We start from the raw sequence: 121,896 nt of genomic DNA on the forward strand, positions 1-121,896 counted from the left end.
ACTCAATTTTATTCAACATATATCTATTGTGGGCCTAATAAAGACAAAACCACACTTTTGAACTACCTAAATACATACCCGTCCTTAAAGAGCTTCTAATCCATAGCATCCTGACTTCAGTCCTTTTTGTTTTCCTGTCTTTGGATTATTTAATTATAATTAGCTACTGTTCAATTTGCACCAATTGATACTTCTTCACAATGTTTCTGACGATTGGTTCCATAAGTGGAACTCATGCCATCTCATAGTGCACACTCTTCCCTCAGTCTACCTGCCCCCGCAGAAAGCTCTGCCACACCCTTCTCTGCTGAGCCTCCACTGCAGCCTTCTGCAGAACTTGCCCTGCAAACAATCCCTCTCAATGCTTGTGACTAAAGGTTCCTCCTGAGACACTTTGGGAAAGCCCTAGGTGCTGAGGCCAGCGGTTCAACACGTATTCAACTGCAGACCTCTGCTTATGCTAACACCTCTTCCACTGGAAAACAAAGGTTCCAAGATCCTATGAACAGGAAGCGGAGGAGGAAGCTGTCTTCACACAGTTTCTGTCCTCTGGCCTCTTGAAGCCTTGATTCTTTAAATATAGTCTTCTGGAAGTTTCTCTCCCCAATCCCATGAAGTGAACTCTAGGCACCCTGCTCTGGGAAGGTTCAAACTTCTCAATGTCCCTCTTAGGGCCTGTGCCTGCAAACTAAACAGTGCTCCTCGTGTGAGCTGGTGAGGACCAAGAACACCAGGCCCCGATAAGATTCTAGACTTTCTATAATGGGGCTTGACTCTGGGGTAGCTTTGGAGCAGGCAGATCACACTGTCAATTACACGACTCTAGAGTCTGTTAAAACCCATCCCCCACTACCTGTCACCAATTGCTCTTCTTTTGCCCTCACCCCTTCTGTATTTTGCTGCTCATTTTTCTGAGTCCAACCTTAAGACCTTTCATTTAAGTCTATATTGTATCTCCTATAGTGAGGCTGGGCTTGTGATATTTTTCTTAAACCTCCTCCCCTTAGCCTGATTTAACCCTTTTCAGCTTTGTGTCCTCCCAGAATGGACAGGTTATCTTCACCTGCAAGTTCACTGGTAATAAACAGTAAATGGGACATGGCAGCCATTCCATATGACCATCCACTTTCCAAGCTGATGTTCACCCCTGGGTTACCTCTAGAGAGCTCTCTAGGAAGTATCAGCATCAAAATGGTGCTGAACATCTGCATCTGGCAGCAGCCGGGCTTCCCCAGACTGTGAGGCTGAAAACTTATGTTGGGTTTCTCAGTGACCCCAAACCAGGAGCCATGTGTCTCAAAGGAATAACGCCACCTGCATGCACTCTCTTCCTTTAACCCAGACATGGTTATTTCCAGAGCTGGTGCTGAGTACTTATGACCCATTTTTTCCACTGCACCCATAACACAGCTGGGTAAGTGCTAGATCTTGTTTTAATACAACCATGAAACTCTACTCAACAACAAAGACCAGGGGCTGGGTTATAGCTCAGACATAGAGCGCTTGCCTCAAGCATGTGAGGCACTAGGTTGGATTCTCAGCACCACATAAATATATTGTGTCCATCTTTAAAACAACAACAACAACAACAAAGACAAGACACCTAGGGCACAGGATTCCATGCCCTCCTCTGACATCTCCATCTCACTGAGATGGCTCTCTGGATCTTGTTCAGTCTAGAGATTCACCTTAGCATCAAGTGGCTTCTCCATTTAGCTCTGGGAAAATAAGAACAGCACCCCAAGACCTGCCTTATGGTTCCACTAATGGGCAAAAATCCCTCACAAGCCTCTGGTTGCTGCCGGCTGTTTCCACTGCTGCAGGCCAGACTGGCCAGGCCTGGGGGCCCAGTTGATGTGGTTCATTATAATTTAATGCAGGGGCTGATATTTAACTGGCTTCTCATTTTCTCTACTTCCCTGGCTCAAGAATATCAGACACATACTCCTGCCAGAAGCGTGATGATGTTTTTTTGGATGTGTCAAGCGTTTGTGAAAAGGACAGGGTTTGTTGCTCAGACCCCTGTATGGTGTTTGAAGGGAGACCTTGCAGCGGCATGGAAGTCTGTCTCCACTGGCTGTCGGGCAAACACCAGGAAACAGGGCAAGCTCCTGGAACTCTTGTGCCTCTAAACCAAAAAGCATGTGTCTGTCCCCTGTGGTACCTGGGGGTCCAGTGGGGAGACTTCCCTGCCTGGAGGACACAGTGCCTGGAGGGGAAGAGGATTCGCAAGACCAGGGAGAGAGAGGGATGCCCACATTTGTGAACAATCTGAAAAGCCAATTGGAGAAAGAGAAAAGAACAATTAGGGAGCTTACGTGATGTGCCAAGCCCGGGACTAGGCACTTCACAAACGTGATCACCCTGTTCATTAGAACTACCTCATGAGGTAGGTGATGTAGCAGTCTGTGTCCACCGCAGCACAGACAAGAGACCTGGATCCCATTGTATGAGGAGCCTCCTGGGAAGGGACCCATCATGAAGGAAGAATGAGGACCTCCAAGTCAGTTCAAGAACAGTAGGACTTGCCTGGCACAGTGGTGCACACCGGTAATCCCAGCAGCTCTGGAGGCTGAGGCAGGAGGATCATGAGTTCAAAGCCAGCCTCAGCAAAAATGAGGAGCTAAGCAACTCAGTGAGACCCTGTCTCTAAATAAAATACAAACTAGGGCTGGGGATGTGGCTCAGTGGTCAAGTGCTCTTGAGTTCAATCCCTGGTACCCCTGCCCCCCAAAAAAGAACAGTGGGACTAGGGTTCAGTATCAAAGTATTTTCATGCTTAGCAGAGTATGTTGCACTGATCCTACCTGCAACCCTAAACCCTCACATCCCACTGTGCAGAAAAATTAAAGGCTCTTTCTCTGCTATGGTTTGGATCTCCAATGTCCCCCAAAGGTCCACATGTCAACAGCTTCGTCCTTATGGTGACACTGTTGGGAAGAGGTGGGAACTTTAAGAGGTGAGGCTTAATGAGGTTGTGCCCATGAAGGGAACTGTGGGACCCCATTCTCTTCTTCTCTTTCTTTTTCACTTCCTGGCCATGAGATGATGCACTCCCACAGGCCCAAAGCAATAGGGTTAACTGATCATGGACTGAAAAATTTAAAACTATGAACCCAAACAAATCTTTTCTCTTTATAAGTTGATTATGTAAAGTATTCATTATAGTAATAGGCAGCTGACTGATACCTATCATCTCTATGGAACAAAAGTGGCAGACCACTGGTTTACTGCTGGGGTGGGTGGCAGATCTGGTCATGAAGGCAGCAGCTCTTGGTGCCCATGTCCTCAGACCCAGCAGTCACTGCTATGGCATCAGGGGTAGGGATGCTGCCCTTGGTGGTCCTAGCTGCCCAGTGCCACTCTGGTCACTGGATCCTCTGAGGCAGTCATGCAATGTGCCAGAGCTAGGGACAGTGTATACTAGTTAATGTTTCGCACATAGGGAAAGGAAGGGAGGGAGGGAGGAAGAACATGGGGCCTAACCTGAAGCATTTACCAATTTCTGTGGTATAAACACGACCATCATGGCCAAGTTCAAACTACTATTGGAACATCACTGAACTTGAAGGTGAGAAGAGATCACAGATACAACAGCATAGAGAGCATAGCTAATATCAAACTATATTAAAATGATGAAAAAGTAATGGTTTTGACTGTATATCACCTCTTCTTTTCATACAATGTATTCAGATTTTACATAATTTGTTTTTGTTTTTGTTTTGGTCATTTGATGATGCTAAGGATTGGACCCTGGCCCTCATGCATGCTAGGCAAGCACTCTAACACTGAGCCACATCACCAGCCTTTCATTTTTATTTCAATAATGGCTGTATTTAACTAGTGTTGAACAAAATCCCTAAAAAATTGAACAGTCAGATCTCTTAAGACTGTACAAACCAGTTCTAGCACATACCTAACTGAAAAGGAAGAAAATGTGGGCCCAGGTAGTAGCCAAGAGTCCAAGTTCACAGTACAGGAAGGTATTCCTGGGGCCACTGGAGATGTCTGGCAGAATTGAATGAGGGAAGAAAATGCCAGAGAGCCGGAGGGTCCAAGCCCAGAAGATGTTATTTTGTTGTGGCTGTTTTGACCTGTTTCTATTTCTGGATTATGGGTAGCAATTGAAATCTAACCCGAGGTGTCAACACCGAGATCTTCTCCCTCTTCAAACGCACCTGTGCAAAATATTTCCAGGTGCAGAAAAGGAAAGAGGGCCCCCTGGCCTTACCCTGTGACCAAACTAATCCTTGGCCCCACCTTTATCTAGCAATGCCTGTCATGTCCTGCAGAATCAGTCCCTGGTTTGCTCCTTTCTCCTCCGCCCCGGATGAACCAGGTCATGGGGCATGTTCCAGGATGCCACCCTCCTCAAACAGCCGCAGTGACTACCGCCTTCTGCCCAAGCCTGGGAGGAGAAGCAGCCCTGAGGCATCCAGTGTGGACCAGCAGCTCTGAGGGCTGGAGGAGGTTCTGCCCAAAGAGTCATTTAACCAGAGCACAGTGAAACCAGCAGCCCAAGTCCAAAAAAAGAAAGGGTTATGAACTAGATCTGTGTAATGACACAGCATGGGTGCGATTAATTGTTGTCAAAGCATTTTGCTGGCTGCATTCATCTCTTCTGTAGGAGAACAAAACTGTCATAACGATGACAACTTTATTCAACATTGGTGCAATTACCAAGCCTAAAAATAGGAAGCTAAGGGGAGACTTTTCTTAAGAAGGGGGAGCTGAGCTCTGTTCCCCATGTCGCAAACCGAGGACAGTACGCCCCCAGGACAGAGGGAGGAAAGGAAGAAAGCTGGATTCATTGAGGGTTGCTATGTGTTACTATGAGAAGCATCTTACCCGCTTCATCTGCATAATCCTCCAACGCTGTGAAGAGAGGGGCAGCAGAATAGGGCGTTGAAGAGCAGAATTTGTTGGTTCAATATTTGTGGAGACAGGTTCTCTGCTCCAAGTCCTCTGTGCACGCACGATTCATTTCATTGTCACAACATTCAAGGAAGGTACTATTACCCCATTTTACAGATGAGAAAGTTGAGTCTCAAAAAGGTTAAGAAGCTGGTACATGGGGCTGGAGATGTGGCTCAAGCGGTAGCACGCTCGCCTGGCATGCGTGCGGCCCGGGTTCGATCCTCAGCACCACATACAATCAAAGATGTTGTGTCAGCCAAAAGCTAAAAAAATAAAATATTAAAAAAAAATATTCTATCTCTCTCTCTCCCTCTCTCTCTCTCTCACACTCCCTCTTTAAAAAAAAAAAAAAAGCTGGTACATGAGCCAGCAACCCAAATGCTTATGATTATAATGTCGTTCATGCTGACTTGCTTGCTGTGAAACACAGGAGGTGAGCAGAGCCACAGTCCTGCAATGGCCCTCCTCCTGTTTCATCTCTATTTCCCTTCTCTTGTCTTTATCACCTCCCATCCTCCATCTCTGGGGATGTGCATCACCCTTTCAGGAATACAAGTATGTTCAAGGTCCTAAAGTCAAAAAGACCTGGATTGGAATCTGCACTACTTATTAGCAATTGTGAATTTAGCTCATGTGCTTGCCCCCATAAGCCTTAGGAATTCCAAGCACCCACTGAAGACAGTCCTACTTTGAATTAGTACCATGAGGATTTAATCAAATGCTTTGCAGAGAACCCAGTGCATGGTCAACTGCAGTTGCTATCATTACTGGCTAGAGGACATGGCATTGAAACAGGGAGTTGGTCCTAGCCTGACCCCTCGACTCGGGATATTATCGGGGGTCAGGAGAGCAGCCAGGTCCAGGGATCTTCCCTCCATTCCCATATGGCCAGTGGTCTCCATGATCCCCCAAAGGGTAGAATTTGCCTGGGCATGGGCACAGGGCAGAGTGTGGATGGCAGGGAAGACTTGCCCTCTATGGAGTTAGGGAGCACTTGCCATGTGCCAGGCCCTGTTCTAAGTATTTGCAGATGTCAATTCATGTACTCTTTATAACAAACCAGTGTGGTGGGTGCTATTGTTTTCCCACCTAGCAAAGTGAACATGAGCTTAAATGACTCCCCTCCCCTGGGCCTCTGGATCCAGCCATACAATGTCTATGGTTCTGCCTGTCTATAGGAACAGAATCAATTCACCAACCGTGTCCCCCGGAGAAGCTCTCTCCTGAACTCATTCTTGGGAATGGTGAGCTCTCCCTTGCTCAAGTAAAATATTCACTTTCTGATTATTAAGATTATGGAAAACTCTGATGAGTTTCTCTTGCTTTATGTGGGTCTGATTTTGGGTCAATTCTGTGGAATACACTGAGAGACAGACACCCAAGCAAGCAGAATTATGAGGGAAGAGGCTGACGTGGCCTGAGATCCCAGCTGTAACCACTCACTGGGGATCTACAGGTGATTCACCTGCTCAGAGTTCCCTCTTCCACAAAACAGGTGATATCTATCTCATGGGGTGTGATGAGGCCCCCCAAAAAGGGTATGAAGTATCTAGAACAATGCCTGACCCCTCAGTCTGTCACTCTTGTGATCGTTTGGCCTCTTATTGAGCTCTTGCCCTGGGCTAGTTCACCTTAAAGGATTCACCTCCTGAAGACTGACTGTTGTCCTCACCAGTAAAATAGGGATAATATTTTCCATCTGCCCTAGACATGCAGATGTAATTCCAGCGGCTGTAATCACAGCAGCTCGGGAAGTTGAGGCAGGAAAATCACGAGTTCAAAGCCAGCCTCAGCAACAGGGAGGCACTAAGCAACTCAGTGAGACCCTGTCTCTAAATAAAATACAAAATAGGGCTGGGGATGTGGCTGAGTGATTGAGTACCCCTGAGTTCAATCCCCAGCACCCAAAAGAATAAAAATAAAATTAAAAAGATTATTCATCTGTTTCATAGGAACGTTTTGAGAGTCTGGTGAGATCATGATATAAGCATTTGACTTTCAGGGGTGATGGGTTCAAAGGCAGATCTGCAACTGCTGTGCGACTATAGGCAAGTCACTGACCCTCCCTGAACCTAAGTTCCTCACTTACAAAATGGGAAAAAGAATAGTAATGACCTCACAGGATTGTGAGGAGGATCCAATGAGATGTGAAAGCGATCTATAAAACGTAAAGTACTATCTAAGGGTGAATTGTTATCATTTACTACTGAGAGAGATGGCTTCAAATTTAATGCTCAATAAATAGAGAGCTTTTGGAAGTTGGAATCATGAATTTCCTAATTCTATTTTAATGGTCTTTGTGGGTTTGTGTTGTATCTGTGAAGGTGTGCTACTGTGCATCTCTTCTCACCTTCAAGTTCAGTGATGTTCCAATAATAGCTTGAACTTGGCCATGATGGTAGTGTTTATACCATAGAAATTGGTAAATGCTCCAGATTAGGCCCCATGTTCTTCCTCACTCCCCACCCTCTTCCCTTCCCCACATGCCAAACATTAACTAGTATACACTGTCCCTAGCTCTGGCACATTGCATGACTGCCTCAGAGGATCCAGTGACCAGAGTGGCACTGGGCATCCAGGACCACCAAGGGCAGCATCCCTACCCCTGATGCCATAGCAGTGGTTGCTGGGTCTGAGGACATGGGCACCAAGAGCTGCTGCCTTCATGGCCAGACCTGCCACCCACCCCCAACAGGGATTTCAAATTATTTTGGAAGGAGATAAGAAACAAAAATGAAACAGTTTTATGATGAGAATTAGCATGGGCCCTTTACCCTCAGCAATTCACTTGCATTTATGAAACAGCTGTGGGCGAGATTTGCTGTCTACGGCCTGGAATGCAGGGCTTGTTTATGTTGGGTGTTTTTGTTTGTTTGTTTGTACCAGGGATCTCACCCAGGGGGCCTTAACCACTGAGCCACGTCCCAGCCCTTTTTATATTTTATTTAGAAACAGAGTCTCGCTAAGTTGCTGAGGCTGACTTTGAACTAGTGATCCTCATGCCTCCCAAAATGCTGGGATCACAGGCATGTGTCACCACACCCAGCTGAGGCTTGTTTCTCTGGATGAGGATAATTCATCTTCTCAGGAACACAGCCATGCTGAGACCAAGCAGTCCTGAAGGTAATTGTTCCCTCCAATGGTTACCCAGCCAGGAGGAAGAGTATTGGCCAAGGGAAGTCTTCTTAAAAACTCCACCTCCGATTCTCCGGATTTTAGCCATTAGCCTCCCAGCAGAAGCCTGAATTTTGTTTTCTGTAGAATTTTTAGAAGCACAATGTCTGTTTGAAAATGTGCTTTTTCAACCTACCACTTTGCCAACCATATGGAGATAAGCCCCGCCCATGATGGGGTTGAAATGAATGAGTCAGTGAGGTGAGACACCCAAGTCGTGGCTGCATTTTAAACATAGCACACAACGCATTACACAAACACCATTCATAAACCTGACTCACAGGTTTCAGGCGGGAGCTGGGTACATGTATAAATAGCCTGTGTATGTTAAACAGTAGAAAAGCAAGGAAATTTGGGGAAGAGGGTCAAAATCACTGTGCCCAATTTAAACATCATAAAAATCTCAGCCTTGTCATTATTTACAACCCCCGCACACCTCCCACCAGGAAAAAAAAATGGAGAAAAAGCCAAGTGGAAAATTCTAAATAAGCTGATGTCCTCACGTTGAACTAAACAGTACAAATGATGCAGCATCATAAAATGAAGTTATAATTATGTTGTTTCACTTCCTGGCTGCCGGATGCCCACGGTACAGAGCAGCCACTCGACAGAATTTTCTGGGCTTGGAATTACTTTGGGATTTTTTTTTTTTTTTTTTTTTTTTTTTTTACAAAAAGGTAGCTTTGACTATTGTTGACCAATTGATTCGCATTAAATGACTCCAATGGTTTTTGGTGGCAGCGGAAGAATCCACCCTGGGATGGTGAAGGACTAACACCTTGAACGTGTGACAAATGTTTTAAAAATCCACTTCTCCCATATTCCCCCTCCATAGCTCACCCAGTGACACTGGACATAACTTATTGCCAATAGACTGCCCCAAGCCCCATTCATAAAGTTACTGCTCAGACTCTCACTAAGCGTGGTATGAAAATGGCATGTTGGCAGGCTCATGGCTGGTTACTGGCCAAGGCCAACCCTGCAGTCTTCCAGCCCCTGCCATTGAGGTGTGGCAACAATTAAGAAGATGTACAACAAGAGTCTTGGGCATGGCAAGGACATCCTGGAGACTTCCCATCGTCCCCCTGTCCTCGTAGACTCGGCCTTGACTCTGGGTCACTTTGTTCCTTAGTAGGCAGCCTCCAGCCTTCTGGCCTCATTCCCACCATCCGGGAACTCCATGTGAACTTGCAAGGTGCCATTCGATGAAGTAGATTCAGGAAGCAGCCAGCATCTCTCAGGAGAGGTTTAGTTTTTCATCACCTACTTCCAGGTACCCTGCTGCTCAACCTGGGCGGGGGATTTGAACGCCAAAGACGGAGATGCCCAGGACAATGACAGACACGCACAGTTAGCTCAGGCCCCCGCCGTTGTGTGGTTTCAGTTCCTTCCTGTTCAATCACTGCCTGCCAGGTCTCTTTCTCACATGTCCCCACTCTGGTTTCTCCTCCAGTCACCAGCAGAAGTGGACTTCTCAGCCTTGACCTCTCCCATCTCGGTCTCTGATGATGTGCATGGCCTTTAGGTTAAGAGCTCACTAAAGTGTAGATCATGCTGGATGCAAAAAGAAAAGGGCAAGCGGGTGTTAGCAGGAGCTTCCAAAAGACTGGTCCCCTCGGCTTCTCCATCCTTCCCGTCACTAGAGCATCTGGTCTACCCCCTACTGTGCCCCTTGGACTTCCCATAATGCTGAAATGAGCATTTGTTAGGACAACATACTGTGTCCCTTGGATAAAAGATGTGATTGCAATAAGTACCTATTATTATTCTCATGGGGGGGACTATTATGGTTCTTATTTCTTTTCCTGCAATTGCAGGGCAGGTCGCTGGGGGAGGCAGGGGGTACAGCAGATACTTTATGCCACCAGCTGCTGTCACATGTTTACATGATGGCTGTGTCCAGGGGCTCCCAGATGGTGATGCAAAATATGTTAGCACCACAGATCTCAAGTAAAGATCACCATCGCTACTATCAGCACCAGTGTGTGAACACAGCTCCCCGCCACCGCCACTGGGCATATGAACTATATGAATTCAACACTGGGTAACTCCCCGTCCCTCCTGTGTTAATGAACTCCAAACATTATGAGCATGGTTCCTAAGGTGGTGCTCCAACAGTACCAAGAGTGGAGGGGCATGCATCTTGTGCTCTTAGAAGAAACTTCAAGTTAATTCTGCAAGGCTACTGAATGATCCACACCAAAATAAAACACTTTTTGAATATTTACCAAAAAAGAAAATCACCGTTTCACATTACAGAAAGCAAACAGGATAGTCTAAGAAGCAAAACCCAGGCAAAGAAATGAAAAGGTTTCTTTCTAAACCTTTGCAGCTGTGAGGACAACGAGCTCTTCTGAGCAGCCCACGCTCCATCTTCCACGACATGATGGGCCTGCTGTTCACAGAGCACTGCTGGCCAGGGCTAGAGCAAGAGGGACTCACTCAAACCATATGGCTAGTGACACTAACTCCAAGTCTAGTCCTTTTTCCCTTATGACATTCCCTTGTGGATGTCTTTAATTCACTTCTACTCATCCTTTTATTCAATAGTGATTGAGCGCCTACTGCATGCCAGGCTTCATTCTCAGTGCAACCCTCGTCCCTGCCTCAAATAAACATGTAGCCAAGTTGCAATAACAAACAACAAGGTTTTAGTGAGCACCAACTATGTGCTGGACACTGATCAGGGCACTGCAGATTCAGAGGTGAACAAAACAGAAAAGTTCACTGCTATCAAGGGACAAGTTAGCCAGAAATAATGTAATTAGAGAGTGAGAGAAATAAACCTGAAAAGAGGCAGCCACCATCCAGAATAACTGGGCAGGAGGATGGTGCAGCTTAGGAAGATAATAGGGCCCTGTTATATTCTGGATTTCAAAAGCTCTTTCTATTGAGTGGGTTGACTATTTCTATGGAGTGACACTGAACTCACCAGCCACTATTAGCATCAGCCTCGTCTCTATCTCACACACCCACAAACATCTCCTGGCCCACAAGATAAACCGAGAAGGGATTGCCATATAGTTATATGCCATATAGCCATATTGTTAGCACTGTGGAGTGGAACAAGCTTGGGCCCTGGAGCCAGATGAACTGGTAACTATGAGCAGCCTCTTTGGACATGTTTCTTAACTTCTCTGGGGGCTCTCAGGAACCTCAAACTGTAAAATGCCAACCCCACCTTCACATGGTCCTCAGGGGCATTCACATGAGTCTCTAACCCAGTGCTGAGCTCAGAGGCAGCTCTGCACACATGTGCCCTTTCGTCCCTCTGACAGCAGCCCAGGCTGACAGTTCTGTGTCTTCTACCAGCTCTGGATTTAGGTTGGGAGCTCCTGAGGTGGGAGAAACAGGGTCTTCCAAGAGGCCCGAAGAGCTCCAAGAGGTCAGATTTCACAAAGAACATGGGCACACTCAGCCCACCACCCATGGGCCTGGTGGGGCAAGGTGGCATTATTTACAAGTTTGTTTGGAAACCAAGTAGTTAACATGAAGGCAGCTGGAGTGATGGACTCGAGGGCGGATCGTTAAGCAGAATGTCAGGAACATACTCAGTTACAGAATGATCACATCTACTGAAAGGCCCGGAAGCCACCAACAGCATCCTGCGCCACCCGCTCCCACCCCCACAGCCCAGCAGACACAGAGCAGCATTGCTTTCTGTCTGGGGATTCAGATGCTTCAGACTCCAGCCTTTACTGCGACAAAACAGAAATGAGGGCACTTGGCCTGACTCAGTCTCCTGGACTAGGGTGGATCCCAGGCTCAGGGGCAGGAGTCAGGGGAAGTACTAGCTTTGTTCTGCCGGTTTAAAAGAGGGACAAGGCCGTCTCTGGGGTCAGGCCACTCAGCCTATGACTCTGCAGAAGAGTGGTCTGCAGCCCCATGAATAAAGTAAGATTGGGTACATTCCAGAGAAAAGACCTAAGAAGGAGGTCACCTAAGAAACCACTAAGGTATGAAGTCCCTCAGGCCATGAGAGCTTTGTCCCCATGACAGGAACCAGCCTGAGTTGCTAAAAAGCTCAAACTTGAAGCCAGAAAGACTTGGGTGAATTGCCGGGCATCTCAGAAATCACCAGAGGCATTAAAAACCCCTAGGTTCCCTGCAAGTTGAAGCAGGAAACTGCATTGGGGTGAAACTCTGAGCCTGAAGCAACTCTTGACTCCAAGAAGAAAGTGCTAGAGGAACCCTGAATCCTGGAAGAAGCTGAGCCTGCAGACACGGGGGGTTGAGGGGGGGAGAAGGCCAACAAAGCAGACGCCCCAGGGGCAGTGCTCACCCTGAGGTATGCATTTGACCCCCACCACCTCCAGGGGCGCATTTAAAGTGCAGACACCTAGGCCTCTGAAAGTCTGACTTGTAAAACTAGGTCCAGAAATTTGCATTTTTAAGAAGGATGTTCTCTGTACTTCCCATCCATCATTGATAAAGACTTGTCTAGTGTTTCTCTAAAATAGGCAGTAAGTTAAGAGTTGAGGTTTGGCATCAGCCTGGGAATAGACTTCCCACTGTGACGCTATTAGCTGTAACCTTGGGGAATTATCTACCTTCTCAGAGCCAATGTCCCCCCCTTTTTTTTTTAATACAAGGATAGTATTTATCTCGTACAAAGCTCTTAGCTCAGAGCCCGGCTCATTTTTAAATGCTGGACAACACAGTCACTTCCCAGCCTACCACAGTCCAATCCAAACCCAGAGGTGTCTAAAGAGTCTAACAACCCCACTTCTCCTCTAATCAACTATCACCCTGTCTGGAAACGACACTGGGATGTTGGGGGATATCCATGGGTCCACAAGAGGTGGCAAGGTAACAGGAGAGAGGCCCCAAGATAACCACAAAGAGAAACAGGAAGGAGATGTTTCCAAAAAAGATACTCTGGGGTATCAAACCATAAGACAGTCTGTTTATAGCTACCTGCTTAGCTAGGACATTCTGAGTAAAGAGGTGAAAAGGTGAGATTCCCAACAGGGAGTTGCAAAGTCAGCAGAGTGGTGTTATATAATGTGGGAAAATTGTGAGCATAAGTATTTAATGACCCAATGTGCCACATTGCAGAGCATGACTGCCTCTGGGGGTTGCTCTTATGGTGCCCAAGAATCTTTAGAAACAGGCTGGGGGGAAAGGGTCTTGGGATGAGGCTATGCTCCTAGGGCCGCAGGTAACTTGATGGGTGGAGCGACAGTGTTCTGGGAAGGAGTGGCCAATGGCAATTCACCAACTATCTCCTGAAAGATGGTGGTAAAATGTGTTTAACTGTGGCCATAGGGGTGTGCACAGGACCTTCTGCCTCTTACTCCTTTATACAGAAGTCCTCGATCCTGAACTGGAGGCAGACACAACTGACCGTTACTCCCACCCTCATCAGCCAAGCCCCTGGAGGCAGCCTCCCAAAGGAGGTAGAAATTCCCTTGGGAAAATTCCCTTCCATTTTCTGCAAGAGTCAAATCCACCTGGAGGGGCAGAAACTCACCAGTAAAGGTAGTAGAAGAAGGAGAGGAGGTAGAAGGCCAGCTTACACCAGGCCTCCTTCTGACAGTAACTCAAGGTGTCTGCGTTCATGACCACCGGTGGGTCGTAGGCCAGCTCTGAACTATCTGCCGGACAGTGGAAATACCTGCAGGGGAAGAGGACATGGCATCATTGGCTCAGAGGCTCTGGGACTTCCAACATCACCTGGGTCAAGCCCTCCTGATCCAGGACTTCCCTCCCGTCATCCCTACCAGTCTTCTTCCTTCTGCCGGGCACCACTCAAGTGTGGCTCTGCCACCACCTTCCAGCAGGTGGTAAGTCCTTCAGTACTCGGATCCACTAGGATCCAAGTGACTTTCCCATGTACAATGACGCTCTGACGGAAAGAAAAAAAATATGTCACCTGGTGTCCTCTGGAAGTACTAAGAAGAGCTTCCTTTCAGTACAGACACAACTGTGGTAGAGGTAGGCCTCTGTGCCACTGTACCTACATTCTGCCTTAAAGTTCATTACTTTGGAACTGGTGATGTAGCTCTGTGGCAGAGAGCTTGCCTGGCATGCACAAGGTCCTGAATTTGATCCTCAGCACAGCAAATGATAATAACTAGTTTGAATTAAGTATTTCCCTCTATGCAAACCCTCAGAGGTAGAACTCTAAGAGGGACATCATATTCCCATTTGGATATAGAGTAACTTTTAGGTACTTCTTTTCTTGATAGAAAGACCCAAAGAGCAGAAAGAACATTCTACATCCATGGGGAAGCTGGAAGAGTAAAAGAGCTATGGGTGGAGGAGAAAGATCCCAGCAGGCTGTCTGCTTCATAAGCCCCAAATCCACACAAGCGTCACACCAGTGGCCAAGGCCAGGGAGGAGAGCACCCCCTGGATTAGCTGCCCTCAGGACCTGACCTTTAGCCCCTACCAGGACACTGGCTGCACCACCTCAGCCCAAGAACACAGGGCAGCTGAATTCACCCAGCAGGCTGCTTTTCATTCCTCTGGAAAAGGAATCCTGGGAGGAGGCAGGAATGAGAATTCATGGCTCCTTCTAGGTTCTGGGACAGGCCAGTGGTTCTCGATCCTGAGGAAGGACCAGGTGACCCATCCTAGTGGTTCTGAAGACCATCCCTATAACACAGCAACTTGCAGACCTGGCGTCTCAGTTCCCTTTTCCTTCCCCTTCAAAGAATTGCACTGACGGGATCTGTCACCGACATTATGCAGAGAGGACATCACAAGCCAGATTCAATGATACCTGCCAGATTATAGCCCTCTTTCCGGGAGGAAATTTCAAAACCTATTTGCTTTCACTGTGGCTTTGTTCCCAGGTGACCTCATTAAGTGGAGGCAGAGGGACAGGGTGACCAAATGTTTTGGTGGAAAGAACCAGGGTTCTGTTTCCTGGTCACCAGAATTATCTTCCTTAGGTCAGTCATTAACCTGTCTTGGCCTTAACTTCTCATCTATAAAACGGGGATGAAATTGCCCACCTCAAAGGACAGTTGTGATGATTGTGTGAAGTGATGTATGCAAATAACCTGCAAAAAGAATGGGCACTGAATCAGTGGCAGACAGCTCTACTTTTACTGAAACAAATTGAGAGTGAGAGCAGAGGGACTTTTAATGGCATGAGAAACATCCCTGACGTGGGTCTGTTGGAAAAGGAAAATCAGGTGTTCAAGGACTCTGATGTTTTGCTCGTTTGTTTTTGGTACTGAGGATTGATCCCAGGGGTGCTTTACCCCTGAGCCACATCCCTAGCCCTTTTCATTTTTTATTTTGAGACAGGGTCTCACTAAGTCACTTAGGGCCTCACTAAGTTCCTGAGGATGTCCTCAAACTTACAATCCTCCTGCTTCAGCCTCCCAAGTGGCTGGGATTACAAGTGTGCACCACCATACATGGCAAAGTCTCTGGTTTTTAAGGAATTCTTTATTCTCATTCTTTTTTTATTTTTTTCTTTCATGTTTGGGCACTTACTAATTGTGTTAGTAACAGTGTATAGTATATAGGATCTTATAGCTAGATCCTATCAGGGATCCAATAAAGTAAGTCAAGGTCCCTACTGGCAAGACTACATACTCTTCCTCTATGGATGCACAGATTCTGAGCCTAGGGGCACTGGTACTTTCCATTTTCTTCCATTTAGAGCAGTCCCAGCCCTAAGAACAGTACAACAATCAAATTCTCACACATTGATCACATTTTTTTTTCTCTTTGGTGGTGCTGGGGACCAAACCCAGGGCCTCAAGCATGGTAAGCACGTGCAGTATGAGCTACATCCCCACCCCATGACCACACTTTTGATACCCTCCATTGACAGCTCCCAACTTAAAGGACCTCAGGATAAACTTCCTTTAGGGGGAGAAGAGACAGCCCCTTGGGCCACAAGTGAGGTAGCAAGGAAGTGGACTGAGATTCACACCATGGAGAGATGGAACCATGGTCCTGCCAGGCACAGGGTAAGTGACCCTGGGCAGCTGACTCACCCTGATGAGTCTCTGTGTTCCCACATATGATGCAGGGAGAACTACACCCACCTCAGTCAGCTGTTGCAGATATTGATCCAGGTAAAAGGTGGTAAAAGGTGTAATTACATTACAACACTGTAATTATTCTATTTGGCTACTCTCTGTGTTCTGTGTTCTCTCTTTAACAAATTGCTTTTACTTAACCCCAAAGAGTCATGTATTGAAGGCTTGGCCCCCAACTTGGTATTATTGGAGGTGGTAGAACCATTAAGAAGTTGGGGCTGAGTGGGAGGTCTTAGGTCACTGGGGTTGTGCTCTCAAGGAGAATTATGGGACACCAGTCTCCTTCTCTGTCTGTCTGTCTGTCTGTCTGTCTGTCTCTGTGTGTGTGTGTGTGTGTGTCTGTGTGTGTGTGTGTGTGTATCTCTATGTCCCTCCTCCTCCTCTCTCTTTCTCTCTTTTCCCAGTTGCCAAAAGGTGAGCAGCTTCCTCTGCTAAGTGTTCCTGCCCTGATGTATTGTCTCACCACAACCCAAAGGCAATGGGACCAATCAAGTACAAACTGAAACCCCCAAAACTATGAGCCAAAATAAGCCTTTTTTCCTTTCTAAGGTGATAAATACAGGTATTTTGTTACAGTAACAGAAAGCTGACTGACACAATGTACAACTTCTCTATGTAACCAAGTCACTTTCCTTTCCTCCCTAAACCTTTGATTTCTTATTCTTTGTGTTTGATCAATGGCATCATCATCCTCCCAGCCTCCCAGCCTCCCAGCTTAGAAGGTCCCTCTCACCCCACTCCTTTACTCAGTTACTGGCCAAGTCCTGCCCAGTTTACCCACAGGTATTCTCCTGTTCTCTCATTATTTCAACTTCTACTCCAAGGGTCAGATCTTCTTCATCTGGAATTTCACTATGACCCTGAAATTAATTTTCATCCTCAATATTTCACTTTCTAGCTCATTACTTCTTTGCACTTCTTACCAGGGCTACCCTCCTAAAACTCAGATCAGGAAATACCATTTTCCTCCACCAAAGCCTCTTTTAGCTTTCCCTTTCTTAGAAAATAAATTACCTCCAACTTTTTCATCAAATCTTCTCAGGCACCCCACATAAGATTCCCAGCCTGTTTGTCAATTGCATCTCTTCTTTTTTTTTTTTTTTTTTAAAGAGAGAGTGGGGGACAGAGAGAGAGAGAGAGAGAGAGAGAATTTTTAATATTTATTTATTTTTTCTTAGTTCTCGGTGGACACATCTTTGTTGGTATGTGGTGCTGAGGATCGAACCCAGGCCGCACGCACGCCAGGCGAGCGCGCTACCACTTGAGCCACATCCCCAGCCCAATTGCATCTCTTCTTACCCCCTCCAAGAACCCTACATCCAACCACACCAAGCAAATGCTGGTCCCCAAACACACAAGTGCTCTCTTACTTCTGGGCCTTTGCAAATGCTTTCCAGATTTTCCAGTGTCACTCTTCAGTCTAATTTAAGTGTTTCTTTCTCTACTCTCCTATAGATATTCATCATATGTCTGTTAAGAGTATATTTTCAGGCTAGGGATGTAGCTCAGTGGTAGAGTCTTGCCTAGCACACAAGAGGCATTGAGTTCTATCCTCAGCATCAAAATAAATACAAATACAAATAAATAAAATAAGACAAATCATGTCCATCTACATCTTAAAAAGAAAGAAAGTCAGAAAGAGAAAGAAAAGAATGTACTTTCCTCTGCCCTAGGATATATACCTTGAGAGTAGGGGTTATATTTTAAACTCATCTTGGAATCCTCCACAATGCCTAACAAGTAGTATGTGTCCTGGACATTTACTAAATGAAAGAGTGAAATGCTCCTGATGTGACAAAATAAAAACTAAATGAAGATTAAGTATTTCATGGTCAACTAATGATGGTTTGGGCGTCCAGAGCTCTGGGAGCAAGAAGTCCAGAGGGCAATTTATCTGCACAATTACCTTCTCTTCCATTTTTTAAATTCTCTCGTCCATGCTTCCTATATCCATATGGTAGCTATATTTTACAAAAAGCCCAAATCACATGATTTGACACATGGCTTTAGTAAGGAAAAGAATATGTGAGATCAGAACTGTCCCAGAAAATTTGGCCCATCTGGTAGGTGCTTTTTTTAATTAAGATATGACTTACATACCATAAAATTCACCCTTTTAAAGTGCACAAGTCAGTGGGTTACAGTGTGTTAGAGAGTTGTGTACCATTACCACTAATTTCAGAGCATTTTCATCATCCTAAAAAGAAAATTCTAAACCCATTAGTGGTCACTTCCCATTCCTGCTCCCATCCAGCCCTGGGAAGCCACTAATTTGCTTTCTGTCTCCATAGATTTGAGTATTCTGGACCTTTCAAATAAATGGAATCATAATGTGTGCCCATTTGTATCTGGCTTCTTTCCATTTATATTTTCTTTAAGATTCATCCATGTTGTAGCATTTATCAATATTTCATTTCTTTCTACTGTCAAATTATATTCCATCGCATGGATATATCACAGTTTGTTTATCCATTTACCAGCCAATGAGCACGTGGGTTGTTTCCTTTTTTTTTTTTTTTTTTTTTTTTTGGCTATTGTGAAGAACACTGAAGCCATTTTTAATACTGACCTATAAGAGCTGGGGTTGTGATCAATGGAGCCAATAAAAAGGACCTTCCCTTATATGGTCTTGCGGCCTAAGAGCAGTTTGGGAAAGGGAAATTGGAGAGGGAGTCCCCCAAAGGAAGGGATGAAGGGATGGCACTAAGTGGCTGATCTATTCGTGGGACACTGTCATTTGAGAGCAGGCTATTTGGGCAGAAAAGAGGAGGATGGGCCAGCCTCTGACAGACTTACCTCCAGAAGTGATAGAACAGTAGAGGGACATTCAGCCCCAGGGTGAGCCACTCCTGGGCACACAGGAACATGATGCAGAAGAGGCTGTGGATGGAGTACTCTGGCAGCACCAGCTGAAGAGGAAGCAGAGACACAGGCCTGGGTCAGAGAGAGGAAAAGCGGATCCAATTCCCCCAGCAAGTGATTCTGCCTGGACACTGCCCACTTACACCCTGGTAACACCACACCCTCCCTGCAGCAGCCTGGAGTCACGGCCCCAGGATGGTCACCATTTATGGGAAGTTCTCCATGTTTTACATTCAATTGCAAATGGACTCAGGCCCTCTACACTTGCTCCTGCGAGTCACTGACCCCTTTGAAGAATGGAGCAGGCGATCCAGCAGTGTGATATCTGAAGCAAGGCAGGACCAAGGACAAAAGTCCTAGGGCTCCTACTGATCCTCTAACTGCCTTGTTCTTGTTTTTCTAGCCTCTGTGCATCCTTTTCTAGTATCTTTTTCAAATACAGGAAGGCCCAGAAAAAAAAATTGAGAAATAGCATTTGGCTTGATGATAAATAAGAATCCAAGAGAAAAATCAAGGAACAGTGATAAAGAGGGATAGTGCAACCTTGGGATCAAGGGACAAGGGAAAAGAAACCAGCCCAGACCAAGAAGAGCCAGATGGAGGGAGCCATCAGCAGGAAGATGAAGCTCCCCCACTCCCAATCCAGCCACACAGGGTAAAAAGAGCTTAAAATAATTATGAACCCTCTGAAGAGTGCTCACATTTTACCAGAAATGAAAGCTGTAAGCTAAAGGGTGATTGCAAGGGAGAAATTTGGTGTCTAAGACAGTATTAAGGGGAAGTCTACAACTATGCAAAAATACATCATCTTACCCAGACATGTGGGGAGAATTTATATATATGTATGTATGTGTGTGTGTCTATATATATGTGAATATAATATAAACATACATTTTATATAAAAATATATACACTTTATATAAATAATTTTATATTTTATAAAATATAAAATGTTATATTTATAAAATTTTTAATAAAAATTTTTATTAAAAAATTTATATATTACAATTTGTTTTGTTTACATATATAATTTATTTATATAATATAAATTATGTTTATGGTATATAATACAGAGACTATAAATTACATGATATTATATCTAATATATAAATTGTTATTTATATTATATATTACACAGTTGGTCCTCCATATCCATGGATTCAGCCAACCAAGACTGAAAATATTTGAAAAAAAATGTTGCCTCTGTATTAAACATGTACGTTTTTCTTGTCACTATTCCCTAAACAATACCACCTAATAACTATTTACTTAGCGTTTACATTATATTCAATATTACAAATATCTAATACAAACAAATCTAGAGATGATTTAAAGTCTATGGGAGGATGTCATAGGTTATGTGCAAATACTATGCCATTTTCTATAAGGGACTTGAGCATCTGTGGATTTTGGTCTTCACAGGGGATCATATATCCAACCCCCCACAGATATCAAGGAACAACTGTATCATATTATGTGTGTTGGGGGGTCCTCAGCATCTTATATTTAGTTCATTATGAATGTTTTGGTCTTCCTATCAATATCTTTCTGTCCTTCAAGGCCCAACTCAAATTCCACTTTCAAAATAAAGTTCTGCTCACCCTATCCTGTACCTCTTAGCCCCTCCACATGCTTTCTGACCCTCTCTTAGGGCAACTTTCCACTATCTATCCATACTGAGCCATTATCCTCCTCTTTCTAATGCGCATAGATATACTACAGTTCTCTGTAAGCTGACTGGGTCAAAGTCTATACTTTTCTTATCTCCTTTTGCAAAGTGCTTTGCACAATGCCTGACACTTAGAGACTTTACAAATATTTGATAAAATGAACAGAACTAACTAAATGTGTGCATTTGCCAAAGGTTAGCTGGCAGTGGAAATACGGCTTGTGTTCACAAACCAAGACTTCTGGGGTCAGGGGACTGTCCATTGTAGGTACAGAACATGGCTTTGGTCTTTCATTTTAGGCAGATGAGCTAACTGCACCATATGGCAGATACAGAGGGAGAAACACATATGCACACATTAAAAATAAATACATGTACGGGTACACGTGTAAGAAATGCATTTTGTAACTAAAGGGCATCTTCTTTATTTTCAAAGTCTGATATAGAATGAATTGCATTTGCTTAGATTTGCATCTGCCTTAGATTTGCCAGACAGTAATCTTGGAATCAAAGCATAAGAGCCATCATTCAAGAGGTTGTTGACCCTTGATGGGTAAACCAGGCATAGTCTGCCCCTATGAGTCTCAGCCACCTAGTGGGAGGTCTCTGTCATTTCTCTTGGAGGACCTCAAAGCTGCACTTACCAACTCCATCTGCACTGGGCCAGGGCACCACCCTGCCGCTGGCTTTCTCTTTTGAATGTATCAGCACAGGGCAGGAGGGGTGGGTAATGGCCGTCAGTTCTGCTATGCCTACCTCTACATTTTTTAATCATCACTTTCAACCACTTATACCAAGGTAATTAACACATTTAGAGACAGCCACCCTGGGTCCAAATCATCCATTATAGCTCCATCCCCAACTCTAATGCCAATGACAAATCTCTGTCTGATTACAGTTTGGATTTCAGGCTCCACTATTAATCACCGCCGTTGCTTCTCTCTCCAGGGCTTGATTTATAGTGGAAGTAGCAACCTTCAAAGCAGGGAGGATTCGTCACTGTCCCTATGGAGAGGAAAACTACTTAATAGAGGCCAGCTGGTCTCAGAGGTCTCCAGTCTTTTGAGGGCTGAGGGGGGAAATGCTTAAAAATTATCCTATTCTGATGGCTTCTCCCAATTGCCTTCCACTATCTGGAACTCTGTACAGGATCCTCACAAGTGGGACAGGTGCCTCTCATTAATCTAGGGACACTTCTAGGAGTGACTATGTCCTTAACATACACATACTTTGTCTTTCCTATGTCCCTAGGCATTCCTTGTCACAATGGAGTGAACAATGTAGGGAAGTTATTCCTTCTAGACCAAATGGAAATCAGCCAGGCCACTCGCACAAGACTTGAATCATGGCTGTCGCTGTACCTGCCACTCACTCCCAGCATTCGGAGCATAGGAAGAAGGCAATTCCAGCCCCTGGATGTTAGGTGGGGCCTCTAGACTTTGAGCAGAAGAGATGAGAAGGCTAGAGGATTTAAAGACCCCTACAAAATGCTCCAGAGCCTCTTTCTTTCCACTCAGACAAGTCAAAAGCATTTAGCATGGTGGGCACTTCATCATCTTGAAACCCTAAGTAGGAGAAAGGCCCCCAGGCAACTTGTGATAGACTTGGAACATGAGAGAGGAACTTGTTGTTTTAAGCTATTGAGTTGAGTGTTGTTTCTTACCATGGCATAATTGAATCTATCTTGTCTGATACGCTCAGTAAGCTCCAGAAGGAGGAATCAATGGGAAAAGCAGTTGTGTTCTTCCTTCTTTGTCCTCCTCCTGACCGTCCATCCAGCCTTTTCTTTAACAAGCATCAAGGCTGGTGTGACACACTTCCCTGTCACTGCCACCAGGCAGACACAATGCTTATTCATTTGTGTGGGAAGTTAGACTGGGAAGCCCCTCCCAAGTCTAAGAGTGCCTACCTAAATCTACCAGGCCACAGAGAGAGGTTGATTGAATCACTGACCACAGCCCCATGACCCTGCATCGTTCCTCAGCACTGGAATACATTGTTTTTTTCATAAGAGAAATGGTTGAATGGTGCCAATCTCTCTCTTTCATTTACCAAATGGTAAAGGAGAAAACATTTCATGCAGGCCATGGAATCCCTGTGTCGTGCTATGCCCTGCTTTCTATAGTCAAAATAACTAAATAAGTGGCCTCCATGTAGGTATTGTGGGATTGCTGAAAAGGCTACGATTCATTCCAGCCAAGGGGATCATGGAAGATGTTTTATAATCAAGGCAGAATCAAGGGACGTTGGAAAGGATGAGTAGAACCTAATTGTGTGTGAAAACTGGAGGTCAGCTGTCTAGAAGAGAAACAATGGGAATGAGAAACAGACAGAAGTCACTGGCCCGGGGATGCCACCTAAAGGGACACTTATTTAATGGCATGTAGGCCAGGCCTGATACCAGGTAAGAAGTGGATCAATGCAAATTCTGTTCCACTGCTCCTGGCCACCGGCCCGGATTCTAGTAGTCAATTTCCATTTGCCGGCCAACATTTCCACAGGGAAACTCCCCACCAGCTTTGTGCTGGATTCTCGAGCTCCTCCCAGGAGCTGCAAACGTCATGGCATAAATTTTCAATTTCATTAAAAACCATCTTTCCTATTAGTCTCCACCTGAGTCCATTTTCAAATCTTGTCATTGCTTCTTCACAGCCATAGGCATTTTTCCTCCTTTTTTCTTTCTTTCTTTTTTTTTTTAAATATATGACAGCGGAATGCGTTACAATTCTTATTACACTTTTTCATATCTCTGGTTGTATACAAAGTATATTCACACAATTTGTGTCTTCATACATGTATTTTGGATAATAATGATCATCACATTCCACCATCATTAATCACCCCCTGCCCCCTGCTTTCCCCTCCAACCCCTCTGCCCTATCTAAAGTTCATCTATTCCTCCCATGCTCCCGCTCCCTATCCCATTATGAATCAGCCTCCTTATATCAAAGAAAATATTCAACATTTGGTTATTTGGGATGGCTAACTTCATTTAGCATTATCTTCTCTAACTCCATCTATTTACCTGCAAATGCCATGATTTTATTCTCTTTTATTGCTGAATAATGTTCCATTGTGTATATATGCCACATTATTTTCATCTGTTCACCTACTGAAGGGCATCTAGGTTGGTTCCACAGTTTAGCTATCGTGAATTGTGCTGCTATAAACATTGATGTGGCTGTGTCTCTGTAGCATGCTGTTTTTAATCTGTGAGGTAAATAGAGAGCCTATGTCTTGGGAGCAAATTTTTACCCCTCACACATCAGATAGAGCACTAATCTCTAGGGTATATAAAGAACTCAAAAAGTTAAACATCAAAAAAAAAAAAAAACACACACAAATAACCCAATCAATAAATGGGCCAAGGACCTGAACAGACACTTTTCAGTTGATAATATACAATCAATCAACAAATATATGAAAAAATGTTCATCATCGCTAGCAATTAGAGAAATGCAGATCAAAATCACTCTAAGATTTCATCTCACTCCAGTTAGAATGGCAGCTATTATGAAGACAAACAACAATAAGTGTTAGTGAGGATGTGGGAGAAAAGGTACACTCATACACTGCTGGTGGGACTGCAAATTGGTGTAGCCAATATGGAGAAGCAGTGTGGAGATTTCTTGGAAAATTGAAAATGAAACCACCATTTGACCCAGCTCTCCTCCCTTTTTATTTCTACTGCCCCCTGCTGCCCTCTTCTAGCAGGTGCCTACCCCTGTTCCCCTGCTCCCTCTGTTCAACTCGGCAGCCACCTCCTTTCCCTTGTATCTGCCATGCTAGCTCAGCTCTGAGCCTTCATCCACAACTTTGATTTTCCAAGAACTTTTAAAATTCATTTTTAACAAGGAATTCAAACTTATTTTATTTATGTTCAAAATATTTTTATTTCTGGTTATGAACTTCTCATTCATTCATGTATCTGTTACCAAGGAAAAACCTAAATAAACCTTCTAGCTTAGCTTGCTCTTAATTGACTTTTTCATAAGACTTTTTCATAATTAGCGATTTTTCAAAATCACTAATTTTGGAGGTCACACAGCTGAATGATACATTATTAGTTTCTCACTAGCGTTGCTGTAGATAAGACCTCTGATGTGTAGGATATGATAACGGTTGCCTAGGTTACTCTTCGGGGACCTGAAGGCCGCTTCTGCTGAAATACTGACTCTTAGGCCTACAGATGTCCAATGGGTACAGATGGAAAACACTTAGCATCTCTGTCTTTATCTTGTGTCTGTCCTTTGTTGCCTTGACCTTAAGGTCATATTCTACTAAGTTCTGCCTATAGACCTGTCCAACACTTGAGAAATGTTTTGTCTAAAACTATAATATAAGGTTAACTTGCTCTAGACTTGCCTAATCTCTTTCTCCCTCTGCCTTTTCAAGACTAACAACACCTATCAGCTTCCATGACCAGAAACACTAGGACCACAAAAGGAGTGAAAAGAGATGGCACCAAGTTCCTGGAAGATACACACCTATTTCTAAAATGAACACAAATATTCCTCACCTTTATTAAGCTGCTTCTCTCCCCCATTATTCCCATCCTATACCAGAGTTAAGAAGTTGATTGTGAGTGAAGCTAATTCTCCTGCATTCTTTGGCCACAGAATAAGGCCTTTCTTTCTCCCCAGCACTTGTCTCTGGGACATTGGTTTTCCAATGGAATGAGACCCCAGACCTGGGTCTGGTAACATATCCAATCATTTACTCCCCGCCCCACCTTCAATACTGGGGATGGAACCCAGGGGTGCTTAACCACTGCTTCACACCCTGAGCCCTTTTTAAAATATTTTACTTAGAGATGGGGTCTCCATAAGTTGCTTAGGGCCTTGCTAAGTTGCTGAGGCTGGCTTTGAACTTGTGAACCTTCCTGCCTCAGCCTCCTGAGCTGCTGGGATTACAGGCATGCACCACTGCGCCCGGCTCCTTCTTTATCCCACAAATAATTTGCAACTGATGGGCAACCTTTATATTCCGTGGGAGAATAATATAATGATATGATAACTTCAGTCTTATTTTCAGTGCTATGGAACAGAGGGGCATCAGGAATAGGAAGAGATTCTTCTTAGTGAAATTGAAGCAAAGGAATGATGCATCCTGGGAGAGAAAGGGGACTCCTTAGGGAGGAGGCCAGCATCCCGGAAGACAGGATTTCTGAGGACCTGAGCATATCTGGGACCAAACACAATAAGCACCACAGCCACCCGCGGCACAGGGAAGATCCCGGGGCTGAGGTTAGCTTGGAGAGAGTGGAAGCTCTGAGGCTGGGTCTCCGCCCATCTCTGAATCGACCCTTTCAACTCAGACAACAAGCTTTTCAGCCGTAATCACACTGGGCTGAAATGATGAGCACAATTTCTCAAAGCACTATGTAAATCCCTGCCAGTTACATAAGGAGGGACTATGTGATACTGAGATCAGTTATCCACGCTGAGCCATATTGTCCTCATCTGTAAAATGCCACACCTACCAGTGAGGGACCCAGGCTCTACTATGAATGACATTGTTCTCAAAGGTGAGAGCATGGAGCACAGAAGAAACCACTCCTGTGACAAGTGTTACTATTGTGAATAATCATATGCCAGTGAATTGTCATTCCCAGGGAGATAGACAGCTCGTCCTTCTTAGCCTGAAAGTCAGTGGAATGGCCCTGAGCCAAACTTGCCTGCCCAGTTCTTTTTTCTTTTTTTTTCTTCCAATATCTTTATTTTATTTTTATGTGGTGCTGAGGATCAAACCCGGTGCCTCACGCATGGTAGACGAGCGCTCTACCTCTGAGCCTCAACCCCAGCCCCTGGCTTCCTAGTTCTTGATCTAGTCTCCTCTGTTCCTCTTGGACTGACACAGCTTTCAGCATCCCCAACTGGAAAGAGAAACCAGGGCTGCTCAGCAGACTTTCCTGCCAGCCCACAACACCCTACTTTCAACAACAGTAATCCAGTCCCCTGTGTATCACCTAAGGTTTCCCAGCCTCCATGCCAGTGAGCATGAAGAAAAAGGAAAGGATAATGTTTCTTTTATTGGACTCCCAAGCCCACACTAAGCTGACCTTAAAACAGAGAATCCCTCCTGGGACCAGCAAGATGAAGGAGATGAAGACAATTTTCTCATAAATGTGCAGCCAGCAGATGTATTATTTGTTCTCCAATGCACAATAATGTCCACCAACATACAGTCAGCCCCTGGTCAATTTGCCTCAGAATGAGGGGACAGCAGGAAGAAGGGTACTGTAGTTTGGATCTTGAATGTCCCCTAGAGGCCCATGTCTTAAAAGGCTTGGTTCCCCAGGTGCTATACTGGGAGGGAGTGGGACCTTTAAGAGGTGGGGCCTAGTGGGAGGTCTTTAGGTCACTGAGGGTGAGCCTTTGAAGGGAAATGTGGGACTTCTGGCCACTTCTTCAATCTTGTTTTTGCTTCCTGGAGATGAGGTGAACCGCTTTTCTCTGCCACATACTTCTGTTGTGATGTCCTGCCTTGCCACAGGTACAAAGCAATAGGGCCAATCAAGCATGGACTGGAACCTCCAAAACTGTGGGCCAAAATAAACCTTTCCTCCCTATCTGTTGATTATCTCAGGTGTTGTATTATAGCGACAGAAAGCTGACTAACACAGAGAGGCAAAGGAAGACTTGGGAAACTATGATTTTACTAAACAATAAGACCACAAAAAAGTATATCTGAGCACTGTCAGGAAACCTCAGCTTGAGGCCTTCTGAGTTACTCCAAGGAGGCTACTTTCTATTGAATTACTCCAGGTGAAGACTGCCACAGGATGCTTCACTATGGGCTTCTGGACCTTCAGGAAGGACAGCCCAGCCCCTTAGGCCCTACCTCATTAGAGATCAGCATGCCAATCTCGGGGGCATAAAGGGCACAAAGCAGGAAAACCTCAGCCAGAACCCAGGCTTGGAGTGACTTGAATGTTCCCTATTTCAAGGTGCTGGCATGCTAAATTTTTTGACCTCCTGGAATTTTGCACCAACATTTATCAAATATTGTAAGTGGTAAGCCAATGACTCTGATACAAAAGCAATTTAGCACAGAATCACCTAATCTAGAATTATCATTTTTAAGGTCTCCATAAAACTAATATGACACCTGCCAATTTTATGTAAAACCAAAACTTAAATGTGGCTCAGAGTCAGCAGCTCTCTTAAATGTCTGAAACAAGTATTGCTTTGATCTTGACCACCCATGGTCATAAGGACACCATCGTAGCTGACTCTAGGGGATCAGGCCAGTCTTCAAGAGAAGCCGATAATCTTCCAGTGATTTGGTTAAAAAATAAAATTGAAACAGAGATTACAGACCAAAGGTTGGAGAAATAAACCAAGCAAACACATCCTTTTTGAAGACGTTGGATCCCAGGTCTCATCCCCAACTGTCCAGCAGGGTTATGTGGCATCTCCCTCATTGTGACAGACCTGTGTACTTGGAGCCCTGCATATTACTGCTTGGGGGGACTTGAGTCTAGGTGGAGAGCATTTACAATCAATGATCATTGAAGCTGGCTCCCTGTTCTCCCCACCGTCATTGTGTGGGAGGACACTCAGGAGGCTCCTTGGGGCCAGTGGTCTTTAGTCTTGGAAGGTTAGCTTTGGCATCTTCCGGGATTAGAGGCAAAGCTCTGGGGCATCTTCTACCTCCAGAATTCCCTCTTCAGTTTATTCTGCCAATTCGCCACAAGCTACCTCTCCCTTCACCCTCCTCAAGTTCCTTCCACTGACTCTGGCCTTCCTGGTGTCTCAATGAACATTGTCTAGATCTGACAGGTGACTGGTTCCTTTTAGGACCAAACCTTCGGGTGCTGGCCTCACCCTGCCTACTCCTCTCAGCCTGCCTTTTATAATTATTTTCATGCACCAACAAGAGTCACTTGAATTTCAAAAGCCTCTCTGCCAGTTTCCTCACATACTTGTTAAATTACTGAACTACCTAAAAGCCCACTCAGGGAGGAGAAGGGAATTAAAGCACTCTCTCAAATAATGCCATATTTTTAAAGGGACAAAATTCTCCTACAACTTGCTGGCAATTGAGAGACAGCTGAAGTTAACACTTGTAGCTACCCACTCCTTTTCTTCTTTTCTTTAAGCCAGGGATAATGGGAGTAGGAATCATGTTCAGAATAGAGGGGTTCATGAGGCAAGGGTTCAGACTATTGGAGAGACACTAACCAGAGAAGAAATGTTCCAGAACGCAGAGGGCAACAGGGTTAAGGGCTTAACAAGCCTCGTTCCAGTGGTAAAGAGCCCCACTTATGAACCCCTTCAGGAAATATTTATGATAAGCACTTACCAGGTAGTGAATTCAAAGAAGTCCAGCTAGGGAGGATTGCAGTGTGGATAAAGCATGTGCCAACAGGGTCTATAAACAACAACAGAGAGCCAAGGACTAACAGGAGGCCCTTCAGCAACACTGTGCAGGAGGAAAGGGGAGTAGAAACCACTGACCGGGACTGAGGCAAGGGAGGAGGGCTCCTTGGAGGAGCAGGCCTCTGAGTGAGGCTCCCAGGACGAGTTGTCTTACGGAAGGCAGGATGTGGACACAAAGGGGCACTCCCAATGGCCACTCGGTGTTGTCCTTTCATTGAGGGTATGAGACAGTCACTTCTTTCTTAATGTCCTGGAAAGAAACTCGTCTTCCCATCACTTGGGCTGTTCCTTACTAATCTTCCACAGAAATGACATGGAGACTGGAAACCCCTCACCCCAGGCTCTTTTAAAACCAGGGTGACTTCCAGAGAACATCTTGATGATGTCACCTAACCAGGATGACCCTGGTGACAGGACGGAAGCCAAGGGCAGAAACAAGTCCTCCTCTGCCTTTGGTTACTTAGCATGGAGTCGATGACTATGTCTAGACATTGGGCTCCCCCCACCCACAGATTACTAGTGAATTGAGGAACAGCTGCTAGTGCTACCCTCCCCCAAATGACCCACCCATGGTGGCCCGAGGCCACACCTTCTTAATTTGCTGCCCTCCTAGTCTTGTGTTTTCCATGTGAGGCTTCTGTTGCCAGCCTCTTATGTAAGAAAAACCTGCTGTTTACCCCTTCTTTCCTTCCTTCCTTCCTTCCTTTTATTGGTACTGGAGATGGAACCCAGGGGCACTTTACCACTGAACGATGTGAGAACTAGAAAGTTCAGTGGTCCATTTTCAGAATATAGTATTTAGCCTTCATTGGGACATTAGATCCAATTGTAGCCATTTTAACTAAAATTAGCTAATTGCATAGATTGTAAGCCTGAGCTCCTCCTATCAGGGCCAGGGGAGCACTGCATTCAGGATAAAAGTAGGACAACTGCCCACCCAGGCACCCTTGCTGGGCAGGTTCTAGAGCACGCCCTTCTAGCAGAAATCAAGTCTGCCTTGCCCACCCACTTCTGAGCACATTGTTCAATTTCTTGCAGCACCCCGGGATTTCCAACAACTACATCCTCGGCATTTTTTATTTTTTATTTTGAGACAGGGTCTCCTTAGGTTGCTGAGGGTCTCACTGCATTGCTGAGGTTGACCTTGAACTTGGGATCCTCTTGCTTCAGCTTCCAGAGTGCTGCTGGGATTACAGGCCTGCACCATCACCCTTACTGAACTGCTGTTTTCTGAGAATCGATTTTATCTCACTGCTCCACACAATACTCCTTAATAGAGGGAGCCAAGTATCAGCCTGGGTCTTCAGCAGCACTATTAGCTTCCAAAGGAGAGCCTTTTCCAGGAAAAAAACAGATGATCATCCCACTTAACAGCTATTAAGTGGTGTTAATTACCTGTTACATTCAACAGGTTGGGAAAAAAAATTTGTTCAAAACAAATAAAAGAGGGTGAACTGAATGAGCCAAGGAGTGCAAACCGTCACCATCATCATCAATTAGTACTTATTGCATACCCACTGGTGCATAAACAGGGAAGTGGACTATTTGTTGACCTCCCTGATCCACAGCCCTAAATGCAGAAACAAGACAAATAAGTATGGCCCTCTCCTATGGCCCAGGTAGAGCAAGTTCTCTGAATCCAAGCATACGCGATATGTTTGTCCAAAGTCCATCTAAGGTTTGTATTAGCTGGTGCACCCCAAGCTTTACCAGGAGTTGATTGAGCAAATTAACATTTTGAGGAAACCACAAAATAGTATTATATTTTTTTCTGCTGCCAGCAAGGGCTTGAATGGCAGTATCTTAGTGAAGAAAGTAGTTAAGGAACAAGAGATTTGGGCTCTATCCCTGGCTCCTAAAAAGATACAGAACCCTGAGTAAATTATTTAATGTCAGTGGGCTCAGTTTCTCCAACTATAAAATGGGAACAATAGTATCTATTTCATAGGAGTGTTTGGAGTATTGGATCCCTTAGCCTGTGTGAAGCACTTAAAATAGTATCTGACACATAGCAATACTTCATGAATAATGACTGTTATCTGTAAGAAGAGGTATTTAACCCACACATATCCACAACGTTTTTCAGCTCAAAGATTCCACACACTATGCAAAATGTAGCAATTGAGCTCCTTGAAAATCAAACCAATGTATCTTCCCTTTCCTTCTCCAATCTCTTTCCAGTTCTTGCAAATTTTTAAAATCCTCCCTTTTCCCCTCCCACTCCAGACTAAATTCTATTCCCAGAAATGCCACATGTTTAGGGGAACTTAGTCATTTTGAGTATCAATAATAACTACCCCTGTTATGGTTTGAAGATGATTTGTCCTCCTGAGCTCATGCAAGAGTTTAGTCCCCCAAAATCTTATGCTCATGGTATTAAGAGGGTAGAAACTTAATCCGACTATCGTGGTTAGAGATGGAATATTTGGAAGTGATTAGATTACATCATTATGTGGCTTCCCCATGTTTGAACCCTGGTGGCTTTAGAAGGAGAGAGACCACACTAACAGAGACACCTGCTCCCTTCCACCATGATGTAACTTAGGTGAGGGGCGCTCACCAGAACCTTGCATCATGCTATTTAGAACTTGTGCCTCCAGAAACAATCTGTAGCAAAAATAAACCTGTTCTCTTTATAAAGTAGCTTGCCTCAGATATTTTGTTAAAGTAATGAAAAGTGAACTAATCCAACTCCTAACTTACAAAGCTCTTGGATCACTACTATGTACCAGCGTGTGCCTGCTCCATTTGTCTATTGTGTCTTTATGGGTGGGCCTCTTCCATAAAATTGTCCTGTCTACATAGGGACTGACATCATGTTAATTTATTCATTCAACAAAATGTGTTAAATGCCTTCAATGAAGTGTGAAACACCATGGCAGGCACTAGAGGTGCCAGGGTGAATTAGGTGATCACCATGATGTGTTCCATGCATTCCCAGGCTGGTGGGGGGACTGACCACTGAACAATGGAACATGCTGCAGGCTACACTTATACAATGTCAAGCAAGGGGTCAAAAGCAATAGCTAAACTGTGGGTAGGAAAAAAAACAGAGGCAAGCACACAGCTGTTAGGCAGCCACGGGGAAATTTATCTCCCCCAGTAGAATCGCAGAAGTCTCTGAGTCTGGAGAATCACTATGGCAAATCACTAGAGGCTTAACAAAACCCTCTGCCCCCAAATTTAAGAACAGGTTTTCCATGTGAGGAGGGAACTGTCACTTAGTCATGAAGTGTCACCTCTTTCTCCTTCTCCTGTACCCAGTTCCAGATTCCATCACTTCTCGGTGGAACCAGCACAATCCCCTTCTATTTCTGTATGCACCCCTGATCTATTTTCACCCAGTAACCAAAGTGATCTTTTTGAAAGATAAATAGATCATGTCACCTTTCTGTTCAACCCTGCAATGTCTTCCCATTGCTCCTAGAATAAAAGCCAACTCCTTTTAATGACCTATCAGGATATTCATGATGTGGCCTCTGGGCCATTCTGACCCCACACTTCACTCCACTCCAGCCACACTTGTCATTCGCTCCTCAAATCGAGTAGGTTTGTTCCCACCTCAGGGCCTTAGCTCATGCTAGTGCCTCTGACTAAGAACCCATCTCCATACATTCACATGGCCAGTACCTCTACATTCAAAAATCCACTCAAGGTCACCTCCTCAGATGAGCCTTCTCTGTCCATCTAATAGTGTCTCCCTCCTTACTTGCTTTAATGACTTGAAGGTCGAGTACTTGTCATTATCTGAAGTATATAAGCATGTACTTATTTACTTATTTATTGCCTATTTTCCACACCAGAATGTTCCACAAGGGCAGCCTTTCTGTTCATGACTTTACCCTCAATGCCTAGAACAGCATCTGACATACAGTGCATGCTTTTTGTTGAGTCAGCAAATAAACGGGTCATTTCCCCACTCAAAAATAGCTATCAATATCTCAAGAATCATTCTGACTACGAAAAACCATAATAGCCATCTCAGTAGACTGAAAAATGGTGCTAATTCAACATGAAGTTAGCAAGGTTTGGGTTCAGAGGGTCCAACCCCACTTTAGAATCAATATGTCCCACATACACAAACAGTAGCCCCAGTCCTGGTTGATCCCTTACAGGTGTGTACCATTGGTCATGAAGGGCTTGGGCAAAGAACAATCAGTGCAATTCAGTTGAATTTGACTCAGTTCTCCAAGCTCTGAGCACTCAACTCACTAGCTTAAATACGGCAGGAGGCCCAGCAATGAGAATGACCCAAAGACATAAGGGAAGGTAGGTTGAACACCTAAGTGACTATATACCAAGGTAGAATGCGGGCAGGTGTGAAATAAAAGTATACGCATTGTAGGTTCAAAGGAAGTAGATTTGCCAGTCCAGGCTCTTACAAGGGTACAGAGTGCAGTGGAATAAATGTCTCCCTCAAAATTCACATGTTAACTTCCTAATTCCAAGGTGAGGGTGTTAGGAAGTGGGGCCTTCCAGAGGTAACTAGATCCTGAGAGTGGAGCCCTCATGAATGGGATTAGTGCCATAGAAGTCTCCCATCACGTGGTAAATGAAAACCCTGGGCTTTACTCAGATTTCCTGAGTAAAGGAGAGTGGAGAGTGAGACAAGATGAAGAACAAGTCCAGGGTTGAGCCTTTGGTTTCACCAACAGCCAAGCAATAAGTAGAGAAAGAAATGCAGACTGTGATTCTGTGATTCTCAGTGAGTTTAAGGGGTGCGTATGGTAGAGCGGGGATGTACAAAAGTACATGTTTTTGTGACACCGTTCTGATAGAAAATTCCAGAAACATTAGAATCAAAAATAGGAACTACTGGTACCATCTTGTATGTGACTTCTAAGTTTCTAGAGACTGCTTTAATTTCAGATTAATTTCAGAGAGGCCAGACCTTATGGAGACTTCTTAGAAGATATATAACATATTCTGCGTATTATAGGTCAATTAAAAATTGCATTTATACTAGAAGAACAAAACTCAGGGAGGGCAAAGTACTAAAATATATTTCATTCTGGTTAAAAAATAGCTCATGTTTTTTTCCTCCTTTCTTTCAATAAAAGTGGACTATGTGCATATAAGCTGGTTGATAATTAAAAATAATGGCTAATGTTTATTCAGCCCCAACCTTAAGTGCTTTACTGCCTTATCTCATTTATTCCTTGAAACAGTATAGAAAGTACATGCTTTTATGATCCCCACTTTATGATGTATGAAACTGAAAAGTCAAAGTAAGTTTCCCAAGGTCCATTAGTGACTAACCAGGACTGAAGCTCTGACCACTCTGACCACTGGTACCCATGCCTGGACCGGCACATACCACATACACACGGGAGAAACTCAAGGAGCAAATCGAGAGATGTGGGGTCAGCAATAATCCTAGCAACTGTGCAACTGTGGCTGTGACAATCAAAACACACTTCTCAGCAGATAAATGTTGTTTTCCCTGTTTAGCTTTCCAATAAAACCAGAGATACTTCCTGGAAGTTGTAGGAGCAGTGATTATGGTTTAAACGATCTGCGGGGGGGGGGGGGGGTCTCCCAGGCAGTGTGTCATTTGATAACATGCTGCAGAAGATCATATTTCCCTGAATCTAGAGTGTAAAAACAGTAGAGTCAAGAAATACATATGCACCAGGGTACTAAACATGCTGGGATTTTTTTAAAAAATAGTTTTAGGTGATTTGGCTGACTAATTAAGATTATTTAATGGCAACCTTTCAATCAAGGCACTGTAGAAAATGCTATGCCAGCCAGAAGACCTGAGAAGTTTGGAAACTTAGGATAAAGCTCTCCAGAGTTTTCAAGGTGGTTGCCAGAGCAACCTCAGGGACCAGTTTCTGCAAGAGCTGAAATGTTCTATTTTAAAAACACCCAGTTGATCATCAGAGAGCCAGAATGAAACAACCAAATAATAAGGTACATATTGAAAATTCTTATAAAGATGAGCATTTTCCCAAACTGGAAATAATTCAATCTGGGAGGAATATTTTGACCCTGAAAGTAAAAACTCTCAAAGTGACTCCCCAGAGGTCTGATTATCACCTGCATTTTGCACAAAATATTGAAATTAAAAGCTTTGCTTCCTATGTGCATTTACTCTCAACTCCTAGCTTCATTATAAGTTCCTTCTACCATTCATTCATTCATTCATTCTACAAGCACCTACTCACTAACTTATCATATTACCATGAGTGAGATATCCTGCCAGGTAATCCAAAAGAGAGATGAGTTAATGACACAGTCCTGCTTTTAGGAAGAATACAGCTCAGAAGGAGAGATGGGGAAGATATACACACACAGCATCATGAGACCACATCTTGTGATTATAGGGTCCCAAGATTCACTGGTTCCCCAAACTCTTTCACATCAGAATTCTTTGGTAGATCATCATAAAATGCAGTCTTCCAAGTTTCACTAGATCTCAAGAGGGTGGGGTGTGGGGATCTGTATTTTATTATTATTATTTTTTTGGTACTGGGATTGAACCCAGGGGTGCTTCATCACTGAGCTATATCTCCAGCCCATTTTATTTTTTATTTTGAGACAGGGTCTCACTCCTTTGCTTAGGGTCTTATTGCCAAGACTGGCCTCGAACTTATGATCCTCCTGCTTTTGCCTCCCAAGTCGCTGGGATTACAGGTATGCACCACCACAGATAGCAAGGATCTGTATTTTAAATGTTGTACACAGGCATCCAGGTTTTTTAAATGAAGGACTTACTCCTCCCTGAAATGGTCATTGAAGATGTTGTGCAAGTTGGGGCGAAGCTTTAGCAAGACTTTATCATCTAGAGAAAGTAGAGCCCCCAAATGGAGGGGCTGTTGCCTGGCTGGCCCAGTTTCTAGCAGGTGAGGAGCAGGACTGCAGCCTGGGAGAGGTCCCAGGGGAGGGTCATGAAGATCAACTGGGAGAATTGAGGCAGGGAGGAGTCGTCACAGGCCTCTATGCATGGGAGAAACACACACACCACAGTCTTAGCAGAAATAATTCAGTAGAAGTGTGATAAATGGGTTAACCAAGGTTGGCATCTGGTTTTAGAGAAACCAATAAGGAAACCTCTGGATCTTAAGAGTACAAAGATTAAAAAAACTTATGCGGGCTGTAGCAGGAATGAAAAAGGAAGAGATGAAGAAACATTATTTAAAATTTTCAAATACTGCTGTGTTTCAGAATGGATTGTGGGTGGCTCACAAATGTGTTGCTAATTAATCATGACATATTTGTCTCTGTACAGCTATATTTAGTAATACCTAGGATCGTGCTTAATTTATTTGTGTTCTAAAGCATTTTTTCCCTGGGTTGGTTCCATTTTCTACTTCAGAGAAGATGCAGATTCATAGACACTCACCTCTAGAGTGCCTCATGTGTGCAAGGTTTGCACAAGTGCTCAGGGGTGAAGGAGACGTAGCCAGATAAGGCAGATCAGTTGGGAAAAACAAGGCATTGTCACACAAGGAGGTGGAGGGGAAAGGGAAGGCAGAGGTTATATCTTGTTTAGTGGAATAGAGAAGGTTTTGTGAAGAGAAGGCAACTGGGTTAAACTGAAAGATAGCATTTTAGCCAAGAGAACACATTCCAGGTGATAAAATAGAACAAGAAATCACAAAGCAGAGTCTGTGTCTTATGTATCTCTATGGTGCTCTTGGCACAATCTGTGACATAGTAGGTACTCAGTAAATGTTGGGTAAGCAGATGAGTGTTCAAAAGGAAGCAGATGTCAGTAAGGCTAAAAGATAGATTCAGAGGACACCACAGAAGGCCTTAGAAGCAATGCTTTAGCCTTTATTGGTCATTCATTCTCTAAAACTGGGATCCAGAGACTTCAGGGTAAGGAAATCATAATTCCAACAGCAATGGGCAGGGTGAATGGGAAAGAGGACTAAGGAATCGACCCAAGACCCCCCCCCAAAAAAAAAAACCCAAAAACAAAAACAAACCAACAAACACAAAGAGACAAAGAAAGAGAGGGAAAGAGAAACTAGGAATTCATTGTGATAGTCCCAGCAAAAAAAATGAGAGTTAAAGCTATTCCATCAGTGGCCTTGAGGAGAAGGATTGATTCATGGAGAACTAGGAAGATGAAATCCACCCAGCAGCAACACATGTGGTGTTGGGAAGGTGGTGTCTCAATTCACCACACTGCGTGAAAAAGCAGCTTTAAAGCAATGATGGGTTTATGGCAGATTGAATTCGGGAGAACCCAGGACCCTCTATTCCTCTCTCATTATCCCTACTTCAACCCACAATACAGGAATATCCTCTGACGTGTTGGGGGAGTAATAGGGAGGAACCCTGTTGCCTGGGATCTGAATGCCCAAGGCTGCATGGATTCTCTTTCTGATTCCTACAAGCAGGCAACAGACTCCTGTGCCCAGGGTGCAGAGCCTGCCTCCTCGGCAACACCAGCTCGGAGCCCATGCCTTTCTGATATTCACTCTTTCTCTTTCCCGTACCTGAAGGTGCAGGGTGCCACCATCCCTTTCATGTAGCAGGCTGGATGTGACATTGTATTTTAAAACCTCATCTGGACTCTACTGTCTATCCTATATTGGTTTAAAACTCAGACTGATGGAGAAGTGTGATTCATGAGCCCTCCTTACCCCCAATAGTGAGTTTGAGGCATAAGGAGTAGACAGAGGAAGATTCCCAATCAATGGTTAAAAACCTTCTATCTCTTTACAATTCCAAAGTCATTTTAAAATGACATTGAACTTTTTGAGGAGTCCCTGACTGTGGATAGATTTCAAAAGTTCCCCCCCCCCGATATTTCCAGTGTGCAATAGGGTTGATTCTGTTGCCTGGAATTATAAAGAGATCGAAAGATATGAAGAATGGGTCTGGGGGCTACAGAAAAGGAATGATGACTCAATCTCCTGTGTTGGAGGAGACACACTCTGGAGAGAGCAGAGTCTTACTTACAAACCCACATGGCGCTAGACAGACCAAGAGTGGAAGGAGAGGAGGTGATCTGAAGGACAAACGTCCCATCCAATGGATCATCAACTACCCAGCTTCAGCTAATTGCTGTCTTGAAGAAGATGAATTCACTATTGCCAGATCCTGTGCATTTTTTTCTCAAAAGAAGCTTGAAATCCAGATTTGTGTGTGTGTGTGTGTGTGTGTGTAGGTTTTTCAGATTCTTAAAATACTAAATAGGTCAAACAAAACAAATTTGAAGACTGTATCTGACCCGCAGGCCATCACTTGAAACTCTTAGTATGAAACAAGAAGAAAACAAGGTCAAGGGTAAAACTGATGCCTACACCTACCTGCATTTGGGGTGTAAAGGAAGAGAAGGAGATGAAAAAGTGACAGAGATGAATGTGCACAAATCACAGGAAAACTATGATACTGTCACACCCAGGAAACCAAAAAGAAGTAGGTGCTAGTGTCATATTACAGAGAGGTCAGAGAGGAATCCAACAAAGAAGTCGGTCTATTGGATATGGTAATTGGGACGTCACTGGTGACCTTCAAAATATCAGTTTCACCAGAATGAAAGGAACATCTGCTAGATTGCAAGAGATTCTGAGATGAGTAGGAGTGAGGAAGAACAGGCAAGAAGTGCAAATGACTCTTTCCAGAATTTGGCAATCTATGAAAGAAGTGTGTGGGTTGGTAGCGTGAAGGGTTACCAAGGTCAATGAAATGTTTTTAGAACAAGGAAAATAAGATGTATTTGAAGATGGGAGAAAAAGAGCTGAGAGAGAAAAGGTCCTCGGAAGAGAGGGCGTGGGTTTAGATATGCTCCAGTGTGAGTTAGAAGGACACTGAATCACGGATTAGCATAAGAATGTATGTTAGTATTGGATGGATATTAAGTCATAGTAATAATTATCATTTAATAACCCCAAGACTGATGTGGAGAGCAGAGGTCTCAGTATGTTTTGTACGGGGATTATTATTTTTTATTATTAAGCTTTTGTACCTGAGACATCAAAAACAAGAAAGACCATCAATAATGCTGTCAGATAAAGCTAGGCATTAACTTAGATGGCGAAATATAACCTTCTGTTACAGATTTTTCACTTGGAAAAACTGTAAATAAAATTCATTTTAAAATTTAAAAAAAAAAGAATGGGCTCAGAAGTGCCCTGAGAAAGGAAAGAAGGTTTAGAGAGATGCGGGTGTAAGTGGATGAGAAAGAAGGGATTAGAGGGAAATAGAATTGTTGGGAAATTTAAGGAAGGTAAAGGAAGTTAGGGGTAGCTCATGGAGGCAGGATGATCCGGAATAGGTAAGTCAGGGGACAGTTGAATGGGGAAGGATCCTGTAGTTAGAGGATGGGAACTCTTGAGGACTCGGATGGTCTCTGGCAGTGCCTGGGGTTCCACAGCAGAGAGGAAAAACAGGTCAATAAAGACAGGATAACAATAAGGGCAGAACATTCCCTTCTGTGCCTTCCTACACTGCTGTATACAATAGGTGGTCCTGATGAGCAGGTACAGTTCACCAGCTCTGTATTTGGCAGCCAGGGTTCTTGCTGGCCATGACGCTCAAAATAATGGGCATATAAAGATCGTGTTAAAATGCAGATGTATGACCCCATAGATTTGGGTGGTACAGGAGATTCTGCATTTATAACAGCTCTCGGGTGATGCCAAAGTTGCTGGCCCATAGATCACTGGAACAGCAATATTCTAGGGGATGTCCAGGACCCCTGTTACTCATTGGCCATGATGTTCAAAATAATGTGCATCTGAAGATCTTGTTAAAATGCAGATGATGCTACGGGAACTGCCATGGTTTGAATATGGATAGTGTCCCCAAAGGTCCATATGGTAAAGGCTTACTTGTCAGGGTGGTGCTTCTGGGAGGTGGGGGAACCTTTAGGAGGCGGGGCTTAGGCCATTGTGGGAAGGCCCTCAAAGGGGATTTTGGGGCCCTGGTCTCTTCTTCTTCCTTTTTTTTGCTTCCTGGGTCATGAGGTAAAAGGTTTGCTCCACCACATGCTGCCTTGTCAGAGACCTAAGGGAATGGACTTACTAGGAAAAGCAGGGATCAGAGTGGCTTGTGACTGTGAATAATTAATAACAAATATGATGGGGGCCAGGGCCATGCATGGAAGTCACATGCAAACTGGGGCTCTTCCAAAGAGTGGAAGCATCAGGGGAAGCTGGGAGAGGCAGCCCCCAGGCCAGCATCCTGTATGCTTATTTTTACATATAAATATTTATATGGGGTAAACAAAATACACAGTCCTCTATTGAAGTGCTTCTCAACCCTACTGCACCCTGGAAATATCTGGGGAACTTTTGAAATCTGTCCACATTCAGGGACTCTTCAAAAAGGTCAATGTCATTTTAAAAGATTGGACAGACTGTTCTAGATTAAAGGAGACTCTGGGAAACATGACATCTACATGTAATGTATGATCCTTGATTAGGCCCTGAATTTTTAAAAAAAAACTATAAGAAATATTATTGGAAAAATAAGAAAAATGTGAATATGAAGTACAATAAGTTATCATCATTATAACCAGTTCTTGGGTGTAATAATGGTATTGTGGTTGAGTGAGTATGTATTTAAGGATGAAGATCCATGACGTGTACAATTATATATGGTCCAACATACATTGGTCTGGGAAGCTGATAAAGCAAACAGCGTGCTGATAAAAGTGAAGAATTTTAGTAAAGCTCTATCGGTGTTCATTATTCTATTCTTTCAACATTCCCTTGCACTTGATATTTTTCAAAAGAAAAAGTTGAGAGAGACTCTGTGGGAGTGGGACCTTGCTTCTGGATCCCTGAGTTATAAAGCATCCCCAGGGGATACAAATGTGAATAATCCTGCATCATATTATCTACTGCTGACTTTAACCCTTGCAGAAAGTCCCCTGCTAGCTGTGAGAGCCTTTAGGATCCTGCAGAGCCACACGCCCTTGATAAACACCTTCTGACCCAGCTGCTGCTTTTAAGAGAGAAGGGACAGGTATGCACTCTTCTTTGAAGACCAGGACTCTCTTGCAAGTCTCAGCAGTGTCCTGCTGTGTAGGGGATACCAGTTTCCTCACCTCATAAGGACACACACCAGCCACTCTTTCACCTGCCACCCTGCCCCTTGGCACCCACAGTGGGCACTGTAGGTGTAACCCATGTGGCTGCCTTCTGAGTAGCCATCTAAGCCCTCATTTTACTTCAGGTTCACCCTGAGAGGCATACAGACGGTGGACACAGTGCAGCTCATTAAGCTGGCCTCATCGATGGCCTGGGCAGCACTGGTTTCACTGCCATCCTTCACTCACCCTGACTTAGACTGCACCAGAGACCAATGAGGAAAGCCTACTGGGCAGCAGCGACTCGGTGCACTGAGGGGAAGGGAGGGGAAGGGCATTCAGGAGCTTGCCTCGTTCTGCCTAAATATCCACCCTCTGCTGATCCAGCTGGTGGTGGCTGGTGGTAGGACTACTAGACCCCTACAGAACCCGGAAATAGTCCCTCTGCTTAAAAATACTAGGAATATTTTTGCCTTGTGAAAAAGGATGAACTTTCATCTTTTAGGAAACAAATTGTTTCAGAAACTCTTAGTTCAAGAACCAGGTGGGGATACTTAAAAGAGTCAACCACGCAGGTCAAGGAACTTGTGCTAATAGGAAATCAGTAACTGGCCATTATCATTGCCGGTCCACAGAACGATTAAAAGTGCAGTTCTAACATTTGTAAAGTGCTCTTTGGGGCACTGTCTTTCCAATTTGGCTGCACACTGTGATTGCTTGGGGAGTTTTAAAAAATACTAATGCTGAGTCCCATGCCCAGATATTCTGACTTAATCTGTTAGGGATAAATTCTAGGCATCAGGATTTTTAAAACTTCCTCTAGATGAGTCTTATGTACAGCAAGGCTTGAGGCTGTCTGCAAAGCTAGCTTCATCGTTCACATTCCTTAGCACGTACAAGCCGCCCTTGGTGACTTGGTGGCTGATCTGGAGGTTGGCTTTCACCTCTCCTCTTCAGTGCACAGAGCCATATGGGATGCAAAGACACCAGATCATTGGCTTCTCGAAAGTCTCCTGACCTTCCCACGATGGAAATAGGCTTTGACCAGTTGTAATCAGGGGGCCTTAAGAAGTCAGAGGAGTCTCCAGCTGTGGAAAGAAACAGGGCAGTGCTCTGCCCCTGCCTGCTCTTGGTGGCATGCATAAAATGCTGAGGCCCAGGCCTGACCTCCTGAGTTTCCAATTAGGTAATGAGGTTTGGGCATGGAAATTAAAAGTAAACCCTTACAACCGGTGGGTTTCTGTAGGCCCAGAAGGAGAAGGAGGGGCTGTTGGCTGAAGGAGAATTCCTGAAGCTTCCAATTGAGGAAAGTTTCCACTGACCCATAGGAGATGCTCAAGGATGGAGGGGGCAGGACAGCGAGGGAAGGGAAAGGAGTGGGAAGTCAGGCCCTGGTGTCTGCATGGGCTCCAGCAGAAGTCTCCACCTCAGCAGGCCATTCAAAATCCACCCCTAGGGAGCTTTTGAAAACACATGCTTCTTTGACTAACTAGGTGAGACTGGGGATGGGATCCCTGGGTTTTAGAAGCCACCCTCCTTAGCCCCCAAAGATTTGAATGTGGTGCTGAGATTTGAGGAATGCCAATCTGTGAGGACAAATTTCTGACAGCTCAATTCTGTGTCTAGCTGGGGAGCCTAGGGTGCCTCCCTCTGCAACGAACCAGGCTGCAGGGGCCCCCAAGACCATCTAGTCATTGATGATGCTGTATAGGGAAATAGACACCCTTTTACAGTGCTGATTGGAATACAAATTGCTTCAAACTTATTGGGAAAGTAATTGGCAATTTTTTAAAAAGTACAAATTCTAGCCTTACAATCTTACTTCTTGGGATAGGAGGACACACACAAAAAAAATGGTTTTGCAAGTTTGCTGGTAGGGGCCAACTAAACAAAACTGAAAACACATAATGTCTATAAATATGTAAATTACTGAAAATTTTGTGTGTACTATGGAATACTATGTAAGTTTGTGCAATCATTTTTAAGAGACATCTATAGCTTTTGACCTATTGGAGTATCCATGATGTAATGGCACAGGGAGAAAGAAACCAGTTACAGCATTCCCCCACCCTTATTCTCAGGAGATATGTTCCAAGACCCTCTATGGATGCCTGAAACCTCCCATGGTATCCAGCCCTATTATTTCGTGCCTTTTCCATCTTAACTAAGCACTGATTATGTACTGTGGCTATAAGTTTTATAGCTTACGGTACATCCACAAAACTAGCAGGAGTTTATTTTCCTTTCTTCACAATTTCACTCAACTACTTTTATAAATTTTAAAAATTAATAAAGGAAAGCCAAAGAGCAAGCTCTGGGATAAGACCTGGATTCAAATTCTGGCTTTGAGTGTACTCGCTTATATTACTTAATCTCTCTGCCACTCCTTTTCCCCGTACACTGCAACTAGCAAGGCCAAAGTCAAAGGACTGCCCAATCCCTTTAGAGAACTCATCTCACCTCCATGTATTCTAGATGTTATAAATTTATGATACCTGTTTGCCCAGTGAGGTTTTGATCTTGTTTTGTTTCCATCCCTTCTTTCTATGACCCTATTTCTCCCTTTTGAAAAGGGAATGCTTGCTCTGCAACACTGTATATTGTACATATGTATCTAGTTTTTTTATTTTTGCAGGATCATAGTCAAGAGTTGGCTGTGAGTCTCAGATGAGACTTAGGACTTGATTTTGAGGCCATGCTGGACTGTGATGACTGTAAAGGCTCTTGACTATAAACTAAATGCATTTTACATTGTGAGATGCTTTGAGGGGTCAAGGATGAAATACCATGGCTTGAATATGAGATATCCCCCAAAAGTTTCTATACTAAGGTGGATAAGTTAAGAGGTGAACTGATAGACTATGAGACTGTAACCTAATCAGTGCATCCTAGTTTGAATGGACTGAGTGATAATCATAGAAAGGTGGGATGGCTAAAGGGGGTCGTTTGCTGGGACATGCTCTTGGGGATTGCGTCTTGTCCCCTCGCTCCTCTCTCCCTGTATTTCTGTTTCCCGGCCACCATGAAGTATGCTGCCTTCCTTCACCCTATCCTTTAGCTATGACTTTCTGTCTCACCTCAGGCTCAGAGCAATGGAGTTGGCTGACCATAGACTGAACCTGAGAAGCCATGAGGAACAATGAACATTTCTCTTCTAGGTGTTTCTTTTTGGGTATTTTAATCACAGTGATGAAAAACTGATATATATGTGTGTGTATATATATATATATATATATATATATATATATACACACACACACACATATGTGTATCACATATGTTATATGAAAGTATATGTATATATGCATACACACATCACATATACTTTCATGCTGAAAGCTAAATGGGACCCTAATGATAATTTTTCCATCTATCAATATGTTTAAGAGTATGGAAAAGATATTCCTTATTTCCTGTGTTTACTCAGATTATATAAAAAGACACAGAGTAAATTTCCATATTAAAAACTATCTGTAAGTACTATGTATTCTGAGAATTATGGAATAAATTGTTTATGAAAAAAATAGGTGGTGGTGGGGGAATCCCAATGATGTCCACATCAGTAAGCTGAAATCTTACCCCTGAATCAGCAGGGGGAGGGTCACAGCATTGAACACATGAGAATGGCTAAAATTTTTCCATAACATCTCTTATTGAATTACTTTATAAGGCATATAATATGTCAGATGCTACACAAAGTGCTTGACTAGACTGTCTCACTTAATAGAGCCCCTTCTGGTGTCCTGTTCTCGGACTTCCACCTCCAGAACGGTGAGAACTAAATGTTTGTTATTTAAGCCACCCAGTGTTTTGTTACAGCAGCACAGATGGGTTAAGACTGCATTGACGACCTATCTTCCAGGTCTAGGTAACTTTGCTTCCTCCAGCAAAGGAAAAGAATCTAAGTCCCCTTTTCACCTTCTATATACAATAGTGACCCCCTCACTGGCCTCCCAGAAGCTTCTGCAGGAATGACTTCTTTGGCACATCCTGCAGAATATTCTGAGTGGTCAGTGTTCTTTATGATTTCCTTCAGCTCCAGAATGGGTCATGCATTCCTGCTACCAAGTGACAACTTCTGGGCAGCATCATGCCTGGGATCTCCTGGGAAGGGATGTCCTATAAACAAAAATAGTTACAATAATTATATAACTTCAGCCCCACTCAGCAATTGGCACTTCTGTGGAAGCTCATATCTGTGTACGTGGGTTTGGTCCTGACCCTGTGCCTCCTGGGGAGACAGGAACTGGAGCTAATTAAGATGATGAATGACCCATGCTTTGTCAAATGTGCTAAGTTAACCATCTAGGCGTGGGTGACTGGCTCTGCGTGCTGCTCCCTGAAAGGAGTGTGATTGCAAGAAGCATAGCCCAGTTCCTTTTGTTTGTGCTGCCTCCTCTAGACAATGATGGGGGAAATTCTTCACAGACTTTGCTCACAATAAGTTTGCTTTTTATTCTGACAAACAGCTCCCTCTTTTCTGAATGACACCTGTGATGATGGGGAAATGCAAGAAATCCAAACCCAGGAGTTCACTATTGACCCTATTTGCCAAGGAGCAGAATTAGCATTCAAGGATAGACCAATGCGTCTCCTTTCATCCAAGCATTGCCTTTTTATTTTTTTCCTTTAGTACCAGGGGTTGAACCCAGGGCCTCACACATGCTAGGCAATGCTACATCCCCAGTCCTTTTTATTGATCCTCCTGCCTTAGCCTCTCCAGTAGCTGGGATTTCAGGCATGCACCACTGAGTCCACCTCCCTTTATCCAAGGGGGTGTTGTTTCCAAAAAAAGTCTTTCCTGGCGCATGCATCCTCCCATGGGTTGTCTCATGCCCCCTCCCCCCAAATTCATCTTGAGGTATTAGGAGTCAAGGTCTTTTATTCATGTATTTAACAGAAGAAGGAAAATCTTCTGATTACACATACTTTTATTCTTTCCATTATTTGCTCTTCCTTCCTGATATCTATATGAGATAGGAATTTGAGATACTAGGCTCAAAGGAAGTGCCCCGGGAACCATTGAAATACAGGAAACATCAATGAACAATTGCAACTCCTCAGCGACTGGCCCTCGGCTGGTGTCCTTGACCTATGCCCTTGTAACATGCAGGCAATGTGCAGAGGCAGGGAAAACCAGTACAAAACTGTGAGGTTCCACCCTGGCTCCATCTCTAGTCCAGACCCCAGTAGCTGACCCCCTATAATACATCCCACACCAATGGGTGGCTCTCTCTCCTTCTGGAGGTAGCCCGCATTCTCTCTGAATATGTATCTACAAAATAAACCTCTGTCTATACCTTTGGAGCATGCTGAAATTCGTTTCCATCATGTAGCCAAGAACTCTGCTGATGCTGAGTCAAATTTCCCCTTGTCCCCAGGAGCTCCTTCTCTAGAGACATGTCTTCCTCCATGACACTATTATCCCATCTTTTGTCATTTACCTCCTGTTTTGAGGACCTCCTTTTGATTCCTTTGCTAATCATGGATTCTCTTGGTTTTCCTTCATCTGGGAATAACTTTGAGCCAAGTATTAAAAGTTAATTAAGGTTAAGTGAAGTCATTATGGAGGATCTTAATCCAATATGACTGGTGTCCTTATAAGAAGAGGAAATGATGACACAAAAGAAAGACAAGTCATGAAAAGCTACAAGGAAAAGACACCATCCGAAATCCAATGAGGGGAGCCTCAGAAGGGACCAACCCTGCAGATACCTGGGTCTGGTACTTCCAGCCTCCCAAACTGAGAGACAATAAATGTCTGATGTCTAAGAGTCCTCCCCACCCTGCAGTCTAGGGAATGGAATCAGGGTGGCCATGCGTGACTAAAACAGCTCCCCAGAGGGGCAGCCTAAGGGGCATCGTGTCCTCACAGGCTCTTTCTCCCAAGACAGTTTCCCCAGTCTCTTAAAATTGAGAAGATGCTTTTGTTCAAAACCTTTTATCTCATTTCTGACTTGGAGGGTGAAACTCCATTAACTAAGGGATGGTAGGTAGTCTGATTAGAGAAGGGACTTCTCTCTGTGTGCCTGGCAGAAGACTGTGGGACTGGATAAAAACTGCTATGTCCAGGGTGGCACTGAGTGTCTTCTGAAAACCCTGAAGATGTTGAAATGTCTGGAGAAAGTAGGGGATTATGTCTTTACCCCTTGCATGGAGGCTCAGAGACTACTAGAAAGGGCAGGCATTTGGGGAGCAGAAGCCAAATTGAATCCAGAATCAGTAAACTGTAATGAATAACTGTTGTTAGGGACCAAGGCGAGAGTGTAACCCCTCAGAGCCCCAGCTCCCCCATCTCAAAGGGCATTATAAGAATATTTGGGAAAAGTGCCCGGTGCAGCCACTATGGAGTTTGTTCTACTCACTCACTCCCTCGTTCACTCTCTCTGTCCACAAAGCCTTAACCAGCCACGTGCTGCTTTCTCGGCAAAGCACTGAGCAGTGAACAAGACTCACAGTCAATGCCCCCACTGACTCTGCAGTCTGCTGAGGAAAGCAAACATTTCACAAAGTAGTCTACCTTCTGACTTTTCCCTTCCACACCTGCCTTCCTTTTAGAGTTGGGAATATTTGTGCACTGAATTACTTTATCAGTAACCAGAACAACCCAACATCCACCATTCTTGGTTTCTATCACCAGGTGACATCATCCCTATCAAAAACACTGGAAGTGGTACCTATTCAAGTCTAGTACATGCAGAGGCTTTTACTGGCCCTCTCAGAAGATGTATCATTGATCACATCCTTAACGCCTCCTGCTCATGTAATCTGGACCACATCTTCCCCGCTCCAACAAATTCCTATGTTGAAGTCCTAAGCCCCAGAGTGTGATGGTACGCAGAGACAGTCTTTAAAAAAGTAATGAGGTTAAATGAGGTCAGGAACTTGCCCAAGTGGCTTCTTGATTTGGTTCCCACCAGGACACCAGCAACATTGGCACTACCTTTTGCTGATGTGCTGAGTGGTAACAGCAGTGATGTCACCACCAAAGGGCTACAATGGCAGAGCTGTTCTGGTGAGGCGTGTTCCCCGCCCACCTCCCTGTGCTATAACCGATGATCATTGTCCAGGATTTCATCACTGCTCTGACCATTTGGCAGACACAGAAAGGGAACAGTATGGTTTTTCTGTCCCCTTATAATAATGGCACTTTGCATTTGTATAGCACATTTAAGTTATTCAGTGCGTTTTCTTGTCTATTGCTGGGTCTTACCCTAATGAAACAAAACTCCATGTGTTGTATAATTGTCTGTGCCACAGAGACAGTTTAGGAATCGGAGCCAATGGAAGCTGGTGCTGGAAGAGGACCAATGCCCTAAATTGCTTAAAGAATAACAAGTCCCATACAAGTTGCAAATAGAGCCAGCATGATAACTTGGAGATGCAGCTTTTCCTTGGGGAGAAGATACATCTGGAGCAAGCAAATCAATTTAGCACAAGTTGGGGCCCAAAGGAATTCTCATCCACGTTCCAGGGCTCTCTCTGCAGCCTCTTTCTCACTACAGGCTGATGCCTGGGTTTAGCTTTAGGGAGGGGCAGAGGAGTTGGAGATGGTGAGAGGCAAAGACTGGGTAAAGCAGCCAAGAATAAGAGGGTATTAGGATTTGGTAAGATGGGCTCATTTTGTGGCCCAGAAACATAACTTACAAATGTTTCCTGCTTCTTCAGCAATTTGAAAAAAGGGCAAGAATGAGGATCTGGAAGGGTAAACATCTGGGGGTTTGAAAAACAGAATTTGGGGGCTCATCTGGAAGCAAAGTTTGCTCCAAGAAAAACAAGCTGTCCCTGTGTTGTCTGAGACGAGTCATCCTGCTGGGCCGACCATCCCCCCGGAAGTGAGGCTCTGACTTCTGCAGTCCACTCTGGCCCCCGTGGGCAAATTATTGCTTTTACTCCAGTGCCATTTAGAAAATGATGGCTCTCTAAATCATACCCTGGGGACAGAGAGAGTGAAAATGCCTCCCCACCTGTGTGGCTGAAGCCTGCCTACCCTTCAACTCCGTGATTCGCAGTCTGGCTGCACATTAGAATCACCCAGGGAGTTGTTAAAATCCCAGGACCCGGGCTGGGCTCCAGACCAATTAAATCAGAAACCACAGGGGTGGGACCCAGGCAACCATATTTTTTAAGCTCTCCAGGTATTTTTAATGTACAGCCAAGGATGGAAACCAGAACTCTAACTACATCCATTACAATGCTCACCCATGGGGATTGAGGGATGCTCTGTGGGACAAAGTATATCACACCTGCCATTGACCTTTCTTCGGTCTCTTCCACGTGTCTTAATTGCATGCTCAGCAGTGAAAATTCTGCCTCATGCATTATGGAAATGATAGTTAGTGGGATTATGTGGTTGCTGGTCTCATGTTCATTAATCCGTTTATCGAATTAACATACATCAGAATCTGCTAGGTAATGCAGCAGGTACAGAAACAAAGAGGACACGATTCCTGCCTTTGAGATTACAAATGTGTGATGCATGGGTACAGGCAACCACCATGTACGGCTTCATGTGATCAGGGCTTTGAGGGACTCTCAGGCAGGCATGCTGAGAAAAAGCAAACTCTCTTTTAACTGGCCTGAGCATGCCTTCACAACCAACCTATCTCACACACACACACACACACACACACACACACACACACACACACACCCCACAGCACATAATACAGGACTGTGTAGATGTAAGAGCTAAATGGATTCCAGTTGAATGAATGAACGGATTCAGATGGGTACTCAGTGTGTCCCATCAAGGCTGACCCCAGGACTTCTTATCTCCCTCCTTCCCTCACCATGTCCAGCTTCCTCTAGGTTCCATCTAATAGAACTCAACTTGTGTTTTCTCCTCTAACTGCCCTTGAAGTTCCAGGGACTACATCAGTACCTGTGTGCCCTGCACTGGCTGCTCTGCTGGCTGAATTCTTCCCTAAGAAAGAAAGACAGAGTGAGAGGTTGATTGTAAGGAATTAGATCACACGATTGTAATTGGTAAGTCCAGAATCTGCATGGTGGCAGGCTGGAAACCTCAGCAAGAACTGGTGTTACAGTTGATATCTGCTGCAGAATTCCCTCTTGCTCAGGAGAAGTCAGTCTTTTTGTTCTATTAAGGCCTTCAACAGATTGGATGAGGCCCACCCACACTACAGAGGGTGTTGTCAATCAGATGTGGTCATCCCTGCTGAAATTTAATTGCCCAAGCTGAAATTTAATTGCCCAAGGTAATGGTACTAACAGGTGGTGGGGCCTTTCAGAGGTGTTTAGATCAAGAAGGAATTAATGTAGTTCACCCAGAAGAACAGGAATCGTTACTACATGAGTGGGCTATTATATGGCAAAGTTACCCTTTATGTTTTCTGTATTCTGCATATACTCACCTGACCTTCTTCTTTCTATCGTGAGTTGAAACAGCATGAGACCCTTACCAGAAAGCTGAATGTATGCCGATGCATGCTCTTGGTATTTCTAGCCTCCAAGACCATGAGCCAAAAGAAACCTATTTTCTTTACCAATTATCCAGCCTCAAGTGTTCTGTTATATCAACAGAAAATGAGCTGAACAGGATGATCTGCTTTATTCAAAATCCACCCATTTAATTGTCAATCTCATCCAAACACCACCACAAAAACATCCAGAATAATGTTTGACCATGGCCTGGCCAACTTGACACATAGAATTAACCATCATGGGTGGAGAGGAATCTATATTTCAGGATCTGTGGATTTAATAATCTACCCAAATGTGTATAGACCACTCTCAATACTCCATCCTACATTCATGGATAGTTTCAGGGTTTCTCCTCCCACTACCTCCAAGGTTGATGGACTTCTTCCCTTTCTGAGGCTGGGGGGTCCCAGTTGCACGTTGATCTATCTCAAAGCCAACTTTCTGTCAATCTTGGGGTGAGAAGTTGTTCTCTCCACACAGGGCCACAGCACAGCAGGATGTGGAGATGCCCCATGGAGCCCAGGGCTCTGCTTCTCCTGGGCCGCCTCCAAAGGAGTTAGCAGCTGGCCACAGTGCCTACTTACTGTCAGCTTCTCTTGGTTGAAGCTCTTCTTTTCCTTTCTCCCTCAACAGATCTAACTCTCCAGACCACAGGGAGCTTTTCTGGGAGCTGCTTATGAATCACCAGTACATCCACCAAACATTCCAATCATCCATCATGGTCTCCCTACCCTGGCTACCCATGGGACTTTTTCAAAATACAGATACCTAGATCTTTCCAAGACTTCCTGGAACAGAACTTGCTGGATGTGGGTCTTCAGCAGATGTGTGTTAAAAATGCTCCACAAGGGACTCTAATATACAAAAGACTAGAAACCACCAGGTCCACTAAGGACACATAGAAAAGAATGGCAGGCTCTGTTGGCTGCCTCCTGGTGCTATGCTAGCAGGTGAATTTCCACAATAAGGAAACCAACGTTTCCCTGAAGACTATCTATATACTTTGCCCTGTAACTGTGTAGTCCCTCCCACTCAGACCCTGGGTATGGCCTCATGACTTGCTTCAGCCAACAGAACACTAGTAGATTTGATGCAGACTGAAGCTTGAAAAAAAAATCTCTTGTGCTTTTCCACTTCTCCTCTATGAAGTAGAAACAAGCCTGGGGTGGCCACAGGAGGATGAGATGTGGAGCAGAGGCCAATATCCCAGCAGAGGTCAACCTCCCAGCAGAGGCCAAACTAGATTAGCTAGTTTATATATGTGACCACCAAATATGCAAATGAGCCCCAGCAGAGACCAGAAGAATGTTCCTCTACCCCTGGCCCAAGCCAAGGCCCACAGAACCAACCAGATGACCCTGGACTCATGAGAAACACAACATGGCATTTGTGGTAAGCTGATTTGATGCCTTACAGTGGTAGCAACAGAAGGAGAGGACCCAGCAGCTATCTAGATAGCAGTGAAAAGCCAGTGCCCTCTTACTTGTTAGGGACTGGTTCGACAAGCCCTTCATGTCCCCTGCTGCAGCCCTGGGAGAGAAGTGAAGTGAGGACAGGCCCAGTCTCTGGCCCCCGCCAGCTTCCGGTTCAGCAACCCCATGACAGCACTGCTATTTACTCAGAGAGGAAAATGTTCCACCTTTCCCTCTGACTAACAAAGAGTCTGCCTCAGAAAGCATCTGAAAATAAATTATACATGAGACATGGTGTCTGAACCAGTTGTAAGTTTTGTTCCAGGATATTTTTACTTTTCTTAAACATTCCCTTCAGGGGTGAACTATCCTACCAAGAAGTTAAAGAGAATTAGAAAGGAGGCTTAAGGGAATCCACTTGGTCCCATCTGTGGTGAGTAAAGAATAAGATATGGTCCCTGAGGCCATAGGTGGCTTTCAGGATTTGTATCTTCCCTTTAAAATAGCTGCGCCGTATTCCTATAGTGGTGGTCCTTAGGGAGTGTGTTTCAAAGAGAACTAATAATTTCCTCCATAATGTGGAGATTTAAAATGTAGGCTCTTGGGGGGGCTGGGATTATGGCTCAGTGGTAGAACCCTTGTCTAAAACATGTATACATTGGTTAGATCCTCAGCACCACATAAAAATAAATAAAATAAAGTTATGTCCATCCACAATTAAAAAATAATAATAAAAAATGTGGAGTCTTATCAGATCATCTCTCCTTCAGATCCCACATCTATCACTTATGAACTGTGAGACCCTGGGATATATACTAACCTCTATGCCTCAATTTCCTTAACTGTTCAGTGGGACCATTAATAGAGACTACTTTTAGGATTGTTCTGGGGATTAAAAGAGTTACTACTTTTTTAAAGATTACAGTAGTCACTCAAGAAATGTAAACAGCTATTATTATTGTCACGGTGTAGAAATACCCCAAGGAAAGAGAATTCTAATCTGGAAGACTTCTCTGCATCAGGGATGGTCTCTCTAGGCATTCCACACAACTGCCTCTGAATTTATGTGTCCCTTTTTACTGCATTATGTCTTGCCTTTAAAATACTCCTTTCCCTCCAGAGCCCTGCAGGAAGACTGTACTAACAGCTTTGAAACCAAGACAATCGCAATCACTTTTGTGGCAAGGAATGCTGTAGCTAGAGAGAAGGTACCATCTTCCCCATTCTTACATAGTTAATGCATGACAAATATTATGCACCAAAGCAACATGGTTCGTTTGTTCTTTCTTTTCTTCTTTCTTTATTTTTCTCAATGAATGCCTACTATCATTCAAGCAGTCTGTTAACTAGGCATTAATTAATTGCATGCTCAAAATGTTACTTTTATTGAAGCAAAATTCACATAATATAAAACTATCCATTTTTTGCTTATAGATTTTTACTTTATAGCACTTTCTTTTTTATTTGTTCTAATTAATTACACATGACAGTAAAATGCACTTTGACACATCATACCTAAATGGAGTATAGTTTCTCATTCTTCTGCTTGAAATTATGGCATTTGCCGGTAAATGGATGGAGCTGGAAAATATCCCGTGCTAAGTGAAATAAGCCAATCCAAAAAAACCAAAGTCCAGATATTTTCTCTGTTATGCAGATACTAATTCACAATAAAGGGGGATGGGGCTAGGGAAGAATACAGTTACTTTGCATTAGGTAGAGAGAAGTAAAGGCAGGGGAGGGTATGGGAATAGGAAGGATAGTAGAATGAATCAGACATTATTACCCCATGTACATATATGACTACACGACTGGTGTGATTGTATATCATGTACAACCAGAAGAACATGGATCTTTCTTGAGGTTCTGGTTCTGGTATAGAAATGCATTTAGTAGCTCCCACTTAGGTCAAATAAATTGGGATGGAATTTAAACCCATCTATTTATAAATTTATAGAATCAACAAATGACTGAACTTTGGCATAACATAACATAACATTGCTTTAAAAAGAAAGATGTTCCCCCTTATAAAAGTGGCACATGCTAATGATATCAAGTTTACCATTGCTATAGTTTGGACCTTGACAGTTCCCTGAAGGCCCAAGTGTTAAAGGTTTGGTCCCAGGGTGGTGCTATTCGGAGGTGGTGGAACATTTAGAATATGGGGCCTAACGGGAGGTCCTCAGGTCATGGGGGTGTGCCCTTGAAGGGAATTTCAGGACCCTGTCTCTTCTCTGTCTCTTGTTTCCTGGCTCATGAGGTGAGTGGTTCGCCCCACCATGAGCTCCTGCCAGGACATGCTGCCCTTGCTGGAAGTCCAAAGATATGAAGCCACTCAATCTTGAACTCCAGAACCATGAGTCAAAATAACCCTTTTCTCTCTAGATGTTAATTACCTCAGGTATTCTCCAGTGACAGAAAGCTGACTAATATAGCTATTGCCACAATAATGTTATAAAATAACTCACTCCAAAATTCAGTGCCTTAAAACACCAGTCCCTTATACTTGCGCATGTCTAAAGGATCCATGGGCTCGCCAGAGCTAGTGGGCATGGCTCTGAGCCCTGGATCTGCTCAGGGGGGCTCCCCATGCCTCTTATCCTCCTCACATCAATGGGTTAGCCATGCGATCATCTCACTGAACAGAACTGACTTTTCACTGTGAAAGTGTCATATCTCTTTCCCGTTGTCCCCTCTGACCCCTGCTTTTAGAACCACATTATGGAATTTTTGCAATGGATGCAGGCAGCTCCTCACAGCTTCACTATATGACCTCTTTCTACCACAGGGGCATGGCTTAAAAGGGCGACAGGCATAGGTGGCCATTAGTGGGAGCACCTGAGGACTTATCACCACTGTGTCCTTTCCAGCATCAAACCTGGAGCACCTGCGCCCCCCCGTGCCTCCATCCTCCCCAGTGAACTCAACCCCTAATTCTCACCAGCTCCTCCTCCTCTACCCCCTCCACGTCTCTATGAGAATGCTTAATGGAGAATGAAAAATATCCTCCACGAGACCCTTTTCCACCCATGAATGCCAGAAAATCTGCAGTGAAACCAGATACATTCTAGGAGAAATTGGGACATGGAATAGAGAACCCCAGAATTGTCAAGCAAAAAGGGACATCCCCAACTAGACAATAAGGTTGTCCCCCACTTGGGCATGCTCAGTCTAGCTCAAATCATCTCAGAGCCATGAGCTCGTCTGACTTGGTCTAAGGAGTGTGCGCATTTCCTAGCCACCCCCCTTCCCCCAGGGCAACCAATGCCAAGGTTTGATCATCACAGCTTAAAGCAAGTTTCTCCTGCCCCTCATTTGGACTTGCACTTCAACTCCTTCCCTGGAACCATTCCCTCAACTTGCAAATGCAACAGGAGGCCCCTTGGCAGTCTTCGCCCCGCAAGAACCCCTTATGTGCCTAAAAACATCCATCAAACCTTCCATGATGTGTCCCTCTCCCAAACCCTTACGACAGGCCCTGGTGGGGACAGCCTTGCACGAAGCAAGTGGCTCTTGCTACAGAAAAATGAATCATAAGCACAAGTCGACACCAGCATCCTGCAGTTCAGACAATTACCCAAGGAACACATTTTCTGATAATTATAGAGCTAAAAATGGATCCACTTTGAAAATCCCTTCCTTTCTCCAGAGAAAGCTGAGGAGGTGGTTTAACAACAATCAGCTGCTAAGATGCTTCACATTCTGGGGTGTTTGGGAGACTAGTTCCAAGAAATTTCTTGGAAGGTACAGTTCCCAGAAGGTGTTGATGATAACTAGACCCATGAAACCTCCCCACCATCCCCAACTCATGCTCTTAGCTTGGGATTCTCAATTCAGGAGAGACAGGAGGAGACATTGAAAACAAGAGAGACAGGAGGAGGAGGCCCAGGCCATCCTACCCTTGTGATGCTGCTGGAACATCACATGACACTCATCTAAGAAAATGAGTGGTGCTGCGGGTAACACCACCAGCCACAGATGATCTCAACCCCCTTCAGCAACAAATGTGGGCACAGGAATATTATAAAGGATTTAAGGCAAGAATGAAGGATCAGGACATTAACATTAATATTTAGCATGTATTGAGCACCTATGTGCTGTGCATATATTTTATCTCATTTAGTTTTCACAACTCCTTAAGGGGGTACTGGGATTGCTATCCCCATGGAGAGTCACACTGAGGCACACGCCAAATAATAAGGGCACAGATAGGATGTGTAAGCAGCCAAAGTTTGCTGGCTTTACCCCCACCCTTTGGGTCTGAAGGCTGAGAGAAGATACTAGGAAGATTAAACACAGACTAAAGAAAGGGTTCAGGGCGTACACATCAAGGAAAGGAAAGGGCCAGGAGGATCTGTAGGTTGGAGCTCTTCCGTGTCAAAACTGAACACAATCTTGAGTTAAATTTGATTTTAAAATTCAGACTGTATGTAGCTAGTAAACATAGTAAACATATGTAAATTTTACTATGTCATGGACACCCCGGAAATGAAGAATGAAAAGATTACTGACTATCCCAGTGTTCCCAAGAAGAAGGATTTATTTAGACTGCACAAGTGCTTGAAGCAGCACTGATTTGATTCACTTAATAAATATTTATTGGGCATCTTCAACAGGCTACATACTGTTCTACATTCTATGTCACTAGATGTGACAGTGAGCTAAACAAAATCACTGACCTTCCAGAATTGGCATTCTGGTGGAAGGAGACAGAGGACGGGCCCCGTACCTAAATGCATTTGTGAGAACACAGTACAAGAAGTTACCAAATTAAGCAAAAGAATATGTGAGATATAGCAAGATGCCAATGGCCAGATGATCAGTAGCACCAACAAGTTGAAATTACATTTAGAGGGGCTGGGGATGTGGCTCAAGCGGTAGCGCGCTTGCCTGGCATGCGTGCAGCCCGGGTTCAATCCTCAGCACCACATACCAACAAAGATGTTGTGTCCACCGAGAACTAAAAAATAAATATTAAAATTCTCTCTCTCTCTCTCTATCTCTATCTTTAAAAAAAAGAAAGAAATTACATTTAGAAAGGAAAATGGTCAGTGAAAATAGTCTCAGGTATCCAGGGCACAGAGACAGAGGTGAAGAACAAACAATCGAATTGTAAGAAAGTAGACATGCTTCTGACAAGAAGATAAGTAGGGAAAAGATTCCTTGAAGGAATAAAGCTGTAGGCATGTGGCTTATTTTTGCTTCAAGTTAGAAAACCATGAAGCACTAGAAGGAGTGATCACCACCTGAACTCCTGAAGTCAGGGCTTCATGCCCTCTGATGTTCACCCTGAACTACTCTCCCTGGTATGATCCACTATGATGAGCAGCGATTGTGTTAAATCTCACAGAACCAGTGGTAGTAGCATAGGAGAGGAAGGGCAAAAAAAAAAAAAAAAGGGAAAAGGTTCTTGGAGTACCATGTTTCCTGGAGTAAAATGCCTAGAAACTTATGCAAACTGTATGCAAACGAGCAAAAGGCAATGCTAATTCTTGCATAATTTGCTTGCTTTTGTATTCTTGGCACTGACCTTAGAGAAGTCCAGGACTCTAAGGCTGTGGACAACAGAACCTTGGCAGAGATACCACAGGCCACTGTCTGCTGTCTGGCCAGAGCCCAAGACCAGCAATATAGAAGTATGAACAAGGCTACTTAGCATGGATACAGATCATCACTCTGCCAGAAAATACAGGGAAGAAAAAAAAGGAAGCATGGGAGTCTAAGAGGCAAACCTTTGATTTTATCTTGATCCAGTCCATGCCACTTACATGTCAGTCTTAAAGAGCAAACTAGAGACGATGGAAGTGATGGCTGGAACAGGTTATAAGTTGACTACAACATTATCTAGGAAAGTGATTTACATATTCATGATTCAAATTATATGTTATTTTCTTAATCATTCTTTTTTCCTTGGATCACTAGTATTTTCAAATGCATGTCTTATCTGAGCACACTTTCCCACTGTGACATACAAGATGTGGAATTCTAACATGCTGAGCTTCTTAGAAAACATTAAAGGACAAGTAATTAGCTAGAAAAAATAATTGGCTTCTTGATTATGTTCTCTCTCCCAATGAAAGGTATCATTACTGAAATCCAAAAAAAAAAAAAAAAAAAAAAACCTTCAATACCTTGCAAAAAAAAATTTCCCTTCTGTCAGTGTTGGCCTAGCACTTGGTTTTTTTTCTTCTATTCACATAAGTCTCAAAAAACCCCATTGGGGTAGACAGGTGGTTTTCCTAGGGCCTGTAGTTGTCCACTCAGTACAGAGGTCAGGGAGGTCCTTTGGCTCAAGGACATGGACACTGCTTATTTCACCTGCAAGTTCCTGTTCTCTAAATTTTGCTGACACACTTCCCTAACTAGAGAATGATAGGGTCTGCAGATGGAGTGTGCTAAACACCCAGCTTGAGCTGTGCATACACATGCACACTTGCAGAATGAGTTTAGGGCAGCTGAGGTCTACTGCCCATCCATTCAGAGCAACTCTTTGAATGGCGTGGTTTCCCCTTTAATAATACCTCCCTACCCCACCCCTCCAACACTCCCAATGATCCTGTCAATCAAATTGCAAAGCTGAATGACAAGCTGAAACCTCAAAAGCAACCCAACATCCAGTTAAAGACATCCCTAAGTCAGGAGGGAGTGTTCGTGAGCCCAGCACCAGACTGGAACAAAGGCTAGGAGGCAACAGCTGCTGTAAATGCCATCCATCATCATGCAAAAATAAAGACCCTCTAAATCCAACCAGAGGGCACTTGCAAATATCCAGTGTCTTCCTGACACTTTGATTGATGGCCACCCCTTTTAATTAGCTCCTCTTGGTTCTGGTGGTTTTCAAGAACTGATGGCTAGCTCCCACCTCCTCCTCCCAGGCTGCCATTGGCCTTCCCAGGTAGACAGCACAGGGGCAGACACTGAGCCTCACCAGCCTCTTTCACTGGGGATCCCACCCACCACTCTGTAATCCTCCATCCTCCCACGTGGAGCACCACACTGACCTTTCGCAGAAGGAAGCAGATGCGCTCGATGTTCCTCAGCCGTTCCCTCTATCAGGATGCACAGGAGAGAAAGGAGATAGGAGGTTAGAGGTCCTGCTGAAAACCCTTGAGAAGCCCACACAATCCAACCCAGTAGAGGAAGCAGAACCCACCAGAGATCCTTCCTGGGCACACGGTCCACGGGTTTCCACCCAGTGGCTTTTTCTAACAGAATTTCCATCTTTCTTCCATCTACCTTGTCATAGTCATTTGCTCTAACAGCAAATGTCATGGGCTCAGCATCCCTCCCAGCCCAGCATACTTTTTCCTGCATGTACTCATCAGATGGTCCAACTGCAGCGTGGACATCACATGCTCACTGAGCATCCTAAGGCCCAGGAAGGATGCCCCGCTTAGGTCACCAAGAGCATAAGTACACCCAATAATGTTTAAGGCAAATAAGTTCCCCACCCGTTGCTTTTCTTTTTCTAAAGTGAATGTACTTGGAGGGAGCAACCTGCCACTGATTAGACATCGACAGTGCCCCCAGACTAAGACTTTTCCAGAAGTCAAGTCCATATTGGAAGCCTGGCTCACAACCAAGAGAAGATGTCCTGAGGCTGGGCAGGTGATGCTAAGTGCTGTTGCTTCCTTTTCCTGCAGTGACTTTCCTGTTTCTGAAACCCCACTGAACACAGCTGCAGCATCTCCCAGCGCTTCATTACCAAGGCAATTTGGTTGCTGTAGATGTAACGGTAATGAGAGCCTCGTGGATCTGCAGAGGACAGGTGGCTGGGACGCTTCAATTTCCCTAATTGAATCATAAATATAGTGATTCCTGTGCAGCCTGTACGCCCAGAGGAAGGAGCCCACATCAGGACAGATTAGTGTCCACGCGGCTAGGAAGATAGGTCACATCCTCCTCAACACACACGTGGGCAAGAGAGAACACACGTGCCCCAAAGAGGCTGCTACAGGGGACACACTAGCTCCTGGATGCACTCTCAAGTCGGAGACCCTGAAGGATGACATTTCTCATTACTTCAAAATGACAGTGAATGCCCACCTGGTGAAAGGAAACCTTGAAAAACAAGGAGCCAAACAGAACACACCTCTTCTGTTCCACCCCCTCTAAGAGGGGGCAGATCCAACAGAGGCCCAACAATATTTGGATCTTTTGGGCATCTAAAATCCAAATGGGAGTTGGGGTATGTCTCAGTGGTAGTGTCCTTGCTCAGCATGAGCAAGGCCCTGGGTTCCAGCCCCAGGACTGCAAAAAAGAAAAAGAAAGAGAAGGAGGAGGAGTAAACATCAAATGGGCTGCTTGTCCTCATTGAGAAATGAGATTATCATACAGATCAGAAAGTATTTGCCACTCAAGTCCTTCCAGGGCCAGAGTCACCAACCAGTGAAGTGCTTTTTCAAACTCTGAGACAGAAAGGCTTCTATGAGGGTTCTTTAGTGTGCGATGAGTTCAATGAGATCTACCAAGCATTTCATTTCCTGCCAGGGAGTAACATTGCAAGAACTGGGAAACATGTCTAATGCTTTTCCATTTAGCATTTTTATGTTATTGTGTTGTTTTTAATCCTAGATAAGAGTATCTTCCCCCGTGAGATGTTTGGGCTTTGAAAAGCCCAGGCGCCTTAATTAATTTGTTAACCAACTTTAAGTATAGCTAGACTAGGAATTTAAAAATTAAAACTAATTAACTAATTTTCAAATTAAAAAAAATAGGGCTGGGGGTGGAACCCAGCGGCAGAGCATTTGCCTAACATGCAACAGGCTCAGTGCTATTCCTAGAACCACACACAAAAAAGAAAGAAAGAAAGAAAGAAAGAAAGAAAGAAAGAAAGAAAGAAAGAAAGAAAGAAAGAAAGAAAGAAAGAGCAGATCAAATAAATAATGAGCTGAGATCCAGCTATTATGCCACGCAACTTCATCTTTCAATATTCATCCCTTTTATCAACAAATAGTTACTGAAGCCTACTGTGTGCAATTTCTATTCTCACATTGGCCTTTCATGGAAGCCCCTGGTGCTTAGATCAGTCTTGATTTTCTTTCTTCTGTCTAAACTATGGAACTTGCCATGGTGGACTGGAAAAGGGCTCTGCAGAAACACCTCAAGGTTTCACCAACGACCTGAAACCCAGCATGGAATCTACATGATGGAACAGAGTGGAAAGGTCAGGTTTCTTCTTGAAGTCAGCATTGACTCATTCATACAATAAAGCTGTAAGTAAGCTTTGCTTGCTGTGTGTGTGTGTGTGTGTGTGTATGTGTGAGGGATAAAACAACCCGGGGCTTCACAGATGCTAGGCAAGCGTCTACCACTGATTTCAAGCCCCCATAAGCTCCTTTTTGAGTCCAAAAAGGTAGGAAAGAGGTAGGAAAGCAAACACTCCACTCCCTTGGCATCGCGACATGGAGGTGCCCTCTCTATTAAATTAGAGCTGCTCTGTGCGCCTGGTAGATATTGACAAGCCAGGTGTGTGATGTTGGTGCCAAACCCACAACATCCAAAAAAGACATGAGACCCCGGGTGAAACAGTTCCAGGCCCGACCGATCCAAGTTCTCATGGGTGGATGGAGTGTAAGGCCAGCAGATGAAAACAAAATGGATTTTAATGATTATAACTCTTATGAAAGGCACTACATTTTCAAGTGAATCTTAAAGATACTATCAATTTGCAACCAGGTTTGCTTTACACAGTGGACTTCGAAAGGGTTTGGCTCTATTTCATAGAATCAAAGACTGTGGTACCAAAGGAGGCCTCAGAGTCGACAAAACCAAGCCTCTTAAAGGGACAGCATGGAGTAGTGGTCAGAACACCTAGGGTCGAGACCTGGCTCCTCCACCCAGGAGCTGAGTCCTTGGACAAGAAACTCAGCCTTACGAACTAGAGATTGGGGAAATTGGACCTGTCTGGCAGAGCTGCTGCCAGGATTACAGTGATGTATATAAAGCTCCTGGCACAGCAAAGACTCAAAGCAAAATTACAATTCCAGAAGTGACCCTTAACTTGACAGGGGGAGATGCTGAAGCTGAGTCCCACCACATGTCATTTGGGACCTTCTCAAGAGCAAATCCTTCTTTGGGGGTCCTACAGCTGAGAAGAGACTTTTTTGCCCTGTTACTAAAGAATGACACCCTAACCTTCCCAGGTTAAAATGGAATCACGCTGGTAGAGACCCGGGTTCTCTCTACAGTTTCTGACTGAAAACTCAGCAGAGCTACTCAGACACATGAAAACTCATCCTCACACTGGAAACCATGGCTGGAAGGATCTTCAACACAGAGCCAGTGAATCTGGATTAAGAGACACAGTGCATGCTCCCTTCTTTGAAGGCAGCAATCTGGTCTGGAATACGTTTGGAAAAGGTTCTGACCACATGCTCTTGGTCCTTGGCTCTGGAACATGGGCTTCACTGACCAGAGAAGCAAAGAGCCAAGACCCATTGCCACCTGACAGAAATGACATCTCCCCTTCTCCCTGCACCCAGGCCTCTTTTTCCACATTCATGCAGATGCTCCCAATTGAAGGCGTAGCCGGGGCAAAGGGAGGGGAGGCATGCAGGGCCTTCCAAGCAAATCAAGCAGGAAGACTCTGGAAGCTCTCTGTGCTTTGGCAGGGTGTCTTCCCAGCCCTGAAGGGAACCAGACTGCATCTGATTCCCCAGTGGGAGGTGAGCTGACCTCAGGCTACAGAATCACCTGATGTGAATTCACTCCAGGTGATAGGGGTGGGGCTAGGAACTCCACGTATCACCCTCCATAAGAAACTGGCACCCACATCCAGCAGGGGACACCCATTCATGGCGTCACATAAACTGCAGAGATGCTGGCCGACATGGAGCCTCTTTCTTGGGTCAAAGATGAGGAACCAAAAAAGACTAATGCCAGCAGCCACAACACAGCAGACCCTCCCCCTGGGTTATGGGGACAGTCACGCTCAGTTAACATGATATCTCAGCAACCTCAAGAGCAAGAAGGCTCCTCAACAGCCTGAAGCCAGGCACAGAGGCAGAGTCAGGGCAAGTGGGCTCTTTACTTATCCTACCCTCAAAACCCTCGGCCTCCTGCACAAGTCCTGGGTGGCCTATGGTGACACCACCTTCTGGTCACCAGAACCCGCTACTTACCGCATGAACAGGGTTGCACTGATCGATGGGGCTTTTAAAGTCCGTCCTTAACTCATCAAAGGCAATGATCTGGAACAGAACAGAGAACCAAGATGTTAGCACGCAGGGAAGTCGATGCACCACCCCAAAAGCTTCCTGGAGTTTTGCTTCCAAATAATACCGAAGGCAGGAAGTGGGCCCAGGCAACCAACTCAAGACTGGCCAGGAGTTGGTCACTGCTGAAGCTGGGAATGTGCATGTGAGGGTGATTATCTTCTTCCATCTACTGTATATGTTTTAAAAATTCCCAAATAACCTTTTTTTTTTTTTTTTTGGTTTCCTGTTCTTTGCAAAGATGTAGAGCAACTCTACCCTGGTGGGGTCACCTTAGGATTTTAATAAAGGCACAAAAATTCAAGACTTCAAACCAGTACTTTTAGCTCTTCCCAGGAAAGGATGTTTATTTTATTTTATTTTATTTTATTTTATTTTGTGTGTGTGTATTTAGCCAGAGATGCTAATTAGAAGTAAAAGGGAAAGAGGGGGCACAATGGAGCAGAGATGATAAGAAGAAAAAGGACCCTGTCTCCAGATAACCGTCCACAGAGGGACAGTCAGCTGTTGGGTAGTCCATGCTTCACAGCTTAGTCCTTCAGACTTTGACCCTGAAGTTCGTTCTGAACAAAAACCTCAGAACTCCCCCAAGAGAGCAATGGTTTCTCCATGTGTCTGGAGGGGAAATGATGGAGGGAAACTTCTCCAGTCATAGAATAAGGCATGACCCATCCAGGTACTAGGCTCTCAAACCCACAACCTCACCCCACCCTCATTGTCTGCAGCACAAATGACAGAAAAAAGTGGTACTTGGTCAGGGCAGTGTCCTCTCAGAGTGTAGAGGACTTAACTATGCTCAGCAAAGTCTCTCCACTGCTATCGTTTGGATCTGAAGTGTCCCCCGAAGGCCTACACCATAAAGGCTTGGTCTCCAGCTTGTGGTGCTATTGGGAGGTGGTAGGACCTCCTGGGAGAAGTCAGATCCTTGAGGGAATATTAGACCCCAGACCCTTCTGGTCTGGGTTTTGTTTTTGTTTGTTTGTTGCTTTCTTTCTTCCTGGCCACCATGAAATAAACAAGCCTCCTCCACCCCCTGCTGCTACCATGATATACTGTGTTGCTACAGGCCCCAAAGCAATAGACCAACCAACCACGAACTGAAATTTCTGAAATCATAAGCTCAAATAAACCTTTCCTCCTTAGAAGTTGTTTATCTTAGATATTTTGTCACAATGACAGAAAGCTAACTAACAAGCCAGGTTCGGTGGCACATGCCTGAAATCCCAGCAGCTCAGGAGTCTGAGACAGGAGGATTGCAGGTTTAAAGCCAGCCTTAGCAAGGCCCTGTCTCTAAATAAAAGATTAAAAGAGATGGGGAAGGGGCTCAGTGGTGAAGCGCCATTGGGTTCAATCCCTGGTATGGGGGTGGAAAAAAAGCAAGCTGACTAACATACCTACTGAACATAAATGGGCAAAACCAACTAAGGCACATCCTGAGGGGATTTCTGAACACATGGCGGTGCTCCTGAAGCCAGGAAGCTGGCTGGGCACTCCTGAGTGTCACCAACCCAGCCACATGAGGCTGAGAGTAGCAAGTAAGGGAAAGCAATTTCCCTCTTCAAAGCATAATTTCAAAGTATAATTTTAAAGCAGTCATAGGTCATCCTGATTTCAATGTGTCCACAGAAAGAGGAAAATGCCAGTGCGAACTGTATTCAAGACCCATTTCTATATCATCCCTTGTCAGGTAGTTAATTGCCCATCCTAGACTTCGGCTCTTTGGTAACAAGAAACTCACCTCTTCCTGAGGATGCTCATTTTGTGTCTTGCTCCCTCAACTTAATCATTGCCGGGACATAGGACCCCCTAATACTTCCATCCACAGTCAGAGCCAGGGGTCAGCCAATTACAGCCTGCAGGCCAAACCCAGCTCACCACTTGCTTCTGTATGAATCTGAGCTAAGAATGGTTTCACATTTTTAAGAGTCGAAAAAAGAAATCAAAAGAAGATTTTGTGGTGTGAAAATTACATTAAATTCAATCCTCAGAGTCCGTAGAAAGTTTGATTGGAACTCAGCCACATTTATTCTTTAATCTCTAATTGCTTTGGCACTGCGGTGACAGAGTTCAGACTCTATGGCCTATCTTGCTTTTTATAGGAAAACACTTGCTGGCCCCTGGTCTATTCTTTCATTTGCCCTCTAAAGTTTTTGCCCAGTCTAATACAGTAGCCACAAGCCACATTTTTACTAATTAAAATTAAATTAAAAATTCAGTTTGTCATTATGTTTTAGGTATAATAGCTATTCAGTGTCACAGGTATAAGACATTTCTGTCCCTGCAGAAAACGCCATTGGACAGTGCCGCTTCAGAGGCACACAGAATGGGTCAAATGCTCTTTCACATAGAACCCCTTCAAGTATTGTCAGCTAACTGTGGTCCAAGCACAATTTTCTTTCCCAAGATAAATCTCTCTAACCATTATTTACACAAACTAGTGCTAAATTGCCTTCCATTGACATGACAGGTTTCAAATGTCCCTACTAAAACGTGACTATCAGAACCATATCCAAGGTGAGGTTGGCTGGCACAGAAGAGTAACAGCATCACTCACCTCCTCTGCTTTGAATCCTAGGTCTGTGTTAATGGAGCCTCACCATATTAGCTGTGTGTGTGTGTGTGTGTGTGTGTGTATGTTTATATCCCATCCCTGGCTTTATACTAAATTTTCATTACCTAAAAACCCTGAGTCTTTTTCATGTGCATCAGTTAAACACGGTTTCCCTTGTTTTGTAGGATTCAGATTCAGAAGCCTAAGAAAAGGAACTGATCTGTATCCAGACTCACCCCTCCCTACTCAGTTCGGTCCAGAAGACCAATCTTTTGAGACACAATCTATCTCCCAACCACCATCCTAATAGCCATGATGTCCTCACTATCCACATCCTCATTCCCCCTGGTGTCAATGTAAACCAAGAAGGACCAAGGACAGGGCCCCAAGCGTGTCATCCCACTTCCTGCAAGACTGCCATCCGCACTCCTTGGGCTATTGCTCATCCAGTTATAAGACAATCCACCATATTTTCATCCAGTCACTGAAAGCAAGTCTCTGAACAGCTGTCGAACCCTGTAACTGTTATTGTTCCATAGGTAAGCTCCCCCAGAGAGGCTGGGGGCCGCACGGTGGCTGTGACTGAAACACACCCACCTGTGCCTGTGCCCGGGTCCCTGTGTGAGTGCATACAGGTGGGTCTGGACTAAATAGAGAAAGGTAGCTGGTGCTTAAAGCAGAGAGAGAGGAGCTACTGAGGATTCTGAGCCACTCGTACATGCTGGAAGCAAACAACCACTCGATTCCTTACCTGACCAAGAGGAGCAGAGAAAGAAAGGCCAGAAATGTCTCTCTCCCTATGGGCTCCAATCGGTTAAGGGCCCTTCCTAGGTGCTTTCTGGTTTGTTTTTTGTTTGTTTTTTTTTTTTTTTTTTGCTTTCTTTCTTCTTGGCCACATGGTGGTGGTGAGGACAATGGCAGGACACAGTCTCAGCATCGAATCCCAGCATCTATCCCTAACGCACCCCCTGTCACTTGATGAGCATCGTCTATACCCAATCCCTAGGCTGGTGAGTCACTGGAGACATGAAAATCCACAAGACACAGCTCCAATTCTCATCGAGTTCCTGATACAGAGGGGGAGAGGAGCGTGTCAACAGGTAGTCCTATGACAATGTGATTAGGGATAGAATCAAGATGACTATAATCACAGCTGCCATTTATCACATGCTTACCACGTCAGACGTGGGACTACACTCGATTTATATCATTTAATCCTTTGGCTGGGTACAACTATTGTCCCCATCTTAGAAATGAAGAAACGGAGGAGGCTGAACGTAGTTAAATGATTTGACCACGATCACAGCTCTGGTGCCAGGATTCAAAGCAAGGCCTCATTGAAACGAAAGCCCAAGCAGTTTCCTTTACCTTGTCCTGCCTCCCAGTGCATACAGCAAGGAGAAGAGAAGCCCTCTAAGCACACAGAGAATGAGCAACAGACCCCTTGTTATGGTTTGGATGGGGTGAGGTGCCTCCCAAAAGCTCACATGTGAGACAATGCAAGGAGGGTCAGAGGAGAAAGGATTGGGTTGTCAGAGTCTCAATCTAATCAATGAATTGATCCCTGATGGTATTAATTGGGTGGTGGCTGGAGGCAGGTGGGTGTGGCTGGAGGAAGCTGTTCATTAGGGGGATGGCTGAGGGTGGATATTCTGAATCTGGAGAGTGGAGTCTCTCTCTCTGCTCTCTGATCACCATGTGAGCTGCTTCCCTCCACCACACTCTTCCTCCATGATATTCTGCCTCACCTTGAGCCCCAAGAAATGGAGCTGGCCTTCTATGGAGTAAGACCTCTGAAACTGGGAGCCCCCAAATAAACATTTCCTCCTCTACAATTGTTCTGGTGGGTCTTTTAGTCACGCCGGTGAGAAAGCTGATGAAAACACCCCATAATACGAGAGCAAGCTGAAGAAGTAAGATGGAAGGTACCCTCTGCTTGGTCCTTGTTCATAGTAGATTCTGTATCCCAACCTCCTGACCTGCGTCTGAGAATAGCAGCCACAGGCAGCATGAGCCACAGGCTGCACACTTCTACCTAGAGCCAAGCCGCCTGCATCAGGGACAGACTGTAAGCGAGATCCAAGTGTGGGCAAGGATTGGTCTGCATGGTTTAATCCAGCTGCACACAAAGTTTCTCTGTGTGTCGTCCTCTGAGACTCCACTGCACAGTGTAGCCCAGTGATTTTTCGCTGACAGTCGTAGGTGAATTCTAACTGCTGATGATCAGACCACTTCAAATCTCACTTTTGTTTTTTAATTTATTTTAAATTTTATTACAGTAAAATTTACTCTTTTTGGTGGAAATTCCCACAAATCCTAACAAATACATAAAACAAATCATATGAACATCTGCATAATCAAGATATAGAGTGGTTCTATCACCCCCCAAAAAAATGCCCTCCTGTTGCCCCTTGGAATCAACTCCTCTCCTGTCCCTAACCCCCAAACCCTTTCAAGGGAACTGCTAATCTGTTCTCTATCTCTATAGTTTTATCTTTTCCAGAAAGTCACATAAATGGAATCATGTAGTGTGTAGGCTTTTGAGGTTGCTCTCTTTCACTTAATGTATTCAAGATTCTGCCACATTGTTGTTTATATCAATAGTAATATTCACTGCTGAGTAATTCCATTCTATAGATGAACTACAGGTTGACTATTCATTCACCTGTTAGAGGATGTTTGCATTGTTTCTAGATTTTGTCAATTATAAATAAAGCTGCTGGAGACACGTGTAAAAAGATTTTTGTCTAAATGTCAGGGTTTTTTGTGTTTTTTTTTTTTTAATTTCCTTGGGTAAATCGGAAGGGAATTACCAGCTCATGAAGTAAGGGGCTGTTCAAGATTCTAAGAAACTAACAAGCTGTCTTGTAAAGTGGCTGTACCATTTTGCATTTCCACAAGCAAGAGATGAGAGTTTCAGTTCCCCGGCATCCTAGCCAAAAATTTTTATCATCAGTGTTTTTTGTTTGGTTGGTTTTTGGTTTTTTTTGTTTTTTTAACATTCCACTAGGTATTTAGAGGTATCTCTTTGAAGTTTTCATTTGCATTTCTCTGGTGAAAAATGATGTTGAGGATCTTTTCATGGGTTTAGTTGCCATCTGGGTATCTTCTTTGATGAAGTGTATTCAAATCATTTGACCTTTCTTAAAAAAATTTATCAGTGTTCTCATTAATAATTTTTGAGAGTCCTTCATATATTTTAGATACAAGTTCCTTGTAAGATATTTAATTTTCAAATATTTTCTTCTCCTCTATGGCGTGTCTTTCATTCTAAACAATACATTTCTCAGAATAAAAGATTTTCATTTTGGCAATCATTGGTTTTATCAGTTTTTCTTTTATGAACCATACTTTTGGTACTGGACCTAAGAATTCATTTAGATCTAAGAACTCCAAAGACCACAAGATTTTCTTCTGTGCTTTTTCTAAAAGAGTTTTCTCTGTGAGAAGATTTAAACTACTAGTTTAATTTCTTGAATAGATTTAGGACTGTCCTGGTTGTATGTTTTCTATGACATGAGCTTTGATTCTTTGTGGCTTCAAGGAACCAGCCATCACATCCAAGTTGTCCAATTTATGTGTTGCTCTCATAGTTTTCCTCTCTGTTTATCTCACTCTCCCTCCGAGGACATCTTTCCTCCTTTATTTTCTCACCAAACTCTTGAGATGGAGGTTTGGGTGAGCTCAGGGAGGGCTGGAAACACCAGCAGCAGAGAAGTAGAAACAAAGCAAGAGACAGGTCTTCCTAGTCAGGTCACCTAGGACCCGCCTGGGGCTCAGCCCAGCCTGAGAAAATGGGACCAAAGTGAGGTTCTGGGTGGGAATTCAGGAGCCACAGTAAGATGGAGGGAGGAGAAGGGTAGACACCAGGACCTGGTGGAGGACCACACAGGACCCTCTAGAAGAGGCACAGCTGGGAGTCCAGGGAAAACCATAGAGAAGTCTAGAGAGGCAGGGAGCCACCGCAGGAACACACTAGAAACTGTTCCTCCAATTCTGGGCTTCGGCTAGGCTCAGACCAACTCCACCCCAAAGAACCTGCGCCAACCTTTCAGCCTGTTCTACACACACACACACACACACAGGGTCATGAAGCATGATTCCCCTCTAGCCCAATCAAGGACTAGAGGGATGCCAGTCACTGCTTGAGCCTGCCCTCAATCCAGACTACCTCCAGCCCAAACACCAGCTGGGGAGGCAGCCTGGACCCACCTCAAGAGGCAGGGAATTTTAGAAACCCTCTAGAAAGCACCCCAGGATGCTTAGTTCTCTACGCCCAAATCATTTATAATTAGGAGATGCAAAGTCACCTCGCTTGTCTGAACTAGTTAATTTGCTATAAACAGGCATGCTATACTATGGCAAAAGCCCTCCTGGAAGATGAGGAAATGAAGTTGCAACTCCATTAGCTAATGAGTCCCCAGGGATACCACAGCAGAGAGTGTAGCATTAGGAGAACTGGTTTTCCCTGGTACCTTCTCCTCCTGTGTTTCCTCCACAGCATCCCCCTACTTTGGAAAGATCTTATGTGGTTGAAATACCACTATCTTGCATTCATGTTGCATTACCTTACTGAAGTAGTTTGAGCTACATAAGAACTCTGTGGACTGAATGGGGATTTCCCTCAGCGTACAATTCAAGAAACACCGAGACACAGCATTTGAATGACACTCTCCACATTGCCTGATAAGTGAAGTACAACCCACACAGACCCTGATCTCTGAGTCCTGAATCAGTTACTGCTCCATCCAGCTCACGGTGCCACCACTCTGTGACCTACAGAGGCAAGAAAGGAAGTACTGAGTCACTAAAGATGCCCCCAAAAATGTTGACTAGATGCCCATAATGTATCTGGCACTGTTCTTGGCTCTAGAATACAGCAATGAGGAAGATAAGGTCCCTATTATCATAGTGGTTGTAATCAGGGGCAAGGATGGAGGAGCTAATTAACAAACAAATGAGAAAAGTATCAGGAAAGGGTAACATATGTGACAAAAATAAAATAGGTGATATGAAGACGTTAGAATGGGGTAGGTGATTGTATTAGCTGTGACAAAATATCTGAGAAAACCAACTTAAAGAAGAGAATATTTCTTTTGGCTCATAGTTTCAGTGGGTTCAGTCCTTGTTCAGATGGTTCCATTGCTATGGACTGTGGTAAGACAGAACATCATGGCTGAAAGGCATGGAAGAGGAAAACCATTCACTTCATGGTGGCCAAAAGCAAAAGAGAAAGAGGAAGGACTAGGAACAAAATATACCCTTCCAGGTCATGCCTCCAGTGACCTACTTCTCCCGGCTAGGCTCCACCTCCTACAGTTCCTACCACTTCCCAACAGGTCATTCAATCATAAACCCATCAACAGACGAGCCAGAGCCCCTCGGATCCAGTCACTACCCAAAAGCCCCACCTCTGAACACTGATGCATTGGGAACCAAGCCTTCAACCCATGAGCCTCTGGGGGACAGTCAAGATCCAAATCATAACAGGGATCAAGAACGGCCACTCTGGGGAGGTGTCATTTAAGCTAAGAGACCTGAACATGGAAGTCAGATGTGGAAAGGTTGGGGTAAGAAAGCTCCTGGTCAGGAAGTTCTCCTGCAGAAGCTCCCGGTGGGGAACAAGCTTGGAAGACGTAAAGCCCAGAAAAGCCAGTTCACTGATAGCAGCAAGGGTGGGCCAGACAGTCAGGGGTGAGAGATCAGGGCAAGGGCGAGGACTGGCTTGGAATCCCCCTCTAGGATGGGATGTATCCCACTGCAGCTCTTAAAACTGGGCCAGTGTGGCAAGAAGCTATTAAGTCCCCTCTCTTCCACTGGGAATGTGGCCTTTACCTGACTTGTGGGACTAAGTACAGTTGCAGCTTGAGGTCCCTCCTTCGAATAAAAAGAGATGCACGGTCATGACCAAGGGGGACATTGATGACACAGGTCAGGAAGCATGAAACCAGTACTGATTGTGCAGACTTAGAAACAGATGGTGAGTGACAGCTTTCAGGTCCTTGCACCTAAATGAAAACTCAGTGTTCAGAGGCCACGTGAAAAGAGGTCACGAATCCCGGCAAGTCAGACTCAGGAAGCCAGAGCATGAACTTGGGCTGATCTATCTCAGAGAACTGTTGGGCCTTGAGAAAAGCAACCAAAGTTTTCTAATAGGTGGGATCGTGCCCCAAGTCCCCTGGAAACTCTGCCTGGAGGACTTCGCTCTACCAATAAGGATTTAGCTCTGTGTTCAGACTCAAGCCAGTTCTGCGTTCAACTCCAAGCCTCCTAGAGCAGACCCTTTTCTTGGTTTCTCCATGCCATGGACTCAAGATTCACATCACCTGGCACCTGAGACTGTGACCTGACTGAGCCATAGAGTCTTTGCAGATGTAATTCAGAAAGATGAAGTCATACTACAGTGGGGCCCTAAATCCAATGACAGTGTCCTCATAAAAGTCAGAAAAAGACACACACAGAGGAGAGCCATGTGACCAGGGACATGGCCAGGGAGTGGTGCAGCTCTAAGCCAAGAAACAGCAGGATGGTCAGGAGTCGTTAGGCAGGAAGAGGCTGGGGAAGGACTCCCCTGTGGCTGTGGCCCTGCCACCAGGCAGATTTCAGACATCCAGGTCCAGAACTCTGAGGGCAAAAAAAATTCCCATTGCCATAGCCACCTAGTTCATGGTACTGGGTTACGTCAGCCCAAAGCAAACAGATGAGCTCATTTTGCAAAATATCTGAAACTGTTGCTGCCATAATCTAAGATGTTCTCTAGAGGGAATAGCTTCCAGTGCCCCCCTGAGAATGTCTAAGTGTGAAAGGAGAGAACGAAGCAACCAAGCTGTCCCCTCCCCAGGGAATCAGCTTCTATATTCACCCTGAGCCTCCCTGGGAGTCCCACATCCCACACTCAGAAAGGTCTGCTTTTCACTTGTGCTCCATGTCTCATCCCACTAGGAGCTGTGCCTTCAAACCACAGCCCACGCTGGAGTTCCCACAGACAGGGAGAAAATGGGGGACGGGAACCATTGTGTGGCTTATGTTCAGTCCTAGTTTTCATCGGAAACCAGTGCAGACATGAGACCCACAACCCCCTTGTTCACTAATTCTAACCTGACACAGGCAGGTGCTTTGTCGCTTCCACATCCCCAGAAGGAGCTCAGCATTACTTTCAAACTCCAAAGGCCCCTCTGGGGCTCTACATAGTTACCAAACACTTCTCCAGGTCTTTGCTCGGCCACCAAGGATTTTCGTGGTATATAAAAATGTTCATGATTAATTTCTATCCCTTCACCCACTGCCTACCCCCTTTCCTAAAAAGTACAATACTGGAAGTCATAGGTGGTTGAAACTCTCCCGGGTGTCTCCATGTGGTAGATTTTATATTCATTTTACACATATGACACCCACTTTCTAAATGAAACATCAAGGAGAAGGAGAGGCCATTATGAATGTCCAAGGCCACCTAGCTGATGGGGGCAGAGCTGGAACCAGAACTTACCTCTCCTCCTCTCTATCTTGACAATCTTTTGTTTGGGGAGGGCGTATAGTTTCACCGTCTTTGTAAGGTGGAGTGAGGAGCATTTATTAGTATACCTGTTAGTTTGAGTGACAGGCTGGACATGATACAGCAGGTCTACCACCAGAGCCTGCTTTATAAGGGTTCCCAATAAAATACATTTTCTGCTTAACCCTGTATGCTCAAGAGCCTAGAAAAGGAAAGAAAACTTCCAACCAGCAAAAGAGATCTGAGTCTTGTCCTAACCACATCCCATTTTGCCTCTGTGTTAATCAGGTGCTCCAGAGAAACAGAATCAATAGGATATATCTATCTAGCTACCTTCTGTAGATAGATAGATACATAGATATAGACATAGACATAGATATATAAAGAGATTTGTTTCAAGGAATTGCCTCCAGTGATTATGAAGGCTGAGAATTCCAAAATCTGTAGTTCACCTGCAAAGGCCATCTGCTGGTAGAGTTCTTTCTTGCTCAAGGGAGATTGGTCTTTTCTTCTATTCAGGCCTTCAACTGAGTGGACGAGGCCTACCTCCACTGGGGAGGGTGATTTGCTTTACTCAAAGTCGACTATTTAATTTGTTAATCTTTTCTAAAAACACTTCACAGACACATTCAGAATCATGTTTGAACACATATCCAGGCACCATAGCCAGCCCAAGTTAAAACAAAATCAACCATCACAACCCTCTAATACCAGGGACACTCAAGGGCTCTGAGAAGTGCTGGACCCTTGTCAGTTGGGCCTGGTTGCAGGAACATGATAGAGTAATAGTCCCAGTGGGTTCCTCTGTCACATGAGAAACCGTCATACATTTTGGCATCCATCAGTGAGCTCATCTTAGGAAGGAAGCTGCCTTAAAATAAGCTGGAGACAGCGAGTGACCAGCCTCCTCCGTTTAGGGATGAGGTGCCTGTGGGGCCAGAGAAGAAACAGATCTGTCCTGACACCATCTGCCCCGCAGCACACACAGGGCAGCTTGACACTGTCACAAGAACAGGGTCCCCTCTCATGAGCAAGGACTCCCTGTGGTGTAGGTTGCCCAGAAGCAGCTCCACAAAAAGATGAGCCTCGGCCAATTAATTCCAAAGCCAGTACCTGAAGGACCAGAGCCCCTGGGACTCAGTATAGGAGGGCCACTGATCAGGGAGACAACGAAACCTTCCCACCCTTCTAAGAGCCAGGCTTGGCCTGTCCACCAACACCCCAATATCTGGCCCCATGGTTACCTGATCTAATGCCATCAAAAGGCAACCCAAGCCTTCTCATATCTGCTCCAACACAGGGCCCTCCTCCCACCGTCACAAGGTGAACCACCCTTGTCCCTGTACCACCCCACCCTGATCCTGCAGAGGTGCTGCCTCTGCAGAGTGAAGAGTCCTGCCCCAGGAGGACGTCTCAGCCACTCTTAACCCGCCAGTTCCTAGTTGTGTGACCGTGAGCATGGCACTTCCCTTTTCCAGTCTGTCTTCAACTATAACAAGGCAATAATAACCCTCAGCTGGTTGCAGTTAGTAGGAAATGAGGAGACCTAGACTGTGTCTCAGAGCAGAGAGAAACAAAGTCTCCTTAGGATGAGGAGAAGGTGAACTACCGTGTGCCAAAGGGTCAACACAGGGTAATGGTTAGCCAAGGACCTGAGTCTGCAGGTTTCCACTGGAACCCAATCGCTGCCTCATGGATGTGTGTGACTGTGGGCAAGATGTTCAACCTGTCCTGGCCTTGGTTTCTTCAAGTACAAAAGGGGCAAAATCAGCATATTAGAGGGATGCAGCCACATCAATGTTTATAGCAGCTCAACTCACAATAGCTAAACTATGGAACCAACCTAGATGCCCTTCAACAGACGAGTATATAAAGAAACTGTAATTATGGCATTTGCTGCTAAATGGATGGAGCTGGAGAATATCATGCTAAGTGAAATAAGCCAATCTCCCCAAAAACCAAAGGCCGAATGTTTTCTCTGATATGCAGATACTAACTCACGATAAGGGCAGGGGAGCTAAGGAAGAATTGTTACTTTAGGTAGAGGGGAGTGAAGACAGGAGAGGGGGTATGGGGGTAGAAAGGATAGTAGAATGAAATCAGGCATTATTGCTGTATGTACATATATGACTGCATGACCACTGGGATTCTACATCATGTACAACCAGGAAAAGGAGAAATTATACTCCATTTATGTATGATGTGTCATGGTGCCTTCTGCTGTCATGTATAACTAATTAAAATTAATAATAAAAGGGGGGGTAGTAATGGTTCCTGCTTCATATCATTGCTACGAAGATTAAATAAAATAATGTCCATAAAGAACTGGGCACAAAGTCTAGCACTGCCGCAGTCTGGCTGGGCACAATTCAGGAGCCACTTATCAAAAGAAACTAACTTTATTTTTAGAACTACAAACACCAAACAAAACTGCTCCTCAGGAAAAAACCCTCAGAGCCCAACTGCCACCACCGGCTTCCACAAGCCTCTCACCCACACAAGCCTCACTACCTCCCACAATCCTCCTGCTCTTGAGGCCGATTGGCTGGGTCGCATGGGCGGAGCCAAGGAAGTCCCCCAATGAGCAGCTCCGTGGTCTGAAAGGGCAGGGAAACAGCCCAATGAACATCACCGCAGAGGAGCCAATCAGCTAGATGTTGCTGGGGCCACTGTGAGCCAATCATCAGCCGGCAGCTGGAAGTTTGCTGGGGCCCCTTTGGCTGTGGCTCTCAACATAGCACATAGTAAGTAATAATATATGTTAATTGCTACTTTTATAACCATAATTTATTTATAACTATGATTGACATGATGACCCCGTCCCTCTTTTTCCATAACTCTCCTCCCCTCCCTGGTCTTGGGCACAGTCCTTAGCATCAGACAGTCTGAATCCAGAACCATATCATCGTAGGGGGACAAGGGTGGAGGAGCCAAGGACAGAGCTGCTCTGAGGATGCAGAGGGGTGAGAAAGCCGGCCATGCCCACCCTATTGCAGGTGGAAGACTGAGTGCGGGACCCTGGGAAGGAGGTTGGGGATCAGTAGGCAAGCTGAGAAGGGAAGCATCGGCTGCCCAGTCCCTAGACCTGGATGATAATACAAATTGGGAAACATAGACACGTCGGCTTTTTTTTTGCCACTGTCTGAGCCAGAATATGCAGACACAGCTGGTTCTGACATTGTTTTCCTGGTCCCCGTCTAGTTAACAGAAAACAAAGGCAACCCAGAGCCAGGCACTTCTGGGACTGAAGCCAAAGGAGCAGGAGAGGAGATGGGATGGGGCTCGCCCCAGCTGACTTGGTCCTGCCAACACTCAACAGAGCCATCCCTGACTCTGGCCAACAGCCACCCAGGTCGGGGTAAAATCCAGACAGGAGAGGATAATGAGAAGGCCTGTGCTCTGCTGCCTTGTCATAGGAATAGGTAAGGTGGCATTCTGAATAGCACAACCAGTGAGGGAGGGGACACGAGGAGGGTAGCAGCCTGCAGTATTCCTGGTCATGCTCAGTGGGACCAGAGGTCCCCCCACTTCACACAGACCCCAGCGCTGGAGCAGCCCAGCACATCAAGCAGGTTGGGAACCACAGAACCTGCACTGGTGACCATTCCCAGCCCCAGTGTCCCCCTTCCTCCCCCCAAGCTTGCCCTTGCCCTTCCATCCTTGACTCTTTTGGGGGGAACAGGTAGCAGGGATTGAACTCAGGGGCACTCAACCACTGAGCCACATCTCCAGCCCTATTCTGCATTTTTTTTTTTTTTTTGAGACAGAGTCTCACTGAGTTGCTTAGTGCCTCGCTGTTGCTGAGGCTGGCTTTGAACTCACGATCCTCCTTCCTCAGCCTCCTGAGCCGCTGGGATTACAGGTGTGCACCAATGCACCAGGCCATCCTTGACTCTTTTTTTTTTAATTTCTTTTGTAGTTGTAGATGTACAGAATGCCTTTATTTTATTTGTTTATTTTTATGTGGTGCTGAGGATTGAACCCAGTGCCTCACACATGCTAAGCAAGTACTCTGACACTGAGCTACAGCCACAGACCTTGACTCTTAATAAGAGACTGTAGGACCAATTTCTGGCTCAAATGGCTTGCTCACCTTCCAAACACCTTTTGGGTCTTTTTCTGATTCCAGGGACTTCTATTCCTTTGCGTAAGCAAGGGCTTCCTCCAACATCCAAGCCCGAAGTGGCCCATGGCCAGGCCAGCTCAAGATCTGAGGGACTGTGCATCCAAGAGGGAGTGGAGACATGCCACCACCCAAGGGCTCTTCCATGAAAAGCTACCATCAGTCGTTCCTGTAAGTACTGAGCATCTACCAGTGGCCAGGCCCTGAAGCAGGAGCTAGAGTGACTACAGAAAGCAAGGGCTGATGGGAGCTGGCCTTTGCCAATCTCTTCATTCTGTTAACTAAGAAAACACAACAGCTTCTGGGAGTGGGAGTCTAAATCAATTGCTCACCTGAACATGGATTCTTTCAATCAAACTGAAGATAATGTGCACAAAGGAGAATTATCATGCCAGCTCTGGGCTACAGGTCCAGAAAAGCAATTGGTGATAGGTTGTTTTTGGTTTGTTTTGAGATCCTCAGGGGCAGAGAGTGGAATTAAACATGCCCCTTGGTTCATGACACATTATGAGCTGAGAAAGATTCTTTCTTACTTTATTCATTCATTACATTTTATCCCAGTAGCCCCTTTTGGCCATCCAAGGTAACTACTGATGTTTGTTTAATGTGCATCTTTCTAGTTTTTATGTTCTTACAAAATATATAGTCATTTGTGTGTGTGCATATTTTTTAGTCTGCCTAGCTCGCAGCTCAGTCTCTTTCTTACCTTCTGCACTGGGCAGTGTAACTGCAAGGCTCCATGGGAGGACCACTACACTTTGTCTATTCGAGTTCCCAGCAGGAAACAGAGACTTGACACTTATAAGGTAATGAATGCCTTCTGAGGAATGAGTGTGGCAATTTCTTTGGGATTTATACCCAGGAATGGAATTGGTGGGTCATTGTGGGGGGGGCTGTTGAACTGGACTAGAGCTTGCCAGCTGCCCTGTGAGGTGACTACACTCCCCAGAGGTGGCTGTGAACTTGGCATCCCACATCTCCACCCACATCTGGCAGCTGCCAGCTTTTTAGTTTTTGAAGTCTAACAGGCAGAATGGAATCTCTTTGTTGTCGGAATTTGCATTTCTCTAGGGACAAATCACTTGTGGGAGGGTTGGCCTTTAGGGATTCCTATTCTGTAAACTGCTTAGATCCTCTGCCCGGTTTTCAGTGGGATTGCTGCCTTCTCTTTTCTTTTTTGCCTTGCACTTGTTGCTGATGTTGTAGATATGAATCCTCTTTCAGACTTAGACATTTTAAATACCTTCTCTCATCTGTCACCCATTAATTAACTATCTGTGGCTATGCACAGTGTTCATTGAATAAAAGTCATCTGTATTTGCCTTATGTTGGATTATTTTTGAAGTTTTGTTTAAGAGGTGCTTCCTTGGCCATGAAAAGATGGACTTTTACACTATGTTGTATTTTCTTTTTAAAATTTCTAGGCATTCATTAGTTCTCCCCTGTCCTCAGATACCAGCGTCTGGGGCTATGCTAGGTCAACTCACTGATCAGTTATTTCCTTCACTGAATATTTAATGAGCACATCCTAGGTGTTGACGCTGTACAGAGAGAAGACAAGACATGATTCCTGGACTCAGTGACAGGAGTAGGGTAAGAACTGCATGTGGCAGGAAATGACAGGAGTGACGAAAAGGCCACCTCAAATAGAAGGAATGAAATTTCAACTTTCAAACTGCCTGGAAGAAAGAGACCACAGTCCCTGCAGACATATGTACACTACACCCAAGCAAGGTGGAAATGACCCCATGAACATCTGAGAAGCCCAAGAAGGCTGTACTTGGGGGTCCTGAACTTCTTGTCCAGTTTAGAAGAAATTTGTACTAGACCTTGAATTTTAGGCTTTAACATTCAAGTCTTCAAAACGAAATGTGGCTTCAATGCCTAAAAAAAAAAAAAAATCATAAAATGCCACCAATTTAGCCCCCATGGTGCACAGGCAGAGTCCTCCATTTAAAGCCATTTGGTTTCCTCCCAACCTGCACAAACCCATCAATTGACAATTGGAGGCCAAGCTGTAGCTCTCTGTGGAAACCCACAGAGGCTCCTAAGATAAGTGCACACTCTAATGATCTCCTGCGGATAGGACCCCCCACGCACACATACACAGGGGACCTATACACTTTAAGATTTTTCTAAATAGCACCATTTGCCTTGAGAAGTTTTAGGAGTCAGGTATTACAAACGTATTAATGCCTTGATGGAGGAATAGCAACCACAGTGCCACATTAGGATGCGTTGGAGTACACAGGGTGGGCCCCTTCTTCGACCCTTCAAAAGCAGTGACACCTTCTTTCACTGCGCATTTCACAGCCCCATCTCACAACCGTAGCCATCTACGTGTGCAGAAAATGATACATAGTCTGGGCTCATGGAAAGGGAATTGTGTGTGCGAGCCTAGAATTTGAATTTGGATCCTGGTTTTGCCCTTGAGTGTGTTTGATTTTCAGCAATCCCTTGGCTTCCTCATCTCAGTTTCTTCACGTGCAAAATAAACACATGGGATTGGATCAGCACTTCTGAACAGGACAGAGATGGTGTTCAGTTTTTCACGGCTGGGACCAAAATATAGGAGGAAAGATGTATTTTCACAGTTTCAGAGGTTCAGTCCACGGTTGGACAGCTCCAAGGCAGAACATTATAGTGGGAAGACATGGCAGAGAAACACTGCTCAGCTCGTGGCAGCCAGAAAGCAGAGAGAGAAGGCAGAAGGTGGAGCAGGGGAGAAGATGAACCCTTCCAGGGCACGCTCCCAGGGACCTACCTCCTCCAGCTAGGTCCCACCTCTCAGGAGTTCATTCAGCTATCAGTGGACTGATTTAGGAAACATTATCACATCCCCAAAGCATCTCTCAGCATGCCAGCCTCCTTGGGTGCCCACAGCATCCTTGAGTTTATCACTAAATATATTGACTTGTACCTTCAGATTTAATTCCATGGTATTGAGGAAATGGAGGGTGGTTAAGTGCAAATATCTTTGCAATTACAAATATCTTTCATATAATAATTTAGATCCGTAAGCCCTCAAAAGTGAGTCCTACCTCAAACACGCATAAGAAAAGAATGCAACAAGAATACAAAGAGTCCCACGAGACTGAGTGCCACACACGTAATGCTCCATGAGGGGAGCATTACTGCATCCTTAGCTTCAGCTTCAGGATCAGGACCAGGATCAGGACCAGGCTCATAGCAGTTACTCAATAAATGTCTATTGGAAGAATGAATGAATGAATGAGTTTACCCATCTTTGCCTTCTAGACCCAGTGCTTGCAATGAATGTCAAATGAACACATGAGCAGATATGAGATTTTTTAAACTTTTCAAAATTCTTTCATGAGATTAGTTGATCACAACCACCCACTCAGTTCTTCAAACAGATAACACGGAGCAGCTCCTTGTCTACCCTACACTGCCTTCCTAGGTGGGTGTGCATGTGCTTAGGGACGGATGATCCCTGTGCTAAAGATGGTACCTGGGGGTGTCTAATATGTGTGGGCAGTTTCCTGAGATACTATCACATGTTCATCCCTCATGTGCCAGGACCAGAGTCTGGCCACTCTTAAAACCTACAAATTAACTCACTGAACTGACCCAACTCAGAAGACTCTAACACTCTGCCTTATAAAAAATCATTTTAGATGATGCTATAGTTTGCATCTTGATGTCCTCCAAGGGCCCTTGTGTTAACGGCTTGGTTCCCAGCTTCACACTATGGGGAGGTGGTAGAAACTGTAAGAGATGGTCAAGCCTATTGATAGGTCTTCCAGTCATAAGGGGTATGCCCTTGAAGGGAATAACTTAACTCAGTACCGAGCCATGAAGACTTAGGTTTTTCCTTGGGAATTACCCCAGCTTTCTGGTGCATATCAGACCACCCAAGGCCTGAGATCTCTGTCTTTACTCTACTAGGGAGACAACTCTCACAGCTCCGGAGTTGGGCGTAACCCACTGGGAACTAGATAGCCCACCCCCTACCTTGTTTGGCAAAGAACATTCCATGGAAAACCTTTGATGTCCCCCGATATAAATAAAGCAAGTGCGGGCTCCAGCTCTCTCTCTCTCTCTTTCCAGTGTGGAACTCAATCCCTAAGATAGAAGAGCTGTCCTGCCCCCGCTTTTCAAAATTACTTTCCATGTACTGTGGGTTTTATTAGCTTTTTTATTATTTTTTTATTTTTATTGTTGGTTGTTCAAAACATTACATAGTTCTTGATATATCATATTTCACACTTTGATTCAAGTGGGTTATGAACTCCCATTTTTACCCCATATACAGATTGCAGAATCACATCAGTTACACTTCCATTGATTTACATATTGCCATACTAGTGTCTGTTGTATTCTGCTGCCTTTCCTATCCTCTACTATCCCCCCTCCCCTCCCCTCCCCTCCCCTCTTCTCTCTCTACCCCCTCTACTGTAATTCATTTCTCCCCCTTGTATTATTTTTCCCTTTCCCCTCACTTCCTCTTGTATGTAATTTTGTATAACCCTGAGGGTCTCATTCCATTTCCATGCAATTTCCCTTCTCTCTCCCTTTCCCTCCCACCTCTCATCCCTGTTTAATGTTAATCTTCTTCTCATGCTCTTCGTCCCTACTCTGTTCTTAGTTACTCTCCTTATATCAAAGAAGACATTTGGCATTTGTTTTTTAGGGATTGGCTAGCTTCACTTAGCATAATCTGCTCTAATGCCATCCATTTCCCTCCAAATTCTATGATTTTGTCATTTCTTAATGCAGAGTAATACTCCATTGTGTATAAATGCCACATTTTTTTTATCCATTCGTCTATTGAAGGGCATCTAGGTTGGTTCCACAGTCTTGCTATTGTGAATTGTGCTGCTATGAACATCAATGTAGCAGTGTCCCTGTAGCATGCTCTTTTTAGGTCTTTAGGGAATAGACCGAGAAGGGGAATAGCTGGGTCAAATGGTGGTTCCATTCCCAGCTTTCCAAGAAATCTCCATACTGCTTTCCAAATTGGCTGCACCAATTTGCAATCCCACCAACAATGAACAAGTGTACCCTTTTCCCCACATCCTCGCCAGCACTTGTTGTTGTTTGACTTCATAATGGCTGCCAATCTTACTGGAGTGAGATGGTATCTTAGGGTGGTTTTATTAGCTTTTATTCCACAGCCAGCCTACTCCACGAGGAGGGACCTCAATTCTGCCACCTGCATAGGATGAGAGCGGGATTCCTCTTTTTTTCTTTTGCTTCCCTAGACATGAGGTGAGTAGCCTTGCTCCCCCACACACAGGCCCAAAAGCAATGGGATCAACCAATCATGGACTGAAACCTCCAAAACTATAAGACAAATTAAATCTTCCTTCTTCATAAGTTGATTGTCTCAGGTATTTTGTTATAGAAATTGAAAACTGATTAACATACATGGTTTACTAAAAGTACATGAATTATCAAAAAATAATTGAGAATAAAAATTAGACCACGAAAGAAACATATATGATACACACACACACACACACACACACACACAGCATAGGGCCCCAAAGAGTCAAACTCATTGGCTCAAAATTTTGGATCTACTCTTCCTCTTCTGATCTCAATGGCTCCAGGAGCAGCGGCTTGCAGTGCAGACACAGCCAAATCCAAGATCCACACCACATTCAACCAATCCTGAAGACAGCTCAGAAATGGCATCAAGAACTACCTGATCACAAAGATATGAATCTGTTAAGGAGACAGACCCCAAGTTCCTGAGAAATATGCATTTTGCCAAAGAAGCACAACAGAAGTACCTAAAAAAAAATTTCAGGGAAACAACGCCAAGGCCATGAGTCCACATGCTGAGGTCATCAGGACCCTGGTAAAGTCTAAGGATGTCAAGACCAAGATGCCAAAGGGTGCCAGCCACAAGCTTGACTGCCTTGCCTTGCTTGCCCATCCCAAGCACAGGAAGCATGCTTGTGCCACATGGCCAAGAACTGCAGGCTCAGCTGGCCAAAGGCCAAAGGCCAAGCCCAAGAAAAGACCCAGGTGCAACTCCAGCTCCAGAATCAGCTCCAGCTCTGGCTGCAGCTCCTGCTCCCAAAGGTGCCCAGGCCCCCAAGGGTGCCCAGGTTCTATGAATGCTCCATAGTAAAAGGCTCTGAATGTGAGGACTGAAGGACCAGTGTGACCTCTGAGCCCCTGTCTACGGGAACTAGTGTCCTCCTGTGCAGTTTGTACAAATAAATCCAGAGGCAAAAAAAAAAAAAAAAAAACAACCTTTGGGGAGGAGGGTATAAGTTTCTCAAAAGCTCAAGTAGAAAGAGAAACAAATTAGTTACAGAGGTCTCCAGGTCCATAAAGAAAACAGGTACCCTTTCCTTAGAGGAAACAAATTTTTCCAAATATTCATATCTGAAACACATGGAGCTGGGGTGTCGCTCAGTGGCAGGTGCTGACCTAGCATGTGCAAGGCCATGGGTTCAATCCCCAGCACCGCACACACACACACACAAAACACAGCCAATTGTTTTTCTGTGCTAGGTGCAGAACCCAGGGCCTCACATTATCTTAACTACCACAAGGAACAATGTAGTAAATACAGCAACAGGCATTAGACTAATGTAACAATGGAAGCAACCACAGTATCAGTAATTATTTAGACTCTACACAAAGTGCGACCCCATGAAAACATCCTGTGGAGGAGGAGGCAACACCTAAAAATATAATCTAAATCGTTTTTATTTTTTTGAGAATTCCTTTACTTTATTTCAACATGTTAACCTTCTAAACATTGCTTAATTTGTGTATATACATAATTAATATATATAATTATTTGTTCTAATTAGTTACAGTGACAGTAGAATGCACTTTAACACATCATACATAAATGGTGTATAACTTCTCATTCTTCAGGTTGTACATGATGTAGAGTTACACAGGTCATTAATCATATATGCACTTAGGGTAATAATGTCAATTCATTCTACTATCTTTCCTATCCATTTTCCCCTCTCCTCCTTTCACTGTCCTCTGTCTAATCCAAAGTACCTCTATTCTTCTCTACCTTCCACCCCTTATAGTAAATTAGCATCTGCATATCAGAGAGAATATTCTGCCTTTGGTTCTTTGGGACTGGCTTATTTCACTTAGCCTGGTATTCTCCAGCTCCATCCATTTACCTGCAAATGCCATAATCTCATTCTTATGTAAGGCTAAGTAATATTCCATTGTGTATATATACCACATTTGTAGTCTAAATCTTGCTTGTAGTCTAAATATGCTTCAAATCATCTTCCATTAACCTACCTCACCTAGGCATTAGGGATGCTGGAGAACACAGAGGTGAAGGCAAGACTCTCTGGCAAAGGCCTAGGCAGCAAGGGGTCTGTGTTGCTCATTAGGAATGACTCCCCACAGCTTGCAAGCCCAGTGTGCCCTCAGTGACATTAATCATTAGTGGTGAAAATTGAGGAGTCCAGATAGGATTCTCCCTCCTGCCAGGATGTTCATTTGCCTTCAACCCAAAGGTGAGCTGTGCTGAAAAGTCTCCACTTCCCTTTTCGCCCTTTTCTACCTTTCCATCAGCACAGGAAGGCTGACCTCTGAAGGATGCACCAACTAGCCTTTTTTGCCCTCTTGCTCCTATATGTTAGGCTAACACAAGGCATCGGCAGAAGGTAGAAAGGTCTCAGGAAGTTACTTATTCCCCTGCTCCATTCCAGCTGGACTATGGATTGGACGTTTCTCTGCTCCTCATATGAAGCCACAGCTTCTTTCAGGAGAGCGACCCACCCACAACAGCTCCCATGAAGTTCTGGTAACAGCTCTCCCTCCCTTTGCTCCTTCATACCTAGTGGTGCATATGGTTTAGATCTGGAATGTCCCCCCGACACAAATCTCATGTTTCCCCCATATAGCAATGTCCAGACGTGGGACCTTTGAGAAGAGATGAGATCATGAGAGCTCTGACCTCATCCGTGGATTAATATATGAATGGCTGCCAACCGACTGCTGAGACTTAGGACCTAGTTGGAGAAGTAGGTCACTAGAGATGTGACCTCCCAGTTCTGTGTCTGTCTGTCTGTCTCCCCCCTCTTCTTCCAGGCTGCCATGAGCTTTCCTCCACAATGCCCTTCTGCCATGTTTCTGCCTGGGAGCCAGCTGATCATGGATGGAATCCTCTGAAACCAAGATCCAAAGACCTCTTTCCTCCTCTGAGTTGCTCTTGACAGCTATTTTGTTCGCAGTGATGAAAACCTAACACATGGTGGCAATCCGCCCCCCTCCCAAGTCTCTAGATTCTGGAGCCTCACCTTCACTGTTGGTTCCTTAACCCTGCCCCTCCTCTCAAATTCATTACATTGCCTTCCTTACACTGCCCTCAATTACCCTCTCCCTTACCTGAGCCCACAAGAGACCTGAAAGTTAGGTTCAAGTCACATTTCCCTAAATGTTCTGGAGAGAGTCTAGCACAACTTCTCTGGAATCAGTTTGGCCTAGAAAAATAACAAAGGAAGCTCTACTAGTTTCTGCCTAGCTGTTCAGCAGAGGTATTAAAAGAAAATTATCTCAGTAATGCTCCTATGAAATGTCGGGCTTTAAGCAATGCAACTTGCTCATGACTTCTCCAGAATGAATATTTGCAAAGTGTGTCCCTAAATATAACTACAGGAAGTGACCTGCTGTATGGAGTTACTGGATATAACCAATTAAATTTTGCAGGACATTTGCTGATTCTTGTTTTAGAACTAGGTTTCAGACGGTGGCTAAAATAATTGTCTATTGAGGCCGCTCTTAGTTTATGACCAAAGAAGTAAAAGAATGAAGGGCGGGGGGGGGGGGGGGTAGAAAAAAACCCTGGATCATCAGCATCCAGAAAATCTTGTTTATTTAAAACAAACAAACCAACAAAAATAAACTCTATAACAAGGAGGTGTGCACCTGGATGATCCAAAAGCAATTTAGAATCTTTAAGCTTAGATTTTTAAAAGGAACGCAGCTGCCTTCATGTTTTAGTCAGCTTTGAGTCTGTGTAACCAAAAGACCCAACAAGAACAACTTAGAGGAGAAAAAGTTTATTTTGACTTACAGATTCAGAGGTTCAGTCCATGATCATCCGACTCCATGGCTCTGGGCCAAGGTGAGGCAGAATATCATGGCAGAAGCTGCTCAATTCATGACAGCCAGGAAACAGAGAGAGAGTTTCACTTTCCAGGGACAAAACATAAATCCCAAATGCACACCCCTAATGACCTACTTCTTCCAGCCATGCCCTACCTGACTACAGTTATTATCCAGTTAACCAATTTAAGTGGATTGATCCACTGATAAGGTTACTACTCTCATAATCAGTTTACCTTCTGAATGCCCTTGAATTGTCTCACATAAAAGTTTTTTTGGGGAACCACATACCCAAACCATAACAGTTCAAAATGGAGAGCTGACTTTTTAGGAAGTCAGACTGATTCTTGAGGTGAATTGAAAAGAAACAATAAGGGGCTGGGGACATGGCTCTTGGTGGTAGGATGTGTGCCTAGCATGTGTGAGGTCGAAAGAAAGAGAGAGAGAGAGAGAGAGAGAGAGAGAGAGAGAGAGAGAGAGAGAAGAAAAGAAAAGAAAAAATAAAAGACAACAAGAAGGGCTGGGGTGAGCTCAGTGGAGGAGCACTTTCCCAGGATGCACAAGGCCCTTGATTCCATCCCCAGCACAGCAAAAATAAAACAAAATAAAAAGCTACGGTAACTGAGAGTTCACACATCTTCTCAGAGTGAAAACTGGAGAGACTAAATATGTGTTATATATTGTCCTTAACAGACTTACTCATGAGAGAAGTGTTTAAGAGTGATCAATAACAATGGAGAAATACCTAAAACCCAATTGCACCCCACATACGACACTGGCCCGCAAAATACAGATTCCTCGCAATTCAAGAGAGAAAACATGAAATTGAGACACAATGTCTCATAAACTAAAGTCACTTTTAATGGTGCGGTCCTCCCAGTTTGAAGTATAATTAGCGAAAACGTGATGAAGAAGGAAAATGTAGCCTAATCCATCATTTATTTTAGCTATCAGAACTTGGCTGGCCACTCAACTAGGCTGGCACAAAATGTTCCTTCCTTGAGTTGGCCTTCACCATGAAGGGAATATGGAAATTTCCAGTGAGTTCTGCTTCTGCTTCTTTCTACAGCCAGTGTCCTCTCAGCACCTGCAAGAGCGGCTGAGGCCCTCGCATGCAGGCCTAGCAGAGCACAGGAGACCAAGTATGCTGTGCCAACCCTCACCGGGGTCAGGAAGCACATTAGCAGCCCAGACCCACCAGCTGACACAACCTGGATTGAGCTTTGCCTCCCCTGGGCTTGGTCTCTAGAAGTCCTCAGGTAAGTCCTGGGCATCTGTGAGGCCCTCTGCCATCTTTCCAACTCCTTCTAGGTCCTTCCCCAGCCACCAGCCCAATATAGGTCTTGCTTGCTGTAACTGGAACCTACATGTTGGGGACCCCATACTCCGCTTAACTTTTACCTGTGCCTCCCTAGGGTCTTGAGCCCCTTACCCTTAAAGCATCACTTTTCTTACTGCATGAATAACTGGCTGGAATCCAACTGACTGCAATTGCTTGACTACCTGAAATGGACACTTCCACCAATCACTCCCCACTGCTGGGTCCTGCCTGCTAAAGGCACCAGACCTGTTGGTTCTTGTGCAAAGACCACGCAGCAGGTCCTCTGAGTCTGTAGACAGATTAATTTCCCCCACCTTATGCCTAGTCTCAATCCAGGAATGTTAGAGTGACCCCAACCCCTCTTGTTGATCAGCCTCCCATATGGACACCAGGTGCTTGCTCCCATCTGGTCCTGCCTCTGGCCAGAAGCAGCACACCAGGGAGAAGGGACTGCAAGAGGGCACATGTCAATTATCTGCTAGGGCCCCCAAACCCAGAAATCATAGTTTGAACTTCTTAAGCCAATACTCCTGCTCCTCCAGAATATCCAACCATTCAATAACATCATGGAAGTTTCTCAAACTCACCGACAGGTTAGGGAATGTAAATGGAGGTAATAATAAGATAGTATTTTACATCAAACCCATTTTATTATACTAAATTACTATGGGAGAATCAGAGAAAAGAATTTCTACCCATTGCTGATACAATGTAAAATGACACGGTCTTGGAAAGCAATCTGATAATACCTATTTTTAATGAAAAAAATTAAATATATATTGTATTATATATAATGTATATGTGTGTATGCATTATGTATATATACATATGTGTATATGGATATTATATTATGATGTATGTATATGTATACATATATGTATTATATAAGAATTACATATGTATATATAAAATCTCCTTCACCCAGCAATCTCTTCTCGAAGGACCTATCCCACTAAAATAAAAGCATCAGTAGGTAAGGACATATGTTCAAACACTGTTTGAGATGGAAAAAAAAACTGGAAATACACAAATGTCCATCAATAAGCACATAATTGAATAAACACTGATAAATACAAATTGTAGAATATTATGCAGCCCTAAGTTGGACCTGTGCCAATTAACTTGGTCAGTGAGAAAGGTTAAGATGCAGAGAAATGTAATGCCATAACCAAGACATGCTCCAAAAAGGTATTTGTGCTTGCATCTGACTATTTGAACAGGAAGAAACACAGGAAGGCTGTACACCAGGCCACTAACACCAGTGACTCTGAGGCTGAAGGGGACAGTGGTGGGAAGGGAAGGCAAGTGCCCATGGCTAGAGGGAATAGGTAAGAAATTAAAATCACTTCTTAAAAGTGAATGACAAGGGGCTGGGGATGTGGCTCAAGAGGTAGTGTGCTCGCCTGGCTTGCATGCGGCCCAGGTTTGATCCTTAGCACCACATACAAACAAAAGATGTTGTGTCCGCCGAAAACTAAAAAATAAATATTTTTAAAAAAAGTGATAGCAAAAAAGAACACACAATGTAATTCCATATAATTTCATTTGTGTAAAATCATACATACGTGTGGCTGTAAAACACACATGAAGTCACCAGAAGGTTACTGGAGGTGAGCCCTAGGGAGTTTCCTTAACCTGTCCTATATTATTTGCAATTTTACAATGCAAATTATTCATATAATCGGGAAAATACTCCCCAAAGCTATTTTACTGATTTTGCCCCCTGATTTTCTAACTCTACTGTCACTCACTGCTTCCAACCAGACCAGTCACCTCATAGACACAGCTGCCCCCTGCACCGGCTCCAGGTTCACTAGTTTTGAAGATGTGCACAAGCTCTCGCTCTCTCCCTCTCCCTCTCTGCCTCTTCCACCTCTGTCCTCCCTCCTCTCTTCTCTCCTCTCCTCTCTCCTCTCTCCTCCCTCTCCTCTCCTCTCTTCTCCCTTCTCCTTCCTCTCTTCTCCTCTCCTTTCCCCTCCCCTCTCCTCTCCTCTCCCCTCCTCTCCTCTCCTCTCTCTTTTCTCCTCTCCTCTCACCTCCCATCCCCTCTACTCTCCCTTCTCCTCTCCTCTCACTTCCCCTCCCCGCTCCTCCCCTCTCCTCTCCTCTCTTCTCCTCTCCTCTCACCTCCCCTCCCCTCTCCTCTCCTCTTCTGTCCTCCCTCTCTTCTCCTCTCCTCCCTCTCTTCTCCTCTCCTCTCCCTCCCCTCTCCTCTCCCCTCTCCTCTCCTCTCTCCTCTCCTCTCCTCTCTCCTCTCTCTGCCTCTCACTTCCATTCCTGCCCATGTCCACTGGGAAACTGAGCCTCCCTCTCTAAACATCCACATAGAAAGCCGAGGTCTTGCTCCAGAAGACCGCATCAAGCCTGGACACTTGGGCTCTGAGCCTGGGCTTGGGAGCCACCTGCCTGAATTCCATCAGCAACAATGCGGGTGCCACAAGAGAGGAGGAGTCTGCTCAATCATCATCTCAGGAGTTGGGTTCTAACAAATCTCTCCTAACTTCTTCCTTCCAACCAGTTAATAGAGCCTCTAAGTCCTCATGTGAACAGAAAGCTGTTTATGAACAGCATGCCAATTTGCTAAAAGAACTTTTGTTGTTGTGACTGTTTAAATTGGAACTGTCCTTCCTTCCACTGCCCATAGCACCCCCCCCAACCTCCGCCAAGTTGTGCCAACACAACAGCCCCAGAGTTCCAGAGCCAAAAACAGAACTCAATACAAGGGCAGGAGGGGCAGGGACAGCTATCCTGTGTAAGGGAACAGAGCCAGGCTATTTGGCTCTGGTACTTATTTGCATATTCTTTTCCATAAATTTACATGTTGGCCTCAAGAGCCCTAACTCTGAGTATTTAAAATCAAATTTTGTTCAACCTCCTGGAATTGTGTACCCAGTTGGCCTCCCTTCTTGGTCTGAGCCCAGGGAAACTTCTACCCTGTTGAAAAGTGCTTCTTAGGCAGAGCGCCCTGGCCCCACACTCCTGAAAGTGCTTCCCAGGGAAGTTTCTGCTTTAGCCTGCAGTAGCTCATCCAGTCACCGGAAGCAGCTTCCCAGACTCAGAAGCTACAGTGAGGGTATGGTTTGGGTGGTAGGACGCAGAGCTTCAGCTGTTGCCCCCAACACATAACACTGGGTGCCCAAAGGAGGGCACCTCCGTAGATAACCATACATAATACCCACCAATCCACATGAACCCCTCGAAAACCAAACCTTGCTTGCTCATGGTTTCTGCTTTTTCAAACAAAACCACACCTTGCTTGCTCATGGTTCCTGCTATTTCAAAGACCATTTAGATTCTGTTAGGGACAACAATTATGTGCAGTTGTCATTCCACCTGGCTCTTTAAACTTGCAAGAATTCTCCTCAATTTGGATTCTGCAACAGGAAGCATAAAAAAGCAGCAGAGAACAAGCTGTTGTCAATGCAGTAGATTCGGTCTTCACTGAGCAAATACTGCCCAGGCAGACAGCATATCTGATGAACTGCACCAGAGCATTGGTTGTTTTGCAATCGACAGAGAAGGAGCCCCTGGGTATTTCTTTTCTATGTTTTTATTAGTCATTATAATTATATATAATAGCCGGATTCATTGCAATATATTCATACATGCACATAACATAATTTGCTCCATTTCATTCCCCAGTACTCCCCCTTTCCCTTCCCTCTTCTCTCCCACTAATCCTCTTCCTCTTCTACTGATCACCCTTGTATCTATTTTTTTTAATTGGTGCATTATAATTATATAGCAAAGTGGAGAACATCATGCGACATGAAATAAGTCAAGGGTCAAATGTTTTCTCGCCTATGTGGATGCTAGAGAAACAAAGATGATTTTAAAAGGGGGATCTCACAAAATATATAGGGGAGAAGAGTACACACTGAATTGCTCTGCATGGTGTATTTGAGATAACTGGTGCAAGGAGCTTGTCTTTTTTAATATTTGAAAACACCAAATAAAAATGGAAGCAAATGGAAAAAATATAAGGGAAAACAAGAGTAGAGAAGGGGATGGAGGGGGTGGGAGGAGGCAAGAGAAAGCGGGAGGCGGAATGGGGAATGAAGTCCACCAAATTGTGCTGTGTGCATGTATGAATATAGCTACAATGAGACCCCTGGGGATTTCTTTGGGCAAAGTTTCCTCCAAGTTTCTAGCTATCCAAATGAAGCTAAACAAATTTCAAAAAGCACTGCAGAGAACCCCACCTTGGGGGTTACGGTTGAGTATGGGAGTCATCATTCATGTTATAAATTAAATTCAGCACCTATTATGCAGCAGACTCTGTGTTACAAAGTAAGTATACACTGCGGTATTAGTTTCCTATTGCTGCTATAATGGATTATTACAAATTCAGTGGCTTAAAGCTACACAAATTTATTATCCCATAGTTCTGGAGGCCAGAAGTCTAAAATGGGTCTCATGGAGCTAAAATCAAGATCTCAGGGCTACATTCCTTCTAGAAGCATCAGAGGAAAATCTGTTTCCTTTCCTTTCCCAGCTCTCAGAGGCTGCCTGCATTCCCTGACCTGTGTTTCCAGGCAAGCAATCACATCACTCTAACCTCTGCCTCAGTAGTCGAACCTCCTCTGGATCTTCTGCCTACCTCTTTCACTAATAAAGACCCTTATGATTACATTGTTCATCCAGATAATCCAGAATAAAGTCCCCATTCTCAAGATCCTTGACTTGCCATTCACATTCACAGGTTCCAGGGATTAGGACACCAACTCTTTAAAGGGCCACTACTCATCCTTGCACAATTGGTGAGCACCATAAACAAGGAAATAACTACCAGCTATGGGCTGGCTGCAGAGTCTGTGGGTTCAGAAAGGAAAGAATTCTAGATACAAAGGACAGTAGATTGCCAGGCGAGGTGGCACACATCTGTAATCCCAGCAGCTCGGGAGGCTGAGGCAGGAGGATCACGAGTTCAAAGCCAGCCTCAGCAAGAGCGAGGTGCTAAGCAACTCAGTGAGACGCTGTCTCTAAATAAAATACAAAATAGGGCTGGGGATGTGGCTCAGTGGTTGAGTGCCCTGAATTTAATCCTCAGTACCCCTCAAAAAAAGGATAGCAGATCATTCACAACTTGTGATAAGTCACAACTTTTGTGTCTTCTATTTGTGTCCCCACTAAGGGCACTTTGTAGAGGTAGTTGGAGCTCGTGCTTGCAGAACTCAGAGCAGCCTTACTCCTCCCCCACCAAAAAGAGAGAATTACTAATCAGACTGCAGAACCTCAGCCAGTCTTACTTCCTGGTGGGCAGGGTTCCTCTGTACTCAAAGGTTAATAACCCCTTATTAATCTTTGATCTTTATTATCCAGATGTCCTTCAGAAGCAGGAGACGTGACTGGGCCAAGATCAACTGCAAAATGTGTTCCCCCATCTCTAGCTTCAAAATCATCTCAACATGCACACTTCTCCCCAAGCCCTAACAAGCCTTTGGCTCCTAAACAACTGAAGAACAACGACATATTACCATACAAGTGCAAAGTAGACATTTGATCAATCAGTAAATGAATGGATGATATCCACGACACCCCCCACCCACCCCGTCCCCGCCAAAGCTACACAATTTTCTTTGGTGAACTCGTCCTTTCCCACCAGTTCCACTGCTATGTCATGACTCCTACCTGGACATCGCTAGCTCTTCACTGTTACTTGAGCTTCAGACTCCCAGGTTCCTCCCCTGCTTCCTCCAGAATTTCAAATTCAACATGCCCAGAATAGAATTCATCAACAAAACTCTTCCAAAATCAGTACCCCTTAGGTAGAAAGCTTCCAAACCTCAAAAGAGTTACCTTTTAACTCTTTTCATCTGATTTGTCAAACTACCTGGCCCATCCAGCCCCTGGACCTGCAGACTGGGATATGTTGACCTGGGACCACCAGCGGATGCTCTGTCCCTCTCCTGGGACACTCTTTTTCCCCTCCCCACTGCCCCATTGGCTTCCAGCCTGCTTCTCCATTCACTTCTGTGTCACCCAGAAATAAATTATTGGCTCTAAGGGCCTCTCCCCTTTCCCAGCCTCTGTCCCTTTCAAAAGTGGAGTTAACACATATTCTCCCAAGTTTTTGAGTTTCACATTCTCCTCGGGGCTCTGACCCAATTCACTGCTTGGTTTTCTTCATGACCTTTGGTGTTGGGTAAGAATTTCCCACCACAGCCTTAGACACCCAGAACCCAGTCCCTGCCAGAGACTGTTTACCCAACTTCTATCCTTCCCGAATCCCACTCGAGCTCCCCAGGCCCAAGTAAGGGGTTGGTCAGTTATTCTTGTACCGCCTCAACATTCCCTACTCCAAGTTCACACTCCATGGACAAGCCCAGCCAGGCTACCTAAGAGTCCTGCCCAGCACATCCTGACAGTTTGGATCAATCCATCTTTGCCCCTGGTCTCAATGTGTCAACATGCTCATATAAATGCATTTCTTTGTCATGCTCCCAATCATATGTGACCTCGGGATGGGACTGTAGCTCAATGGCACAGCACTTGCCTCATATGCATGAGGTACCTGGGTTCAATGCTCAGTACCATAGAGAAAACATGTGACCTTGATTTAAAGCTCCACTGTAGACCTTTGCTGTCTTATATTAAAGTTATTATCTTAAACTGTGAGATCTCTGAAGAGTAGACCTTTATCTTATTCTCTACCAGGTAGTAGTATACAGTATACAGCAGCTGACAAATGAGTGCTCAATAAACATGAATATAACTAAGCACAACTGGTTTCCCTAAAGGGCTACCTAGCACAGGCCAAAAATATCTTGCACACGGCCAAAGGCAAGAGATTATCTGATTCATGAATTAAACATGGTCTGTGATTCTCTTTTGCCTCTCCCTGTGGCTTCTTGCCCTTTGACCACTTCAGTCCTTATTAACTCCTTCAGGGAAGGATGATTGGAGAAAGAACAAGCTATGACAGAAATTCCTCCACTGGCAAGAGAGGCATGGCATGGGGAGTGGTAGAAATGACAGGATTTAGGATGTGCTTCTCTCTAGTTTTCTAGATTACAATACATTTACACATTTGCTGGCCGTGCTGCCATCATGCGCCCTCAAGACTGAGATCTTGAGTGTCCCCCAAAGGCCCATATGTTGGATTGGTTGCCAGCCTGTGGCACTATTGGGAAATAATGGAACCTTTAAGAGATGAAGCCAGTGGGAGGAAGTGAGGTCATTGGGGGCATGTTCTTCAAGGGAATGTTGGGACCCCAATCCCTTCCTGTCTCTCTCTCTCTGCTTCCTGGCCACCACGAAGTGAGCAGCCTCTTCTACCACATGCTCCCTCCATGAGGGGCTACCACAGGGCCAAAGGGGATGGCACCAAGAGATCAGAGACTGGAATCTCTAAAAAGAATTGCCAAAATAAACCTTTCTTCCCTTCAGTTGTTTATCTTGGGTACTTTGTTATAGCAACAAAAGGCTGACTAACACATGCCCTAAATTGAATCAGGGCCTAAACCTCACTAATCTCCATACTTTGGAAACAGGCACATTTGGGAGCATTATGGGGGAGCAGTGCAGCCTCACCTTGACAGCAGTTGAACATGCTGGGCATTGTTGGCTTTGCATCTTCCACAGCAGACTCTGCCACAAGCGAACAATCCAGTACAGAGCTGAACAAAGAGCAAGGGCAGAGGTGGGCCAAACCAAGTCTCTCTATCACCTCTTTCTGAATTTTCCTTCTAGAACTGGGTCAGTTACTTTTGGGGGAACCAAACAATGATCTGATGTCAAAACAAGCAAGATCTCCTAAAGTAACACAGGAGGGGTGACAGAGCAAGGAGAGGCAAGGTAAAGAGGAAAGCAGAAAGAGGAGAGAAAAGGGGCAGATCAAACATGGTAAGGAGAATTGAACGTCCACATTCAGTTTTTCTTGGAAAAGATGTCACTCCTTCCTGCGTATTTCTCTGCCTTTCTTGGTGGTCACTGCTCCAGTGATGGAGCAGCCCCCACCACCACTCACAGACATTCTCACCAGGACCCAGTGTTTCCATCAGCCCTACTCCATCGCACAAAGACCTCAGCCACTGTCCACCAAAGGTGCATTGGAAGTGCAGAAGCCATCGTCCTCCCATGAGCTAGCTCAGAGCAGCTATTCACACACTGGCTGTTTGAGCAAGATTTCAGGATCAGCTTTTGCCTGGGCCTCTCCAGATTTCTCCAGACTTCTGAATTTGGAGAGGTCTCATCATTGTGCAAAACCTCGGCCCTCTAGTGGCGGTGGCTGAGCATTACAGAGCAATAGAGGAGAAAAAAAAAAATGAGATTTATCAAATAGAGACAAGACTGCCCAGAAGAGCCACATAACTGCAGGATGAAGGACAGTCATCACTTACTGCAGCCAGGAGATACTGAAATAAGAATGGAGGAGGACAAAGCTCAATGGGCAAGTGTTACTGGGATTCTTTTCTTCTTCCTTAAAATTGTAGAATTTGTTTCAGTGCAACAAATACATCTGCTGTACACCAGGCCGACTGTGAGAGCTGAAAGGCCCCTCAGACATCAAACAGTCCTACTCCGTTCTCTCTGATATTCTGTAGTCCATCTCCATAGCGACCACTTTGCATGTGAAATTAACCACAAGAGATACTTAATTTCTTCCATAGGTTCAGTGGCCACTGGCATATTGAGCCTGCAGGGTCTGGCTAGGGGCCAGAGCATGGCTGAAAACAAAGCAGATTCTGGCCCCGTCTTCATGGAGCTTTCTGTCTAAGGGATCCCAAATGTCACTCAGCCTCCACAACAATTCAAACACCCCACTAGATTCACGAGGGTTGCTGCCAACACCCACCTCCCAGTTTTGGAGACCCCAGGATTGCCTGGCCTAGTCTGGGTTCTCTCCCAGGTGCCAAGTCCAGGCCACAGGGAGGGGACTGGCTGGCCTACACCAAGACAAGTTCTCCACTCACTCACCAAATCCACGCCCCAGGACTTGCCTCCACGACTCACTTCTGTCCTGCCTGTGTCACTCCAGCCAAGCTGACTGGCCTTCAGGGCCCAACACAGGAACAGCGTGGTTATCAAAGCCACTCTGTGGGACTGAAATTATTCACACTGCCTTTGGTTTCTCTGTTAGGTGACTTTCTCTTTCAGGGCAAAGCTTGTTTTGTTCCTTCAGGGCTCAGGATCTTTGGTGGGCATTGGATAATAACAAGTAGAACCTTGGGAACTAAAACTAAAGTATATACCCACATTCCTCAGCCACCAAGGTCACAGAAGACCTGTGGAGGTATCCAAGCTGCCTGGTTTAGCTGGCTGACACAGGTAGAAAGGATAGACCCTTTGGAACCTCAGAGGAGGACCATACATTTTGTATTTTTAGATGTCGGGGGGGGGGGGGGATGGAACCCAGGGCCTCACACATGCCAGACAAGCACTCTACCACTGAGCTACACCCCAGCCCCACAATAACTTCCCTGAAGAGCTCTCTTAGAACACTTCACAGCTCAGAGCACCCTCAGTTCACAATATCCTAGCTTTTCCTTGGCCCAGTTCACTATCCTCTTACCTCACAGGGTCAGGCTTTCTATCTCAAGATGGAAGACCCAGTCATCTTTAGGTTCTCTGTCATCAAAGTTACTCTGATATTTGTGTGTGGTTCTAAGATGATGAGACACCAAAACTACCAGCCATATCCTGAAAAATACATCTCTTGAAACAATCACAGAGAGGTGCAGTGGCAACCCATGCTTTTGGGTCACCTGCCTGGAACCAGTTCTGATTCAGCCATCTTGCTGTCTGTACCTACATTTTTCCATCTGAAGAATGGGTGTAGTGGTAGTACCTGAATAACAAGACACAGTAAGTATTCAACAAATTGCTACAGTTAGAATAGTACCCAATAAAGTAAGTGTTTAAGCAATACTAGCCCTTATTGGGGGATGTCTCCAACAGCCTGGAACAGAACAGTACTGTGTGTGAAACAGTGCTACCGAGCAAATCTCTCTGTATTCAACCCACACATAACCAGCTCTCCCAAACCAGAATCCCCAGAGCAGGAGTGAACATCTGAATGTCCATGTTTCCTGGTGGTTCACAAGCACACCAAAGTGAGCAGACCTCTGGATAAAGAGTGCCCCGAACAGAAATACAAGACGCAGGAGGAAGAGACCTTCGGCTTTCGCTAGTTTCACAGAGACAATTCAGTTGCTTTTCCCTCATCAATTATGCATCTTCGGTGGAGACAGAAGGAGAGGAGAGACACAACAGAAAGAAGGAACAACAGGAAGAGCTCATCATCCTAATCACCTGTGATGTACAGATGACACCTCTTCTTTACCTTGCTTGACAAAGAGCACCACCCCAGGATTCTTATAATAAAAACACATTTATTTTTCTTTTAACTACCAATGGGAACCTGCAAGCTTTAGGGAATCTGGGGATGTGGTCATAATCCCCATCAGATGACAGAGATGCTAAGGAGTTAGAACATAACAAAGAACATGAAAGGGAAAAAAGGAAATGTGTCATGGGGACAGGTGGCATCTCTGAAGTGCCGGCCATCCTTCCTTTGCAAGACGCAGCAGTGCTCAAAATAGACCCTGGAATCCAGTTGCCTGCGCAGAGGACATGCCTGTGGAGTTTGTGCTCTTAGCAACATTTTCCACTCACACATCATCCCTGGGTTAGTTACGGGGCTGGTGGTTTCTGGCTTCCTTTGGGGCCTGGGCTGGGCTGGTGGCTGGGCTAGAAGCAAAGGCTGGAAAAATACAGACAAGATCTTGATTCTTCACTAGAAGAGTTCTCCAGAGGTGCCTCAGGGCATTGCACCTGGGTGCACAGGACAAGGAAAGCACAAGGAATAAAAGCAGAGAATATGGAGAGGCCAGCAGGGGAAGGACAAAGGGGACGGTTCCCAGCTTGATCACACATGGTGGAGTGCAGGCACTATCCAGGGAAATGACTGATGGGCAAGGAGTTGCCTTCCCTCACAAGGGAACCTCCTGCCCTCCCTGCAGGTCTGTCCTGAGGTGGGGCTGGACCACTTGCCATCCAGCAGGTGCCACAGCTACCCAGGCACCTCCCTAGGCACCTCCCTTCAGGGACTCTGCCACCAGGCACAGCCTCAAAGACAAATCGCAGCATCTTCACATCCCAATTACACTGAAAACAAGCCTCAGAGGCCCTGGGGAATTGCACTTGCCCCCGATCAGGGAAGTGAATATAGCACATGCAAAGGAAAAGAATTCAGTGTCATCTTGGCCGAATGTCAACTCTTTCACGGAGATGTATCACCTCCACTCTTGCTCACAATCAAGTGCTCCTTCTTCCCTCACTTTCACATCTGTTGCTTAGAAAAAGACCAGCAGTCAGCTTGCAGCCTGCTTCAAACAGCTCCTGCCCCTTGACATCTGGCCACTCGGCCATCTCTAGGGTGGTGACACACACAAAAGGAATCTCAGCAGATAGTGACAGAACTTCCCTGTCATCACCCTGACTTCTTGTCCCTGGGTTTAAAACCACCCCCTGCCACCAATATACAAGTCTGAGGACAGCAATTTTTCATTTCTCTTGCTCCTCCACCCTTGCCCACTCTGGGTACAGACACTAATGAGCAGAGAATAGCTAGAACAGGAAGTGGGGATGCTGAGGGGTAAATAAATTATTCATTGATCATAGGAACCAAAGAGACACAAAGGGCTAGGAGAGTCTGGTAAGCTCTGAATCATCCAAGAGCATGCATGGCTTCTCCAGACGAACTTGACACCAACATTCTTTGCAAAGAAAGGGCTTTTCTAAGCAGCGCTCTTCAAATTGCCTCTCAGGGTAACTGTTGCTGAAGGGCTCAGAGCAGTGAGGAGTTCTGAGGCTGTCAGGGCTTCTCCACAGCACCAGAGCTAGAAGGGGCTTCTGCTGTCACAGGGCCCAGTCACCTTGCTTTACAGATGAGAAAAGCACAGCTCAAACAGAGGAGCACACGCCTGTGTCACAGGTGAGGGTATCCATCCAAGCATGTTGACACACATAAGAACAGCAAGAGGAAACAGAGGGTCCCAAGATAAGCACCAGGTATCACTTCAGTGGGATTTGAAGGAGGAAGGGGACACGGGGACCCCATCCAGGTCTCAATCTCATCATCATCAGAGAGCAGGGTTCTTATATTTGAAAACCTGCTTACAGGGGAGCACTAGGCATCACCTGTCAGTTCCCCATGGAAGACAGAGCTTGAAGGTCAACAGCACTTATGGTCCCTTCCAGTCCCCTGGACGTCTTGCTGGGAAGGGAGAAGCTATTCATGAATCCATCTTCTTATTGGGGAAAGAAAATTCACAGCTCTAACAAGTAGGAGAGTTCATTTTCTGTGCAACACAGTCAGGATCGCCCCACCATAGTGAGAGATATATATCATCTTGAGGATGTCAGGAAGCCCCAAGTCAAAAGGGAATCTGGTATGTAAGAAGCAAATTATGAAAAACTTCCTGAACGAGGAGAGAAATTAGAAATAATGGATTGTTGGAAAACAGAAATGCAAATGAAGGAAAAAATGACATGCTTAAGGTACAGGCGTGGGACCAAATTGTACAAGGTGATGAACTTTATTTAATGTGGGATCTGGGAAAAGGATAATGAGGGAAGAAGACAGGAAGACCTATGGAATGTGAGAGATGCCCTGGCCGATGCTTCCTGAAGCTTCCAAATGCTGCTGCATGTTCAAATCACTTGGGAGCTAACGATTCAGAGTCCTTGACCCACTCAAGGCCTAAGAAATGATGTCTACGTACCAGTCGGCTATGAGGACCACTAACCATGACACCTCTCCTTTACAGAGCAGGAAACTGAGGCCCAGTAAGTTGGAGCAGGGCTGATCAAATCAGGATAAGACAAACCAGAGGGAGGTTCTGCAGCCTAAATTCAGAATATCGTGCCTAACACAACATGGGAAATCAAAGGAAGTCACTGGACTGACAGGACATGTAACCTGGTGAGCTGGGCTCAGAGGTGGTCTTCATTTTGCAGAGTTTCCGGGAGGTCCCTGAAAAGGGTTAACCCTATTCAGCCTGACAGCAAGCTGCATCAACCTTCTGTCCACGTCCTTTGCACCTCGGGAACCTTGTCCCCAACTCAACTCCTCACCAGCATCTTCTGCCAACACTGCCTTTCATCCATAACATCTCTCAGATGTTCTCAGAGAACCCGGCATCCCCTGGACAGACTGTGAAGCCTTCCAAAGGTAGATCAGATGCTCAGGAGCTCAGAGTCTAAGGTGCACTAGGCAGGCTAGCACTGCCCAGGCCCCAGTGTGTTGGCACCTTCCCACCAGCACGGCTGTTCTTCCAGATCTCATGACGTGGGCCTTTTCTTTCCTTAATTGTGAGGGCAGGAAATCTTTAGTTGTGCTCAAAAGCAGGGTTTCTATCTTGGAGACGGTATAAACAGGAAATGATACTTGCTTAATTTTTCTTTCTTCTTCATCCATTTGAGAAACACTGAAGTCACCAGCAAATCTGACTGTCCTCCACAAGGGGAGGGTCACAGGTGCCGCTGGCAGAGAGGGGAGTCAGAGAAAATAGGGGTGCAGAAGGAGAATGTCAACGAACCACAGGGATCACAGATAGGCTAGAAAGGGCCTCTGAGGGACCACCAGAGAACACAGCACCCCGGCTCTATTGGCTGAGAGGTTGGTGATGACACAATGGCAATGTGAGCAATAAGACCCCAACTGACCACTTGGTGACAAGCCAACCATGACCTCGAACATGACCTTGCACAGGATCACCTGTCCTTTAAGACTGCACTGAGTCAGATGACACTATGACACAGGGGGAAAGGGTATGGCTTCCTTGATGATTTATAAAGACCTTCTAAAGGGGTGGGTGGCAGGTTAAGCCAGTCCTGCAAATGCATGACCTTCAGGCCCTACATGAAAATTGTCAAGGCAGGAGAGAAGGTGACACCCAACTCAGAACACTGGGAGAGGGAAGCAACTGTTTCGCCCCTTGCTTGAGAGTTACAGTCATTACAACTCAGGGAAAGGCGAACAGGCTTGTCATGTCCGGTGGTTTGGAGCCACACAACCCAGGTGTAGCATGTTCTCTGTCTCAAAACTCTGAATGAAGACTACAAGTATGTATGAGCCCTTTTGGATGGAAACCTGTTCAGAGAGAAAGCATCTCTCAGAAGTAATTAGATGAGATAGATAAATAGATAGACAGATAGATAGATAGATAATAAATAGATAGAATAAATAAATGAAGCATTTAGAACAACCCTGTAATTAACATCTTCCCTGAAGCTATGCGCTACCTTCAGCATAGAGATTGGCCAAATATCCTATGCCTACCTGTTTTTGTCGTTCAATTTTCTCGTTCTCTTTAGCCCACATACAAAACAAACCAATGTCACAAAATCCAATTATGAGTTGAGGAGAAAGGAGGAATACTCGGTACACCCAGCTGTCAAGATCAAGTAGACACATTGGGACTCTTAATTTATGTTGCTATAAAACACAATAGGTTGGGTTGTCTGATGGAAACACCTGGTACTGGAAGAAGAACACTGATCTGGGAATTAAGGGAACTGAGCGTTCCCTTCTGGGTTCTGTCCTAAATGGGCTGTAACCTTAGCCAAGTCACTTTACCCCTGAGGTTAAAGTACCTTCATTTCCAAATGAGAAGATAGAGCCAGATGATCGTAGGGGTCAAGATTCTGGGACTGTACAACTGTATTACTCTATTCCCTTTCTTCAGTGTCAAAACAGCAAATAGTAAACCAACCATGCTCCATTACTGGAAGGATGCTGGAAGCTGGGCCTGGTGGGCCCATGGGGAGCAATCTACACATGCCTGGCCAGGGGGCAGCCATAGCTGCTCCTGGTGGAGCCCTTGATCCCAAACTTTTTACTGTCTTGTGTTTTGGTGCATTGCACTGATTTATTATTTTTTATTGCACAAAATGTTCCACTTGGTGTTCTGACTTAAAAAAGGGAAAACTGAAGGAGTAAGTGGACTAAGAAATGATTGTTTATGTTGTGGGCAGTGGGCAGCGGGCAGCTGGCTATGCTAGGTGATCTGGGTCAGCATTCCCATCCCAGATCCAGGCATTTTATCGTTCACCCTGTAGCTCAGCAGAACGCACTTTCTGAAAAGGCCAGGCTGTTTCTAGAGTCATTTCTCTCATGGCTCTAATCATCTTGCCACACCAAACTTCCTCTGGCTCCTTCATACCCCTCCTAGATTGGCAAGGAAGAACTGATTTTAATGAAGGTGCCAGGGAGCAGACAGCAGAGCTCTGAGCCATAACATCACCTCTCCCCTCGGGACACAACTGACACTGCCTCCCATTTACAGAGCAAAATAACTTCCTCCATATGGTGGCAGAAGTTGCCAACTTTGCTAATTATAAGAGAGTAGCCCCTGTGGGAATGCAGGAAAACATACCAAGTGGTACAGACAGCGCTCCTTGTCCCTGGCTCTGTGCGAAGTAGGGAATTGAAACTGAGCACATCTGCTCCGCACAGGCTACATGGGGGGCGATTGTGGGGTCAGAGGCAGGGGTTTATGGTCCAAAGAGGAAGCTAACAAGAAGGGGAAAAGGAAAAGCTAAGTTTCACTTTACCATTTGTCTTCCAGAATTTGGGGCTGAATGGGCTGGGGGACACCAAAACTGGTAAGAAAACTTTTTTCTTATTTTTTTTTTTTTAGTTGTTGATGGACCTTTATTTTATTCATTTATTTATATGTGATGCTGAAAATCAAACCCAGTGCCTCACACATATAAGGCAAGCCCTCTACCACTGAGCCATGATCCCAGCCCCCTTTCTTATTCTTGACTCACACGATGGTTGCTGTTTTCATCTAAGTGACCAGGTGTTTTGCTTAAGAACTGGGAAGCCCTCAATCCAAGTGGACTCCAAAACCTAAAGGCTCAGAAGGAAAGACGTGTACTGCTAGGGTTTGGATAGGAGGTGTCCCCCAAAGCTCCTGTTACTGCAGGAATATTCAGAGGTGAAATGATTGGATTGACAGCTGAACCTAATCAGTCCATCCTAGTTTGAATGAATGGATTGAGTGGTAGCTGAAGGGAAGTGGGACATGGCTGGAGGAGGTGGGTCACAGGGGTCATTCTGTAGAAAGGTTCATCTTCCCATAGTCCCTTCTCTTCATTTCTCTCTCCTCCCCACCACCTCTCTCTCTCTCTCTCTCCACCCCCCACCCCCCGACATCGCGCTCTCTTTCCCTATCCACCCCCACCTCCCTCTTCCTGCTTCCTGACGATTGAAGCAGCTTTCCTGCACTGGGCCCTTCTACCATGATGTGCCGCTTCACCTTGGGACCAGAGCACTGGACTAAGACCTCTGAAACTGTGAACCCCAAATAAACCTTTTCTCTCCTAAGTTATTTTGTAAGGTATTTAGTCACAGCAACACAAAAACGGACTACAGAACATGCAAAAGTGTGCCTCACTGCCTCCACAGCCAGGAAGTTTTAATGATGAGAAGTTGGAAACCGTACACTGAGGGGCAGAGGGCAATCATTGCCTTATGGGGAAACATAGTCAGGGCCACCAGTCCAGTAAATCAGTCCTCCTGGCCAGATCATAGCTGGTTATCAAGTGAAGAATGAAGATATTAAATAAGTTTTTTTTTCTGCCACTCATGTGAGTGTTGAACATCAAAGGGCAACAAGAGGTTCACCTTGGCTTTAGAGAAAAGCTTTTCTCTACATATAGATGAGGTAACAGCCTAGAAAAGTTAAACCAAAGAGCCCAGGGAGTGACTATCTGGCACTTCCTGGTCACCACCTCTATGCCCCATTCCAACACCAGCCTGATTTTCTCTGGAGAGTTCTCTCTTCTCCTTTAAATGTTGCTGGGAGGGTAACCCAGTGGCCTCTCCTTCCACTGGGGAAGCCACCAGGGGGGCCTGCAGATCCTGCCATACTTAGCCACTGGGTGGCACCAACCTGTACGACTCTCTCCTTCAGGGGTGATGCAAGGGCAGAGACTAAATCTAGTTATTCCGTTGTTTTGAGTCTAATTTCTAGACTTTCGTCCATTCTGTAAGCACTCTGCTTCCCTTTCTGGAAATCCTTTTCCTTTTTTTTCTTAAGGAGGCTGGGCTGATTTCATTTCTAAGAACCCTAATTGATACATTCCCTACACAGAATCCTGATCTTAAATACCCAGAGAGGAAAAGAAAAAACACAATAAGAGGAAAAGAAGCAAGAGATGCAGGTATCGAGCACTGGAAGAATCAGAGAATTCCAGAACTAGATAGGAGCGTAGAGACCACTCTGTCCAGCTCCTTCATCTCACACACAAGAAAACAAAGACCCAGGAGGACTGGGGTTGTGCCTCAGTGGTAAAGCACTGCCTTGCGTGTGGAAGGCACTGGATTTGATTCTCAGCACCACATAAAAATAAAATGTCCATCTATAACTAAAAATATACATTAAAAAAAGACCCAGGAGATGCAGACTTGGCTAAAGCCATGAGGAGCTTTGCTGAGAGTGCCCCATTAGCCACCAGTCCCTTTCCAGGGCACGACTTTTGGTTCTAAAACTGCCAATCAATGAGAGAAAAGGATGTAAAGATGGAATACATTTTCCGCCAGTCAGCACATATGCTTTGTTGGCCTCAGTTCAATTCCCTATCACTCTCCAGAAATGCCAAGAAAAATTATCCCAGGCTAAGTCACGGTCGGTCCAGAAATGACGGAGTGGCTTTAAGTTCTACCACATCTGGTTCATATCCAAACTCCAGATAATGATTCTGCTTGCTCTAAGAGACCATCTCTCCCCACCCACCGCCATTTACACACGCCATCTCCGTGGCTTTTACAATCTGTCCCCTGCCTTACTTCCCACTCCATCATCATGAAACGGCCAACGCCAGTTTGATGGCACCACAATTCAAAACCCCCATCGAATAAGGACTTCCACTCCCCACCCAATGGCCTGCTGATGACATAGGACAATGAGAACAAAGAAAGCCTGCTCAAGATTTCAGGCAGCCCATGGACTCACTGTAGCAGAATGTAACCTGTACCATGTCCCAGTGTCCAGAAAGGAAAGAAATGGGAAACAGGGTCATCCAGAGATGGGTTCAGTATGGAATCTGGAAACTGTTGGCACAAATGGATTCTCTTGGGCCTGGTCACTGTGCAGGTTTACAGACTGTAGAACCTCTACAGGGTAGACAGAGGCACCAACATCACCTTCAGGTCCACATGCACTCACATTCAAACTGGATCCCTGTTTGTGACACTCTCGAGGACAGGTCATTTGGGGGTCTTCTGCGGTGCAAAGTAGTACCTCCAGAGCCCAACTCCCCACACAGCAATCCCCTAAAATCCTGGCCCTGGACTCCTCAATCCCTGTTTCCCAATCTTGGCATTCCAAGTGACTAACTATTTTAACTATTTCCATACCCACAACCTTTAAAAGCAGTTGCTAATTTCTTTTCTGAATAAGGTTCACAGAACTCATTTAAATAATTTTTTTAATCCAAGATACAAATGTCTCTATTATATAGGGGGCCATCTGGGCTGCCACCACTAGCTGGCTATGTTGCTATCAACTCTTTTTTTAGAGTTCATGAATCAGTTGCCAATAAGAAAAAAAAAAAAAGAAGAAGAAGAAATTAGTGCCAAGACTCTGCTTCCTCCCCTGCATTTTTCCCCAGCAGGAGAACTGGATCCTATAGTCAAAATGGACCATGTGAACACAAAAACAGAAAAGATACCTACAACTGATGCTCTGGAAATGTCAGCCCATGGTTCTAGACGCCATGGAGGTGGGAGGTGGTAGCAACTTACTTCCCAGCCTGGGAGCCCACCAGCTGGGCTAAGTAACACTGTGCAGCCTCCGACAGATCTAAGACACATGCACAGGAGAAGGAATAAAAGGAGGTCAAGGCAAGGAAGAAAAAAGAAATAAGACAGAAAGGGAGAAAGAGATTGAAATAGAAAGCCAAGGCCTGGAGTCCCTAATTCCAGGACTCACCAGTAACCACAGACTTCTACTGAACCAGCCACAGCCCAGAGGACCTGGGGGGCCACCGTGGGGAGCTAAACTCTGGGCATGACATTGCTGGATAGAGAAGGGCAATGATACAAACAGGAAGCCATTTACACACTCCATCTCCGTGGGTCGTCTCTCACTGGGAGGAAAGGGGTCCAAAGAAAGGGGATCAGGGGTTCATTCAGTCATACCCACATCCTGAGCAAGAACACTTTTATGTATGCTGCAAAGGATCAGCTCCATTACAGCTGAACAGCCGCCTAAAATGGCAGTTTTAGGTGCTGGTCACACTCAGGGACAGATACCATGCAAATAGAGGCTGGAGCTCTTGGCTGCAAGCTGAGAGGCAAATGCTGGTTGAGCAAATGAATGTGGCTGATTGCTCCTGCTGAGACACTCAACCCAAACTGTGGTGACAGCAATGAGTCCATAAGGCTTCCCTACCTTCCATCCCCCACAACCCACCTTTATCCCAGGAGAGGGGAGAAAAACAGGGTAAGCGTGGGATTTGCATGGCTATGAATTTTTTGTGTGTGTGGTGGTAGTATTCGTGTGTGTGTGTGTGTGTGTGTGTATGTGTCTAAGGAAGAGAAAAAAATTACCTTTTACAAAATTGCATTTTATTTTTAAAAGCTACTTTTGTGACTTAAGACAGCTTAAAGAAACTAGAAATGAAGTCATCCTCTAAACTGTCTCCCAGCAAGCTGACAACCTGCTTCATTCCCCTGTTCCCAACAGTCCTCAGTTCAGGGGGAAAAAATGGAAGTGTGAACCTTTGGCTCCTCTGCAGCCCACATAAGAATGCCTGGCCCACCCCTGACGGCCAAGGACATACTAGACCTCTGCACTGATTTGAGATCCAAAATGAAAATTAGGTTTTAATAAATAATAAAACAAATTCTTTGGCAAGATATTCTTTTTTTTTTCCCCCCTAACCAGGGATTAAACCCAGGTGCACTTAACCACTGACCTACTTCCTCAGCCTAAGTTGCTGAAGCTGGCTTTGAACTTGTGTTCCTCCTGCCTCAGCCTTCTGAGCTGCTGAGATTATAGGTGTGCACCACCATGCTCTGCACCCTTTATTCTTAATAGCAGGTACATTTCTCAGTTCTTACACACCCCGAATGCTCTCAGCCCTAAAATTATGGAAAACTGCTAAATCTCTGCCTGATGAAATTCCCTGGCAAAGCCCAAGAGTTGTCTTTGGTAAAATCTCCCTTTAAGGACCATTTATAACTTCTGACAACTAGAGTGTAATGCTAAGACTTAAAGATTCTGTTTTATTCACTTAAAAGATTTCACGATTCCAAGCAATGTAACAAAACAGACCAGATACAAGCAAATGTCTAAATCTGAAATGTCTGAGGCATCCTAGAGAGGAAGGCTAATGAAGTAGCACCTGCCAAGGGCCAGAGGGTCGAGAAAAAGGAGAGTGGGTGAAACAGAGACTGAGGACCAAAAGAGTGTCTGCTTGTATAATTAGAAGAGCCACCAAAAAAAAAAGTTAAGCATAGAATTACCATTTGATCTTGCACTTCTACCTCTGGGTATTACACAAAAGAAGTGGTAGCAGGACCTCAACAGGTGTGTGTCTATCATGTTTGTAACACCATCATTCACACTGGCCAAAAGATGAAAGTAACTCAAGTGTATTTAGTCAGGGTTCTCCAGAGAAACAGAACCAATAGAATACTATAATTATTGTGTCTCTGTGTGTGTAAACTTATATTTATATATAATTATGAGGGGAGTTATTGGATTGGGCTACATGATCAGAGGCTGAATAGTCCCACAACAACCATCTGCAGCCTGGAGAGCCAAGGAAACCAGTAGCTGCTCGGTCCAAGAGCTTGGAAGCCCTAGGAAAACAGGGAACAATGGTGCAGCCCTAGTCTGAAGATATGACTTGGAAGCCTCCTGGAAAGTCACTGGTGCAAGTTCACATTCAAAGGCTGAAGAATCTAGAGTTTGAGATCCATGGCCAATGGCAGCAGCAAAAAGAAACAAAATGCATCTGTTCAAGAAGAGTTGAGCATACACATGTGCAAGTTTCTCCCTTTTTCCAGTTTTGGTTCCATTTGAGCCCCCAGGCTATAGAATGGTGCTATCCCTATTCAGGGCAGGTCTTCCACTCACTGACCCAAATGCCAATCATCTCTGGGAACACTCTTAAAGACCCATCCATAGGAGTGATTTAGCAATTTTCTAGGCGTCTCTACAGACACACCCGTAAGCATGAAATAAACCATACATAGAAGGAAAAATACGGTGCCATTCCATTTATATACGGTATCTAGTGTAGTCAAATTCACAGAAAGTAAAATGGCAGTTGCCAGTGCTGAAGGGAAATGGGAAATTATTGTTTCATGGGGGCAGAGCTTCAGTCTGGGAAGATGAAAACATTTTGGAAATTGGTGGTGGTAATGGCTGCACAACACCTCAAAGTACCTAGCGTCGCTGAAGCTTGATAATTGTGAAGACAGGGGTAGTGGTAGAGCACTCGCCTCACACGTGTGAGGCATTGGGTTCAATCCTCAGCACCACATAAAATAAAATAAAGGTATGGTGTCCATCTACCTAGAAATATATTCTTTTTAAATTGTGAAGACAGTTAATTAATGTCATGTTATGCACATTTTGCCACAATAAAATCAATCAATTAAAAATTAATGGAGGGAGAGAGAGCTCAATATAGAAACCTCAGGACTAGGTAAGATCCCTTTCTCTTGCCACAGGAACTCAGAAAAAAAAAATGAGCAAAGGATAGCAGCACAATAGAATGACAGAAAACGGGTGACAAGATAGCCTGAGTCTAGACCTGGACTAGATTAATTAAATGATGGGGGCTGAGCGGAATTACATACTGAATTAGTGGCTGTCCAAGTTCTAGAGACAAAGGTAAAATATTGCCAGTCCCTGTCCTTTAATATGCCTGCATGTGACTGAGGCCCTTACCAACCCTTCAGCCACTGTAATTTAATTTTTAAGACACTGACCTCAGAGAGTCATTGGTGATGGAAGGTTCTGGTCTCAAAGCCCCCATTACAGGCAGGAGTGCCAAGGCCTGAAGTGACAGCCACAGCCCACAGAGAGCCCTGGAAGGAGAAGTCACTATCTCTGACAATGGCATCCTGGGCCTCTGAGCCTCACATCAGACTGACACATGGGTTGACTCTCCTTCCGTAGTCACAGGGAGGATGGCAAAAGCAGCTCTCCTCTGCCAAGAGTCACGGTGCACACAGTACCCTGCCAGACAGCCTGCCCCAGCAGGGCCAGTTGCCAGACACTGCTCCTGCAGGGGGCCACCACTGTCCCCAAAGCTACAGCCTCCCTCTTTTCTTTGGAGGAATGAGACCCATAGCTTGTGGGTTCACAAACCAAATGAAGCTGCCAAAGAGGTGACTTTCACTCCTTTCATGGGCAATCTGAGAGCAGCCAGTCATCAGTCAGCCAAGTGCTCAGCATGCAGTCACTATGTCCCCTAAATTCCATCAATGCATAAATTGGACCATATGGACCCTGCTTTCCATCAGCTTCCACTTCACTTAGAGAGCTCAGGGACATGCTTAGGAACGTGCATGGGGAATGCAGGTTCAATGTGTAGAAGTGCAGGTGAGCTGCACAGGCTTGTCATGTCATAGGAGCTTGCGACAGGCTAAAATGAGCAGTTGCTAATAATGTGATTAGAGCTATCCAGTGAAAGGATGAGGAGAATTTAGGTCCAAGGTGAGGACGATTTTCCTTTTGGCAAGAGGAACAGACCAACATATCCAAGGGGAAATAAAGTCTACCTATGATACTGGGACCAGAGATAGAGAATAACAGAAGATTGACTACAAGAGTAGGTTGATGCTGCAATGCAGTTGGCCTCCAACCCCCAACTGAGGGTTTGGACATTATCCTACAGGCAATTTCATCAACCCCATGAGACCCAAGCTTAGTCCCCAATCCCCATGCACTGTAGCAGCCTCATCCTTATCAAGATTCTCAAGTCTTTTAATGCCTTCGACACCGGCAGTGCACACAGAAATATTGGTGGCCTCATTACAGTCTGTCAACCTGCTCTTGATTCAGATATCTTTTTTTAGTTGTTTAACATTTTGGCTATATTTTAGCATATGCAAGAAAGTCTCATGTTTGCCTCTCTTTCTTTGCCAAATTAAAAATATTTGCCAGCCTCCTCATTAAGTTTTGCATTGGTATCAGAGAATTATTCAGGATTGTTGTGACCAGGTAAGTCTGGGTTAGTTACAGTATATTAGCCAGAGCCTGAATTTATTTATTCTATAACTCTCCAACCATCACACCACCCCTGTGGCTACACATGAGGGCAGCAGTTCCTGTCCTCTGCAAGCATATGGTCTAAGCACAGACACAAATACAATTATATGTGACCAGTGCAACCATGGGATGCAAACTAGGGGACAGGAGACATGGACAGGGGCTCAGATATCAAAGGAGGGTGGAGCTCCCTAGGTGACATAAGACTAGAGGCAGAATCAGTCCAGTAAAAAATAAAATAAAAAAGGGCTGGGCAGATAGCATTCCCGGGAAAGAGAAGAGCCCACTTGGGAACTACCTGGAATACAGAAGAGGTCAAATGAGGCTCAAGAGCTAACTGGGACTTGGTCCTGCCAGCCCTCTAACCTTAGTAGGAAGTTAGAAATTTCAGTCTGGGAATGATGTGCAGAGATTCTTTCAGTAAGATCTCTCTCCATGGTTATGGGGTTGGTGAGATGATAACCAAAGAGCCCAATTTATAAAGGATTATAATCTGAGAAAGAACAAATGGGAGCCTGAACCAAGGCATGGCCATGAGGCATGGGAGACAGATAGGACTAGTGCTCTAGTCTGGATGATGAACATCTCCCAAAGGTCCAAGTGTTAAAGGCTTGGTCCCCAGCTTGGCACTGTGGGGAGGTGGTGGTGCCTTTAGAAGGGAAGTCATTAGTCACTATGGCATGCCCTCAAAGGAAACTGTACAATGCCAGTCTCTCATTCTTCCTCCTTTTTGCTTCCTGGCTGATCAGGTGAGCTGTTTTGCTCCATCACCTGGTCCCACCACGGTGTGCTACCTAGAGAAAGGCCCAAGGCCATATGGGGCCACTGGACCATGGACTGGAACCTTCAGAACCATAAACCAAAATAAACCTTTTCTCTTCATAAGTTCAGCATCTCAGATGTTTTGTTATAACAACAGAAATTGATTAATGCTACTGCTAACTAGGGAAAAATTGGACAGACAGAACAGAGAGAGTCTCTAGGTGAGAAGTAGATCCACAGAGACTACAAGCAAGGAGAACACATAGACAAGTTCAGTGTGGAACCAACTGTGGGGGTTGGGGTACATCCATGTTGGAGACTGTTCTCTAGGAGGCAGAAGAAAAAAAAACCCCTCAAGGCAAAATGCTCAGAAATGGGCAAGGAACACAGGAGCAGGATCCCAGGAACAAAAGGGAGACACAGGAGGACCTGGACAACAGGGTCAAAGCCACAGACAGATCCATTCAAGATGCGCACTAACTGATACCTGAAGTTTGCCCAGCAGAAGGATGCTGGTGCCCTTGTCAAGCACAGGAGTCAGAAATGAAAGGTACCTTAGAGAAATAGATAAGTACACGTGGAAAATACTGGTATTTGACCAGTTCTTGGTGGTAGATGCAGAAGGCTTGGTTACATGATTATTCCCCACAGTCATCCAAGTCTCCTGGAAGAATATAAAGAGGGAATAGGAGGCAGGATGTGGCAAAACCTGAGGGACTGAGCAGCATCAGGAGCCTGGGGGACAAAGGGCTTGTCTTTAAGCTCAGAGACACTGGCTGATGGGGGAGAGAGGACCGATGGAGGGCAGGAGGTAAAGACACAGGAGGCAGGGAAAAGTGATGGAGCATTGTCCCAAGAGGAATTAGCCTCAGGCAGGGAGACACCACTGCCTCTAAGTCTGGAAAAGAAAGAGAAATGATTTAGAACATAATTGGAGAAGTTCAGGGAAGGGCAGGTGCTGTGGTTTGACTATTGTCCCCAAAACTCTTGTTGACATTTAAGCCATCATGATGGGAGTAAGAAGTATTAAGAGGAAAGACCTTTAGGAAGTGATTAGGCAATGGGGCACCACCCTCATGAATTGATTAAATCTGTTATCATGGGACGAAATTAGTTATCATCGTGGGAATGGTTATAAAAAGGAGTAGTTTGGGCCCCTTTTGCTCTCCCACACACGATCTCTCATCATGCAATGCCCTCCTCCATGTTGTGAAGCAGCAACAAAGCCCTCAACCAGATGCAGCCCCTCAATCTTGGACTTCTAAGCCTCTAGAACTGTGAGCCAAATAAACTTTTTTTGTTTGTAAATTACCCAGTCCATGGGATTCTGTTATAGCAGCAGAAAACAGACTAAAATAGCAGGGTAGTGAAGTGTCCCTGTCTGATAACCTATCTTCTCCAAGAGTTGGAGGTGGAGTCATCTGCTCAGAGGAGGATAGGGGAGGGGATCTTGGGGAGCTTCTGGGGCTCTAAGAAAATGACAAAGATCCAGAAGGAAATAATGGAAGCTGGAGAAACTGATCTATAACATGCTGGTGCATTATGATCGCAGTGCCAACGACCAGCTGAGGTTGAACTATGCTTTCACTTGGGCACCAGATGCTCTCAGGCAGCTGGGGTGAGAGCAGAGGGGGAAAGGAGTGAATTTCTGTGATTGATGGCTTCTAGGGTGGGAGCAACAGGGGACAGGGGGCAGAGCAGTTGAGAGCAGCAGTAAGAGCCTAGTGGACAATGAGCTCTGACAGCATCAGGGAAGAACAAAACAGAATCCTCGAGAAGAAAGGAAAAGGTGCAGTCAAAACAAGGGCAAAGGGCAGAGGCAGCGAAGTATGGGAGTGAGTGACTGGGGCTCACCGTGGAAAGGCAGGGCCAGGCTGTGATGAGGGGCTGCAGGACTGCAGGAGAGCCAGTAGTCACTGAGATGGGTCAGGTCACCAAAAGCACCTAGGACGATGCCCAAGAACCAGGGTGTGACTGTGAACAGGAGCAGAGTCCCTGGTGCATTCCCACAGAGGCAGATGATGGTGACAAGGAAGAGTGATAAGAGGACTATCCAGAGAACACACTACAAGAGATTGAAGCCACGGAGGAATTTGTTTGCAGACTGGCTGGGAAGAAAATCAGGAGCAGAAAACAAGTTCAGAGGAAAAAAATCACAGAACCATGTGAAAGGTGGTGGCAGACCAACAGGGTGGACAGGACAGCGGTGATGTCAGGCCCAGCTTTAGGGTTGGTATAGGTGGAAGTCCTAATTACCTGGCCACGGCTCACAACACTCACTGCCTTTTGGCTGTGTTCAGAGACTCTAAAGTCAAAGCGAAGTTGCTTTGGTGCCTCTGCAACATCCCACGCTAATAAGGCCTGGAAACCTCACCAAATGTTTGGGATGGGGCCCAATGCTGGCTTGTTTCACATGATCTCTGAATCCTACAGCCTCTCTTCTCTTTCAACATGACTGTGATGGAAACACAATGGTGACCTTGGTCTTCTTTCCCAGGGTCAGTTACAGAAAATGGCCAGCCAATATCTCAATGCAAGTGAGGGTAAGGTGACTATCAATACAGACATTACACCTTAAAGGAGGTGCTGTGCAGGTACGGCCAGCACCTCTCCCCAAACTGTCCCCCTGAGGGAAAACTCACTCACTGCCATCAAGGAGAACCCTGTACCCACTGGTATTGGCCATTCTTCTTTGCAGCAATTATAGCTTCTAAAGTTTCAAAGTGTCAGGGGACAGAGAAAAATGCTTGTGCCCAGGGGCTGGGGTTGTGGATCAATGGCAGAGCACTTGCCTAGCATGTGTGAGGCACTGGGTTCGATCCTCAGCACCACATATAAATAAATAAAGAATAAAGGTACATCAACAAGTAAAAAATAATTTAAAAATTAAAAAAAAAAAATGTTTGTGCCCAAACTTCTTAGGAAGCAGTCCCTGAGAACTGGCCAGAAGCCAAATCAGATGTGAGTTACTATTTCTGCCAGAAAAGTACTTATCAAGAAGGGCTCAAGAATTTGTTCTACAAGTATTTACCAAGCATCTTGTACATGTCAGGCACTGTTCTGGGCTCTGAAGAAACATGGATGAAGCAGCAAAGGTCCCTACTCTCCTGGACCTTCCTCCCCTCTCTAGCTGTGAGGAGATAAAGAAGGATGGGGCTGGGAGTGACAGGAGAGGGGGGCAGAACAGGCTGGAGTTGCAGGCATCACTTCTGAAGGTGGGATGGAGGTGGTACAAACAGAACAAAAAGAGGAGGCCTGGCAAAGAGCTGAGAACCCCATCTGAGTAGGTCCAAGTAGTGTTTTTAAAAAGAAGGCTATTGGGTGACCCTTATTGGGTACCCTCTCACCTACAGGAGTTCTGTTGCTATTCACACTTGAATAAGTCTTACTCTTACATTCGTGAAAAGAAGGAAGGAAGGAAGGAAGGAAGGAAGGAAGGAAGGAAAGAGGGAGGCTACAGTCAACCCCAAGCATCCTACTATTACACATAAACCCATTTTTATTTCCAGATGGGTAATTTTGAGATACTGAACCATTTACTTCGTTCCCAGAAGCTACATCTGTGACAGGCCAGAAATGACCAAAAAGTTATGCCATAAGACATTCTGTCTAGCAAGACGGTCTTTCCATAAATATGTATTTGTTATCATCTTTCAGGATCCATTAAAACTGTCCAAGGGCAGATCAGATGCTGCTGTGAATCCATAGAAACTTCAAGATGACATAATGCATCAAATCTTTCTAGGGAATATTATTGGGAATTTTATTTGTAAATAGTCAAAACTCAGAAAATTTATATAAGAGTGCCTCCATATACTAAAAAAAATATTTTAAAAACTAAAAACCTAAAATAAATAGTAATGAATCTTTGATCTTTTAAAGAATGGCTTCATCTATGTTTATGTAATGAGACACTCTGCAAACAGGCTCCACCAAGCTGGAGCTAAGAAGATTCCTGTGAGTAAACACTGTTCATTTCATTTTGGCTGAAAACAGACAACACTTCACATCTGAAACCCTTTAGAACACTTTTTTTTCGTTCTAAACATTCACATGCAATTTTTTAAATTACGCAAAAGATGCTTAATCCTTTCTGGATGGTAGGAGTAATAGTGATTTTGTTTCATTATATATCATTGTATTTTCAAAATTTGAGGCAATGAACCTGTATAATTTTATAGGCAAAAGCCTAATTTTCCTAAAAAAAAAAAAAAGAAATAGAATATCTGATTTTTTAAAAAAAGGAATATATAGTGCTTAGTCTTGTTATAATTCCAATCAGAAATTCCAACTCTAAAATTTAATTAATTCAGGGGAAAAAAAGTAAGCCTTTAACCCAAAACAAAAAGTGACTACAGTTGGAAAAAGGACGTGGACCTAAGAGTCTCACAGACTCCGTTTAAATCCCAGCTCCAATACTTAGCAACTGTGCCACCTTGGGCAAGTGTCATTTCTCTGATCCATCATCCCTCATTTGTGAAATGTCAATTGTGAGGACTAAGGATTGCCTGGGAGGTAGGCAAAACCATGCGGGGGAAAAAAGATTATTCTGCTTCTTCCAAATAAAACAGATGTACTCAAAGATGGTGGCAGATTTGAAATAATTTCATTTGAAAACAAACACAGATAAATTTTCAAGAAAAAAATAAGTCTTAAATGTACTTATGGCTGGCTACATCCATCCTTGCTTCTAGATTTCCAGTGGGAAGAAGGGAGAGGTAGACAATTATAGATACATCTAAGAGGGCCTCTATAAAGTGTAGGGCAGAGGTTGGATAAGCAACGTCCATTATTGCTCCTAAGTAGGTACATGCAAATAAGCAAGAAAATTCTTTCACCTTCCTATTGTACAATTCAAGTGTGGGAGTGGGGCAAGCTTTCCAAATGTTGTATATTACGTGTCCAACTCTACTTGGGGTGTCAGTAGGCTGAACAATTGATAGAGCTCATCACATTTATTCTTTTTTTTTTTTTAAAGAGAGAGTGAGAGAGAGGGGGACAGAGAGAAAGAGAGAGAGAGAGAGAGAGAGAGAGAGAGAATTTTTTTTAATATTTATTTATTTTTTCTTAGTTCTCGGCGGACACAACATCTTTGTATGTGGTGCTGAGGATCAAACCCGGGCCGCCCGCATGCCAGGCGAGCGCACTACCGCTTGAGCCACATCCCCAGCCCCACATTTATTCTTTACACAAGAGATGTGTAAAGAATATAAGAAGCAGGGCATGGTGAGGCACGCCTATAATACCAGCTGCTCAGGAGGTTGAGACAAGAGGATCTCAAGTTCAAAGCCAGCCTCAGCAACAGTGAGGCTCTAACCAGCCTCAGTGAGACCCTGTCTCTAAATAAAACACAAAATAGGGCTGGGGATGTGACTCAGTGGTCAAGTGCCCCTGAGTTCAATCCTCGGTACCAAAAAAAAAAAAAAAAAAAAGAATATAAGAAGCTGGAGAGAAGATAAACACACAGTCCAACATAGAATCAACTCTCCTAAATTTTGGTTGAAATCACCACTGTATAACCAACATCCACAAACATGTAATGTGTGCCCTAAAATCAACATGTCTCTGACTTCCTCTTTCAGTGTTCAGGAACCAAATCAGCGCAGTAAGGTTTGAGTTGTTTTATTTACAGAGAAGGGAGCCTAGAAAAGGAAGACGTGAACCTCAGGAATTTTGTAATCTAAATTCAAAGTGTACAAATGCTTTTTAGAAAACAGAAATCTTGGGCTGGGGCTGTAACTCAGTAGCAGAGTGCTTGCCTAGGTACTGGGTTCGATCCTCAGCACCACATAAAAATAAATAAATAAAATAAAGGCATGCTGTCCATCTACAACTATAAAAAAATTTAAAAAGAAAAAACAAAAATCTTGTCACTTCCATGAAAAATCTGGACAGGACCTGACTTGAGATTTGACTGCATCCAGCTATCCCTAGATTAGGGGTGCATGTTGGGAACTTTGAGAGTAGAGCCCAACCCAGGGTCACTGAAACACCATCGTTCAAATGTCTCTTAGTCAACAGCTGCACAAACCACCCACTTCATTAACCTGTTCTTAAATTATTTAGTGTCTCCCCAAGGGAGAAAGAATTATTCTTCCTCTTCTGCTTCAGGAGCTAGCTCAGAGAACTCCAAGCCTGAGAGAGTTGAGCGAGCTTCTGGTAACTGCCACCCTCTGGACATGACCAAACTAGAAACAGCAAGTGAAATATTAGCCTCCAAGAATGCAACTAATTCCCCAAATCCAAAGAAGCTGAAATTTTTTTCTTTAGAATACATGAGCAGAGGTTTGCTGCACCATTTAGGCATAGTCTATTCTATATCCTATTTTATTCTAAATTAGGTAAAGTTTCATTTTTCCTTAAAATAATCAACAACTTCAAAGCTTAATGTCCTGCCAGAGAGTACAGCATTTCAGGGCAGAAAAAGAAAGGGTTCAAAATTCCACCACTTCTGACTAGCAGGATTTTTTTTAATCAGTCCCTCAATTGCTGTGTGTGAATCCGTCTGTCATCCCTAGATTGTCAAATCAACTAAATGGATTCACACAATTTGAGAAATGGGGGGAAGCTTAGAGATTATCCAGGTCAACTTTCTCACTTTACAGATATGGCAGGAAGCCAGCAAGCATCTCTCCAAAGGTTACATGGTTAGAAGCCTTCCTCCACCCCAGGTTTCCCTCTGCACCCTGTCACAATGCCTTGTAGCAGGAGCTGCAGGAGCTGCTGCATTCTATTTTTAAGATAAACCCTCTCATACTAAAAACCACTCATACAAAACACCAGCATCTCACCCACCACGCAATTTCCTTCAGGTCTTCATTTTGGGTCATCTTCCATTGCATGCAATCTCTTTGAGGCTCACCAGCTGGTGCCTCCAGGAACTGGCCTCGGAATCCATCCCTGTCATCTGGGCTTGCTGGTAGAGCCAGGCTATTAATGGTGGGTGCTCCTTCTAAAGCACCTGACCTTGGCCTTTTTTCTTACCAACCTTCCCAGAAAGAGAATGGGCAATTTAACCAACCTCTGAGAAGGAAACTCTGAGAGTTCAGTGGACTTGCAAAACGTCCCACAGTCTATAAGACCAGATTCCTCAGTCCTGCTCACTCACCTCTTTACTTTTTCTCTTTGGGGGCTTCTGGTTCTCAACCCACATCTCACCACCACCCCAGACCTGAAGACCCATGACTCAGGACTGCTTTCAACCAGCTTAGTCCCTGAAAGGATGGCAAGAAACTCGTGTCTGCTGGGGAGTCCTGGGGTAAATCCTGCACCACTTAGGCATGACAGAACTTGCCAGGTGTGTCACCTGTGGGAAATCTCTGGTTGGGAACCCCAGCAGGACAGACCTCCCAGGCCTTATTCTTTTCTTTCCCCAGTCTCCCTTGCCTCCTCTTGGTCCTCTTCATTGCCTTCCCGCCGCCCTCACAGTCACTTTGTTTCCCTCCCCTCTCCAGGCCGGCCTCTCCCTACTTCCTCTTACAAGGAGCTCCCATTGTATTTCCACTTTGTCTCCAATTATGTCTAAATGCAACGCACCACAGATGCTGACATTTTAAATGTTTAGTTGTTATAGTTACTTGACTAATTGCCAGGTCCGACGGAGGCACTTCTCCTTCCTCTCCCGCGGGCACGAGAGGACAGGAGGAAGGCGTAGGCAGGATGGGGTGGTAGCCACTTCTCCCCTGCCAGGGACTCTCCGCTAGACCCTGGGGAGGGTGCGCTATCCCGGGCACCAACGATCCCTCTGCCTCCAGTTAGGGTACCCAGGGCGCGCCCCGCGTTGCTGCGCCTCAGAGCCTCAGAATTCGGCGAACTGTCTCCTGCCCCGGGACATGGGATCTGCAGAGAGTAACACGCAGGTGCGCCTGGCTTGCTTCCCAGACCACCCACGCCGCTTTGGGAAGAAAGTGAGGTGCAATCAGAGAAGGAGGTGGACAGGAGCGTGTTTGGGGCGAATGAAAAGAGTTAGAAACCGCTGCGGGTTACTCACGTGCCAGATGGCGAAGAAGATGAGCGCAGCGCAGAGCACCAGGGACAGCATGTAGCAGAAAGCGGCGAAAGTGAAGGCCATGGCCAAGGGACCCCAATCTCCCAAACACAAAGAAGCCCTAAAAGACGAATGCCCCCAGAGGGCCGCACTCCCTCAAACGGGGGAAGAACAGAGTCCCGTCTGCACACTCCCCTGGAGGCCAGTGGCTAGGGGTTGGCACCGCTAGCGGTGAGAGGCTTTAGGGTCAGCGACTGAGGATAGAATTCCCGCAGGCTCTGGAGACCTAAGACCCAGCCCACCCGCGAAGACAGGGAAAGGTGCGTAGAGAGTCCTTGGTGACAAGTGTCCCCAAATCGAAGAAGAAACCAAATCGGTAGAGAACACCTGCAGATTAGTGCCAACTATCGAGGCCCTGGAGACCAACAAGAGGAGAGATGCTAGGATTCCACGGAGTACCAAATGAGGAGGTCCCGTTCCCCAGGAAAGAGCTCTCGGCTTTCCGCGCCTAAGCTGAAGAGGAAAGGCAAGCGCGTTGCTCAGGACCCTTCCGCGCCAGCCGGGCGCAAATGGAGAGCGTCCAGCGAGGTGTCCAGGAGGACTCCAAGCTTCTCCCAAAACCCACAGTCAACAGTGGCTCTTTCCCGGGAGAACACGTCTTTGAATAGCCCAGAAAAGCCAGGTCCCGTTAATCCTGCGTCCCGGACGTGGGCTTCCAGAACAGCGCGGCTGTGCGCTCCGAGGCGCTCCCGGCCCCGGCCCCGGCCCCAACCGCGGCCCAGGGATACCGGCTTCGGTAACCCCAGTGCCTGGGAAACTGGGGGTCGGACCGGGGCGGGTATGGACTCCAGCCCAGCGGACCAGCTCCCTCCCGGGCGGTTGTAGCAGCGGGTTTCTGGCCAAGTGCTGCTTGAGGCGGAGCTCGCTCCACCTGCTGCTGCCGCCGCTGCCTCTGCCTCTGCCACTGGGAGATATGTAGCGGCGCGGCCCGGGATCCCCTCCCTCTTCGCGCCCCACCCTCGCTCGGGCTCCGCGGAGCACGCCCTCCCCGGCGGGCGGAGACTGCGGCGGCGGGGGCTGGGAAAGGTGGGTGGCAAAACGCTGCTGGGCGCTTGGTCGCCGCCGCCACTGCGGTCGTGTGCACCAGCCTTTCGGATGAAACTTGAGGCCAGTAGTGCAGGTGGGGCCCGCGACCCAGCAGAGGTGGAGCGGGCCGGGTGAGCCAGGGACTCTTTTTAAACACGTGCGTCTGAAGGAGGTGGGTAGCTGCGGAAGAGTATGATGAGTGCTTCGCGCCTAAACCCCACAGCCACCCCGCTAGTTCTAGCAGTTTCGTCTATCAGAGCGAAAAGTGTGGGGACTGGGTTTCGGGGGAGCGTTGCCTCGTCTTGGTTGGAGATAGATGACGACTGTTGTACCCCGTGGCTGCTTAGATGGATTGTCCCAAACTCTACCGCACTCAGTACACTGTACTGCGTTTATAGCCCTGCTCCCAGACTCTAAAATTCTCCATTATCGTCCTTCTCTGACATTCTCCACATTCCCCCCCACCCCCACCACCACCGTTTGACCTTGGGATTGGGGAAACGTAGATTTTGAGGACTTTGCTGGGTAGAAGAGGCAACAACAGTGTTCCATTAGTATTGGTATTGGCCTAGTGGCACTGTGAAGAGAACATGTGCTTTTTGGACGCAGACCCTTTTCTAGCTTAAGTTTCTTAATCTCTCAAAACGTCGGTTTCTTATCTGAGAAAACAGGGATAAAAGTAGTACCAGCAACACGGGAGGATGCAGAAGGAAGATCACAAGTTGGAGGCCAGCCCTCAGCAATTTAGAGTGAAAATAAAAGGAGCAGGGGTGTGGCTCAGGAGTAAAGCACCCTGGGTTCAATCCCCAGTACCAAAAAAAAAAAAAAAAAAAAAAAAAAAAAAAAAAAAAAAAGTCAAACCAATGAAAAGGATTAAATAAGAAATAGAGGGAATAAAAACCTAGCACAGAGCCTGGCCTTTCTACACACATTCCATAAACGTTAGGGATTATTATCTCCCAGTGGCCCAGTACCTTGGAAATTCACATGCTTGCTTTGTAAGGAATCAATGAAAGGGATTCCAGTCATTCCAAATAGAACCTGGGTTTCAGCTTCACATCATGTACAACCACAAAAATGGGATCCTAATTAGAATAAGTTATACTCCATGTGTGTGTATATGTCAAAATACACTCTACTGTCAGGTATATCTAAAAAGAACAAACAAAAATTTTTT

General features: G+C 45.0%; 1 protein-coding gene and 1 pseudogene across 2 annotated transcripts; one reads left to right on the top strand and one right to left on the bottom strand.

Moving 5' to 3' along the window:
• Window positions 1–8,256: 8,256 nt before the first annotated feature.
• CNIH3 (cornichon family AMPA receptor auxiliary protein 3) lies at window positions 8,257–120,584 on the bottom strand. Its single transcript, XM_081300313.1, has 6 exons — window positions 119,637–120,584; window positions 62,987–63,055; window positions 58,865–58,912; window positions 18,894–19,006; window positions 13,565–13,708; window positions 8,257–9,645 (listed from the first exon to the last, which is right to left on the bottom strand). Exons 1-6 carry the CDS (start codon window positions 119,715–119,717, stop codon window positions 9,618–9,620), a joined length of 483 nt encoding a protein of 160 aa, XP_081156439.1. The 5' UTR covers window positions 119,718–120,584; the 3' UTR covers window positions 8,257–9,617.
• On the top strand, window positions 82,812–83,334 carry LOC308652281 (large ribosomal subunit protein eL29-like; annotated as a pseudogene). The gene has a single exon. The product of its transcript is annotated as a large ribosomal subunit protein eL29-like (transcript).
• Window positions 120,585–121,896: the final 1,312 nt, after the last annotated feature.

This window comes from Spermophilus citellus, assembly GCF_964194105.1.
Source record: "Spermophilus citellus genome assembly, chromosome: 6".
Lineage (NCBI taxonomy): Eukaryota > Metazoa > Chordata > Mammalia > Rodentia > Sciuridae > Spermophilus > Spermophilus citellus.

Bases quoted from the DNA above. Each gene is read 5' to 3' on its own strand.
- CNIH3 (XM_081300313.1), bottom strand. From the start codon at position 119,717: ATGGCCTTCACTTTCGCCGCTTTCTGCTACATGCTGTCCCTGGTGCTC. The intron at 58,913-62,986 runs GTAAGTAGCGGG...GCATCCTGATAG, and splicing joins AGTGCAACCCTGTTCATGCG to AGGGAACGGCTGAGGAACAT. The intron at 13,709-18,893 runs GTAAGTCTGTCA...CTTCCCCTGCAG, and splicing joins CTGTTCTATCACTTCTGGAG to GTATTTCCACTGTCCGGCAG.